This window comes from Lampetra planeri, chromosome 1 (genome assembly GCF_965212315.1).
Source record: "Lampetra planeri chromosome 1, kcLamPlan1.2.h2, whole genome shotgun sequence".
Taxonomy (NCBI): domain Eukaryota; kingdom Metazoa; phylum Chordata; class Hyperoartia; order Petromyzontiformes; family Petromyzontidae; genus Lampetra; species Lampetra planeri.
In genome coordinates, this window is record NC_136107.1 from 33,694,739 (window position 1) to 33,838,917 (window position 144,179).

General features: G+C 47.6%; 3 protein-coding genes and 4 non-coding genes across 7 annotated transcripts; 2 read left to right on the top strand and 5 right to left on the bottom strand.

Annotated features, from left to right (window-relative positions):
- Positions 1-7,858: 7,858 nt before the first annotated feature.
- Positions 7,859-78,828, top strand: GCGR (glucagon receptor). The gene is made up of 14 exons (XM_078599254.1): positions 7,859-8,048; positions 21,846-21,974; positions 37,735-37,831; positions 50,972-51,079; positions 52,762-52,877; positions 53,931-54,037; positions 55,154-55,310; positions 57,382-57,541; positions 59,852-59,912; positions 62,859-62,928; positions 66,589-66,677; positions 67,733-67,871; positions 71,850-71,891; positions 72,871-78,828. The coding sequence occupies exons 2-14, from the start codon at positions 21,915-21,917 to the stop codon at positions 73,243-73,245; spliced, it is 1,581 nt and encodes a 526-aa protein (XP_078455380.1). The 5' UTR covers positions 7,859-8,048; positions 21,846-21,914; the 3' UTR covers positions 73,246-78,828.
- Positions 78,829-81,970: 3,142 nt separating this feature from the next.
- On the bottom strand, positions 81,971-82,041 carry TRNAG-CCC (transfer RNA glycine (anticodon CCC)). The gene has a single exon. It is a non-coding gene; the product is annotated as a tRNA-Gly (tRNA).
- Positions 82,042-84,614: 2,573 nt separating this feature from the next.
- Positions 84,615-84,685, bottom strand: TRNAG-CCC (transfer RNA glycine (anticodon CCC)). Its single transcript has one exon. It is a non-coding gene; the product is annotated as a tRNA-Gly (tRNA).
- Positions 84,686-87,113: 2,428 nt separating this feature from the next.
- On the bottom strand, positions 87,114-87,184 carry TRNAG-CCC (transfer RNA glycine (anticodon CCC)). Its single transcript has one exon. It is a non-coding gene; the product is annotated as a tRNA-Gly (tRNA).
- A 660-nt stretch (positions 87,185-87,844) lies between these two features.
- On the bottom strand, positions 87,845-87,915 carry TRNAG-CCC (transfer RNA glycine (anticodon CCC)). Its single transcript has one exon. It is a non-coding gene; the product is annotated as a tRNA-Gly (tRNA).
- Positions 87,916-106,615: 18,700 nt separating this feature from the next.
- LOC144721558 (synaptogyrin-3-like) lies at positions 106,616-118,054 on the bottom strand. Its single transcript, XM_078599269.1, has 4 exons — positions 117,891-118,054; positions 110,710-110,947; positions 109,685-109,827; positions 106,616-107,627 (listed from the first exon to the last, which is right to left on the bottom strand). Exons 1-4 carry the CDS (start codon positions 118,002-118,004, stop codon positions 107,394-107,396), a joined length of 729 nt encoding a protein of 242 aa, XP_078455395.1. The 5' UTR covers positions 118,005-118,054; the 3' UTR covers positions 106,616-107,393.
- A 21,639-nt stretch (positions 118,055-139,693) lies between these two features.
- On the top strand, positions 139,694-140,757 carry LOC144718664 (guanine nucleotide-binding protein G(I)/G(S)/G(O) subunit gamma-13-like). Its single transcript, XM_078594135.1, has 2 exons — positions 139,694-139,791; positions 140,652-140,757. The coding sequence occupies exons 1-2, from the start codon at positions 139,694-139,696 to the stop codon at positions 140,755-140,757; spliced, it is 204 nt and encodes a 67-aa protein (XP_078450261.1).
- The last annotated feature ends 3,422 nt before the right edge of the window (positions 140,758-144,179 follow it).

Below are 144,179 nucleotides of genomic sequence, written 5' to 3' on the forward strand. Positions count from 1 at the left end.
CGATTTCAAGCTTTCGTGACTGCAGGGATTCATCTTCTTGGTTCTTTCGGTAAAGTCACGTGGAAGGGAAATAATGTTTTATTTTTTATTATTTTATTATTTCCCTTCTACGTGACTTTACCGAAAGAACCAAGAAAATGCTCACTATTCTCTATCTCAAAATGAATCGAGCACAATGCATCGGTGTGTCGGTCTTCCAGACTTACCAAGGCGCAGCACGTGTTTAAACACGCACACTTCTGGACGCGGGCTTGACATTGCGGGGTCATTGCTGTGTTCTGTTTGGCTCCATTAAGTCGAGGCATTGGAGCGAAATCTCACCTCCCCCAAAAAATAGAAGTCACAAAGACGAGCGAGCGAGGGGAGTGAGTGCTTGGCCGTACCCTGCCCTACGGTTGTCCCCACACTTCGTCGCTCAGCCGGTCCCGTCTCCCTGGGAAACTCCGCTGCTGTAACTGCTTCCCCCACATGCCGGAACGAGAAATGACAACAACAATTACAAAGCCGTTCAAGCACAACACCAACGAGTATAGATCTAGGGTTGGATTAACTTTTATGGGGGCCCGGGGCTGTTCGTTTTTTGGGGACCATCTTTACATCGTGGTGGCGAGATGTTAACTCCCTCGCTTGATATGCAAGATGGTCGTGGGTTCGATCCCGATCCCGACCCTGACGCCTGTATATTGGAGTTTGCGTGTCTCTTTCCACGTGGTCGCGTGGATTTTTCTCCAGATATATCATTTGTGGCCAATTCACTTCTGAAAAAGATCTATATAGCTCAGTGGGCCTTACCTGGTATAATAGTTTTTTAGTTTTACGTTCAATGCCTGCCATGTTCCATTTTCCCACCACCCATGTTCAACGTTGCACTCCATTGTTATTTCAGTTCTGGTTTTTATTTGGCCTATAACTGGAAAGAATGCACTTATTGATGCAATAACTTTAATTAGCAAGTTACCTTTTGTGTTTATCATAGGACAGTCTATTTCTGTTTTGGCGGGGGGGGGGAGGGGGTTAAAATCTGAGCACCCCAGGCTGCAAGCCCCTAAAGCCGCTGTGTTAAACCAGCCGTGGCTCTGGCGTGCACTGTGAGATTCAAAGCCATTTGAGGCGCCAGTTTAAGGGTTAAATGTTTCAGTCTTCAATTCACTGCTAGATGACGGACTCCCCACGCTGTGTTGGTCAGGCCATGGGGTGGGGGGGGTGTTTTTTTAGGGTGAGGATTCGTGTTTGTTAGGTATAAGAGACAATGTCAGTTTAACACGTAGGCTTTCGCGACCAATATCATCCATAATAGAGGTTTTTTTGGGTTAGATCGCGTAAATATATTAATGTGTCGTTAAAACCCGCCACCACCCGACACAGCCAACTAGTAAGGGTTGTCACGTAATGACACATTTATATATTTACGCGATCTAAGCCAAAAAAACCCCTCTATTAATGATTAAGGGACAATGTGTTTAGGATGGGGTCAGTGTTTGGGTTAGGGATAGGTTGGGGTTTGGGTTCAAAATCGGGCTTATGGGCTGTGTTTGGCTCGAGCAGTGGTTCTTCACCTGGGGTTCACACAACCCCTGGGCGTGCGAGATGCCCTTTCTGGGTGTGCGTGACATGCCATGTATTTTTTAGAAGGTTAATAATCGAAAACACAAATTAAGCACGGGCAACGTAAGTACAACTACTTTGTTTCATCAAACCCTATGTATTTGTTAACATTCTCGATTGAAAACCAAAGGGGTGCAAGGCTGCGAGTAAAGGTTTAAGCGCCACTGGACTAAAGGCATAATTACAGTCGATGCTTGAGTGTGCACGTGTGCGTGTGGGTTAGTCGAGATGTGTGTGACACTGCGCCACACGTAGCTCGAGGCGCAACTCTGTGCCTGCGCGCTCTGCCGAGTGGAAGTCACCCCCCTCGCCCCCACCCTTCTAACCAGATCCCCCCCACCCATCCCCTCTCCTGCAGCCCCTCTCAGCCTCCATTCTCCACTTCCCCCCACTCCCCGCAATCCAACTCCCCTCCCCCCACGTGTCAACTCAACTGAAATCTCGGCGTCCCAATCCCTGGATGAGACCGACTTTGTCACGGAGTTTCACGCCTTGCCGCGTCCGTGTCGCTCCCAGCGTCGTGCGTGCGACATCGGCATAAGAACATCCACGCAGGTGTGCCCTTTCATCGAGCCGGGGTTGGGCTGTGGCACTGCACTATGAACCAGGCTACCCAGTGGCGTAGTGACTACATAACACTGGTCAACAAAAAAAACTTTTTTTCTGTCCTGGACTTTTGCAGCTGTTTTAGACTAATTTCAGGGTGCTGATTCCAAATCTGATCTCAGATTTGCTCTATCACATCTCATTTTTTATGCTATCGGCATACCCCATTTTCATTGATTTTACCCAAAATTAACTCTGTCACTTATGATTGCAAGTTGTTGAGAGTCAGTGACTGCTTTAGTGTAAAAATATGGTGCTGTATTTTTAGGATGGCGTGTTTATAATATCATTTTATGTAGATATCCACATTTATTTAATGTTTTTCTTCTGCAGTTTTTATTGAAAATGCAATATTTGATATCTCAAAAACCTGATGCGATAGATAAAAACTGATGCCAGATTTGGAATCAGCACCCCAAAATCACCTTAAACCCGTTGGAATACCTTATGCCAGAAAAAGTGTGTTGACCAGTGTTATCAGCTCAGGGGGTGCAGACATTGGTCAGGTGGGTCCCCGATATTTGATACTCGATGTTTCGCACGGTCGCACCTGGGCTGTGAAGGAGAGACCCCCAACTCGTAGCTTTGGCCACGGGGGGGGGGGAGGCACCCCATGCCCCCACCTTAGTTACGCTACTGATGCTACCCTCCCTGAGTTTCATTCCCGGCCACGGTGATCGCAGCACGAGCGCTTCTCTCCAAAGTTTCGATACTGATGTCTCGGCTTGTGTCAATCCACTGATGAATGATGAAGGCCGCTCCGTGCCGTGTCGATTATGTTTGACCATAACTCACCACGCCGGCAAACGAGGAGGAACGCTGGCGGTAGGATGGGGTGCAGGACCGGTTTTAGAAATCACTCGCCACTGATGTTTGCCGTGACCGGAAATCAACTCAGGTAGCCGGGGCTCATAGTGCAGTGCGCGGACCAGGCATCCTCACACCATGACCGTATTTACAGGAAAAATAGTGGTGCGTCTATAAAACAAATTGGTAGTTGATGTGACCAGATTTGTATCGCTTTGTTGACATCCGGCACAGGTTGGGGGTGCGTCTTATTCTCCAGGTCGTCTTATATAACGGAGACTACGGTAATAGATTATCTCTCTTGTTAATTGCTGGTTTTCATTGGGCCTGCCTTGAGCAACTGCGATTATAATAATTAAGCCTTCCCGGTGTCATACAAGTCAGCAGCTTCTCACACTCACGCGTGCAGTGCCGGGCATTTATATCTAATTGGCACATCTCGAGAAGCCTGCCTGATGAAAGTGGGACCCCAATTAAGTTAGCAGATGAATGCAATTACAAGGGGTGGCTATTTAATTCCTCAGCCAAATCTCTTCCATAGCCAAAGGATCATTGGGCTTCGTTTCTCGTGCGGCTTCGTTTGATCAAATAAGCAACGAGGCCGTTCTCATCTTACGGTTGCAGCCCTGCGCCAGTGGTGGAAATTCCTCATTCATACGGCGGGTCCGAGTGTCCCCATATGAGAAGCGCCGTTGATTTTCCAGTAAAGTGGTGATCATGTTATGGACTCTAGAGGGATGCTGAGCTGAGTCAACCCCAAACCAGGATTTAAACTCGCAACCTACCGATTGCGAGGCGCGCTCCCCATACCACTGAGCAATGTGTCCGGCTATAATAATACTAATCGTGACGAGAGATGGTCTATCTACTGCTGGATGAAGGAGGCTTGCACAGACGTTATTTTTTATTAAATGGTTAGGGAAAAGAATCGAACTCAGGTCGCAGGTTTCGTAGCGCAGGAGTGCAGTTCGTGGTCTTAGCGTCACGTGCACGGCCCGGCTACCAATTTACTGCTAGATGAGAGCCTCCCCATGCCGTGTTGGTCGTGAGGATTATTTGACCATACTTCATCACGTTGGTCAGCGCGGGCTGATGAAGGGAGGTGTTTGTGGGTGGCGTGTTGGGGAGGGAGGGGGGGAGAGATTTCGGGGGGCGGTGCTGGATCGGTTCAGATATCACTCGCCACTGACGTTATCCGTGACTGGCTGAGCATCGAACTCCTCAGGGTCCCCAGGTTCATAGCACTGCGGTGGCCTTAATAAGTCGCTCAGCGAACAGCCCCTTGCACAGAGCAGCATGCTTACAGGCGCCAGGGGGTGCATTTGTTGTTACGCGTGATATAGATCTGTAACCTGGAGCAGCGTGCTTTGTTTCCTCGCGTTCAATTAAGCCAATTAAGGCTGACAGAGCGGATGGGAGGCGACGTCGATTTAACGATGAACAGCGTTCGCTCCTCCAGGCGAGAACCATGTTCTCTCTTCCCAAGGCTGCCTTTCACCTTCGCTCCGGCATTTCAAGCTAAGCAGGCATGGAGAGGCCTGATCAGTTGCGGTGCTGTACTTGATCGGGAGCATCGCCCGGGGGTGCCAACCAAGGTCTTGTGTCGGCTTGCGATGTCATCATGACGCGGCGGACATGATGGCACTGCAGCGATGGATTACTGAATCTATCTGTGCAGCGTTTTTTATGCAAATCTCCTTCAAATTACGCGTGGTGGGTTTCCTTCGGGAACTTTGGTCATGCTCCCACATTCTTTCAAAGGTGGAACCATCCTGAAAAAAATATATAATTGTCTTGAGACTCGGACAATTCCTTGGAATTTAAAAGGAATTGGCATTTCTAGGCTGGACTGGTCATCGTATGCCTGAGCAAGTTGTTGCATTTTCCACATTTCATTGGCATGCGGCTCCAGTTACTCAGCGGGGGTTGATGAGACGCTACTTGCGCCTTGACGTTAGCCGTCGCCGGGAATTGAACTCAGGTTGTTGCCAGGATCATCGCGTAGTGCGCGAACACATCTGCGCCACCACTTCCCAGAGGTGGGACAAAGTCATTGTTATGCAAGTCCAAGTCGAGTCGCAAGTCATCAAATTCATGACTCGAGTCTGACTCGAGTCCAAGTCACATGACTCGAGTCCACATCTCATAGGTGGGACAAAGTCATTGTTATGCAAGTCCAAGTCGAGTCGCAAGTCATCAAATTCATGACTCGAGTCTGACTCGAGTCCAAGTCACATGACTCGAGTCCACACCTCTGCCACTTCCCCCCCCACCAAAACGTACGAGTATATAATAGACAATAATATTTTCGCGATGTAAAGGAATCCGATAGTGGTTGCGTTATAAATAGACTGGCCATAGGGACGAACAATTTTGCATCACGGACGCTGTTCGATGTCGAAAAGGTTAGGGGGTTGTGGGGGAAGGGACGCTCACGCCAAATTATATCTGCACGCCTGAGGATTTTGGACTGATTTTATCTTCATATTTGAGCCTTCCTGCGGGCTGTTGAAATGAGAAGCACCTCCAAGCACTGCCCGCTGATGAATTATTTCCTCCAACAAAAGTGATTAGCTGTGCAACTTTTATTCCGCTGCTTTCCAACAACAAAGCCAATTATTACTGGGTCCCTGATGTAAGGGCCAATTGGTAAGCTTCCCAAAGCCACCGCTTAATCTAAGTTCAAGTAATGGCTTGCACAATCACGTTGACTGTGCCTGCTGTTTTTTGTTGTTAATATAAACAATCACGTGGTGTTGACATTTAAACAGTTTTTTTTTAAACACCGCGTCTGGCAGTGGGTGTACAAGCACAGATAGCAAACCTCAGGAATACTGCCCTTCGAGGTAATATATACATATGATGACATGATGACATATGATGACATATGAAAGGCGACTGTTTCTGCCATGTATGAGGGCCATTGCCCGAAACATTGCCTACGATATATGTTTGTCCTTTTAGGGCCACGGTGTAATGGACGAACGTGCTTTGTGATGAAAATGATTGTTGTGTCATTTACACTGCCGTCAGTAATTGATGGGGTTGACTCTATCCGTGAAAGACTCACTGAGCCCCAAAGCCCCCTCTTTCAAGAGGCTCCCTGCTATATTTGGCTGTTTGGCTAATATCTCTACACTATCTCTTCCACTAACTGGAGTAGCCAGACAATACCCACCACGCACACGAGAGGAGAACACGATACGATTCGCAACAGATGGGTTAATGAACCCACTTGTTGCACTCTCATCCCCGGATCACGTCGCAGCCCAGAGGGGTTTTAAGAGTGTGACAAATGTCTACGTGATCCACCAACCCTTGCCACGTGTCCATGTACAGAAGGGAGATATGAATAGGTGCATCGCAGGACTGTGCCCTATAAATAACGACGATGATAATGATCATGATGATCACGAATTTCCAGGTATTGATTTTCCAATGCTGTAATCGCAACTCTTTCATCTCGTGACCTCAAGCAATCGGAAAATTGGTTCTTATCGTCACCGTTGCCACATCTCTGACGTCCGACGAACGTGCTTAGAGGATGCCGTGCGTTCATTACATCGTCCTGAAATAGAACAGGCGCTAATGGTTGCTAAATGACGACCTCGTTGGCTCGGGGCTCGTCCCGTCAGGCGAGAGGCGGTGCGACGGGGGTCAGATCGGTGCGAGCAGAGGAACGGGGCACACCGAGAGGCGCAGTTGCGTCGCGAGAGTGGGACAGGATGACGAAGATGAATCCGTGCGCGTGTGTGGATTCTGTAATGCTTTCTAAGATAGATTTGTGTGCTCAGAAACATATTTTGTGCAACGAATGAATGAGTGGGTATTCACCTCGTCTGACATGTGATTCAAAAACACACCACTGTATTGACGCTGGAAAACGCTCAGAATTGCTTTCGGAGACAGAAAGAGGATCTCCGCACGTTGAAGGCATCGCTGACTGCGATAGAGAGTAAGTGTGCTTGTGCAGGACGCGCCACTCGAGAGGATGACGAGGGGTGGTCGATAATAACGCAAGGGTGGTGGTGGCAGCACAAGGGAGGGAACGCGGCCGAGAGGACATCGTCCACAGAGGAGATGGAGCCATGGAATTGTCTCGTATGCAGATGCTCGGTGGCTTACTACAGCACAGCATTGTGACAGATGGCGATGGCCATGGGAGGCTTTCGTCAAGCAGTGGATTGATCATGGCTGATGATGTTCGTAACCACATATTACCTCCGGTCGTGGTCACGGTTGTGATGATTGGTTCAATCGCAGCCCCCCTTGGTTTTGTATCTCGCAAAGGACGAGTTATCGATCGATGTTAACTTCCTCGGGACACTCTCCACATCTCTGTTTCTCAATCTCTCTCCCGTGGTCCCCTCGCCCACAACCCCCCCCCCCTCGTGCTATATCCGCCTGCCGTGTCCCTCTCCCTCTTTCACCCCCCCCCCCCGTCCGCCACCTCCCCTCCTTCGCTTCTCTCTCTCTCTCTCTCATCCACCTAATTTCCCACTCCTACACAGGGCACGCTCTCTCCTCGTTTCTCCATCTCTCCCTCTCCGCTTACAAGTGCGAGCTGCGACGAGGTGGGCGCTGATCGCGTCTAAATTTTACCTATCTCTGTTATCGCTCCCTCCATTTGGGGGGGGGGGGGGGTGGAGGGGGTGAGGCAGCGAGGGGGGGAGGGAGAGAGGGAGGACGGACGGGCGGGAGCTGCGCGTCTCTCGTCGTAGGTTGGCACTTCGAGCCGCGCTTAGCCCCTCGGTGTTACGCGCGCGGGTGCGTGGCGGGACTTTCCCGGTTACTCCTCCTGTTGGTGGAGGCTTGTTCTTGATATTATAATTTTATTTTTTTCTGGATGACCGCGCCAGCCCGACCGCTGATGACCGCGCCGCGGTTCGTTCCCGCTCCGCCCGGCAGCAGCAGCAGCAGCGATACTCCGAGAGGAGCACGCGGCTGGTGAAGCTCATGTCCAGGAGGCAACCACGGGGTCCACGGGGAGGTGGAGACAAGGAAGAGCGACGTCGCTGTCGCGTCCAAAGGTGAGAACGGACTCGAGCACGAGTCGGCGAGGACTCTAGGGTAGCGCTGTGAGTTAGCCGCGGGGGAAACTCATTCGCGCCGCGCCTTAGGGGTGGTTGGAGGTCACACACATTGAGCCCGGCATCGCATGAGAACCTGGGTTCGAATCCCGGTTTTAGTCGCCCGTGTTTTAAGCTCGGGTTTAAAGTATAGCGGAGCTGACGGTGGGCTCAGCTCGGGCAGTGATGGCTGCGCACTAAACGGCACGCCACGTTGAAGCTCTTCGATGTGTTCTCGGGTTGTGCCGCGATGTTGTTGCGAATGACATGCGACGTTTTGCCCCCACTTATTGGGAGCTTCAGCCCCTAATTAATTTGATGTGCGCAGCTTGACCGCGAGAATCAAGGCGGCAGTGCGTTCATCTTGGTTTTTGACCTGCGCACGTGTGGCTCAATTCCATCTCGGAGAATTGCAAGCTGTCAAGCGGGCCCCCTCTGCGCGTTTCCTCGCCTCGTCACGCGAGTCAGAGAGGGCGAACAAATAGCTCACGGATGGTGTTTGGAGGCGTGCCGCTGTTTGCACCGGTCGTCGTCCCATCCGTCTAAAGCAGTGAGTGCTTCTTAGCCTTCACTGACGTCTTGCACAATCGTACAAAACATGTTTAATGCTAATAAACACGTAGGGTTCGATGAAACAAAGTAGTTGTATTTACGTACCCGTGATTTATTTGTGTTTTGATGATTTACCTTCTCAAAACAATAATCTGGCCATGTCTCGCATACCCAGAAAGGGCATCTCGCACCCACAGGGGGTGCGTGCCATCCAGGTCGAGAACTCTGTTGTCTAAAACAATTGGCCGCGTGCGCGACCCGAAGAAGACACATGCATGGGTAGAACTTTTCCGGATGGTGGGGACTGCTAAAGACCCCCGACCCCCAAATTCCCCGCCGCCACCCGCTCCCCTTGCCCTTAAGCGAGGCAACGAAGACTATGATTCTTATTTGACCAGTTATAGCCCACTGAGCTACATAGCTCTCTTTACAGAAGCGACCTGGCCACAAATGACAGCTCAACGAAGTGGCTTATCACGTGGCAATTTATAGCAGCCAAGCACTCTAAACGCGTGATGCTGTTTCTAAATGTGGATGAAAAAAACCCGAGGATCCGGAGAAAAATCCACGCCACCACGTGGGGGAGGGGGGGACGCAAACTTCACACAAACAGACGCCACGGTCGGAATAGAACCAACGACCTCCTGTATACCAGGTGAGGGAGTTAACATCTCGCCACCGTGGCGCCCAGGGAGGCCCTCGCCACCTGCACGGGGGAAGGATGAGGAGAGAGGAGTGAGTGCCGTGTCCATCTCCGTGGGGCGGGGGGGGTGATGCAGAGGTGAACTGCCGCGTTCACCGAACAGGCGACAGGCGCTGCGCGTTTCTTTTGCGCAACAGGCGCGCGCATCAACTCAGAGGCCGTTTCCGATTGCGTTATCTCGACCGCACGTTGCGATGGACAGTTCTCGTAAATAGAACGACAGGGGCGTGGTGGTGGTGGGGGGGGGGGAGACAGTCGCATTTCCGATGCTTGATATCATTTGGCTCGTAGGGCTTTTACGAGTTCATTTGTTTTCGTTATTGCACAAACAAGCTCGCGCAGCAGACGCGCGTGTTGTTTGCATTCGCTGGCGAAACTAAACAGCGAGTGTGTGCAGAGATCAACTCCACTGTTGTGTCATGTGCATAGGTGTATGCACATACAAATGTGTATTAATATACACCTACGTGTGGAGCGGTGGCGCAGTGATTAGCGCATTGACAAACTCACCCGATTTTTATTCCCCAGCCACAGATAACGTTGCAAGTCACATCTGAACCGGTGCAGATATCAACACTTGTGCGCCGACCGGCCTCCCCTAGGTAGACTCAGCCTTAAATTAGTGCCATGGTGCGGTGTGTTAACGTCAACACAAATGCTCGTACATAGCAGTTTGCTCAAACATGTGTAATGCGGGCGTAAGCGACCTTCCGGATGTGACGTCACGGGGGGTGGAGTCATGTGACGTGGGGGGAAGGTTCGGGTCCTTAAGCGGGTAAACCGGAAGGGGAAGGCAGTCGGGGTGTGAGCGGAAAAGAGTGAGGCCACGCGGGCGAGTGTGGGGAGAGGGGGGGCGCCGACGGCCATCGGGAGCCAACCCCGAAGATAAGAGGAAGCTGCGGAGTGGTGTGCAGCTGCAGAGGAGACAGCCAGAAGGGCTGCGTGTTAGAGGCAGCGGTGTGGCTGCCAGGAGGAGCTGCGGAGAGAGAGAGAGAGAGGGCTGCATGTTAGAGGCAGCGGTGTGGCTGCCAGGAGGAGCTGCGGAGAGAGAGAGAGACAGCAAGAGGCTGTCAGAGCTGCGGAGGGAGAGGAGTTGCAGCGAGTACAGCCAAGGGGGGCTGTGTGAGAGAAACAGCAGCGGAGCTGCTGTTGTGGATCGGGCCGACATTGGAGTCAGCACCGTGGAGAAGCTACAGAGTAAAGACAGCCGTGTGGGTGTACAGCACGAACCGAATAAAGGACACTGAGCCAGACATCGTGGTCCAGTCGTTTATTACACTGGTGTCGGAAGTGCAACGGCATGTCGAAACAAGTGAGGAAGAAAGTTAATCCGGCGCCTGCATCGGCTTCTTCGTCCGACGACGACGAACTCCCTCCAACCACGGATCCTGTTGGGGTGGTGGAGGAGAGCCCGGCTGAGGCGACCACGGGAACGGGAGTGGAGGATGTTGGCGCGGTGGCGGGTCCGTCGACATCATCAGACGCGGATCAACGATGGCAAGTGATGGCGGTACAACTGGAGGCACTTAAGGACGTCCTGGCGCATCTATGCCATCTCGTCGCGCCAGGGACGATGGATGATGCAAGTGGTGCTCCGCGGGCCGCCACGTTGCCTGTCCTGCCGCCGCCATTGCCCACGCGGCAAGAGGCCGCCATTTTGCGCGCTCCGTGGCGCCAAACCGCCATCTTGGCCACGCCGCGGGCCGACGCCATTTTGAATTTGCCATCACAACCACCACCATTGGAAGACGGCGGGAAGAGGAGTCGGAGTCGCCACCTTACAACGGTTAAAGAATTTTCCGTCGGTGGGGACTGGAGCGCGTTCGCCTGCCGCTTCTTGGCGGCGGTACGCACAGCAAGATGGACCGATGCGGAGGCTTTGGAGGTGTTGCCGACTCTCCTGGACGACGAATCTGTCCGATTCTTCCGTTCCATAACGACCGATAAGAAGGCAACTTTATGTGGTGTTTTTCAAGAAATGGCCGATGCTTATGAGCCACCAGATGATGCGCATCGGCGATTCGCTCAACGACAACGAGCACCAGAGGAGTCGCCCGTGGCGTTCAGGGGTGCGGTGCTGGAGCTGGCCATGGCAGCTTATCCTGAGACGCCACAGGACCTGCTCGAGCCTCTCATATTAGGGAAAATGTTGGAGCTGTCTCGGGATCTAGGGATCCCCATGCCTGTGTGTGGGCATGAGAAGCTAACTTCCCGGACGGCTGCTAAGTGTCTCGATGCGCAATTCAACCTCCGTCGCTGGAAACAAGCGACGGCGTGGACGGGGGGGCCCGTCAAAGAAGAGGATGCGCTGGGGTGGAACCCTGCGCAGGCTGTCTATGTTCCGGATGACCGGGGCCCTCAACAACTGACGGCCGCCTCCGCTCCATGGACGGGACGCGGCGGGCCGAGACCGCGCGCGGCGCTACCAGAACGGGGCCGTCAGGAGGCGAGGCCTGCGCTTCGGCGCAACGAGGCCGAATGTTTCCGCTGCGGGCGTAGGGGCCACTACGCCAGAGACTGCTGGGCCCGTTTCCCGGCTCCGCCGCAGCAGGAGGCCTCGGCACCGGTCAAGTCGGCTAAAGATCCTCCGAAACAGACAGGCCGGCCGTGACATTGCGGGGGACGAGGGGCCCTGCTCGGAGGACGCCTGCCAGGTCTGCGGGACCTTCGAGCCCTGCAGCCCTTCCGACCCAGCTGCGGGCACGGTCACAGGACAAGCCCAAGACTAACTCTTTAGAGACACGGGACGGCGGTGGACTTCCAGCTGCGACAGGGGGATTACCCCCTGTCGTTCCTCGACTTTCATCGCGTTCCCGTTCTGCGAGTGGGCCGCCGACCGTCCGGGACGGGCCGGCGACCCGCACACGTTCCAAATCGCTTACGTTTCGTTGATTGTTGTTGTCTTGTTATTTTTTTCTTACAGTTGTATTTATTGCATGCTTTTTGTACGTTCGTTGATGTTAATTGCGTCGTTGTTGTTGTTCTTGCTGTTACATTGTATGCTTAGTGTCCTTTAGGGGGGGAAGCTCGGTTCGCCGCATTACGATTTGCTATTGGTCAGCCGAGGTCGGCTGGGATTTTTCTACGGGGGAGGGTGGTGTAATGCGGGCGTAAGCGACCTTCCGGATGTGACGTCACGGGGGGTGGAGTCATGTGACGTGGGGGGAAGGTTCGGGTCCTTAAGCGGGTAAACCGGAAGGGGAAGGCAGTCGGGGTGTGAGCGGAAAAGAGTGAGGCCACGCGGGCGAGTGTGGGGAGAGGGGGGGCGCCGACGGCCATCGGGAGCCAACCCCGAAGATAAGAGGAAGCTGCGGAGTGGTGTGCAGCTGCAGAGGAGACAGCCAGAAGGGCTGCGTGTTAGAGGCAGCGGTGTGGCTGCCAGGAGGAGCTGCGGAGAGAGAGAGAGAGAGGGCTGCATGTTAGAGGCAGCGGTGTGGCTGCCAGGAGGAGCTGCGGAGAGAGAGAGAGACAGCAAGAGGCTGTCAGAGCTGCGGAGGGAGAGGAGTTGCAGCGAGTACAGCCAAGGGGGGCTGTGTGAGAGAAACAGCAGCGGAGCTGCTGTTGTGGATCGGGCCGACATTGGAGTCAGCACCGTGGAGAAGCTACAGAGTAAAGACAGCCGTGTGGGTGTACAGCACGAACCGAATAAAGGACACTGAGCCAGACATCGTGGTCCAGTCGTTTATTACACATGTTATAAGGCCTTTATCTTCACATCGACACACACACGATGTATACGTGCGTCTCGAATGCAGCGACTGCATTTAAAGCAATGCGTGACTGCACCCGCTATTTTTAGATCGCGGAGTTTTTTGATTTTCAGATATATTCAAAGTCCACAATTCCGCATTAAGGTCTTACCACGAACATTGCAATGGTGTGGCTAGACTGGCTTTGCTTTTGAGTGTGTAGGCGGTGGCAATTGCATCAGACTCCATGGGCTGGTGGGGGGGTATAGTTCAGATCGCAGTGAATCGCGAGTTCAAATTACAGGCAGGTTCAACGATGCCCCATCATAATTACAATCACCATCATCATTATTATTCGAGCAGTCGGATGAAAACACAATGAGACTGTGCCTGCATCACCAAATGGAAAGTCGACTGTGGTTGCCTCTACTCCGTAGGGTTTTCGCGCGTTGGGCTGTGTGTGTACGCATGTTGAACTTCTTTCGCCCCGTACGCGGCCAACCGTGCTAATTGTAGAGCTCTAAGCATGATGTCCGGCGTTTACATCAAACGTGCAGCACGTAAATAATTTCCCAAACAAGCTCCCGGCACGCGGTGCGAAACGTCGAAAACCGTGCCCAGCGGACAGCACGTGGCACAAACCGAAAACACATCGGAAGCCGTTGCTCTGCCCGATGGACCGTTCCTCGTCGTGGGAATGTGGAATGCTCGCCTCGGCTTTGTGGAACCGCTACCGCTTGGAGATAAGCAGGTGCGCGCTCAATGCTCGACACACGTGTTACAGGCGAATAATCCTTTGTGTGTGCGATGTCTCTCGGCGAAATCTGTGTTCATGTCTCCTTCATCACCAGCGACGGTGCGAATCGTAAAGGCGACGTGTCGTGGTTAGCGCGATTTGTCATTTTCTTTATTTTTAAATCCGTGTTATTGTCGTTTTTTCTTCTTTCATATCTTCAAACAGTAAAGAGACCATAGTGTTTTGCAGCAAGTACGTGCACTCGAGAGGTCATAGGTTCGAATCCAGGTTTGAGCCGCCCGTGATTTAACTCTTGTGTATCAAGAGAGTCGATGGCCTCAGCCTGGCCACCAACTACACAAATACATATATCCCCCGTAGAGGCCTAACAGACTTTTGGGGCAAGTGCTGTTAGCGAGCTCCTATGAAGGCCGGCACATCACACGAGGGGGGTGGGGGGCAACTACAGCACACACACACTCTGTCAGCACCATCTCACAATAGTTAACACTGTGGCCATTTTATTGTACAGTACTTAATCCATCAAACATGTGTAGTGATAGGGTTCCATTTGTTGACCAGAAGGGATAATTACGGGTATGGGTGCGCTATACAATAGCCAACCATAAGGGGGGGGCGTAACTGGGCTAAAAGTCAGAGGCGGGGATCAGTCGGGAAGCTCCGGGAACCTGCACGAGAGTTCTAGAAGGGGGCGTGGCCAGAGGCGGGGCTTGGCCACGACGAGGAGTATATAAGGGGGACGTGACTGGAGGTTCGGAGCTGTCGTGGGGGTATGGGTTCTGACTGCCATCGCTGTCTTCGCGGTCATCCCTTCTTCATCGTCCGGCCATATGGCCGATCCGCTGTACGGTTCCCATCGTCGTCGTGGCTGTATTAGTCAACAAGCTATATAGTTAGATTCCGGCGATGGGGCTGTATGAGTGGATCATCTATACATATCCCGATATATGTGTCGCTCAGTGATTGTGTGCTAATTCACAGACACTAGTAGGAGGTACTCTCTCTTTTATTCCGGCCTTCACAGTCTTAGGGGATAACTATGCACCGGGTCGGGACAGCCAACATGCTGCCAGACCCACAGCTTGCAGGGGGCGAAGATCACAATGACGACGGCAACAACGAGTTCCACTTCAGATTGCAGCAGCCCCGACTGCGAGTCGGAGCTCGCCTTTTATCCTGAACAGTGTGACCAGGCTCCGTCATTGGCCCTGCACTCCTCTGGATCCCCCAGAGGGCTCCGTGCCTTGCCCACAGGTAAAATTTATAGGACGGACTGTTACCCCTAATTCTATTGTCTACTAACCTCCCAGCGGCATGCGCTACAGTGACTCATCAATGTCACTACATTACCCCCCGCTCCCCCCCCGTGAAAAAAAAACAGCCATCTCGGCTGACCTCCATACGTCGAGTGGCGGGATGACGAACACCACAATATCCACGCAACATTCACAATGCATGGCAACAATCCAGCCCCAAAAATAACAAGAACTCAATGACTAGTAGGGGCGGTCATCTGAACCAAACCATCTTGGAACGGGTCCTTGTCGACGGTCCCTCATATTGGCCCGGCACAGGTCCCCCAGGGACCCCAGGGGTGACTCGCAGCTGGCTCAACGAGCGCCCCCCCTCCCCCCCCCCGGGACGAAGATGGAGGAGAGGAAGAAGTTGGTGGCGGTTGTATTGTCCACCCCGGTCCACCTGTGGGCGGCACCGCCGGTGGTTCCATTGCCGTCAAGCCCTGGGATCCTGCGGATGGAGGAACAGAGTTTCACAGAGGCGCAACCTCCGTCAACGTACGTCCCTGTCGGACACATCACACACCCGGCCATAAACAAGGAGGGAACAGGTGTAAGGTGGCCTGGAACCTTCGGGAATATTGGAGAGGTAGGCGCGGCCGAGGGTGGAGCCAGGCCACGCCGAAAGGGATAAAAGGGAAGCTCCAATCGAATATCGGGGCTGTCTGAAGATGAAGTGGAACTCAAGTGCTACATCTACGTCTTCAACATCGTGGGTCTGACAGCACGTTGGCTGCTCTGACCCGATCATAGTTATCTCATATGCGAGAGAGACAGGTGTATTGTAGTCCTGGGTGTAACGAGAGTGAGTGTAGAATAAACGTTGTTGCCTCCTAAATAGTGTCTCTGAAATGACTCACTACACAGGGAAGCTCCTCTAGCCTCTAAGAGGCTACTTCGTCTACTCTCCCACGCTGGCCTGATGTCTGTGAAGAGGGTTGGGGGATGGGGGGTTCCCACACTGTACCCCACCACACGCGACTTGCCGATCGACTTGCGGTGTACCCATGTATTATACTGCTGGGTGGACAGAGCTGGAGGGATGCGAGGCGCTTGCGCCATCGTTTCAACTGCCGCGCCGGGAGATCGAACGGAAACAGTGACCTCTGGGTTGCAAGTCCAACCATTGTATCACGGCAGCAGCATCCTATTTATGAACCCATCTACTCGAGGAAAAACAAAAACCCCTCCCCGACTTATCTGGAGACAATCTGCCTTTGTGGCTTATCAGGGGGCAGTGGTGAATAGTGGCTTACAGTACGCAGGGTTCATTGGGCACGCACAGAGATAATCGATGCATCTTAATTCCTTGGGCATGCGACGCGCGATGGGGTTATTGTGTACACACGTGTTTGTAATGAACCATGACTGTGCATGATGCATAGTAGGTGGTTGCATAACCGATTATCGCGATCCCAACGCTCTGTGTGCTACACAGACAAAGATCCCCCGTGTAGCGTTAGCAGACTGTAGGAGCAAGTGCTGTTAGCGAGCACCTATGAAGGGCGGCACGGCACGCGAGGGGGTGGGCGGCCAGCACCACGCCCGCCCGCCTTTGTCTCCCTAGTGGCGATGCTTACCGCATGAGGTACTCATTTGAGGCTGAGTCGACCTAAGGGATGCCCAGGACCGGTTCAGATAATCGTCAAAAGTGGTGGAAATAAGCAGGAATCAAACTCGAGTCCCCAGGTTCGTAGTGCAGCGCGCTAACTGCTTACACTACCCACACACACGTCTCTAAATGAATTCGGATCAGCACTCTCTCCACCACGTGGGACGCGTTTGGTAAACGTTAGTTGTGTGCAGGGAATGGTAAGTCTCTGGTCTCGTGGCCTTATTCATGAAGACACCATCACTGCAAATATGCACTCTACACGAATGCGCACGTGTTTCACAGTCAGGTAGAAACGTGAATAATCAAAACACTTATTACTGGTAGATTTGTCAATGTATAAATCAGGTGAGACTGCGCTTGCCACGTAAAAAAAAGACACGATTTACCACCCAGGTCACTCTTGCAGATGACATCATCCTGGTCTCTTGAGCTCTCGACCTATATACTCTTTGGTTCTTTCGGTGAAGTCACGTAGGTAGAAAAATAATCATAGATCACGACGTTTCGATAGCCACACAAGCAACCGTCTTCAGGTGGGAGTGAGAAACAATATTCCCGAAGGTTCCAGGCCACCTTACACCTGCTGCTATCACTTATCCTAATGCCAAACGGATCTATATATAAGCACGATATATAAGGACTTGTTTATGCAGCCTGTTTCTCACTCCCACCTGAAGACGGTTGCTTGTGTGGCGATCGAAACGTCGTGATCTATTATTATTTTTCTACCTGCGTGACTTTCCCGAAAGAACCAAAGAGTATGGATTCCTGCAGTCATGAAAGCTTCAAATCAAGATTGAACCGCCTCTACGGGGAGGGTTTTCACACAACTGTTACATCTTTTAACAAACCGCGAGACAAGAAGGCTCACCTTATCGAGTCGCTCACCTCTCGACCTAGTTAAACAAATACTCTTGACCCAGTCACGTTGAAACAAATCAAGAATTTTGTAGGTTATTACAAGTGTAGTGGGTTCAACTGAGTTGCACACTTAAACTTCGAGGCGGCGCATTGATTAATAACACAACGGGGTAAGTCTACCCCTTAACGAGACAACAACCTAGGGCGGTGACCACCCTGGCTAACTACACAGGTTGCAAGATAATTAACAACTTCGGACTAGGACAGCCAACATACTGCCTGGTCCGCGTGCCTGAAGATTGAAGACGGAAGATCGTAGACCAGGGGTCGGCAACCTGCGGCTCCGGAGCCGCATGCGGCTCTTTTGAACCTTGACCGCGGCTCCGGGGCGGATGCTAGCGAGGGGAGGAGGCGCACTGTGACACCTGCTGTGGCGTTGCCGCTGCTGACAGGTCGCCGCTCCGCTCCACACTGCCCGCCCGGTGACAGGCAATAACGTTGCCGTTGCTTTGTCACATGTTTGGAAGAAGTAAAAACCTTCCTGGGCAGCAAAGAGCTCACCTTTACTGAGCTGGAACAGCCAGAGTGGCTGGAAAAATTACATTTTATGGTAGACATGACAGCACATCTAAACACGCTAAATACAACCCTTCAGGGGAAAGGAGGCACAGCCCTGCACATGCTGGAGGAGGTTTTGGCATTCGAGCACAAGTTGACAATGTTTGTCAAAGATTTACAGAGAGGTACACTGTCTCACTTTCCCTCTTTGAGAGAGTTCAAACAAAGTCATGATACGATAAATTTGGAATATTTCAAGTCTGCAATCACCACAATGCAAAGTTCGTTTGGGAAACGATTCTGTGAGTTCAGAGAGGAAAAAACGACATTATCCTTCCCTGTCACTCCCCTGGCGATCGATCCATCCCTATTGAATATGACTGCATTTGCAGGTGTAAGTCAACCTGATCTTGAGATGGAACTGGCCGATATAGCCGACAAAGATATATGGGTGTCCAAGTTCAAATGCTTGACCGCTACTCTTGAGGATGTTGCCCGTCAGAAGGCCATTCTGGCTCAGAATCATAAATGGAGTGATATTGAAAACCTTCCCAAACAGGACAAACTTGTATTCGAAACATGGAATGCCATCCCCAACACTTATATAAACATGAAAAAGTATGCATTTGGAGTCCTGTCGATCTTCGGCTCCACATATGTATGTGAGCAGGTCTTCTCCAACATGAACTATATTAAAAACAAACATCGATCACGCCTCACAGATGACAGCTTGCAAGCCTGTGTGAAAATGAAGGTGACGTCTTACAGCCCTGATGTGCAGACACTGTGCACTGAGGTTCAGGAGCAAAAATCCCATTAACCAGGTAATTTAGCTATTAATTTGCAAAAATATATTTTACATTGTTAAGTGAAAAAGTCCTTTTTTTATTCAGATTGACAGCTGACTGCACGATCCTGTATATAGCAATAAGGTAAGAAACAATATATGCAGTGTTATATTTGTTTTAAATGTTGCAATGGTTTTGCGGCTCCCAGTTTATTTTTTCCTTCGGAAACGGGTCCAAGTGGCTCTTTATGTCTTAAAGGTTGCAGACCCCTGTCGTAGACGAAGGGTTTCTTCCCCGGGATGGATAGCCACGATCCCTCCCGGGACTCGGCTGATGTTCCCTGCAGCTCCGCCCCTGGCCACGCCCCCTTTCCAGAAGCCTCCCGAGGAACCTCGGTCCCCATCACGTGACCCTCACACCCCCCTCTCGGGGCCCCCCCTGTCATCCTGTCCGGTCACGTGTCCTCTCGGGTCACCCAGGATGCCATGATCTGACCCGACCTTCGCTTCAGGCCGGCACACAAACACCGTGCTCCTCTAGGGCCGGCACTACACTACAGAATGGTGACATCCGGCGATGTCACTACACAAGCATTAGCTTCAGTTGTTCATACCGAAGCACGTGCCAGTTGCAATGAATAACGGACTCTTGCTATGCCATTGAGATGGAAAGAAAGATACGGACGTATCGATGGACTGGTTTCCTTCAGGACGTATTGAGTATCACAGTGAGAGGACGGGTGGAGCGGTGGCACAGCACATAACTCACAGCGCTGTGAACGCGGCCGATCTGACTGCGTCTCCGGGCGATAGCTAACAGCAACAGTCACGGGCTCCGTCCCATTACCAACCCGTGCTGAGCGGCGTGGTGAATTATACGGGAAGAGGGTCAGACGAACCCCATGACCGACACGCATTTGGGGAGGCCTTCATCCAGCAGTGGATTGATTATGGTCTGTGCATGTTGAAGCACAATCCAAATTTCTTAAAATGCCCCGATATGTCTACCCAGCAGTATAATTAACTGGCTATAGTGTACTGTAGATGTATGTCTCCTCTTATGAAAGCCAATTGTAAAGGCAGATTGAGAGTGTTGTGTCTGTTATTGGTATGCCTTGGTTATTTCATATCTTTTCAGCTTCATAAATATCAGAAACGTAATGTATAATTGCGCGCGAGTTAGGAAAATGTTCTAAAGATTCCGGAAATAATCCCGATTACGCATCGTCTTAAAACAATGCAAGTTTGACAAAGAGCATCAGCGCGCATGGATACAAGAGCATTTTGGTTCGCTGTTTAAAAATGATGGTCGATCAGAGCAGGTCGCGTGTGGTGGGGCAAAGTGTGGGTGCTCGCAACTCTCCCAAGACGTCTGATCAGCGTGACAAAGAGTTGGCCGAACTACCCTCCAGAGTTCTAGAGTCTCGAGGGGTTCTCTAGAACTCCCTCGAGCGAAGACCCCATTCGTCAGCAGCGGTGCGAGCAAGCAATTGCAGGGCTGCACCTTTCATCGTCATCGTCGTCGTCGGCAGTCCCTCGGGGTTCGAGGATGACGTCCATCAAAATCGCAATATTTTATGTTTGATACTGGAGGTTTGGTGGTAACGCTTTTTATGTGGCCGTGGAGTCAACTTCTGGACCGGCAGATCTCTGGGCGTTGGGGGGCGCCACGCGGTCCCAGCTGGAAGTAGGAGCCGCAGTGGCCCGTGTTGGCTTCGTTTTCCTTTCTTTTGTTTGCTTGGCAGCGATCCACTTGGGTCGGCATCGAGACGTCGTGGGTCGCGGGAGTTGGCCGCGACCTCGTGGATACGGCGGCGTCACCCCTGGGCGGTCGGCAGCCTGCTACTCCCAGTCTTAAAGACTGTGACGAAGAGCTTCATTGCTCATCGGATTTGTCCAGGTTAAATAAAGATTCTGATTCTGACTGCATGTTTGACCTTTTACACAAACACTCCATGTATTTTAGTGAGCATCTTAAATATACCGGAGGTGATGGGTGTGGGGTCGGCTGTTTGCATTCGTGTTATGAGAGCACAATGAGCACTTCGAGCATGTGAAGAGTTATGCAAGCGTTCAGGGAGTTAATGAGGTTAATAATGGAAGTATTCGAGCATGTAAAGAGTTATGCAAGCGTTTAGGGAGTTAATGAGGTTAATAATGGACGCATTTCCTCACTGGAGTGTAACGAGCCTTAAATATTTCGCATTAATACAAAAAAAACAACGAAATCCCTCTTTAGCGATTCAATTAGGCAGTTACCCATTGTACAAAGTTCACTGAAGAGGCAACTTTAGGTCTACCTTTCTAATTGTAATAGTTTTACATTGCAGGGCTGTGAGAGACCTCACCCACCGCGAAAGTGTGGTTGGTGAAGTGTACATGGGCTGTGTGGTGGGCTTTGGGATGGAAGCAGCTTGAGGCATGCACCTGCCCTTAGGCAGTGAACATAAGAAAACATACGTGAAGACGACAGACTTAGAGACCCACTGATTTACATAGAGACCATTGACTTACATAGAGATCCTCCCCCTGGGTATGATATTAAATTGCATTTGGTGATGGTGTCACCTAAAAAAGGAAAACTGTTGAGGAAAGCCAAGGAATTCACCTCGACCATCCTTCCCTAATCACGACTAAATATCTTTAGCGTTGAGTGCCCTGTTATACGCGATGGTGGGTGGAGTGCGTTTAAATGAGGTGGGATGGAACGACCTTGACCCATGGACTTGCCCTCGAGCACAGAACTGACAAAAACAGGGCTAAAACTATCCAGGTTGTTGACCCATGACATATTTTCGTACTTGGCACACCACATCCAGTACTGTGCACCTTCTCGCAGTGGTCTCCTCGTTAGTGACCTTCAAACTGAGAAATGCGTTCCTGGAACGAACGACCGATAAAACGATGAGCCTATTCCCACCGTGCCCTCCTGTGCTCTCAGCAGTGCCGTGCCGTGATCGCCCGCTCCGCCTGGCGTGAGGTGCCCTTCCTTCGGAGCGCATGGCCAGCGATGGGGGGCCCCCGCGCGCATCAGCTGCTGCTTCTCGCCACGCTGTGCTGCCTCGCCCAGGTAACGTCGCTACGTTTCGCCCGGGGGGTTGGTGGATCACGCAGAGATGGAGCGCGCGCACATGTACGATGCAATCCTGTAGTGTGACCCTGTTTAAAAAATGGGGGGGGGGGAGGTTAACCCCCCTGCCCCCCACTGCCTCTATCTACTTTGCAGTATAAATGGGTTCACTAGTTAGTTGCGTGCGGTGGGGTAGAGTGTGGGTACTCGCAAAACCTTTCCAAAGATGTCTGACCAGTGTGAAAGAATAGGCCAAAATACCCACCGCAGTCTAAAAGGCTCTCTACAGCGCCCCCTAGCAAGCAATTGCAGGGCTGCACCTTTACCCGAATACAAAAATTCAGAATGCTGCTGCGGTGTAATCCTCATCACACTGGATTCACGAGCTCAATTATTTCTCCCGGCACAGCAGTTTATTAACCACGTGCCTCTCTGTCCATCCAGCAGAATTAATGGGTACACCACATGGTAGACGATCGGCAGGACGCGCGTGATGGTAGGGCAAAGTGTGGGTACTCCCACACTTCTTCCAAGACGTCTGGCCAACGTGGAAGAGTAGGCCAAATGCTCTCCAGCGGGGCTATCTGGAGCTCTCACTTGTGGAGGCCCTCCTGCCAGCAGTGGCTTGAGCAAGCAATTGCAGGGCTGCGCCTTTACAAATACTCCCCGGGGGAGGGTACACCACAGTCAACGTTAAGTAAACTTTAAGGAAATGTTAAAGGTAAGGCAGAGGATGAGTAACGATGCGACCTGTCTTTGCCTCTCGTGCCCTACACTACTATTTTGTTTCGCAACCTGATGCGAATCAATGAGTCCTTACGCGCACACATTTCACCGAGTTGGATATCTACACGTCAAATGTGACTCTTTCCTACTGATCGCCGATCATCGTCGCCCGAGCTAATTCCCTTCGAGATTTTAACGGAAGCTTATAGGCCCAATCACTTGGAATGTGCTCGATCTCATCATATCCACGGCGTCAATGCTTAGGAAGTCACCGGAGTGATGCACTTTTAAATATACAGTGAGGAAAAAAAGTATTTGATCCCCTGCTGATTTTGTACGTTTGCCCACTGACAAAGAAATGATTAGTCTATAATTTTAATGGTAGGTTTATTTGAACAGTGAGAGACAGAATAACAACAACAAAATCCAGAAAAACGCATGTCAAAAATGTTATAAATTGATTTGCATTTTAATGAGGGAAATAAGTTTTTGACCCCCTCTCAATCAGAAAGATTTCTGGCTCCCAGGTGTATTTTATACAGGTAACAAGCTGAGATTAGGAGCACACTCTTAAAGGGAGTGCTCCTAATCTCAGCTTGTTACCTGTATAAAAGGCACCTGTTCACAGAAGCAATCAATCAATCAGATCCCAAACTCTCCACCATGGCCAAGACCAAAGATCTCTCCAAGGATGTCAGGGACAAGATTGTAGACCTACACAAGGCTGGAATGGGCTACAAGACCATCGCCACGCAGCTTGGTGAGAAGGTGACAACAGTTGGTGTGATTATTCGCAAATGGAAGAAACACCAAAGAACTGTCAATCTCCCTCGGCCTGGGGCTCCATGCAAGATCTCACCTCGTGGAGTTGCAATGATCATGAGAACGGTGATGAATCAGCCCAAAACTACACGGGAGGATCTTGTCAATGATCCAAAGGCAGCTGGGACCATAGTCACCAAGAAAACAGTTGGTAACACACTACACCGTGAAGGACTGAAATCATGCAGCACCCGCAAGGTCCCCCTGCTCAAGAAAGCACATATACATGCCCGTCTGAAGTTTGCCAATGAACATCTGAATTATTCAGAGGACAACTGGGTGAAAGTGTTGTGGTCAGATGAGACCAAAATGAAGCTCTTCGGCATCAACTCAACTCGCCGTGTTTGGAGGAGGAATGCTGCCTATGACCCCAAGAACACCATCCCCACCGTCAAACATGGAGGTGGAAACATTATGCTTTGGGGTGTTTTTCTGCTAAGGGGACAGGACAACTTCACCGCATCAAAGGGACGATGGACGGGGCCATGTACCATCAAATCTTGGGTGAGAACCTCTTCCCTCAGCCAGGGCATTGAAAATGGGTCGTGGATGGGTATTCCAGCATGACAATGACCCAAAACACACGGCCAAGGCAACAAAGGAGTGGCTCCAGAAGAAGCACATTAAGGTCCTGGAGTGCCTAGCCAGTCTCCAGACCTTAATTCCATAGAAAATCTGTGGAAGGAGCTGAAGGTTCGAGTTGCCAAACGTCAGCCTCGAAACCTTAATGACTTGGAGAAGATCTGCAAAGAGGAGTGGGACAAAATTCCTCCTGAGATGTGTGCAAACCTGGTGGCCAACTACAAGAAACGTCTGACCTCTGTGATTGCCGACATGGGTTTTGCCACCAAGTACTAAGTCATGTTTTGCAGAGGGGTCAAATACTTATTTCCCTCATTAAAATGCAAATCAATTCATAACATTTTTGACATGCGTTTTTCTGGATTTTGTTGTTGTTATTCTGTCTCTCACTGTTCAAATAAACCTACCATTAAAATTATAGACTGATCATTTCTTTGTCAGTGGGCAAACGTACAGAATCAGCAGGGGATCAAATACTTTTTTCCCTCACTGTAGGTTGAAATCTAATGTCTTTATAACTGATTTTTTGTGTTTAGTTTGTCCTTCCCCCGCACCTCCAGTTAGCACGTTTGGCTACGTACGGTGCGAAAGAATTTCAACGTACATACATGCAAGGTAGGATTTGGGGGCAGTCCCTCTCATATGAAGGGAATCGAGTGCAGTACTCTACTGCAATACAAGTGCAGTATTCCATCGTGACCTTCAGTTGATTAATAATATCGTCCCAGCTCTACTGTTAACCGACCTACGGGTGAACGGATGGCTGGCCCCTTTGTCGTGGAAATGCGAGTCGTGGAGAGCTAACGCAAGCTAAAATGTACAGCCGTACCAATTGCTCACGGCATCTCGATAAAGAGAGCTAAACGGAGTGGACTGCGGTTTTTGTAACATAGAATCATCGAGCCAAACGGTTTAAGTGTGAGCAGCGTCACGCATCATGATTAACCGGCAAGGGCTTTTATTTGATCAAAAAAAGCCCACGTAGCTCGCCTTGGTTGGCATGGCTATTTGTTCTGGAGTTAGGCCGTGCTCCGTGGGGGGGAGAGGGGCAGGGAGGGTGCCAATTAATGATAACCGTGTGTCAACACTGCATAATTGCAGTGTGCAAGTGTAGTGACATGGAATTGGTCACTACGTAGCATAGCGCGGGTTGAGAAGGGGATCTACAGTTGCAGCAGCCCTGTCTGTCAGCAGGTCACGTGATAAACCAGAGAGAGGGATGTAGGGCAAAGGTGATAGAGGGGGCACGTGAGGTTAGCCCGGGAACCCACTAGTAGGTTCTAGAAGGGGGGCATGGCCGGGGGCGGAGCGAGGCCACGCTGGGAGGATAAAAGGAGACCCCGAGTGAAGGCTCGGGGCTGTCGCTTGGCGTGGAATTCCGTCGGGCTGCTGGAGTCTTCGTCACCGTCAACGTCTTCACCATCTCAGCGTCGTCAGTCAGGCAGTCTGCCAGCTGTCCTGACTGAGAGTTGTAGTGATCCCTTGTGACTTGTGAAGGCTGTTAATAAATAGAGTGCCTCCTACTCTAAGTGTCTCTGAGTGCATCACTACACAGGTGTAGTGTACTAATTCACAGACACTAGTAGGAGGTACTCTCTCTATTTTATTCTGGTCTTCACAGCCATAGGGGATAACTACACACCGGGTCGGGATGACCGACATTCTTCCAGACCCACAGCTTGAAGAGGGCGAAAATCACAATGACGATTGCACGACGAGTTCCACTCCAGATGGCAGCAGCCTCGACTGTGAGTCGGTGCTCGCCTTTTATTCTCCCCAGCGTGGCCAGGCTCTCCCCTCGGCCCCGCACCTTTCTGTATCCCCCAGAAGGCTCTGTGCTTTGCCCACAGGTCCAACTGGTAGAACCGGCTGCTACCCCCAATCCCATTGTCTATCAATCTCCCAACGGCACTCGCTACAGTGACTCATTCACTGTCACAACACAGGTAAAGATGAAGCCACATATTGGCAGAGGAGTGAGAGTGGCTGCTTGCATATTGGTATGGTCACTTGAGTGCGCAAAGTACTCCCGTCCACTCTACCTCGCTGGCCTCTCAATGCGTTGTAAAGAAGGGGCATTACCCAAATCATCGTCTATTGTATTATAGGTGACGGATGTGTTGAGTTTTAAAGTATCCGGCGAATGAATGATTGACTACGGGAGGAAGGAATGTCTTACAATACTTAGGTTTAGGAGAACTACATGGGAAAGCGTTGTCTTGAATGGATTACTACTACGACACAACTGACAAAGACCAGGACATGTAATGTCAAATACCCTTTTGTCAAAGATTAGTACTGGATACAGCCTCATTTGCAAATGTGATTTTTAACTTTGATCCTCATCTGTGCATCGATCGTTCAATGTTAATGTGCCACTTTATTGAGGGACTACTGTGTGCAGTGTTGGTGTGGCCTGGTGCTGTTTTTGTTGTTGTTTTTGATACCTTGCCCAAGCTCGCATTTAGTGTTGAAAAATATCTGACTTTAATACGTACTTATATTTAGTGACTTGCTTAACTTTTTCTCTATTTGACACTCCTATTGTATTTTTGTATTGTTCGTTGTTGTAACTCGCTGACCACCCCGTCCCCTAATGCTGTAGAGCTGCAGAGCTCCGACAGGCTAAATACAGATCCTGACTCCGATTCGGCAGAGTCGCCGCAAACGAAGACGACAATCCCGGAAAAAAAAAACACCAGGCCAAGTGGTAACCCGAGATGCGAAGCAAAATCCTGTAACGCGAAGCAGTCAGCAACTCAGAGTGCCAGCGATAGTCGCACTGGACAGACCTTACATGCTTATTAACGAAATCAATAAACGGAAAATGTCTCCTTCACACCCGTCTATTCATGTACAAAAATTAAAGTATTTCTCACACAAACCCATCAGCTGCCCTACGGCTGTCTGGGAGTGCAAACTTACCGTGTCTCATCAGCAGAGTCAGCTGACTTCAACAAACTTCTCATGGTTTTTATTTGTCTTGTTCAGTATGTGTCCCAACTGATATTTAACTTGAAAAATAACGTGAAACTGCATAGATGTTCAGTGGTTGTGCTGTGTGGCTCTCGATGTGTTTCCAGGTTGCTACCGCGTGCTGTTCCGAATGATGTCTGACGTTTCGCCCTATGTGCTGGGAGATGTTTATTCTGTACTCTGCAGCTAGCAGTGCATCACCCTGTGTCAAGGGAGGGTCTTGCTACATTACTAAGCATGAAGTATCTTCAATAGAGTGATGTATCCACACTAAGGACACACCTTTAATTCCTTGCAGAGTGTTGTGGTCATTATATTTAAGCCCTAGGGAAGGAATACGATAAATTCTGTGATTTTTTTTTATTTAAGATGAGGGGGCTTTTCCGTGTATTCATTAGTGACTGAGTTAGTATGACAAATTTGGTATGTCCGGCTTAATTACAGGTGGGTGAAACTCATATTCCAACCCGGGGTCTCAGTGGTGAGTGCACTGCGCTATGAACGCAATTGCTCACGTAAAAATTCCCCAGCCAATGGCTCATGTCAGTGGCGAGTGATATGTGAACCAGTCCTGGACCCTCACTGTCACCGAGCCCCTCTGACCAGCATGGTAAAATAAAGACAAACAACTGTTATGACGGAAACAACTTTGGGAGGCCTTCCATCGACCAGTGTACAGAGAGTTCCCCAGATACGAATGTCCGATTTACGAACAACTCCACTTATGAACGAACCGTCATAAGATGTCATTACTTTTAACCATCCGACTTACGAGCGTTCCGTCGTACTTACGAACCAACCCGCAGAACTATTTTCTTCGGCGGAGCATTCCTCTGCGAGATGTAATGAGTCCCAGCATCCAGCGTGATGCACACTGGCAGTGCATCGTTAAGTGCTCTTTTGCGTACGTAACGTTGTGTGCTGTTTGTGCTATTATTGCATACTTTTTGAAATGTTCGTGACTCTCATCATGTCTGAGAATGTAAGACTGATGCAAGTGATGTTGGTGCATCGAAGAAATGCCGCACCATTACGATGGAGATGTGTTTATAATATAGTATATATTACAGTATTACATGCAAATGTACAGTATTTCTTCTTATTTATGAGTTTAACAAAGCTTCCATATTTTGTTGAGCCATAGCACATTTTATAACACTGACCTACGTACAATTAAATAGTGAATTTCGAGATACGATCAAATCAACCTTCGAACGGCTATCAGGAACGTATCCCGTTCATATGTCGAGGACTGTCTGTATTTCCAAATAGCTGTAAATCAATTTTATCGTTATTCTATGTGAACTTGAGAAAATAAATAATGGGGGCAGCTTCTAAAGTTGAGCAGTAAGACGAGAGGAGGAAGAGAAATGGTATACGAACACAGTATGAATGCAGGAAACTAGTCCCAGCTGATTTGCAAGTGTGGCGAGACCGGTTGGGAATGTTTGTTGATGATTTTAATCGCATGTGCACAAGGGAACATATTCAACACCTCCATGCAACCACCCCCTCTGCCCCCGGCACAATTTTATGATCCATTTTTACTTTTGGCCGAACTCCCACACAGTGGAGTGAGGGTGGAGGAGGATGAGAAAAGAGTTTAAGACCACGATCGCCATCTGTAAATCAGCAGTCATTGCGGGAGGATGAGGAGATCGTTCTTCGCCTACGACGGGCACGGTTCCATAACCCCGGCGGTTAGAGAATGGTAGAGAGCAGAGTGGAGCGATGTGATTAGGAAGCCCGTACGTGTGACCCGCCGTTCCTTTAGTTCAGGGGTCGGCAACCTACGGCTCCGGAGCCGCATGCGGCTCTTTACGGGCTGCTTCTTGACAATATGTACGTATGTACAGTATGTACTCAGATGCATTGCGGCTCTTGAAATACTGAATTTTGTACCGAATTGGAAAGAAATGGCTCTTCTTGTTATTTTGGTTGCCGACCCCTGCTTTAGTTGAACCGGGACACTTACGTTTAGCCTTTCGACTCCCCAAGTCTGGGTTGATCTCATTTACATGAAATCATCATCATCTATATTCTTTAGTTCATGAAAAACTTTTAATGGCTATACTTGCACCATTAAACCCCAATTTTCGTCATTTTTTTAACTATGCATTTTGGTATGCAGTGATGGGTTATAATTTGAACACGTAGGCCTTCGCAACCAACATGATTAATAATACAGATGACAATTATATGCAAATTTTACATTCATACTAATGGAAATAAGCAAAATTAAATACTCACAGACACAACTGTCGACAGTTGCAGAACATGCTTGCCAACAAGGACATTCAATTAATTTTGATAACGTTGATGTGTTGTGTAAAACGAATTATTACTGGCCAAGTCTAATTAGGGAATCTATTGAAATTGAGACAAATTAAAATAACTGTAACCATTCTGAGAGCTACAGGCTTAGTGCTGATTGGAAGCGTATTATTGAGTATGCTGTGTCGAGGCGTCATATACTGATTAACCCATCTGTTCAAAATTTACATAATCCATTGTTATATAATTACAACAAACCCCATAATAAAATAAAGTGAATACATTTTTAAATAAGCAAAAAGAACACTAATGTAGACTGTAGCCTGGCTCTTAATCGGAGTGAGTGTACTGGCAATCTATAATGTGGACTGTAGCCTGGTTATTAAGCTGGATGAGTGTACTGGCAGTTTATAATGTAGACTGTAGCCTGGTTTTTAACCTTGGTGAGTGTACTGGCAGTCTATAATGTAGACTGTAGACTGGTTTTGAGCTGGTGGGCGTATTGGCAGTCTATAATGTAGACTGTAGCAATGGTTATTAAACTGAGTGAGCGTACTGGCAGTCTATAATGTAGACTGTAGCCTGGTTCTTAACCTGAGCGAGTTCACTGGCAGTCTATAATGTAGACTTATTCTGGTTCTTTCAGTAATACAAATAAAATAAAAATAAGAATAAAAACCTAAAAATATAAAAACACGACGTTTCGATCGCAACACAAGCGGTCGTCATCAGGTACAGGGGGGTTAGCCTCTGAAGGCAAACTGTTTATAAAGATTTAAAAATGAGCGAGGCAGCCAATTCTAGATTTGAAGCTTTCGTGACAGCAAGGATTCATATTCTCAGGTTTTCTCGGTAAATTCACTAAGGAAAAAAATTCTTTTACTTTTATTAATTTTAATTTTTTACCTACGTGACTTTACCGAAAAAACCGAAAAATATGAGGCAGCCAATGTTAATGTAGGAGAAAACCCCGACACCGGCAGCAGGTCGACACCCATCAAAGCGTTGCACCTCGCTCCACACACCCACACTGCTGACGGTGGGGAGGTTGACAAGAAAACACACCACCGTAATTACCAGCGAAACGTTGTAGTACTCAAATTGTGAACGTTGTGGATTTACTCTCCAACACACCGGTGGGCTGAAGTAGTAACTAATTGGCGCGTTTTGTTTACGTGACAAACCTTACTCATTGGCTGTGTCGGGTGGTGGTGGGTTAACGATACATTTATACTCTTTGATTCTTTCGGTAAAGTCACGTAGAAAAATAAAAATAATAATAGACATCTCCTTAGGTGGGACGACCGCTTGTGTGGCGATCGAAACGTCTATTATTATTATTTTCTACGTGACTTTACCGAAAGAACAAAAGAGTATGCATTCCTGCAGTCACGAAAGCTTCAAATCAAGATGCATTTATATTTACGCGATCTAACCCAAAAACCCCTATATTATGTAATAATTTTTATTCTCATTTACGAGATGTCGTGGAGCAATGCGATTTGGATTTATTACGGCGTCTGGAAGCAGCGCCATTTTAAGACACTGGACAGATGGTGAGACCATGTGCTTCCCGACGAAAGGAGGCAGATTCGTTTATTAACTTTGAAATTTACGATGAGAAAGAGATGCAGAGAATTTTTTTGAGCATCAAACCATCCATTTATGACTCACAGAAAGTGCGCGTCAATTGCCTTTGACAAAATTCACTCAGTTTCATCGGATCTCAGAAGCTAAGCAGGTTTTGAGCCTGGACAGCGCTAAGACGGGCCACTGCCACGCACAACAGGTTGTTATCGGCTGCGTTGCTCTGTGGTAGGCAGCAGCGGGCAGTGCAGAATAATGCATTGGTGTGCTGTACTCTATTCCCCGCTTCAGAAATCCGCATTCACCAGCATAAAGTAGGGTGTGGGGAGGCCATCATCCAGCAGTGGATCGATAGAAGGGCCATGCACGTAAGCCAATTATATGCAAATTGTACATTTATGCCAATGGAATGAGCAAAATTGTACACAAAATTTAGAACCCCTCCCGGATAAACAATTAAACAATACAAACGAGGGAGAAAAAATAATTGATTCTTGACTCAAATCGGGACCCTGAATCGAGACAGCTCATCTTATCGACTTGGGGTGGAGGGTAGGGTGAGTGGGCTGAATTGTTACAATGTCATTAAAACATATGTCAAACTAATTTTAATATTTTAAAAAATCCTCCTGATGACGACCGCTTGCTTTGCGATCGAAACGTAGTGGTTTTGTTGTTAATTCTAGATTTGAAGCTTTCGTGACTGCAAGGAATCATCTTCTTAGGTTTTTTCGGTAAAGTCACGTAGAAAGTAAAATAAAATAAAAACAAAAATCACGACGTTTCGGAGGCAACACAAGTCTCCGTCATCAGGTGGGACCGTCACAGCCAGATTAGCTGTATCAAGTGAGGCAATGATTCAAGATGTAATCCCTTAAAAGCGAGTTGAGGGGGGAGGGAGAGGGAGGGGGGAGCTCATCAGACTATGGTAGCCAATGAAAGGAACGTATCGGGAGGGAGGGGGGGCGAGGCCAAAAGGGTGGGCGATGGACGTGGAAGCGCTTGTGCGCAAGCGGCCAATTACTGCACACGCCAACACAATGGAGCGATTGTGCGCAAGCGGCCAGCCACTGCACCCGCCAACACAATGGGCAGAGAGGAGGAGGGGAGGTCTAATACACATGATAGACAAAAGAACGAAAATGATGATGGGTACAAACTTAGGGGGAGCTCATCAGACTATGGTAGCCAATGAATGGAACGTATCGGGAGGGAGGGGGGGGGGGCGGGGGCGAGGCCAAAAGGGTGGGCGACGAACGTGGAAGCGCTTGTGCGCAAGCGGCCAATTACTGCACACGCCAACACAATGGAGAGAGAGGGGGAGGGGGGGTCTGATACACATGATAGACAAAAGAACGAAAATGCCCATGTTTATACCAATGCTGGCTGAACAATGAAGAGAGTACTGTTAAAATAACTGGGGATGTTAACACTCGGTAAAGTACAGTAAAATAGTGCCTGTCAGATAAGATGGTCCAAAAAATTTGTGATTAAGTCTTTTTTGCGTGGTTGATAACATCTTTCCAATGATTACTAAGTTTGTACCCATCATCACGGTTGAAATTATGTCTGTGTTTGTATATTTGTATGGCTTCGTGTACAAACCTTTGATGGTAGCCGGGAGGTTTGCAGAGAACCTTGGTCTCGGAAAAGACAATTTCATGAGAGCCCACCGAGTTGTAGCAATGATCGGCCACGGCAGAAGAATCAGTTCTGCCGTGTTTCAGATCTGACTTGTGCTCGCGGACACGATCAGAAACATGACGTTTCGTTTCTCCAATGTAGCAATCACCACAAATGCAACTCAATTTGTAGACTCCAGGATACCAAAACCATCACGTTACCATACAAAGATCTCCAAAATTCTAAACAAACATAAGATCCAAGTCCGATTCAGTACAGTGCATAAAATCCGTGATCTGATTCCATCTGTGAAGGATGTCGTTCCTGACTTACAGTATCCTGGAGTCTACAAATTGAGTTGCATTTGTGGTGATTGCTACATTGGAGAAACGAAACGTCATGTTTCTGATCGTGTCCGCGAGCACAAGTCAGATCTGAAACACGGCAGAACTGATTCTTCTGCCGTGGCCGATCATTGCTACAACTCGGTGGGCTCTCATGAAATTGTCTTTTCCGAGACCAAGGTTCTCTGCAAACCTCCCGGCTACCATCAAAGGTTTGTACACGAAGCCATACAAATATACAAACACAGACATAATTTCAACCGTGATGATGGGTACAAACTTAGTAATCATTGGAAAGATGTTATCAACCACGCAAAAAAGACTTAATCACAAATTTTTTGGACCATCTTATCTGACAGGCACTATTTTACTGTACTTTACCGAGTGTTAACATCCCCAGTTATTTTAACAGTACGCTCTTCATTGTTCAGCCAGCATTGGTATAAACATGGGCATTTTCGTTCTTTTGTCTATCATGTGTATCAGACCCCCCCTCCCCCTCTCTCTCCATTGTGTTGGCGTGTGCAGTAATTGGCCGCTTGCGCACAAGCGCTTCCACGTCCATCGCCCACCCTTTTGGCCTCGCCCCCCCTCCCTCCCGATACGTTCCTTTCATTGGCTACCATAGTCTGATGAGCTCCCCCCTCCCTCTCCCTCCCCCCTCAACTCGCTTTTAAGGGATTACATCTTGAATCATTGCCTCACTTGATACAGCTAATCTGGCTGTGACGGTCCCACCTGATGACGGAGACTTGTGTTGCCTCCGAAACGTCGTGATTTTTGTTTTTATTTTATTTTACTTTCTACGTGACTTTACCGAAAAAACCTAAGAAGGTTTTGTTGTTATTTTTTGTTACTTTCTTTGAACCTATCTACGTGACTTTATTGAAAGACCCAAACAATACTCATTTTAATTGTTAATGATGAAATCGGTCAATAAAACATGTGTCATACAGAGGACATTTGTTGGATAGGCAACAGCGGAGTGGCAGTGTGGGGCTTAGTCATACAAAGGCAGTTTCATAGGCCCTACGGCATGGGAAGTTACATAGAGGAAAATATATTGTGGGGCACAAAAATGAATTTCAAACGAGGTTCATATCAGTTTAGGGGTGGGGCTCACGAAACTCCATCTAGGATGCTAGGTGAGATTGAGGTTTAGTGAACAGCTGACAAGTGCAATATACAGGGAAATTGTTGTGACATTATTGACTGAGAAAAACGCCCTGGAACAGCTGGACAAAACAATGAGCGACGTCTGGCGTTTTCGTCTCCGTATTGCCAGCTCAGTCGCACGGACGCACTCGCTCCCTTCACGGATGGTCACATTGGGGAACTGTGAGCATGATTGTAAACTGGCTCACTGCGGTTTCGTATCTGGAAGCTTTGACCTTATTCTCTAGAATGTCAGACGCTCCGGAAAGTAAGACACATGCCAAACGTATGCGCGGTGTCAATAAAGTGAAACGAGTCTGGTCACTTGCAAACACAGACAGACAACCTACCGGATTATTTAGGTGGCAGGGTGGCGCAATGGTAACACGTGTGCCTCGCAGTTGGTAAGGAGCTGGGTTCAATTCCTAACTTCCGGCACACTGCTGTTTTACATGGGTTTCCTCCAGGTTCTTCAGAATCCTCCCATATCTAAAACACACACACACACACAGTGTAACCGGTGTTGACCAAGTGTCCCAATGCCGAAGGATTACCTGCAACATACCCAATTGGGATTTTACGCACAGCGGCATCGCCCCCCTGACGACTGAGAAACTTCCGCAGACTGTGTCTGTGAAACACGTCACCTTCGTGATGGTAGCCGTCTACTCTAAACACGGTGGGAATACCCAACTTTTTTTAATTTAAAATACAGGGCTTGCGGGATGGGGGGGGGGAATGCGTCATATGAAAAATACGCGTGCCAGGCTGCTCTTAGAGAATTACGAGACGATCCCGTTTCTTTGCAAAGATATATTGACTGAGACGACGTTTGTTAATACTGTGTATATAGCTTTTCGCATTTTTACTTAACATTACAACCAGCAGACGCGCGGATAGATTTAAACGCCAAACGATTACACAACGCTGTTTGGATTTACGTAACGTCTTAACTCGTGAGAGTCTCAAGATGCCGTACAGAATAAACAGACGAGGCAACTTTTTTTTTATCTCACTGGAATTTTGTTTAAAATAATAATTACACTTTCATTTGCCCAGGATGGCCTCGCTGCGTCTGAATCGTCGTGGCGCGCATTTGTTTATCGCGCGAGGGGAAAACATTGCCTGCAGAACAAATTGACGTCCGCAAGTGAAGAACGCACGAGGCTCGTCATCAACCCTGCTCGTTGTGGTCGACCGTGGCTATCACCGCTTCATTGCCCCCCCCCCCTGTTGGGCAGGGGCATCTCACGGCTGCGTTGGGTTTTCGTCGTAGCGCTGCGTCACTCTCCGACGTTTTTTACTGGTAGGAACCTCCTGGTTACACCAGCCCACAAGGGATTATTGTGTTCGTCCGTCCGTCGTGCAGGGAGGGGCTGGGTGGCGAGGGAGGGGCTGGGTGGGGAGGGGCTGGTCCCCCCGTGGTGCCCTTATAAAACTCAACGTTTAACCTACTCACGCCGGCTTGTGCCCGCCCTCACGGTCGGCCATATTTGCGGAATACACCACGCCGCCGTTGACCCTGGCCATTGACCGAGCAACCCAACGTTCCTACCAGCTCCCTCCGCAGGAGGAATGTGTTCGCGTCACTCGCAGGGAGCTTTGCTTCACCGGCTCAAGGAGCTGCCAGCACGTGGGAGCGAAGCGTCAGCCTTCATGTCGAACGAACCAACACACCCGGAGAGCAACCCTCGCCACAATTGCCAAGCCTGGAGATTTAAGCGGAGGGCTGGCGAACTCTAAACACATCTTGCCGCACCAATCTTCCATACCAATAATAATACTTCATGTAATTTTCGTCAGCAACAAAAACATTCAAGCTGATTTATGCTTTTAAAATCGATACGCGTGAGCTTAAGAAAAACCCAGCATTATGGCACGTAAATCAGCCCAACAGGAAAGCAGACGCACCGCGTCTCAATCCCTTCATGATCCACAAAACAACCTCCCAGGCGCTGCATTAGAGGCTAGCACCACAGACCTCGTCTGGAAATGAGAAACCTTAAAAATAAGCACAGACGTCAGTCACACCTTGTCACCCTTGCAGTCTCCACTGCTGTCAACCACCTCCCTCCCCCATGACCAGAGCGTGTCCCCCCACACATTCAAACTTCACTTGTAGCCCGGAACCTTCGGGGGCCCTCCTCCTGCCAGTGGCTCTCGGTGTAGTTGCGCCACCATAACACCTGGCTACGTGCGGTCTAAAAGAAGTTAAACACACAGACCCTTATAGCCTTAACAGACTGTTGGGGCAAGTGCTCTTAGCGAACACTTATGAAGACCGACACTGTACACGACGGGGTGGGTGGCCAGCACCACGTACCCAGTGGCGATGTTTACACACCGCGCCAGGTGCTGCATTTGAGGCTCAGTTGACCTAGGGCAGGGGTCGGCAACCTACGGCTCCGGAGCCGCATGCGGCTCTTTACGGGCTGCTTCTTGACGATATGTACGTATGTACATAGATGCATTGCGGCTCTTGAAATACTGAATTTTGTACCGAATTGGAAAGAAATGGCTCTTCTTGTTGTTTTGGTTGCCGACCCCTGACCTAGGGCATGAGGCCCAGGACCGGTTCACATAATTGTCTCTGGTATCGGCCGTGCGCCGGACTCGAATTCGGGTAGCCGGGTTCGTAGCACAGTGTGCTAACCGCTACATTACCACTCCCCGCACGTACACACGTACACACGCTGCACCACCGTGCGTGAGTTCGATTGAGTGTGCCTGCACCATCACCGCATGCTGAGTTCTGTGCACGCTTTAGGGCGAGGGATGCGTGTGATCCACAGAACTCGGTGGCTGGACGTTCGCACAGTGGAGGATGCGGGCTCACAGTTCAGGATCGAACAACTTGATTGCTTTTCGGAAGTGTCCGCCGTGACGCTGCGTCGCGGTCTCGTGTGTTTTCACGTTGCGCCGCACAATCGGCAAAAAACACCTCGGCAGTAAATACAGCATTACATGAATTTGAATACGGTATGTGCCACAGTGTGTGTCACAATGGGGAGCGGTAGTGTAGCGGTTAGCGCGCTGCGCTATGAACCCGGTGACCCGAGTTCGATTCCCGCTCACGGCCAACACCAGTGACGATTATCTGAACCGGTCCTGGGCCTCCCCTAGGTCGACTCAGCCTCAAATAAGTACCTGTTGCGGTGTGTAAACATTGCCACTAGGAAGACAAAAAGGTCGGGCGTGGTGCTGGTCACCCACCCTTTCGTGTGTCGTGTAGGCCTTCATAGGTACTCGCTAACGGCACTTGCCCCTACAGTCTGTTAAGGCTATATGGAGGATCTTTATCTTTGTTACAATACACCCACTCCCTCACAACTCCATTCCATCCGAGCGAGCTAATGATGCAAGAACTGTTTCGTTTTTTGCTGTCTGCTTTTGTATTGTTTGCGGGATTTTATTGTATCTTGTGTGCGCATGTTTGTCCATTTGATTGGCCGAAATGTGCCTTTAGCAAGGCATTCATACGTTCAGTCGCTGATGCATGTGTTCAGAAATGTGTTACTTTCCTTCGGAAGCTCCCATCGTGGTGAGGAACGTCAGACCATCCCGCCGAACAACCCAACGACATATCGTAAATCTCAGTTCCTTTCACCGGCCCTCCATGCCACCGCTGCTCCGTCTAACGGCGATTGCGCTTCCGTTGTCTCTCGGCACAGCTGGCGAGCCCCAAGATACTCGAGGACACGTACGAGCGCTGGAATGGCTACCGCAAAGACTGTTACCAGCAGCAGGAGCTGCAGCCCCTGCCCATGGGTACGCACACCCGGCACGTCGAGGCACATGTGTGATGGATGCGTGGCGGAATGCGCGTGCACGTACGTTGAACTTCTTTCGCACCGTACAAAGCCAACCGTTGCTCATGGGAGGTGCGGGGACGTGGCCGGGCATGTTGATCAGCGGGGAGGCAGCTATCAAGTGTGCAGGCAGAGGGACCCAGGTGATTGGATGGGGAGAGGTCCCATTTCATTCCTTGTACCAGGGCCCTTGCCAATTCACACTGCACTACGGGTGTGGATCAAAGCTAGTGCTCTTGCTTAGATAGTCGTGTGTCTGGAGTTATTATTAGACTCCCCTAGGTAGGCTAAGCCTAATGTTTGGATTGGTCAGCATCAAGCAGACGAATGTTAGTAAGGTTTTTTTTTCGGGCTCTGGGGAATCCGACTGCATATTTGTTTGCCTGGCTCATTGGGCAACCGCATCGCTGATCTTGAAAGCTGAGCAGGCTTTGAGCCTGGTTAATACTTGGATGGGAGGCTGCCTAGAAATATCAGGTGTTGCAGGCTTGGGCTACTGCATTGGAATCACATCTATCTGCACTTAGCTTTGAACGCTCCTTATGAGTGGGGTATCTTTGGGTTCTGCAATTCCCTCCCACATGCCAAGCACGCGTGAATTGAATAGGTACAAAATGCCAATGCAGGACCCTCCCTAGAGAGATTTGAGACTGTGCAAGCACACGGATATTCCTTAGCAATAAATGCCTCTGATTTACCTTTGTTCTCCGATTCATAACCTCCTTTTCTGTGTATTCAATGTGACTCCAAATAATTCATTTGTCCACGGATCTTTGTACGACTCTTGACCTCTATTCTGTTGTTTTGTCAGTGTCTGGTCGAGATGTCTCATTGCTGGCGATATGCTACGATTAAAAGCGTTCCACTGGGGTTTCAAACGTACTGCGCGAATGCGTAAGACAGCGCACATCTGTTCGTGCAAATTAGACTCTCACCTAGACTCATATTCTTGGTTCTTTCAGTAAAGTCACGTAGAAATCCACAGCAAGAAAATTTTCTTGCTGTGGATTTCACACCTGATGATGATTGCTTGTGTTGCAGTCGAAACGTCGTAAGAATTTTTATTGTTTTATATTTATATTATTTTATTATTTCCCTTCTACGTGACTTTACCGAAAGAACCACGAATATGAATCCCTGTAGTCACGAAAGTTTAAAATCAAAATCTCCCTGGACTCTTGGGTTCCTGCGTAGTTAAATAAAACAAAGGGGACTCACCTAAACAGCGGCGCTGCAACCTTTACCTTACTCATCTGGCTGTCGCCTGATGAAGCTAGTTGTAATTACTGGCTTCAGCTAGTTGTAATTACTGGCAAAACGTCATACTCAGTTTGTAAATGTTGTGGCTTGGCTCTCCAACACACCGATGTGCTGTACTAGTGACGAATTGGTCACGTTCTGTTAACGTGACAACCCTTACTTGTTCGCTGTGTCGGGTGGTGGCCGATTTTAACGACACATTTATATATTCACGCGATCTAACTCCCCCCCCCACACAATAAAACCTCTATTATGGATGATATTGGTCGCGAAAGCCCATCGTGTTAAACGTTACTTTACTAATCAGCAGAGGGTCGGCGCGGCTCTGCGACGGGTCACCCTCGCGATCACGTTGCCGAGCTGCATACACAAAACCATCGCGGCCAAAACAAAGTGAGAGGTAATTTCATTAGCAGCGGCCCACCGGGCAGGCACGGTCATATTTTGTTTTGAATGCACACTGGGTGGAGGGGGGGCGAGGCGGAGGGGGGGGGCAGACCAAAAAAAACAAACAAACCTCCACACAATGCGTGCGCGCAAGTGTTACCACTGTCAAGTCTCGCTTTCACATTCGGCCTAGCCTAAATTCTCGCCTCAAAAGGTGCGTAATGGTTGTTTGTTTATTTATTTATTTCACCACGACGGTGACTTCGTTCCAAAACGGAGCTGCGATGCCGCGGTCCGACGGAGCAGAACGTGGTGCGGGGCTCAGTGTTGGCGTTGCGTTTGGCATTGGCGGCGCTGTTGCTGTTGCCGTTCGCGTTGCCGTTGGCTTTGGCGTTGGCGTCGGCGTCGTCGTTGTCATTGCCATTGGCAATACCGTTAGCCTTGCCATTGGCTTTGGTGTTGCCGTTGGTGTTGCGTTGGCGTTGCCGTTGGCGTCGACGTCGCCGTTGTCATTGCCAACACCATTGGCGTTGGCATCAGCGTTGCCGTTGGCTTTGGCGTTGCCGTTGGTGTTGCCGTTGGCATAGCCATTAGCGTTGCCGTTGGCTTTGGCATTGGCTTCGGCGTCGCCGTTGTCATTGCCATTGGCAATGCCGTTAGCGTTGCCGTTGACTTTGGTGTGCCGTTGCCGTTGTCATTGCCATTGGCAATGCCATTAGCATTGCCGTTGGCTTTGGCGTTGCCATTGGCGTCGCCGTTGTCATTGCCATTGGCAATGCCGTTAGCATTGCCGTTGGCTTTGGTGTTGCCGTTAGCGTTGCCGTTGGCGTTGCCATTGCCGTTGGCGTCGCCGTTGGCATTGCCATTGGCGTTGCCGCCGTGATAAGCGACGCACGAGCAGGGACGGCTCCTGTTCTTCCCCTGAAGCGTCTGCGTTTTTTTGTTTTTGGTTCATTTATAGATTGAAATGTAAATTTTGTCTCGCAAACATTGCCAATCCATTGATGTCCTCTCTTTTGAAAGCCAATTGTAAAAGGAGATTGAGAGTGTTGTGTTTGTTATTGGTATGTCGTCGTTCTTCTAGATCTTTCCAGCTTCATCAGTGTCAGCAACGTTACGTACAATTGTGAACGAGTTAGGAAAACGTCATGAAGATTCTTGAAGTAATCTCAATCATGCCTCGTCTTTTTAAAAATGCCAGTTTGACAAAGAGCATCAGCATGCATAGATACAAGAGCATTTTGGTTCGCTGTTTTATAGTAGGTGGTTGATCAGAGCAGGTCGCGTGTGGTGGGGTAAACAGTGGGTACTCACACCTCGTCCAACGTGTCTGGCCAGTGTGGAAGAGTAGGCCAAATACCCTCTGTAAGAATACTCTCGTGTGCTCCCTTTCGTGGAGGCTGTTCCACCAGCATGGGTACGAGCAGGCAATCGCAGGGCTGCACCTTTATCTTTTGTTCTTTACGTATAAAATAAAACTTCACTTTAGTCCATTCGTTCAGCTGTGCACAGCTCACTTGCAAGAGCCTGCTCTGTCCATATGTAGAGATGAGCCATCTCCTTCACAAATGGAAGGCGAAAGGGTTGTTGTGAATGTGGCGAAGTGTGATCTGTTCAGCATGGAACCGAGCAATGCCCATGGCACGCTTACACAGGCGGTGTGCACGCTGCAACATCAATCAACTTCTGATGCCATCGGATGGATTACCCGCCTCAACGCACAGCTAATAACGTTATGCCAGTTGCTCTGTTTAATGATATATGAAAGAAGAGGGCGCTACGTGAAGTGTAGATTAATAAATGTTATTTATTGGTCAAGTGTTAGTCGCAGCGTGGCTCTGTGTTGTTACTGTGTAGAGGAGTATTGTGAGTAACTATGAGGCAGAGGTCGCAAACGGGTTTTGATTCCTTACCCGTACCCGGCCGCACCAGGGTCGCAAACGGGTACCCGTACCCGTATCCGGCCGTACCTGTACCCTACCCGTACCCGGCCGGGTATCGGGTAGGGTACGGGTATCGGGTACCTGATTGCGACCTCTGGGATGAAGCCATGTTGCAGGCGCGGGTGGGTTGATTCTAGGAACTTGAATTGTGAGAAGAGACAAGACGTTGGGAAATGACTGACAAACAGTTACTCACCAGTGACTCACGGCCTACCCGTACCCGGCCGCACCAGGGGGGCAAACGGGTACCCGTACCCGGCCGGGTACGGGTAGCCGGGTATCGGGTAGGGTACGGGTCTCGGGTACCCGGTTGCGACCTCTGCCATGAGGGGACGAACAGAAGGAGATAAAGTGGGTTGACAGTCAAGGATGACGTAATGTCGCAGGTGGTGTAATGGATACCTTGGAAGCTCATAGGCGGGTCCAAGCTGGGGGGAGGAGCCACCCGAGGGGTACTTAAGGGGGGCCCCGTGACGGGGGCGTGGTCGTTGTGGGGAGCCAGTGTAAGGATCGGCTGGAGAAGAGTCAAGGGGATAGTCGAGGGTAAAGGTCCTGTCGTGTGGAGTAAAGGATCGGCTGGAAGAGGGTCTTTCTCTCCTCGTCGCGGGGCGGTATTGGCTGAACCTCCGCTCCGGGCAGACGACTGAGAGAGCCCAACGGGATACATACTCTTTGGTTCTTTCGGTAAAGTCACGTAGGTATAAAATACAATAAAATAGTCTAACTTTTGGAGCTTTCGTGACTGCAGGAATTATTCTTTGGTTCTTTCGGTAAAGATAAAATAATAAATTAAATAATAGCATACTACGACGTTTCGATTGCAACACAAATGTAATGTAATGCAAAATTCCAAATTTTCACACTTAAATTCTAACTTAGCAATCTTTGAAATACGTAATCAACCGGGCTATGCGTTAATTGTGTGTTGACCGACTCTCTGTGTTGCATTACATTACATTTCGATATTTTACTAGGTTATTTAATTTTAGTGTGTCTTTCTCCTAATTTTCAAGCTTGCGTACCGTACCACGTCGTCGTCCACTCATTGACATGCTATTTTTTTCTCTGCCCCCTCCCTCTCTCCGCCCCCGCCCCCTCTCTATATTTAAGGCCTCGTCACAAAAACGACCTCTCTCTTTGTGCCGATACGTGTTCTCTCTCTGTGTGTCTTTGTGATGTCTGTCTGCTTGTATGTCTGTCTATAGTTTTCTGGTTAGATTTTTGTTGCTATTTCTTTTATACCTGATGATGATTGCTTGTGTTGCAATCGAAACGTCGTAGTATACAATTATTTAATTTATTATTTTATCTTTATATGTGACTTTACCGAAAGAACCAAAGAACAATAAAATAGCACAACACAAGCGTCCGTCATCAGGTGGGAAAGCATGGTCTGCTGCTGATGCGGACTGTTTTAAAAGGGATAGCCGAGGGCAGGACCAAATACTGATCAGTGTCCAGGGTAAGGACCCAGATAGAGAGCACCTACGCTGGTGTGAGCATAGAGTGTGAAGTGTAACAGTGGTTTAATAAAATGGCAACAGCCCTTATAGTGTTTCTCGTCTCCGCGTGGTTCCACTGCACAACACTTGTAAAGACAAATTACGCTTCTGGCGCTTTTGGCCATGGTTCAGTAGGCGGCGGTTGTGTTTGACTGCTGGAATTCGGTAATAATTTGAGCAATGGCTGTGCACTCGATCGGGCGTGTGTGTGTGTCAGAGACTGATGTAGGAACCTCCCTCGGGAGGGGTCGGTCCAGATATTTCAGGCTTTTTAAACAGGGTTCTGCAGTAAAAATCAACGAAATACCAATTTTCGGGGTCACAAAGGGGAACTGTGGTACAGTGGTTCACGCACGATGAAAAGAAAGAGGTCTGGCGAGAGATGTCTGAATTATGTTCCGTGCCTGCCCCAGGTTGACTCGGCCTTAAATGAGTATCTTGTGTTACGTGTGAACCTCGGCACTGGGAAGAAAATGGTGACCGGACATTGTGCCATCTGCTTCCATAGGTGTTCACGACCAGCGGTTGCCCCAAAAGTCCACGTGGGCTTCATGGGGTATCTTGCGTGTGTCTGTCCACGTAGCATACACAGCATCAATGCGTGGTTCATTTCAAATTGAGAAAAAAAGTTGTGTGCTGTGCATGATCAAAGCTGTATGGACGAGCATTGATGATTCGAGTCCAGGAGTCTATTTTAGGGGATTTAGTTCGTACGGTCATGATTTGTGCCATCTTCACATATGCACAACACGTGGCTCAATTCGTTAAGGGGCTTCCAAATGGCTCTGTTGCCCATCTATCTGTGTGTGTCTGTCTGTGTGTGCCTGTGTGTATGTGTGCTTGTCACCATGTCTTGTGTTGGTCTCGCCGTGTCTTTCTCACTCTCTGTATCTCTATGTCTGCCAGTGTTGGTCTCTCCGTGTCTCTCTCACTCTCTGTTTGTATATGTCTTCCAGTGTTGGTCTCTCTGGCTATCTTTGTGTGTTTGTTTCTCTTCATGTCTCTCTCTATGTCGGTCTCTTTCTATGCCTCTCTCTGCTTCTGTCTTTCTGTCTCTCTATGCAATTCTCTCCATGTGTTTATCTGTGTGTCTATCTCTGTGTTCCTCTGTTGGTATCTGTATCCATGTCTCTCTCTCTGTCTTTAGGACCCTTTCCCCCCTGTCTGCACAGGGGCCAACTTAGTTCTTAAATGCTGTGATGCGCATGCTAACACACGCACACACACACTAACACAAAAGACAAAGATCCCCCCTATAGCCTTAAAATACAATTGGTGCAAGTGCTGTTGGCGAACACCTATTAAGGCCTGAAAGGGTGGATGGCCAAGTACCGTGCCTGACCGTCTAGGGGAGGCCCAGGACCGGTTAAGATAAAAGTCACTGGTGTTGGCCGTGAGCGGCAATCGAACTCGGGTCGCTGGGTTCGTAGCGTAGCGCGCTAACCGCTACACTACCGCTCCCCACTATTCACACACACATGCATGCACATACACACACATTCATGCGGACACACACACACACATTCATGCGGACACACACACACCCACACACAATCGCACGGGCATCCACCGGTGTCCACGGGGACACGTCAATGCACAGACTCGTACGCTCACATGCAGATCCACACATTCGCACTCGCGCATGCACAGCGTCGAAGACTTCAGTTCGGTGCTGATATTATGGAACTAACGGCTGCAAGTTAGACAACGCTGTTAGAGATTGCAGTATATAACGTAAGTGTGTGTGTATATATAAGTGAAATAGGTTCACCATAAAAAAAGTATCTTGCTGGAAAAAAATAAACCCAGTGTCTTGTGCGGTTTTGGTGGAGTTTAGGAGTGAACGGCCTCTCTCTGCGTGCCTCCGTTCCCCCTCTGATCGCTGATTTACGATCGAGAGTTTATCTCGGGGAATGCGAAGCATTCACATCGCTCAGCCCCCGAAGACCTTCTGCGGCATACCTCGAATCTCAAGACAGAGGCCGGTGCCGTTCAACTAACAGGGTCGTTCAAAGTCGGAGCGACTTCCTCCGCTGCTCACATGGGCATCGAGGCATTTGTGCTCAACTCCTGTTTACAGCTCTCTCCAGAGCCAGCGGTGGAAGTCCCACATTCCTATGGCGAGGGGCAAGCCTATCTATTGGACAGCCTATGTTTATTTATGATGGCACCCGAAGGCGTGATGGGCTGAGTCACAACCCCCGACCAGGATGTGAACTCCGAACCTCCCGATTGCTTGTCCCACCGCAGTGCCATCTGTCCAGTTTTGTAATTTGACATGGTTTTTGTTTAGTCTTATTCTCCAGTGTGAACCATTTCTAGATCCCCTTCACCAATCAACATAGGCCAGGGCGATGAGTACGGTCAAAGGGCCCACTGAGCTATGCACCTCTTTTTGAGAAGCGACCTGGCCACAAATGATAGCTCAACCAAACGGCTTGTCACGTGGACATTTATTGCAGTGAAATACTCTGAACGCTTGTTGATTCTACATGTAGAGGGAAAAACCAGAGGACTCGTTGAAAAATCCACGTGACCACGGGTAGAGAGACACGCAACCTCGAAATATACAGCAGGCGTCAGGGTCGTAATCGATCTCACAACCTTCAGTATACCAGACGAGGTAGTTAATATCTCGCCACCGTGGTACACAGCGTGAGGAAGCCATCAATCCCCGAGTGGATTGACGAATGGCTTTACATGTAAATGAAGCGCATCATGCCATTTCTGTGGAAGCAATTTGTTCTCGACTACTGCACAACATCGTACTCCCAAGTGTCTCTGTCTTGTCCTGGCATGGAAGTTGTCGGGCAGGGACGTTGTTCCAGGTCTCATTGAGCAGGATTGTCTCGTTTAAAACGCTTCGTCTTCTTGGTTCTTTCGGTAAAGTCACGTAGAAGGGAAGTAATAAAATAATAAAAATAAAACATAATAAATTAATTAATTATTTGTTACAATTATTTTATTAACTTTTTTTATAATTATTTTATTATGTTTTATTTTTATTATTTTATTACTTCCCTTCTACGTTACTTTACCGAAATAACCAAGAAGATGAATCCCTGCAGTCACGAAAGCTTTAAATCGAAATAAAACGCTTCGTGTTCGATTGCGGCTGTGGTGAGAACGCGAGGGCGCTGGTTGGTTCGGTGTGGCTGAAACTTGGATTTGAACGCAGACTCTTAGCCGTGCTGGCTGAGTGTTTCTAACGTGGAATTAGCTCCGCTGAGCCACATGGCCACCCCCGTGTGTGTGTGTGCTATCGTAGCTGGTTTACATTTGGGTGTTGGCTTGATCACCCCCATGCACTTTGGCGTGGCTGCATCTGAATGCTTTCTCTAGTAACATGTTTCAGAGGAATAGGTAATTTTTTTTCTGAAATCACTACCAGAATCAACGTTTATTCTGACAGATTGCAATTTATTATCTGCAGTTCCCGCTGTCTGGAACACCCTCCCACCGGCCACCATGCTTTTCAACTCATTGCCACTGTTCAATTCCAAGCTCCAAGTCCTTACTCTTTTGATCTGCCTATGAGTCCGTCTCGGTCTCTTCTTTGAAACAATCGTATATACACCTCGTTCCCCATGATGCATGTCTTACTGTCTTGTACAGCGATGTGATTAGACTGGGTTCTCAATTGTATTGAGTTTATGGTTTCAACCCAGTCACCAATGACTTGCATAGAACAAAGCCCATCACATTTAACATGATTCTGCACTTAATTTAGATACATTCCAGTTTTAACAATTAAACATTTTGGTGTGACTGTTATGTGACGGACCTTACTGTCAGTGGTAGAGCGAGCAGGAAAGCTCTGACCCCAATTCTGTGGACGAGATGTCATCTCAAGGGATCTCAGAGGTAGCTCTCTGATATCTGCGTCCCAGAGCCATTCTCCAACACAAAAGTGTTGCACTGTTTTGTGAGATCTTCTTGGTTCTTTCGGTAAAGTCACGTAGAAGGGAAGTAATAAAATAATAAAAATAAAACACAATAAAATAATTCTCACGACTTCCGAATGGGTTGTTTTTTGTCTCGTGACACAATTCCAATAGCACAATCAGGATAAAAACAAGAGAAAAAAATATTGTTAAATCATATCACCAGCTTTCACACGCGGTGCAGATGAGAGAAAACCCTCACGTATTCTCTCACCGCATTGCGATTTTGACACGACGTCCGTGCAGCCTGATTGCTTTGCGTAAACATTCAAAAGACCGAGCCCTCCTATTTTGCAGGCTTCTGTTGGAGTCTCTGCAATCAATGAAGCCGCTATCGGAGTGACAACACATCCACTGGAGTGCATTGGTGACGATTCTCAAGCATCTCAACAGAACAAAAAAAATCAATAACTCCCCGGACGTGTGCTTGCACGTCACGTGCCCGCGCTCAGACAACAGGCAGCCCGCTTGGCGACTGAGACACGCATTCGACCTCTGAGTGGTTTTATTCATCTGTACTTACGAGTGGGGTACAAATCCGTTCTGATTGGAGCATGAGTAAGGCTGTAAAATCCACAGATTAAAATTGATTTTTAAGCACTTAATGCAATACCACCAGGTTGGAGCGGTGGCATGGTGGTTAGCACACTGTGATATGAGACCAATGATCTGAGATTGATTTACTGGCCCACGGATGACATCAGTGGCAAGTGATATCTGAAGTGATCCTCAGGAACCTCACCTTCCCCCGTTTGACCAACCTGCTCTGACCAACGTGGTGAAGTATGGTCAAAAAAATCTCCATGACACAGCATGGGTAAACCTTTCATCTACCATTTTGTGGATTGATTAAAAGTTGTAAATTATTATTCATGCAATGCAAACCAATTTGGATTTATAAAGCTTCTGAATCCACTCTAGATCAAACAAATATTAACTTCCACCTTTAAACAAAAACAAAATCTACGGGTATCAAGGAGCCCATGTAAATGGTGTTAAATAGTGAATTTATTTTCTCCTGTATTTTTCATTAAAAATTAGCATTTGCGACCAAAAAACGATAATTGCACACGATAGATGTGCAAGCCGTTTAATGTCTACAGTCAAATTTAAACGTAATAATGTTCGCTTCTTTGTTAAACTAATTTGCGCGCGATTGTTGTGCTAATTTTGGTTATTCTGGCTCAATCCGAAGGGAAGATGCAGTCCTGGTGGGTGAGCTCGCAAGAGAGTGTCTGGAGACGGGAGGATCACTTTGATATTGTGTATATATGTTGAACTTCTTTCGCACCGTACGTAGCCAACCGTGCTAATCGGAGGTACGGGGGAAGGACAACAAACTAAACACAAAAAAACTGTTCTACAGAAATTCGTTTTCAATTTACTGGAGCATGAAGACATAAATGTCATGCTACTGCTGCAGTTAATGTCCACTCAGATAGCATCACGTGACTTCTCTGACTTCCCAAACTAGAAAAACAATTCTGGAAAAGTGTTTTGATCAAGAAAATTCAAAACGTGATCCATCAAAATGCGCGAGAGTTCTGTCTGCGCTGGCGACATGACCAGTGGCAGTTGTGTGGTGCAGACTGGCCGAATTAAATTAACTTTGCGCGATCGCATCCGACTGCGTGAAAAGAGTTCGGACTCCACAGTGACCCTCATGCAGACACCTGCTTCGCATCGAGGAAGTCTCCGTTCCGTCGGATTATTGCAACTCAGCAACTCGATATGATTAACACGCAGCTATTTCGCGACCAATATTATCACGCATTGCTTGACGTTTGGGTCAGATTCGCGAGAGTAAAAATTCGGATGTTTGATATGCATCCTCCTCCACTTGACGCAGCAACATTTTATGAAGTTGTCTCTTGAAAAAAAGCTGTTGCTTCAGCATACCACTGTGTTGGAGAGCGATCCCCAGCATCTACCAATCAGGCACAGCGTTTCACTCGCAGTAACAACCATCATCATCATCATCCAGCAGTTGCCATAACGGAACACCTGCAGTGAAAACGCCCTTTGATGTCCTGAATATATTCAACATTAAAATGTTGCTCACGATACCGAACGACACGCGGTACAACCAAAAATAACTTTGGAGAATTATAATTGCTGGCGGAAAATCTGCCGGCGATATTCGGGAAGAGATTAAGAGCCGGCGATGACATTTCCTACGGTGTTCTCCAGCTTGATTGCAAACGTGTGGATAGAGAAAGAAAATAATTGTTTCTGCTGTGGGTGCGTCACCGTGCCAAGGTTTTGAGTGCTCCGTTCAGGAGGAAATGCGGTCTGTAATTGGATCTGATTGAATATTGAATTCACCTACAGAAAACACAACTGGCTAATCTACCACGTGAGCCCCTCCAACGCACGCCCCCAATCAACCATAAATAATGTCTGAATCTCGTATCACTCTTCGTGCTCCGCACGGCAATGCATTTGGACATCTCTGGCTGTGATGTGCGACAAGGGCGTGCTGGCCAGAATGGTTGCCCTGCACGTGTTGGAGGAGGAGGCTGTCACATGGCTCTGTGGCTACGTGGGCTGACGTTCACTCACATAACATTGATATAAAAGTGTATTTATTTAATCGCATGTCTTCTTGTGTATCTGGCGCTCTAACCGTGTGATAGTCACGTGTTAAAGCAGTCGTGAACTCAAAGTAGGATTCAATGGTGTTGTTTTTCTTTCTCAAAGGAATGCGAAATATTCCAGGGCAACCAGTCATGAGCCTTTATCCATTAAGCCCAGATGTACGACAAGAAGCAAGGGTCATTGCTGTTAGCGATAATCTAGCAATGCCGGCACTTCCCAGAGTCATGTTGGTCTGTCAAACTGAGACGTTGCATAATGACAATAATCACTTATTTACCGAAGACAGCCAAACTGAGTCTGAAAGCTATTTTTCAAGGAGTGCCTTGCTACATGGTGATGTTAGGTCAACACCAAATAACATTGTATATTTTAGCTACGTGTAAGAAACTGCATGAACTGGCTAAAACCCGTACAGAACAGAGGGGGGTGAGGGAACACGAAAACTCCACGCAGAATAACACCCGAGGCAGAATTTGAACCCAGATGCTCCGAGCTGCGAGGCACAAGCCTCACCACTTCGCTGCCCCCCTGCCGCGGAGGGGAGTTTGCTGCTGAAATAAATGTCGCTGCAAAGCATTGGTGCGGAAAGCGCACGTGCTGATGGACGACAATCATAATTTATTTATCTTCTTGTTTTCTTGGAGAAACAGAGTCCGTTTAACGTCTCTTAGTTTCATTCTGGGGGGTGCAGCAGCGACGCAATCGTTCTCGCACTGCATGATGAACCCTGAACACGGCAAACATCTTTGGAGAATTATAATTGTGATATCCGAACCTGCCCTATGCACCCCCCCACTTTACCAACTCGAACTGACCAGAGGTGGCTAAGTGTCGTCTTCATTCAGCAGTGGGTTGAGATAGACCTGTCTTTATAATGTGTCATGGCCTACAACCCAAATCACCCCGAATGTCTGATTTCGTCTTATCTGGAAAATTTAGCAGGGTTGAGCCCGATTAGTACTTGCTTGGAAGACTGCCAATAAAACATATCAGCTGTTGTAGGCTTATCCTGCAATGGTGGTCAGAAGATGGCAGCAGAGAAATTACATTTTGTATCTACCTGTGTGGATATTGATCGTCACCCCCTCATATGCATGGAATTTGATTTAATTATATTTCCTCCCACGTAACAAACACCCATTGATACAACTGTTAAAAAAACTCCCAATGCAGGGCCCTCCTGTTAAAGAGCATGACAACCCAATGAGGCTTCTTCCCTGAGTAAAGAGAGGGCATTATTATTCCTAACATTACCATTCATCCCACTATTATTTAAAGGATTTATCAGGATTGGGCAACATGATTCGACTTGGGAATTAATTCACAAACGAATAATTGTATTCGTGAGGCTTTATTGCATGTGAAGGCATCCATTTTTTTTAAATCATTGCTATTATAACCGACAACCCACCACAACAGACTCATTCTGCCGCTGACCGCTCGCTGTGCGGTCCCGGTTGTGCAGGTGTCTACTGCAACCGCACGTTTGACCGCTACGCGTGCTGGCCGGACGCGCTGCCCGACTCGGTGGTGAACGTGTCGTGCCCCTGGTACGTGCCCTGGCACGACAAAGGTGAGCGGCACTTCTCCAGCCCCTACGGTGGGGGAGGGTGGGAGGGACTGAGGGAGAAGCATTGCCCCTAGGGTGGGAAGGTGTGGCCAGGTGGAGCAGTCACTGATATTTGTATGAGTAAAATGCGGAAAACCGATCATATTCTCCAGAAATATTTAATTATAAACTATATTTATATTAACAAATGAGGCCCACTGAGTTATACAGCTCTTTTTCAAAAGCGGCCTGGTCAGAAGCTAGACATCTATGGCAGCCAGATACTCTAAACTCGTCGATTCTAAATGTGGAGGGGGAAACAGGAGGACCCGGAGAAAATCTACACGACTACGAAGAGAATACGCAAACTCAACATATACAGCAGGCATCAGGGTCGGGATCGAACCCACGACCTCCTGTATACCAGGCAAGGTAGTTAACATCTCGCCACCATTATGCGATGCTCTAGAAAGCAAGAGGCACACCAACATTATACCCGATATCAAAACGGTTATACTAATCTGTACTGGATTTCAAGATGCACGCTCAACCTTTGTTGTAAAATACAGAGAAACAAGGTGTGTCGCATACTCCAGAGAATACGGTCTATATTATAATTGTACAGCCATTTGTCAATCCACTGTTGGATGAAGGCCTCCCCACATGATGTCAGCGATGGGGGTTGTTTCACCATGCTTCACCACATGCGAGCTGGTGAAGGGGCAGGGGACAGGAATCGTTCAGATATCACGTGCCAATATCATGTTAGCTGTGAGTGGGAATTGAACTCGGGTGGCTGGGTGCCATAGAAAAGTGCATGAACTGTTTATCCACCCCTCTAATATGATGGATACAACTGTACGCGTCCTTCCAGGAAGTTTGTCCTATTCGCAAACTGAATACAAATGTAGCACATTCGCCATGTTTTGTTCAATACATTGATTGCGCGTTCAGTGAAATGAGTTGAAATTAACGACGCGTGATGGATCCCATCCACGTGCGGGCAATTATAATCTGGACGCAACGGTAAAATGATGCATACGTCATCGCACGTGGCGCTGGCGGTTGCCACCGTTCCAGAGAAATAATTTCATTGCGAAAGACGCTCACTCAGCCTACACGAATATAAGGTCGCCACCGTGGCGAAAAGTTGACTACCTCGCCTGGTATACAGGAGGTCGTGGTGTTCGATCCTGACACTCACGCCTGTATATTTGGAGTTTGCATGTTCTCCCCGTGGTCGTGTGGATTTTTCTCCGGGTCCTAAGATTTTTTCCCTCCATATTTAGAAACACGCATTTAGATTATTGGCTGCTATAAATGTCCACATGATAAGCCAAATCGTTGGGAAATCAGTTGTGGCCAGATCGCTTCTGAAATAAGAGCTATATAGCTCAGCGGGCCTTACCTGGTAAAAATAAAGTTATTTTTTATAGAGATATCCAGTTACAGATACCCCGCTGATATAATCACGAGACATTTGTGATAAAAAAAATTTGTAACTAGTTCTCCGCAGTGGCAAACGCTCAAATTCCTCCTGGGTTTGGGATGCACGGCGGCATAAACATTTATCGTGTCTCCGGCGGCGACGACGATGATGATGACGGCGCGTCATCGACGAGGTGACGGCCGGCTCACGTCTCCGAGTGCCGGCCGTGACCACGCTCGCTTTCTCCACTAACGGAGCTCGGCATGCGCCTGTCCAGTCCGCCATGGGCTCGCGTACAGGCGCTGTGGCCCCGATGGGCAGTGGGAGACGGACGGCGACGGGCAGCCGTGGCGCGACCTCAGCCAGTGCGCGGACCCTCCCGTCGGGGAGCAGGTGAGCGCACCTTTGTGCGCGCTTGTGTGGGCGTGCGTGTGTGTGCGTGCGTTTTTGTGTGTGCGTGTGTGTGCGTGAGTGCGTGTGTGTGCGTGCGTGTTTGTGTGTGCGTGAATGCGTGTGTGTGCGCGCTTGTGTGTGCGTGTGGGCGTGCGTGTGCACGCTAGTGTGTGCGTGCGTGTGCTTGTGCGAGTGTGCGTGTGTGTGCGCGCGCTTGTGTGTGCGTGTGTGTGTGCGCGCTTGTGTGTGCGTGCGTGTGTGCGTGTGTGTGTGCGCGCTTGTGTGTGCGTGTGTGTGTGCGTGCTTGTGTGTGCGTGTGTGTGTGCGCGCTTGTGTGTGCGTGTGTGCGTGCGTGTGCACGCTAGTGTGTGCGTGCATGTGCGCGCTTGTGTGTTGCGTGTGTGCGTGCGTGTGCACGCTAGTGTGTGCGTGCGTGTGCTTGTGCGCTTGTGCGTGCGTGTTCGCGCGCTTGTGTGTGCGTGGGTGCGTGTGTCTCCGTGGTGCTGGCCCCCCACCCCTCGTGTGGCCGTGCCAGCCTTCATAGGCGCTACTCGCTCACGGCACTTGCCCCAACAGTCTGTTGAAGGCTCTACGGGAGATCTTTGTCTTTGGGTGTTCTTGTGCATCACAACAAGAGCCGTTAAATGATTTAAGTCGTCTTCTGCGTGGATAGGGAGGAAAGGGCCCCGGAAGCCATCGAGGCACAAGGATGCGTGTGTGTCTATGTGTGGGGAGCGGTCGCCCTTCATATGTGCTCGCGAACAGTATTTGCCTCAACAGCCTGTAAGAGGCTATTTGGGGAATCTTTACCTTTAGTTCATATAAATGCGAGTGTTGATCCCATTCAGTGTGCTCCCTGCGCTGAATGATGAAAAGGATCCCAATTCTACGACTCAGGCTCCCAAAAGCTTTACCTGAGGGGCCCTCTAAAGAAACAGGGGGGGTGGGGGGTGAGGAGGGGTGAGGGGGATGTGGGGGGGGCGTGTGTCATCGAGGCACGCGCATGGGTACAGACGATCGCTGTTGTCGCGACGGCGTTTGTGTGTGCGGCAGTCCGGTCAGTCTCAGATCCTGAGTGGCTACAAGACGATGTACACCGTGGGCTACTCGCTGTCCCTGGCTGTCCTCACTATCGCGCTGGGCGTGCTCCTGTCCTTCAGGTGCGTGCGGCAGCGAGCACATCGACCGCTCGGGGTCTTGAGACATTTGAGACGTTTCCTCCCCTTGTCGTCACTCCCCCCCGACACCCCGTCTGACCCAGTCTCAACTGCCTCTCCCCGCTCTCATCTCACTCTGCCCCCCCCCCTGCACGTGATCTCCGCTTCAGCATTGAAAGGCCTCCTGACAAAATTATTTTGATAGAGGAGGTCGTTTCTTCTCTGCTGCCTGTTTCTGGAATTTCCTTTCCTTCCGATCGTTCACAGTACTGAGACCCGACCCCTGTTCGAGTCCAGTTGCGCGACTTTCCACCTCTCTTCTGCCCGTCATTGGCTGCCACTCCACATGAAGTTGCTTCGTGGACACTCGGAAATTGAGCGCTGAGTTGGCCACCGGATGAAGCTCAGAGCAGTTTGAGTTTAATTCCAGTCGTGCGTATTCTTTCGTCACCGGTGAGGAGCAGCAGCTGTTTTAGTGGTCAGACTTTGATTGATACATTGGCCACGTATAAATAACATCTTTGTAAACGTGACAATCTTGTCGGGTGGTGGAGGGTCATTGACAAGTATTTTATAAATAAACTGTACCACGTGGCTTAACCCACAAACAAAATGGATCTTCTTGAGATGCGGTTGCATTTAGATAATTTATTATAGTAAAGTTATACATTCTATAATAATTGTAAAAATAGTACAATTATTACTCTAATAGTGCATTTTAACTTCAATTTCGATAAAGGAATGGAAAAAAGTCAGTAATCATCTCAACACGCTAAACGTTGAGAGACACATTTTAACTTCAATGTCGATAAAGGAATGGAAAAAAGTCAGTAATCACTTGAGCTCATGATACGAGAAGAGAGTCCAGGCAATGCGTACACAAGTGTCGTAAGCATCAACCCTGGAGCACCCCTCCGTCACTCGCAACAGCTCAGAGGGGCCCCCTCGCAGGAGGCCGCAATAACACACGGATCCTACCGTGGTGGAGGTGGCTGGCGGTGCGATTGCGTGATCGCGTCTTCTCGTGATCGCGTGACCACGTGATCGTGTGCTCGTGCGATTGCACGATTGCGTGCTCTGGTCGCGTCATCGCCGAATCGCGTGCTCGTGGTTGCCCAGGAGGCTTCACTGCACCCGCAACTCGATCCACGCGAACCTCTTCGCCTCTTTCATGCTGAGAGCGGCGTCCATCCTGGTGCGTGACGCTCTGCTGGAGACGCGCTGGGATATGCCCCTTGGCGACTCCATGGACTGGGGCACCCTGATCAGCGACGAGGTGGGTGGGTCATTCCATTGACTAGGAATACCTTCATTAGTGACGAAGTGGGTGGATTATTCCATTGATTAGGATGACCCTCATTAGTGACACGAGGTAGGTGGGTCATTCAATTGACCACTAATACCTTCATTAGTGACGAGGTGGGTGGGTCATTCCATTGATCAGGAATACCTTCATTAGTGACGAGGTGGGTGGGTCATTCCATTGATCAGGAAGACCCTAATTAGTGATGAGGTGTGTAGGTCATTGAATTGACCAGGAATACCTTCATTAATGACGAGGTGGGTGGGTCATTCCATTGACCAGGAAGATGCGCATTAGTGACGAGGTGGGTGGGGGGGGTTATCCCACCGACTAGGGACACTCTCATTTGTGACGAGGTGGGTGAGTGAACCCATCGACGATGAAGACCCTCATGAGTGACGAGGTAGCCAGGTGGGTGAATCAATTGGCAAGAGACACCCTCATTAATGACGAGGTGGGCGGTTGCACCCAAAGACTCGGATGACGCTCAGTGTAGAGGTCGGCGAGTGACTCCATTTGGCTGGGACAACACACGGGTGGTCTCATGCGGGAATCAAACCGGAGAATCCGGACGCAACTCACCACTCATCGTGGCGCTGCCGCTTCCTGGCGGTGCCTTCGCCAGCCCCCATGCCCGCAACCGCCACCTTCTCGTGCACGGCGGCCACCAGTCGGAGCCTCGGCCCAGGCTCAAAGCCCGCTTGGCTTCCGAGAGCCGACGCGATCGGACGCGTTGCGGCCGATCTGGTCGCAGGCGTCGCTACGAAGGGGTCGCTGTCGTAAACCGGGCTGCAGCGGATGCGACGCTCTTGGAGTGCGTGCTGTATTTGCGTGGGGGCAGCTAAAGGTCACTCGCCGCAAAAGCCCTCGGGAGCAAGTCTGAATCACGAGCAGGTGGGGCAGGGTGAGTGGGCGATGGACGTGGGATGTTGTGGAGGGTGGAGTGGGGGGAGGGGTTGGTTGGAGAGGGATTATATCTGAAATGTGCCCTTGCCTTCCAAAGTGTGCCCCTAATGCCCTGACATTTGCCTGTCGGAGTTGCGTGTAAATCGGTGGGGGCTAGGCTGGGGTGGGGGAGGGGGGGGTGATTGGTCGCTTTACTGTGGACAGCTACCACTCATTCTGCTTTCATACAAAGTGCACCCATTGATGAGCCCAAACCGGAACGAATCGGATACTTCGTCTGCGTAGGTCTTTGTGTAGTTGTCTTATATATTGTGAGTCCATCAGCCTCAAGGCTTTCCAGACCAATGTTATCAAGCTGCATTTGAGCAAGCAAACTGTGGACTGGGTTTTACCTTCTGGGTCTCATCAGCAGTCAGACTCATTAAACAAATGCTGCTGGATTACCAGATGTTATTGGTAAGAGTGCTACATTTTAAAATATGGGACCTCCGTTCAACGCAAAAAGCAAGACCGTACACCATGTTTACGTGGAGACAACCAAGCCAATGTGATTGCCTGCTCATCTTCTGCTTACAGTCCTGAGCCAGTGATGAACATTCCACATTTATGCGATAGGGGCGAGGCTATCCTTAGGATAACTACTTTGGACTTCCTTACGAAGCGGTACTCTTGCTATCGACCCCAGAGGGATGCTGTGCAGAGTCAACCCCCAACCAGCATTTGACCTCGCAACCTTCCATCGGCAAGCTGCTCGCTCTATTGCTCGCTCTACCGCTCGTTCTACTGGATACTATATAAACTATTTATTGTTTTACCAGGTAAGGCCCACTGAGCTACATATATTTTTACGAAGTTACCTGGCCACAAATGTGAGCTCAGCGATGTGGCTCATCAAGTTGAAATACAGAGCAGCCAAATAGTCTAAACGCGTGATGTTGATTCTAAATATGGAGGGAAAAACCGGAGGACCCGGAGAAAAAAATCCACGCGACCACGGGGAGAGAGAGAGATAGAGGGAGACACGCAAACTCCAAATATACAGCGGGCGTCAGGGTCGGGATCGAACCCGCGACCTCCTGTGTACCAGGCGAGGGAGTTAACATCTCACCTTACTCGCGTGCGTGTGCGGCGCGTGCAGGCGGCGGCAGGCTGCCGCACGGCGCAGGTGCTCACGCAGTACTGCATCGTCGCCAACTACTACTGGCTGCTGGTGGAGGGCGTGTACCTGCACACGCTGCTCGTGGTGCCTGTCTTCTCCGAGGAGACCTACTTCAAGGTGTACCTCGCCGTCGGCTGGGGTGGGTCACATCAACCACACTCCCTGCACCCACCCCCTTCGAACTCCCCCTCCTACAAGTAGTGAGCTCGTACAGCTGATGTTGATGTAGAGCAGCGGTGACCAACCTGCGTCTCCAGAGCCGCATGCGGCTCTTTAATCCACCACATGCAACTCTATCGAAGGGGCATAACGTGGAACATCCTATGACAGTAGCAAAGACAAATGAATATCTCCCCGTACTGTGCCGAAAACTGTCTACATATACACATATACACACACACTTATACACAAACATTTGTCTTCTTCTTGGTTCTTTCGGTAAAGTCACGTAGAAGGGAAATAATAAAATAATAAAAATAAAACATAATAAAATAACTCTCACGACGTTTCGGCTACAACGCAAGCAGCCGTCCTCAGGTGAATAACAGGTCTGTCGGAAAGACAGCGTCTGAATGAATTCATTCAGACGCTGTCTTTCACCTGAGGACGGCTGCTTGCATTGTGGCCGAAACGTCGTGAGAATTATTTTATTATGTTATATTTTTATTATTTTATTATTTCCCTTCTACGTGACTTTATCGAAAGAACCAAGAAGATGAATCCCTACAGTCACGAAAGCTTTAAATCGAAACATTTGTCTCTTTGCAGAACTGACAGAGTACTTTTTGGCTCTTGAATTTTTACAGATTGGTCACCCCTGATGTCGAGCGATGACTCTGATTTGACATTTGGGTGGTTGAGCCAGATGATTGCATCAGGAGTAGCACAGTAGATCGCTTTGACGCTTCCTCTTTCGTGTGTCTGTGAATCGGGCGTTGAGTCGCTTCATGTCCCACGGTCGTTTTTTGGGTTACCATTTTCGCCGGACACTGCCGGAGAATTTTTTTAATTTTCCTATCGTGCTGACCAAGTATCCGCATCTGCCGTGGCTTGCGCGGTTTGGAGTTGTGCGCATTTGCTTCATGGCAGATTGAAGCCTCGATCTTCTGCATAGGGTAAATAATGATAATGACTATGTACGCAGTGATAATGATCACAGGCTGGTACCTAAGCAACGGGCATCGCCTAGAGCCAATGAGCAGACATGTTACTGGCCAGTGTAAAGTGTCACTCCTGATTCTCCCACGGTGGTATCACCTTGGCGATTTTGTCACACAATCTTCGGGACGTTTTTTGGGGTAAAGCGTGGGCCCTCTTACAGTTTCCTTAGCAACGTAGCTTTATATAAAAAAGTGACGAGCGACAAATCTAGCGACTTTCTATACAAGGGTAATTTCTGGATTCAGTAGCCATTCCAATCGGTTTGATGGACAAATGTGGTCCTTTTACAGGATGCTGCCACAGTGGTGTAACGGTCAGCTAATTGGGCTTCCAATCCAAAAGTCGCTGGTTTTATCTGGAAATCTCCTCCTATCGCCACCCTCCCCACAGTATAAATGGGTAATGTCACACTTGGTCTTAGGGCAGATCACGCGTGATGGGCTAAAGCGTCGACACTGTCACCTCTTCCAAGACATCTGGCCAACATGGAAGAGAATGCCAAACACCCTTTAGAGGGGCTTACTCGAGCTCTGTCTAGGAGAGGCATGAGGAAGCAATTAGAGGATTTCACCTTTAGCTTTCAGTTTAGTATGCATAACACTTGCTCTCACGCATGGTAAACTGTCCTTTTACCCATGGTAAACTGCGTTTTTATGCACGGTAAACTTTGGCAAAACTGTTCAGTGATTTTTCAATGGCTTTAGAATGTATGTATGTTGAACTTCTTTTGCACCGTACGTAGCCAACCGTGCTAATCGGAGATGCGGGGGAAGGACAACAAACTAAACACACAACAACAACAAAAAGACTGATCTAGTGACATTCAGCATCGCTGAGGTTTGTTTGTCAACTTTCCGTAAGGCCGTTTGGCAACGCTGCCCCCCAACTGCCCCCCCCCCCGAACCACGTGGCGATGATGATGACGACGACGACGACGACGCGGGCAGTGGCGAGGGGCTGCTCCTGATTCCCACCGAGACACGCGAGCGCTCCCCACCCCTTATCCTGCTGCCCCCCCCCCACCGCGCATTGCTCTGCGTTTACGCTGTTGACAATCCCATGTCAAAATAAACCGTTAGCCGCGTTATTTACGTCCTCGTGTGCATTGTTTAAGAGACGCCTTGATTTGCGAAGCCGTGGATTTTGCACGTTTCGACCCGGCCCTTCGGCGAAAACATTCTACAAGGCGCCTATGATTTTCAGGTGGGGGGGGGGGGTGCGCTGTGTGGTGTGTGATTTGCTCCGTGTCTGTGTTGCCGGTGGCGCGGCACTGCGGCCGCATCTGCAGGAACTCCCGTGCTGTTCGTGGCTCCCTGGGTGGTGGTGAAATATTTGAAGGAAAATACAGAGTAAGTGTGAACATACATATGTGTGTGTGTGCGTGTGTTATAGTGGGGGGGGGGGGGCGGTAGTGTAGCGGTTAACACACTGCGCTGTTAACCCGGCGACACGGGTTCGATTTCCTGCTCACGGTCAACACCAGTGACGATTATCTGAACCGGTCCTGGGCCTCTCCTAGGTCGACTCGGCCTCAAATGAGTACCTGGTGCGGTGTGTAAATATCGCCACTAGGGAGACAAAGGCGGTCGGGCGTGGTGCGGGCCACCCACCCCCTCGTGTACCCTTGCGGTCTTCATTGCCCCGACAGTCTGCATGGCTCCACAGGGGATGTCTGTCTCGGTTCCTGGGCCGTCACAGAAACGGGTACCAACTACGGTGGCGAAAACTTGGACTCATTTATTTTTTCGGCGAATAAGAGTGGATTACTTGCCGACCGACGCATTTCAACACGGTCATCGCGTAATTCACACGTGAAGAAATTGGAACCGCGAATGTTATTCCACCTTGGGTGGTGCCGACCAGTGAAATATCACGGACTATCTGGTGCGGTGGTGGTGATGGTGGTGTAGTAGCTTATGCACTGTGCTAAGGTCCCGGCCACCCGGGTTCAATTCCTGACCACGGTATCCACAACAGTGGTGGAAATCAGTCGGCAATTAATGATGAGTTGTCACGAATCGGTTGCCACGATTCGATTTGAGCCACAATTCTTGTTCCCCAGTTTGTACTGTGACATCCGTATCGTGAGTCTCCTTGGGTTCCGCCCCACCCCTGTTGTGTTGTGTTTTTCTATTAGCCAACGTGTAGGGCACATGTTGTCATTTTCATAATTAAATAAAAGACAACATGCGTGATTCCACACATATATTGCGAACATGGGAATCAGTTTGAATTGATTATCGTTAGGTGCCTACCAATTGGAATCTGAACCTGACCTGTGCATCTTCTAAGTCGACTCAGCCTAAAATGTGGTTCGGGCTACATCAGCACAGTGGGGGCAAAGGTGGAGTGGTGTGTGTGGTGGTTTACTCCACCACACCTGCCAATTGGCAGGTAGCTGCCCACTGTGGCATGCACCTGTGATTCGGTGCTTTGGAAGTAACAGTTGGTGGATCATCTAAAGATATTTGAAACGCACAAACCTGCCAGGCTAAGAGGTGGCACATTGGATCTACATATGAAATGAGGCTTGCAAATGTAAACTATTATTATGGCAACACACACATTCTTGATTTCATTTTCGTAAAGTTTTGAGCGGTTATCTTCTCATAGACGTGGTGGGGTTTCTCCAGTTTCCTCCTTCTTACACACAAAAAACACACTCTTGAATGGAATTGGCCAAACATCCCAGTGAAGAATTCTCCTGAAAGAGAGTCCTGAGATTCAGCAAGGCCATTCTGAGTCAATTATGGGTGAACGCGCTCACCAATGTTAAACTGTGGACCGCACCATAGTGCAACTGCCCACTTCCAACTTTCGCCGGCAAAATTTCAGATATTCACCATGAGGTTGCTCCTGCAATGCTCCACAATGGCGTACCCACAAACCTCGGCATGAACACATTAACATTGCTGACCGACACAACACATGAACGCAGAAGACGAGAGATTCGGGCAGACTGAACAGGTCTTGTTACGTTGACAATTGGCCTTTAGTTTTGACATGCACCTTTGTCCGTAAGCCTTGCCATGTCCTATCCCATCAGACTCGGATCACCCCCCCCTCCCCCATGTACTGTACACGTGCAGCCCTTTTGTCAATCCACTGCTGGATGAGGGCCTTCTCACACCGTACGAGTCGTGGGAGTTATTTGACCATACTTCGCCACGCTAGTCAGTTTGGGTTGGTGAAGGCGGGGAGCGTGGATGTGGAAGCGAAGAAGTACAGAGCAACAATGGATTTTGCTGAACTTGCCCTCGACTGCTCACCACATAACCCCACAGCAGCCTATAGCATCCCGTTTGTGCACGACGGTTACCCATTCAAGCACTATTCAGGCTTACTTGGCTTCCAATATCTGACGAGATGGGCCTATATACTCTGTGATTTGATCACAGGCAACTCCCCAGAGTTGAATACCAACAGTCAGAACAAGATACTGTGGAAACCATTCTCGTCACAATGTAAAACCTCAACAACAACAGAAACAACCACAAACTACATATTCCCAGCCAACCTCACAGCAATCACCGCTTCACGTGACATAAGATTCACTATGAGGGTGAACAGGTCTTTGCCTTGTGCTGTATAATTTTGCATTGAGTAAGGACCGATATGTAACAGAGGGGGTCCATGCCTAACAACATCTGGCAGTTCACCAGCATTGGTTCGAGCGAGCCTGATTCATGCGACGTTGAGTTCCGCATCAGCAGAGACAGGCACAGTTTTGCTTATGTTGGATAAGTGCTGCTGAAATGGTGGACTCCTAGATGGTCACGTGGCCGATGGGATGTGCAAACAATGCTGAACTTTCATTAGTTTTTATGCGGAGCGACAGATTTGTCAAGCAGGTGTGCACTCGAAAATGAAAATTTGAATCGTGACGCCGGCACACAACGGCCTACTCTTGTGAATGACGTCAGGGGATTTTTAATCGAAAATAAATATTTTTTGGGGGGTTTGATTGCGTTATTATGAAAGTGTTGTTACCCGCTACCACCACCCAACACAGATGACAAGTATGGCCTGTCACGTAAACAATGTCTACTATGGATCTTTAATGTCCACCATGAAGCAGGCGTCATGTTGTAATGACTTGGTTACTACACCGGAAGTAAAGATCAGGGTGACATCTGGATTCGACCCAGGAACCTCGGTAACAAGCAGCGAAACTTCGGTAACAAGCGGTAAATGTGCTAGGACATATTGATGATAGTGACATGGTATGGATGATCATGATGATGATCGTGAGATTGCATGATGTTGATGTTGGTGACATGGCATTGTAATCACAGGTGCTGGGGGCACAATGAGAACATGGGCTACTGGTGGATCATCCGCACGCCCATACACCTCGCCATTCTGGTGAGAGCACATGCCTCCCCTTCGACATTGCATTGCACATTCTTATAGAGTAGAAGCCGGAGCCAGCCCGTTCGACAGATGGGATTGATGCAATTGTTTTTCTTCAAACTACAAACATGAAATGGAACTGCATTGCACGAGTGAACTAAGGCCTGCGTGGGATTTCACGCACTACTACCATCCAGTCAAAGTCAACAAAGTGAGTTCCCACTCAAGTGAGCATTGAGGGAGTGATCATCTCCTCTTCACAGCCCTGAACCAGTGGTGTATATGCCACGTTCCTATGGTAGGGGCGAGTCCATCCATCATGCAAACACTGTTGACTTACCCACAAAGTGGTTCGTATATTATTGACTCCAGAAGGATGATGGGCTGAGGCAACCCGCAGCTAAGATTTGAACTTGCAGTATGCTTCTGAGCCATCTGGTCCAATACCCTCTGATGGTGGTGTGAAACAATCTATTTTTGCAGGTGTTTTTGTTTACCTTATTCAAAGTTTCGATGTAAAGCTTTCGTGACTGCAGGGATTCATATTCTTAGTTCTTTCGGTAAAGTCACGTAGAAGGAAAATAATAAAAAAACAATAAAATTCTCACGACGTTTCGATTGCAATACAAGCAATCATCAGGTGTGGTTTTCACACCTGATGATTGTTTTTATTATTTCCCTTCTACGTGACTTTACCGAAAGAACCAAGAATATTTTTCAAAGTTCATAGGTTCTACATCGCTTATGGCCAATACCATAGGGCCCCGTTTTCCTGTGGTCACATTGAGTGCTTCCTCGACGCTGTATGGAAAAAAATCAGTAGTCCAATGTCAGATGTTCAGTATCTGAGTAAAGCCCATTAGCTATACTGTGGTGGTCTTTTTCAAGGGTGATTTGGCCTACTCATCCTAAGTGCTGTGACCGAGAAGTAATTCCGCGTCATCATCTTTCTCTGGACATTTATACTGCCCGCTGAAAATTGCAAAGAGACAAACACAAAAATTAATGCGCCGTAACTTTTTTTCCCCCAGCAAAGATTGAGGTCATCACCTGCATTTCAGTTAATGCACCCTTCCAGCATATTTTTGCAAAGTAAAAATCAATTCCGAAGATGTTTTGAGGACGAGTTATTGTATAAACATTGTGCAAAAGTTAAACGTTTGGGTCACGGGTTTAGTAATAGGTTGGTGTTGAAATGTACAGCATTCTAATTCTCAACCCTACCTTACCTAACAATGACCACACCTCCCTGCGCTCATTGGAAGACAGCGGAATGTGTCGGTCGCCTGAAAATGGGACAGAGAAAAGCTGGTGATTGCTCACGAAAACAAATATGACGAATGTGACAGTGTCCCCAGACTAGGGCTGTATATTATATGTACAAAACCAACGTTGGTATTGCCAAATTGGCCATTAATTTGCAACGCATTCCGCGGGCCAGCTTTAAGTTTACAAAATATGCGGTAAATGGGTGGTATGGGGGGTTGTGGGTTGGGGGGGTGCAAATGCAATGGGGTGGCGAGGATGGATGGGAGAATTATTTGATCCAAAGTGTTGCTGCGTGTAGCTTGGTGGTTTCTCTACGCCTAACCGCATCGGTGAAACTTGCAACGCTAAACCCCTTTCTGCTCCCACTCCCCCGTGTGTCTTTTTAAATTTAATAACTAAAATATTACCAGGTCTCCAATTCACTTTGTTTCTTTACAATTTGAACTCCACGTCTTTTATTCAAATGAAAATTTGTCGGAAGGACAGATAAAAAGGGTACCCGCGTGCTTCCCGCCCCCCCACCCTCCCAAAAAAAAATCTTACTTGCGAACAGGGTAAAAATGTAAACATCGTTACAGTTTGTCGACCAAATAAATATAGGCGCTTTGCACGCAGCGATACATTTTACGTCAAAATAATCTACTCGTGATGGATTCCGTCGAATTACGGACAGCTATAATCAGGATGCTGTGGTGAAAACAATGCATCAATCACGCCGCGCGGCTCCATCTGCGGCCATTCGTGCAGCGATTCTGGTTGAAAAAAGGGTACGTTACACAATTGTCTCGAATAAACGTGGGGGAAATTATATTCTAGTAACTTATTCTTCCTCATCGATCAGCCGAGGGGAAAACGATATAACAACCTCCTTTACTGCACGGCGTGGGCAGGTATTCATCCAGCAGTAGATTGGCAAAGCGCAGTAATTGGTTCATTAATTTAACATAACAACAGCGGGTGCTGTGGTCGAAAACATCGCCGCTGGAGGAGGTTTAGGCAAGGCGCACGGCTGCGGTCACAGCGCCCCAGACTCACGTGTGCGCCGTGTCAGCCGGACAAGTGCACATCGCGTTTACAGGACTTCCGTGAGAGGTAGCATCCGTTTGTTTAAAAAACCCCCATCAAATCAGACAGCAAGTTGAGCAAGGTCCGTCAAACTACGCGGCGCGCAGTCTCGTCGCACGAGCCTCATCCTTCTTAAACATCTGCACGTCCCCAAGCCGTGGCGGTTGCGACGTGAATCTCGTCGAGAATGTTGAGAGACCCAAACTAATTTTCTGCATCTCCAGCGCTGTGGTTGCTCGCCTTGAACGCTTCTCTCATGGGTGGCTGAAGATCGCTCGAAAATGGTTGCGTTTGAAAAAAAGAAAAAGTTTTCCAGGGAACACGTGACCCAACATTTCAACTGCGCAGTTTAAACTGATACCTCCATTTACAAACATTTTATTTAGAAAGTGGACATTACCTTTCATGGACCTGTCCACACGTTGCTGCAAGGGATGACCGGTGACCGAGGATAACTACAGGGTGACAGCCAAGGGAGGGAACATAAACAAAGGGATTTACACCGCAGAGGTGATGATAGGTGTATATCGGATCAATTGCTATATTGGACAGACGGGATGTAACATTAGCATAAGACTAAAATAACACCAAAGGAACATTAAATGATCTCAAACACAACTGTCGGCCGTGGCAGAACATGCTTTCCAACAAGGACACTCAATTGATTTTGATAACGCAAAGGAGGTCTCATAATGATTTTGATAACGTTGTAGTGTTATACAAAACTAATAATAACTGGCCACAACTAATTAGAGAATCCATCGAAATTGAGAGGAATACCAATAATTTTACCCGCTCTGATAGCTACAGACTTAGCACAGCCTGGAAGCGTATTATTAAGTAATACACAATACATATAACATTTCCTTATACAGGAATCACATACTAATTAACTGATTACTGATCTATTATATAATTACAATACCCCCCCACCTCCGCTTCTGATCTCGAAACCTGATTGGGTTCAATGATGACTTCGTCCTGCACTGTTTTAAGACCGGAAGCAGGTGGATAGCTTCTGGCAAATCGCCCGACGATGCTGGATGTAATTACCAGCGAAACGTCGTACTCAAATTCTAAATGTTGTGGATTCACTCTTCAAACACACCGGTGGGCTGAAGAAGTAACTAATTGGCGTTTTGTTAACGTGACACATTTTTGACTAATTGGCCGTGTTGGGTGGTGGAGGGTTGCGACACATTTACACTTACGCGATCTAACCCAAAAACCTTTATTATGGATAATGATGCTCATGATGACCTTAATGGGCGCTCTGTATATTGCCACGCAAGACTTTGTTTCGTTTGCAAATGTGACCCATTTGCCGTGTGTTTGCAGATCAACTTCATCATGTTCATAAGAATACTCAAAATTATCACCTCCAAGCTCAGAGCTCACCAGATGGGCTACACAGACTTCAAATTCAGGTGCGTTGCATTTCCTCACAGAGCCGTGTCCTATAAGGGACACTGCACCGCGCAAACCTTGGCCAACTTTGGGTTTTGGCAGTGTAATAAAAATCATAAAATACCCAACGGTCACTTTTGAAAAAAACAACATTGGCATGCGGGGCACATGAAAAGACTAATATTTGTGGCGACCAACTCGTAAACTGTGCAGTGGAAGCAGCTCGCTACAGGAAGAGCATTGTTATGGAACTAATCCTTGCAAGTGCTGCTTAACGGCAAAGACGAAGATCCCCCATGTAGCCTTGAACAGGCAGTTGTGGTGCGTGCTGTTTTCAAGTACTTATTAAAGCCGGCACGGCACATGAGGGGGCGGGCGTCCAGCACCACACCCGGCAACCTTTGTCTCCCCATTGATGATGTTTCCACACCATACCAGGTACTAAGTTAAGGCTGAGTCGTCCTAGGGGATGCCCAGGACCAGTTCAGATATTCGTCACTGATATTCACCGCTAGCGGGAATTGAACTGGGGCCGCCTTGGTCACGCAGTGGGCCGACCACTGCACTACCGCTCCCCACAATGCGTGCACACACACGCATGGATGCACGTGTCAACAGTGCAAGCACGTACATGCACAAATACCCATAATGGCCCAGCGGTAGTGCGTTCATCACTTATTGCAGAGGATCACGGTTCGAATCTAGCGATGGCCCCGATAATTTTCTGCGGGTGTAATAACCGGAATAGTACTACGCACGCCCTCTGCTTCAGAGTGAACGATAAATATCACATTGGCGTCCTTCGCACGAGTAGGCCATTGCGTGCGGGCATCAGTGTCCCAATTTTCCAAATGTAAAAATGTCCCTGGGATTATACACAGAGCGGCAATCATCGCCCCCTACTGGCAGAACAATGCTGCAGGTCGCTCTTACAAGTGAGACTCTATCGTGGTCTCAAGAATTCTCACCTGCTTCAAGAAAACAAAACTTAAAATTCGGAAAGTTGACCACACTTGCACATCACATGCCCCACGCGATGCAGAGGGAGGCTCGTCGGCTGCTGCGCTGTGTCCAGGTTGGCCAAGTCGACGCTGACGCTGATCCCGCTGCTGGGAATCCACGAGATTGTGTTCACCTTCATCACGGACGAGCACGCCCATGATGCGCTGCGCCACGTCAAGCTCTTCTTCGCTCTCTTCTTCAATTCCTTCCAGGTGCGGACGCTGGCATTGCCCTTTTGTACAGGGATCGAGAGTTGCCCACCTTGCACTGTAGCATTTTTTCTTTCCACACGAATGAACGCTCATAATATATATAGAGGACTGCAGAGCTTGGACAATTTTTGTGGCGTCGGCTCACCACCTGACTGCTTGCTTCCTGCTTTTGTGATGCAATTTGCATGAACCACTCTGTACAATCTAAACATTATGGTCCTTCTTGTCCTCCTGCCATTACTCACGCCCTACTGGCAGACTAATGCCCACTTGCAGGCCAGTGCTGAGTTCACCTTGAGCCATTTATGGACAGCTGCCACTGGGGGTCACCTAGCCTAGACTACAGCAGGACAGTGGAATGTGTGAGATTAAATGTGAGGTAAGCTGCTTTTGACTTGCAAAAGAATGTAATGCAATTAATTAATCCTTATCGTACTCCTGTATCCTTGCATTTGTCATGAGCGACTTCCACAACACGTCGTGTAGAGGGTACTTCTTCTTCTATTTCTCATACTGGGCACAACACAGGCCAACACTTATTCTTCTCATTCTGAGTACAACACTTCGATATTAACGTCTCTACTGGCTACACACAGCCGATCACTTGGCGTGGTCCCACCGCCCTCACTCGGCTACGCTCCTGGCTGGCGGCGTGACGATGATGGCGATGGAAACCCCGCAGGAGATCTTCCGTGTGGCCGGACGACGGAGAGAGATGTTGGCGAGCAACGACGCAGCCAGAACCCAAGAACCCACACACGAACCCTGAGCCCCGGGTCCGCTCCCCCTTATATCCCCCCAGGCGTGGCTAGGCCCCGCCTCCGGCCATGCCCTCTCATGGAACCTTCGAACAGGTTCCCGGAGCATCTCGGCTAACCCCACCTGTTACCTTTGCCCCAGATACCTCTCCTTCTCTGATTGTTTGTTACTTTAACCATGCCCGTACCCGTGATTCCCTTTCCCGGCCAGCAGGTGTCACCCTGCCATTACACATTTATGGTGGTGGGTGCTATACGATTTAATACAATATATCTGAGTAATACAATGTATCATGAAACAAATCTTAGTAAATCAAGTTATTTAATCATTATGAAAAGCAGGTGAGAGGTGTTGAGACCAAATTCCTTTTTTCAAAGGGAGACGCGGATCACGAAAGCCATACAGTACGTAAATATATAATACGCAAAAATGCAGCTTCTACTGCTGGACGAAGTATTTCCTCCACTCCATGTCGGTCATGGAGACTCATTAGTGATACTTCACATCTTGCTGGTAAGTCCAGGTGGGCGACAGTCGGCGGCTCAGCACCGGTTCAGACATTGCTCACCGCTGTTGTTAGCCAACCGCCGCACAGCCGCTGAATAAGCGGCCAAAACAATGGCATGCCCTGGCTCTGGAAAACAAAACAGGAAAAAATTAATATGAAAGGTTTAGCAAACGGTAAACAAGTAAGCAATATATGGCTAGAGAGCTTCCGCCTCTCACATGTAGCTCCCATCCAAACCATTTCCACCTCCTCCACTTTTTCCTTTCTCTGCCAAATCCTGCTCTGTCGTGACTGCACACGAGTAGCCCCGTCCAATGAGAATTAGACTCGTATTTTGTCAGAGCGTCTTGCGGAGGCTCCACTTGTTTGTCTTGGTTGTTTATAAGTGGCCCCCTCTGCCAGAGTCGTAGCGACATTATGAATGGCTAATGCAACGTGTGTGTGTGCATAGTAATTGTGGACAGGGCTGCTGTTTAATTTGCGTGGGGTCACGTGTGCAGCAAGTGGCAAAAATAAACAAGCGCTGCTTTCGGCAACCGTAACAATCTGGTTTCACTAGTACATTATTCGGAATATGCAGTATACGTGTTTTTCTCTCGATGTAAATAATAATTTAAAATTGTACTTTACAGACATCTGCTGGATGGAGTGCTGTCTGCCCATGCCGTGTTTGTTGTTGGGTTTTGTTTGACAACACTTAACCACGGTCGGTCAGTACGGGCCGATGGCTTGTGTTATTTAAATGTCACTTGTCACTGGCTGTAGCTGTGGCTGTCAGTCAAAGGAAGTTCACGAGGTTCATAGGGCAGGGCGCTGAACACTCCTTCGCTGCTCCCCCGATTTCCCCGATATTACTACTACAATGAGCCAAGAATGTATGTTTGTGTGCAACGTGGGTGACGTCACTCCACGTCAACCAGCCCCCCTCATCAATAATCATAAACGGGTGACGTTACTCCGCATGAAGAAGGTGGAGCAGAAACGAAAATGTGTTTACGCATAGTAGCTTTCATTTCGACCTTTTTTTTATAGAAAGTAAAACTAATCAGGCAATCCAAGCAGCAACTAATATAACGAGCCAAAAAAGGCTGTGTGTGTGTGTCCCGTGTGTGACGTCACTCCACATGCCCCCCCCCCTAATTATTATTCATGTGTGCTGAGATTTTTTGACTAACACAGACGAAGGTTGAGCGACTATGATAATTTTTTTACGCAAATTCGCTTTCGATTTTACGAATCTTTATAGCAATTGAAGGCAATAAATAATTCTACGCCGCATCGCAGTGCATTTGGTGCCTTTATTTATTTCTTCGGCACGTCCAACAAAAGGCAAGTCTACTTTACGCTTCTAAATTATGCTACGAGAAACATTTCTCTGCTACTTTGCAGACATTGTATCGAATTAAAATTGTTTTAAACCCCAGCGAGCGAAAGTCAGTATCAGAGCAAGTAATTGAACGTCCGTTAAATACAGTGCTACTGTGACATTACGTCAGTTGGTTTATGACATGCGACAACCACTGCCATTGATGCGGTGCTGCGGTCAAATGCTGTGAGATGTTTTATGACTTCCTTTTGTGCAACATTCACTGCAATTAATACAGTGCTACAGTGAAATGCAGTGAAGTGTTTGATGACATTATTTTTCTCAATATTCCCTGCCATTACATTTATACAAGATACAATTATACTCTGGTCAATTTATTCGTAACTCTAATGCTTCTCTTTGGTCTTCGTTATTTGCTAAGTTTCTTCAGACAATATCAGCACTCTACTTTCTTCACTCTCCGCTATCAAGCGTCCATCGGTGAAGATCAATTTGTCAGTTAACAGCTTCAGGTGATTTGAAAACAGTGCTAACGTGAAGTTACGGGTTTTATCAAATTATACAGCCACAAAGATTGTTCGCCTTTGCCTATTGTGTAAGACACCGAAGAGTCGCTGCTAAAAAAACAATTTTAATGCTTCTTTTAATGCTTCTTTTGCCTCTATGCTGACTAGATTTGGCCCCTCTGCAGCTTCCGTCCGAGGACGGGCTAACAAGCTAGTTTTCTTAATACGCACCATCAGTGCAGTGCATTGCTTTTAAACATTGGTGTCGTGAAAACAACGCTGGTTCCAGTCCCTCAGCCACCCAGAGCCCATTACTTCCCATCCTCCCCAACTGCAATGGAAAGTGGGGGCATGGGGATGTGAGGTGGGAACAGATTTCCGGAGCTCAGTCCCGAACAGCTCCAGATAAAATGAAGCCCTGCATGCAAATTAAGCCCTGCATGACCAAATCACTTGGAATCCACGCAATCTTGTCAGATCTCGGAAGCTAAGCAGGTCGTAGCATGGATAGTGCTCCGATAGGTGACTAGATTATGTCAAACAAATGTTTGTGTATAGACTTGGGGGCTCCATGGTGGACGGCAGAGGGTGGACAATGCAGCCAAATCCATTCCACTCTACTTTCATGCTCACATGTTAATGCTCCTTGCCTTTAATTGGTCCACACGGAATGTATGTTCAGTATGTATGCATGTTGAACCATGATAATCAGAGGTGCACTGAACAGGTGCACTGAACAGGTGCGGTGAAGTATGGCGAAAGAACCCACACAACTCACTTGGCATGGGGAGGCCCTCATTTGGTGGTGGATTGACAGACATGGCTGTACGGGCGTCTGCTAATGACCGATCTGTGTGGCTGTTTCTTCTATCTTGCAGGGTCTTTTTGTGGCAATCCTCTACTGCTTTGTCACCAGAGAAGTAAGCTCCATCCCAGCACGTAATAACCCATGGCGAAAGTCTACAAAACGCCTATTAGCCTAATAGTGTGCGGTAACTGCAAGCTAGACGTACAAAAACTATGTAGACATTCAGTTGAGACTATCTTAGGCAAGAAAATGTATTATTAATGTTGTTATTTTTATTTTGCATAGACATCTGTTTGTGTATAACCCCCCGGTGTCATAATAATGTATCTGTTCAACGTTTGAGAATAAGCCGTTCGCATTTTGACACCACCACTTGTGAGTTACGTAAACATATCAGCCTATTTAAAGTAAAATCAGTCTAAATAAAGAAATAATGCCGGCTTACAGCCAAATCACCCTGAATGTGTCAGATTTTTGCCAGAACTAAGAATCTACGCAGGGCTGAGCCTGGTTAATACCTGTATGACAAAATGCCTAGGAAAACGCTGGTATTATTGGCTTGGGATGTCAGGTGACTAGTAGTTGGCAGTACTGCAATAGATTATTGGATCTATCTGTGTGGAATTTACTGCCACAAGACAAAAATAGTGCTAGAGGAACTGGCCATGAGAAACAAAAGCGTGACCCTCCTGAAACATAGTATTTTGAGACTAAGTGAGGCTTTCGTGAGTAAATAAATACCATCGCTCTGATATTTATTAATTGATGACAATAGCGAAATTCAGGGCTTAACTTTTTCATGGAAGATTGTCCAGGGTCCTGCAATCCCCTAAAACCCTCTAACCTGAGCAGGGGGAGGACGTGGGAGGCGTTTAAAATAGCTTCTAGAGCCCGGTTCTGTTCAGCTGCAGCTGAAACTAAGCCCTGGCTCTATCATTATGATTGTTATTGTTCATGCCAACTCTATTTCTTTCATCAGTGCACTTACAATTTCATATTTAAGCCGCGCGTATCCTCCCCTCCATCATACGCTGATAAAGCAGCAGCAGCAGCAGTAGCTGAGCCCGCGCCGGCGTCGCGTTCGCGTGCAGGTCCAAGCTGAAGTCCGCAAGCAGTGGAAGCGCTGGCGGCTGGGCAAGGAGCTCGAGAGCAGACTCAACTACATCCAGGTGTCGAACCTGAAGGCGTCGCGGGACGAGGCCGAGCAGCGCAACGGCCACAGCACGGCCTCCACGGGGCTGCAGGAGACCCAGGACCTGCCGAGCCACGAGGAGGCCCTCCGGCCCAACAGCCTGTGCGATGCGCCGCTCCCAACGCCAGACACCGCTTCTCTTAAATCTCTGCGGGCAGAAGCCCCCGTAGAGCAGCAGCAGCAGCTGCAGCAGGATGATCACTCGTGCGGCACCAGCTGCACGCCTGTCGTGACTTTTGTCGGCGATGCCAGCAGCAGTGTGTGGACGGTTTGATGGCGTCGACTCGGGGTCTTCTCGAGTTTTCGCCACTCGCGTTTGCTGGGGGTGGTGCTGGAGAAGCTTTGAGGAGCTGTGTCCGTGGGGGGTTGCGATGGCGAGTTGGGTCACAGCAGCGAGCGCGTGTCCCAAGCATCCTTAGCGGCTGGCGTCTCGTCCCCTGCTTGATTTGTGAGACGCGATTGCGCGCTGTCGCAGACCTCTTCAAAACATGCCAACCGCCACCGAGGAGGACAATGGGACACTTTGTGACAGCCGACTGCGGAGAGCTGGACCTTGCACTCAGCGACCTTCTCCACCGGTGAAGCCTGCGGCTAAATACGGAGTCCTCCTGTCACCCCGGCAAGCCCACCCCGAACGATCCGTTTTTTGGGGAGTGACAGTGGTGAGCCTGTGACAGACTCACCTGGAATGTATCCGATCTCTGTTGGATCTCAGTATGTAAGCAGGGTTGAGCCTTGGACAAGTGCTTCGACGGGCGACCAACACCGTACATTAACCAGTTGTTGTAGGCTGCAACTGTGATCTGTTGTCGGCAGAGGGCATTGCGGCAAATGCCAGTGTTGCACTTTACCATGCTCCACAACACCTTCGCTAACTTGCACTGACCAGCATGACGAAGTATGGTCAAATGACCCGCATGGCATGGGGAGGCCCTGATCCAGCAGTGGATTGACCAATAAAGGATATACATGCGTGCACACGTGGCTGGTTTAACAACAGCTCACGTGTTCAGGAGCTTCACGTGTCAGCGCCGCTGGTGTAGTCGTATCCCAAAAAATGAAGTTTCCCCCTTTTTTTGGACCCGTGTTCGCAGCGCACATTCATGTAGTGACCGTGCAAGATGATGGGTTGAGGATGGGGTAGGGGGTGGAGATGATGGTTTCGACTGGAAGCCGTTGCACGAGTTGGCAGTAAAAGCCAGATTAATAATCCTGCGAGAACGCACGTGTATTGCGTTGGGTTATCATAAATCAAGACGCAGCATGGTCACATTCCTTAATGGAAGGAGTTTCCTTTTTTTAAGTCTGCAAAAGGGGCCATACCGAGGTGTGAGCATGCCCTTGAACTGCATTGATATGGCGTACACACAGGACCGACCAGAGTGGCGGACAAAACGGGAAAATGTGCCCCTGGCCTCGCACAAAAGAGGGCCCCACAAACATGTTGTCACTAATAAGGGGGGCCCACGTAACATTCTACTCTGGGCCCTTAGCCCTGGGTCTCCAGGAATCTTTGGTCGGCCCTACGGTCCTACAGGGGCGCAGTGTGGTTGGCATGGGCTCTGGTAAATCAAATTAAACGTGGGCCCTGTCCAATTGACTTCCTCTCCCGTAGCCTGGCGCCTGTCCCCTCTAGTCCCGTGGCCACGGGCACCGGTGCAGTTAAACTGCCTGCATACTCGATAGCTATACTACTGTGTACATGGCGCATACGCACATGGGGACATTGAGTGTAAGCCTGCCTGCCATGCAGGGAGCAAGCAGGGCACGTCACATGGCGTCCGCAAGGCGTGTGACGATGCAAAGTTATTTCATGAATCGCAATCAATGCACTACGCTCACGATACACACACGGTTGGGGTAGTATGTGCATCGATGTATTAACCTGTTCAGTAAATTACGCACAAACGACGTGTAATGTTACAGTGAGGTTAAGAGAATGAACAAAACAGTTGAAAAGAGACGGAAAAAAACACGAGATGGTAGAATTATGACACGCGAAATGACTTAGTTCCTGATAGCGCTATTAAGATCAGTTACTGAAGAAAAAGCTCCCAACACGTGGTCGAAAACGTCGGACATCGTGTCAAACCAAAAACACATTAGATTGCTATATACAGCATAAATGTTAAAACCAACGCAGTAGTATCGTTCAAAGCAGTCATTCTCAACTTGGTCCACATGCCCTCAGCACCACACTTGTTTAATTTTGTGCATTTGCGTTTTGTTCCTCCTGCACAATATCCATGGCGGAGTCTGCACAGCCCCTGAAATGTTTTTTGCACCCCCCAAGTGCGATTGACATTGGCTGTGTCGTGCTCCATCCCATTGAGCATGCCTCTGCTTTAAGCACGGTCAAGCTACGGAGCTGTGTTCAGTGGCATGAGGACAGAAAATGTTAATAAAATCCGGCAGCCAGTGATTGTAGTTCGATCAGAAATTTCGTCAATACATAAATAATTCAACACATATAAATAATTCAAATGAAATGGTCCAATGGAGATAGCAATGCTGTGGGTGTGGCAATGGTTGCTCGGAATGATTTCATCACTTCCGCTTCACCAGCCAATCAGCTATTAGGAATACAATCCTAATAGCTGTCACGTGGCGGCCACAACATCAGTGCTCTGTGCTTCAGCCTGTCTGTAGCTCTAATGAATGTTTTTCATTTAGTGTTAATGCTTATTTAATTCATCACTAATGTTAAAACGTACGTCATTAGTATTATCATTGTAAATGTTTTACTCGTTACGAACTATCGGTGGACATTTTTTGACTTTAAACTTTCGTGATTCTAGATTTGAAGTTTTCGTGACTGCAAGGATTCATACGCTTTGGTTTTTTCGGTAAAGTCACGTAGGTAAAAAAAATAAATAAATTAAATCACCACGTTTTGGGCGCAACACAAGCGTCCTTCTTCAGGTGGGGACAACTTAGCGAAAGCACACCGTCCTCCTGATGACGATCGCTTGTGTTGTGATCGAAACGTCGTAGATTTCAATTTAATGTTATTTACTTAAAAATTTTCTATCTACGTGACTTTACCGAAAGAACCAAATAATATATCGGTTGACAGTTTTCGTTACTTTGACAATTGACTTTCGAGTGGTTCTTTCTCCTGACTAACACGATGGTTTTATGAACTCCGGTATGAAATCAGAGCGACGCAAATCTCTGCCTGGGTAATTTCTCGAAGTTGTCAGCTGCCAAATGAACAGACGAAGGTGGACACCAGGTAAATGACGACCGCTAGTGCTAAAGCACAGGTGAAAGAAGCCACCTGTTCAGCCAGCTCGGAAGCTGTACAAGAGTTGATATGTGTATAATAACTTTAATGCTATTCAGTAGAAGCTGGATGTAAAGCACACCCTTTGAAAGCAAGTCCATTATTGTTACATTTCTGTTTGCCTCATCACTGTACTTTATTTTATTTGTTTTCCTTTTTATCATTTTGGTGACCCCAGTGACTCTTGCAAATGAGACTCATCCTGGTTTCTTGAGTTCTCACCACCTGGTTAAACAAAATAAACTTTCACTTGCTTATAACAGAAGTTGCCCTTAGCCTTCCCCCACCAGTATATGCACTTGTTGCTTATATCAACCCTGTGCTTATGATGTGTGCGTATATCCAACTTCCACTGTAGTATATAGTAATATGAAGTATATAGTGTATGCCGTATATATAAAATGCCTTTATGTACAATTATATGGTTAAACAAATCCCATATGTTTAAAGTCCCATTTGGACACGAAACCCCATAACAGAACAGTAATTAATATATTGTGTTTATAGTTGATACGTTGTGTTTATATAAGGTATACATATCATTGTGTTCACCTGTTACAAGGCAGATTCAGAGGTATCGATGTGTTATTGCCTGCATGCTCTATTTGTGATAACTCATTTCAGGTGTGCGAGGAAGCCCTGGGGAAGGACTCACCCTCATTTGAAATGTGTTTTTGCTTATTTATCCAAATAGTATTTTATACGTTCGTGATATTGGCGTCAAGTCGTGTGATAAAAGTGCATGTTGAACTCTCGGGAAGCAGCGAACCACCTCGTGTCAGAGAAGAGGCCCATTGAGAGGGCCACCTAATCCACACCAACAGTGCGCCTTGTGTATCGGTCCTGCAAGCAGTTATCATTGCATCGCGATAACACCAAACTATTTAATTCTGAGCTGGAACAAGCTTAATTAATTCTAGATTTGAAGCTTTCGTGACTGGAAGGATTCATACGCTTTGGTTTTTTCGGTAAAGTCAAGTCGGTAAAAAATAAAATAAATGAAAACTAAAATAAATCACGACGTTTCGGGCGCAACACAAGCGTCCGTCATCAGGTGGGAAAGCATGGTCTGCTGCTGATGCAGACTGATTTAAAGGTTTGAAATGGGTGTAGCCCAAGGGTTATAAAGGAGTGGCTGTGTCTAGTGATGTTAATGTGAGAAATTAGCATGTAACTGGGTACGGAAGTGGCTATGTTAATGTAATGTAAAAGCTTAATTAAGTGACACAAAATGTACTTACGGATTTTGTTTCGTACAGTCATAGACAGCTGTTCTGCGACCATCACACTTAATTACTCCAGTTTCATCACGGATAGCTGACCATATACAACAACATCGAGGATCTTAGCCAGCAGTGCTGGCTCACTGCTCTGACACAAGATTACCCCCCTGGGCAAACACAGCCGTGTCTGTCCTGACTCTCCCTTTGCCTGGATTTTGGCAAACTCGCACACACAGGGGAGGAAGAGTTTGATGAATAGACCTGGCCTTGGGTCATATCCATGATAATGGGGAACACTCGCCCAGTATTTATCCTACAGCAGGGGAGCAAAGCTATGTTTTATTTACTGAAGGCGAAATCATCACAATCATCATCAGTCATGTACAATCCACTGTTGGATGAAGGCCTCCCCCAAGCTGCCACCATCTCTCACCGTCCTGCGATGTATCAGGTGCACACGAGCTGATGTTATCGCTCCGTCTCCTCTGTGTATGTCCCTCGGACGCGTTCCATTCCTTGGGTGAATAGACTTTCAAGTACCGTTTGCGGGCCATACATTAGCGTGCACTTTAGCGTTGCTCAATAGGGGCATAAACAAAAAAACCGCGCGGGTCGACCAAGCGTGCAGAGGCGCGTGCAGTCACAGAATTGGCTTCGCCTGTCCACAAATTAAAAGGCGGTTTCTCCTGCTCGAAAATATTCCCCTTTCAGTATCTGATTCAAAAATTCAAAAGGTCATCGTGGCTGGCAAATGATATTGACGCTCTCACCACCACAGCTCGCCAATTCTCTCTACCCTCGGCCAGATCCCCGCAAGCTGCTGCACGGTAGACACAGGAGACACGCAGCGACAACCAAGGTCTGCCACAATGACATTCCACCATCTGCTCTCAAGTTCTGAACCTTTGTCGTCGGACTCATGGAGAATGGGCGTGAAAATATGGTTGGTGCGGCAAAGACTCCTGCAGTGATGGAGAGATATCGTTTTTTTTGTTGCCGTTTTGATGTGGTTCGGCTCATGTGACCCGAGGTCGTTTTCGAGGAAGTTGTGAGTTGAATTCGGCCAATGGGGCCGTTCGTTCCCCATTCCTGTCATACGGTCCAGTAAGTCGTGTAATGTGGCGGTTACCGTCGTTTGCCTTCAGTCAAAACACCATGGAGTTGTGATTAATATGATCTCAAGATAACGTTTATAAGAAAACTTCATTTTGAGCATTCATAACTCAAAGTAGGCACCTACTATAATATATATATTTGATGTGTTCCAACATGCGTCTGTTTCCCATGTGTATCATGAGAAAAACAAGTTTTGCTAGCTGGCTGTCTTCCTGGTTGGCTGGCCAGGGTAAAGAGGGGGGGGGGGGAGCGTGGGTTGGGGAGTAGCGGGGTTGACGGTGGGGGGTGGCCACTGGGGGTTAGCGCTACGCTGCGCTACAAAAACAGCGATCCGAGTTCGATTCCCACTCACGACCAACACCGGTGACAATTACCTGAAACGGTCATGGGCCTCCCCTAGGTCGACTCGGTTTCAAATGAATACCTAGTGCAACTAGGGAGACAAAGGCGGCCGAGCGTGTGCCGTGCCGGCCTTCATAGGTGCTCGCTAATAGCACCTGCCCCAACATTCTGTTAAAGGTCTTTGTCTTTGGGGTTGGCACGTGTGAGAGCGGAGCGATCGAGGGTGGGAAGCAGATGGTGACATTGGGGGGCGGAGGAGAATCATCGTTCATCGATGGCTACTTTGTATGTACGGTGTTAAAACAAAAACAAGTGTTGATGGAGGACAGATGGTCATGTCGTGCAGGCTACTCGTTTTTTAATGGAATGTATTTCTGCAAGATGATACATCCACAGATTAAGTTTTGCAGCTTGCCCTGATTATAATTATTCGTGTGCTGTCAATATTCACAGCAGCTATAGCAACTTTCCAGTTGATAGTGAAAAATGGTGGATCGTAGGGGGTTGTGGGCCCTGCTGCAAGCAACTAAATGGGGTCACCGCCTGCCCAATTTAGCCCCCCCCCGCCTCATCACCCACTTATTAACCCAGCGCAGTTGCACTGTCTGCACATTTTATAGCTACGCCCAGGGCTTCATTTATCATTGGGCCCCTCCCTCCCCTCCCCAATCTCCAACAGCCAGCGTAAATATTTTCCGTAGCTCAGCCCTTAACAGGGAGATCCTTGAAATTTGATTTAAAGCTTTCGTGACTGCAGGGATTCATATTCTTGGTTCTTTCGGTAAAGTCACGTAGAAGGGAAATAATACAATAATTATTATTGTTATTATGTAAAGTCAAGTAGAAGGGAAATAATAAAATAAAATGTATTTTATTATTTTATTATTTCCCTTCTACGTGACTTTACCGAAAGAACCAAGAATAGGGAGATCCTTGCCACGCCACTGGGAGTGATGACGCGCTTCACCATCGTGTACCAGGGCGGGCAGTTGTTTCGGTCATATCTACATTCCACTTTCTTGACACGTTTTGTTGAGTGTTACAAATGTTTACTTGAGTATATGAATTCCCATAACAACAACAACACGATATGTGTGTTGTGTCCAGCACTTTTGGTTTGCCAATTGCCTTTGTGTTCTCCGAGGAGACCTGATTGTGTTGTACTGGTATCCTTTCAATTGTTGCTGCATAAGTGATCGTATTAAATAAAATAACTATTTAATGAAAAACAAAAGGACATTTGGAGTTTCTTAGCGGAGTAAATATAATTCGCGCTGGATTCCTGGATGGATTCCTGCCCGCCTGCCTGCCGCGTGCGCACGTGCGGTGGTGACGTCGACGCGCGCATCTGCGTGGTGGCGTCACAATCGTGCGTGATGACGTCACGCCTCCTCACCCACAATCCACCTCGGTTTGTGGAGCACGTGCAAATGTGAGAGATAAATAACGGGAGGGAGGTGATGGGGAAAGATAGAGGAGGGGTATTGAGAGGACGGTGAGGGAGGGAGATGAAGGAGGGAGGTGAGGAAGGGAGATGCAAGAGGAAGCTGAGGGGTGGAGATAGAGCAAAGAAGAAGAGACTTTTTTTTACTTTTAACAACTTTTATTGCTGCCAGCAGCAGAGCCGACCCAGCCACTAAGCGACCCTTGCAATTGCAAAGGGCCCCGTGGCCAGCAGAGGGTTCCCTAGAGTCACTGCTAGCTCGTGGGTGAAAAAAATCATACATCAAAGGGGCCTCCAACCAAATTTTGCTTAGGGCCCCCAAAGGTCTAGGGCCGGTTCTGGCCAGCAGCAACAGCTCTGGAGCCACTTTCGATACGGGGTCACCAACATCGAGTAGAGCAAACGTCGCCATCGCAAAACCGCGGCACGTGCGCCACACCGCCACGAGCCACGCAAGCACCACGTCGTCACGCACATCGCCCGCTCAAAGTCGACCGGTCAAAACGTGAAAGTCAGTGCACCATTTGTGTTGGTGCAGAGGGCCTGACCGCCCCCCCCCCCAACTTTCAAAGAACACGGCGTGCGCGTCCCCGGCATAGGAGTGGTACGCGTGCTTCAGCCGGAGCCGCGGCTTAAAGAAGAAGAGAGAGGGAGCAGGGGAGAGAGTGAAATGGCATGAAACGGAGAGGAGAGGGAAAAACTGGAAGAGGAGAGCAAGGGAAGCGACATCCAGTGGGAGAGAGGATTACTGAGAGGAACGAGAGATTGAGGCGGGAATTGGAGAGGTGGGTATAAGGCGAGCGAGGGTGAGAGGTGAGAGAGATATTGGCGCGATGCAGTGGAGGGGGGAGTGAAATATAGAGGGAGAGATAGAATCGGGGACAGATTAATACACAGATCGATGAATACGCGGATAGAAACAGAGACAACGCGAGAAATCGAGAGAAATTGCGATATTCTGTGGAGAGAAAGCAAGAAAAATGTGTTCAGGGAGAGGGTTCTGGCTGGCTGGGAGGGACGGAAGAAAAGTCACGTCCAAAGGACATTCGGGTTGCTAGTGCTGTCGCGTTCTACGTAAATAATATACCCGCATACATCCTGCATGGGTTAGGTGTTCTGAGTTCCTAAGTGAACATCAATGGTGAGTGGAATCTGAACCGATCCTTCATCAGGCCACCCCCACTGCTCCAATGCGCACTGAGCAGCGGTGGTGAAGTATGGTCAAACAACCCACTTGTAGTGTTGTCTGGCAGACATTTCTTAAAGTCTATTATCATTAATATTATTTATTTGAAGCTTTCCTGACTGCAGGAATCCATACTCTTTGGTTCTTTTGGTAAAGTCACGTAGGTAGAAAATAAAATCAATTATTTTAAATTATATAATTTATTTTAAATTATTTTATACCTACGTGACTTTACCGAAAGAACCAAAGAGTACCATTAATATTGGTTTGACTATTCATATATTTTGATGAAGACTGTACACTCATTTGATAATTTACAGATATTAGTGTGGATGGGGAGTCGAGTGAGAGGAGAGGTGGGAGGCATCGTGTGGTTGACTTATTAATTTAATAAAAATAAACTGCGCCGCCCGGGAATCGAACCCGGGTCGAAAGAATGGGAATCTTCCATGATACCACTACACCAGCGGCGCCGATGGATGATCGGCTGGTACATGTACAGTACATCCTTTATAGTCAATCCACTGCTGGATGATAACCTTCCTACGCTATACAGATTATATGTGACCATTCTTCACCAGGCTGGTCAGTGCAGGTTAGTGAAGGCGTTGTGGAGAGTGGTGAAGTGCAACACAGGAATTTGCTGCACTGCCCTCTGCTGACAACGGATCGCAGTAGCAGCCTATAACACCTGGTTCATGCACGGTGATGGTCGCTCATCCAAGCTAATGTGAGCTGTTGTTAAACAAGCCACGTGTACGTGTACGGTACATCCGTTTTAATCAATTCACTGCTGGATTAGGGCTTTCCGACGTTCCATAGGTCGTTGGGGTTATTTTACCATAATTCAGCAGGCTGCTTAGCGCCGGCTGCTGAAGACAGGGTGCAGTGATGCAGCATCATAGAGGTACAGTACAACAATGCCTTATGTTGCCCAAACCGATGTACAAAACGCTTACGCGTTCAAGCATCGTCCAAGCAAAACACCGCGTTACTGCAGAGATCTGACGAGCTCAGGTGCATTCTGGGTGATTTGGTGAGAGGCGATCATATGGTACCGTAATGTAATTTTGCACGGACCAGTTCGCCAGCAGTCGTTGCCCTGGGCGAGTGGAACGCTCGTTCGAGCATGAAACTGGAAGAGACACGCATCTGTTTGTTTCCGCACCTGAAATGCCCTCTCGGATTGTGAGTGGCATTGCACTGAACATATGGAAGCGGTTGTCCCATTGGTCCAGTGGTCATATCGAATGCCATGTCATCAGGACATATCTCCCCAAACATTCTCCACGTGACTGGGTGACTGGAGTAAATGGCACCTGACCAGTAGTCACAGACATAGCGAGAGTTATACTGGATGTGGTCTGCTACGTCGGGATATATTTCCTGGGTCACAGACCGGGGCAAACTCGTCCAAAATGTTTACCTTGAATTTTAGGGAGCTGAGCAGAGACCACGTAGGCTTTCGCGACCAATATTGTTCATAATCAACGAATAACGCGATCTAAACCCAAAAAATCGTTGATTATGAGCAGAGACCGTCGGTTTGAAATTGGAATCATCAATATTTGATTAAACTCGGTTATCAAACGTAGCGAGTCTGTGGTCTCAGCCTGCTCACCAATGACTGCACGTAAAAGTCATCACAAAACATTAGATTTTGCACTTATTGGTTATTCCATCTCTTGAGAATTAAAAATAATAGTTTTACTTTGATGTAATGAGCATTACTCTCAGTAGCAGCGTTATTGATGCTGCCCCCTACTGTGTATTTGGCAATGTTCTTAATCAATTAAGCGTGGTGTTTTAGTTTAATTTGGTGGCTTATTCCAATCCAGAGAATGTCACATTTATATTTGATTGCTATGTGACGAACACGATCGGCTGCCTAATGCGCCCCCTACTGTGAATGATGAGACTTATCGAAGTGGTTCCAGCAGTAGTCGTTTAACGTTATCTCTTCAATGGCATTCTTTAACACAACTGCTCACCGCGATGGTTATGAATGCCATGCTTTCACATCATGACTTCATGCCGTTAGAATAATTTGAACACGAGTATACATTCTAGATTTGAAGTTTTCAAATCTAGAATTGAAGTCCGCATTCGAGATGCGAACATCGTGGCACCTACTGGCTATGACATTGCTGCTCGAAGACGCTTTACCGGTGGAACCGTCAACAGCATCAGCACATCATCAACAGGCCCGATGTGCACATATCTGTTATAAAATAGAAAATTAAAAACTAGCCACAGCAGTGCATGGAGGGGAGTAGAGTGAGATGAGAGGGGAGAGGTGAGGTAGGAGAGTCCGTGGAGGGGAGCAGAGAGATACGAGGTAGGAGAGTGCTTGGAGGGGAGTAGAGTGAGATGAGAGAGGAGAGGCAGGAGAGTGCGTGGAGGGGAGTAGAGTGAGATGAGAGGAAGGAGAGTGCGTGGAGGGGAGTAGAGTGAGATGAGAGAGGAGAGGCAGGAGAGTGCGTGGAGGGGGCAGAGTGAGATGAGAGGTAGGAGAGTGCGTGGAGGGGAGTAGAATTACTTTTAAACAACTTTTATTGCCGCCAGAAGCAAAAGCACTGGATGCGATTTCAATATGAAAAACAGTCACCAGCAAACAAAAGAAAATAAACGCCACAAATCGACGCGCTGTGGCGCTGAAAGCACCGCGCACAATACAAAAGAAAAGGGGAGTAGAGTGAGACGAGAGGAAGGAGAGTACGTGGATGGTAAGTAGAGTGAGATGAGAGGTAGGAGAGTGCGTGGAGGGGAGTAGAGTGAGACGAGAGGGGAGAGAGTGCTTGGAGGGGAGTAGAGTGTAATGAGAGGGGAGAGGCAGGAGAGTGCGTGGAGGGGGCAGAGTGAGATGAGAGGTAGGAGAGTGCGTGGACGGGAGTAGAGTGAGATGAGAGGGGAGAGGCAGGAGAGTGCGTGGAGGGGAGTAGAGCGAGATGAGAGGAAGGAGAGTACGTGGATGGGGAGTAGAGTGAGACGAGAGGGGAGAGGCAGGTTGAGTGGTTGACTGGTTCATTAAAAAAAGAAAATACCTTGCGCCGCCCGGGAATCGAACCCGGGTCGAAAGAATGGGAATCTTCCATGATACCACTACACCAGCGGCGCAGATGAATGTGGCTCAGGTACACGTGGCTACAGTCCGTGTGAGCTGCCGTCAACCCTGCCACGTGCACACGCCCTGTCACGGCTATACAATCCACTGCTGGATGAGGGCCGCCCCACTTCGTGTGGGTTGCCTGACCAAAGAACGCTGAATCTAGATTTGAAGTTTTCGTGACAGCAGGGATCCATACTCTATGTGTTTTTCGGTAAAGTCACGTAGGTGAAAACAAAATATAATAAAAATAAAACAACTAAATTAAATCACGACGTTTCGGAAGCAACACAAGCATCCGCCATCAGGTGTGACTGCTCCAGCAAAATTACAGTTACGTATATATAAACATGTGCCTCTAAATAGCTCTCTTCATACGCGACAGTAATTGTGCTGGAGCAGTCACACCTGATGACGGATGCTTGTGTTGCTTCCGAAACGTCGTGATTTAATTTAGTTGTTTTATTTTTTATTATATTTTGTTTTCACCTACGTGACTTTACCGAAAAACACATAGAGTATGGATCCCTGCTGTCACGAAAACTTCAAATCTAGATCCAGAGAGTACGAGTATACATGTTGGGGTGTCAGGTGGGGGGCGGGATGACGTATTATTGCGACGAGTGTATTAAAGTTCTTATTCACAAGCTGTCGATGTGGAGATTTCTCAAGCGGTGGGTGATTGGTCGACACTGCGTAGAGAGATGTATGAAAAAAGGAATGCAAATTCAAGTGCGATAGACCTAGTGGGTATATAACTGGTAAGGGGCCGTCCATAAATTGGTTTGGGGTGGGGGGCAGAGCTTTGTGACGTAATATTGGAGGGGGGGGGGGTCTGACTTTTTGTGACGCCGTGGGACGAGGGGGGTGTCAAAAATCGTCCAAAATCGCGTGACGTCATTTATGGACGGCCCCTAATAGGATGCGTGGTTTGGGAAAGTGGTTTGGAAGTGTGCAGCTGAGTGTGAGTGGAGGATATGCAGAGGGGGTAGTTGGGCTGTTGGAGGATTTGGAGCGGGTCAGAATGTTCGGATATGGGGTTTTCCTCCTCGAGAGCTCTGGTGGCCAGACGTGTCTTTGTAAAATAGCACTTAGAGTCGGTTGTCCAGTTGCAGTTGCCAAATAGAAGTTTGTACGCGATTGGACAAATGTAGGCACATGAAGCTGTAAATATCGACACCAGTTAGTGACTTGTCAAAATAATGGACAACCCTTACGAGTACAGTATGAACTTTTTTATTGCTTAATGAAATAAAAATTTCACAAGAAATAATTCACAATTCGTAACTGGAATATTGTACGGCCAAATTAGCCTGCATGGGACTCCATCTCGTCAGATCATTGCGCCGAAGCATATTTTGAGCCTGATTAGATGATTGACTGGAAATTGTTGACTGAATAACAGCCGAAGGAGGGGATGGCCACTGAGAGTTGGAGGGAAATCAGCTCGTGTGTGGGGGTGACATACTGGGAATATGGCTATAATTCTGAAAATAAATCTAAACTGGCTGTCTAGCAGTAAACTGCGCGGCAGCTAAAGTTTTTTTACTTCTACATTTTCCAGATATACAAAACATAGACGTAACTTCAACCGAGATGATGAATTCAAATTGAGCAATCATTGGAAGGATGTAAGTAACCAAGTTAAAAATCTTTAGCTGCCGTGCAGTTTACTGCTAGACAGCCAGTTTAGATTTATTTTCATAATTATAGCCATATTCCCAGTCTGTTACCCCCAGCTTCACACACTACCATCACCATTACTACACAGTGTCCTCAGCTTGCGCAATTTACCCCCCCGGCAGCATAACAAAAGGCAGCTTAATCTTAGCATCCTAATCTACTTCCGCCGACGGCATCAAAAGCTTCAGTTTGAACTCCGTACGTTGCGCCCACCCCGTTCCTCACATCGCCCAAACACTCACCATGGCCCCTCCCGGCGACTATTTAATTCCTCGTCACAGCCATCTCTTCGACACACTTAAGCAGTTGTGCTTTCGCTACGTTGTCCCCACCTGAAGAAGGACGCTTGTGTTGCGCCCGAAACGTCGTGATTTAATTTAGTTGTTTTCATTTATTAGATTTTTTTACCTACGTGATGGAAGGGATTTTCATCCAGCAGTGGATTGATCATGGCCGAGGGTGATTAATCACATTCACGTAAGTTGTTTTTGTAAATCAGTTCGTTGTTAAAAGTCGCGAAATATGCAATATATTTTTCTTAATACATTAGCGTCCTCTAGCAGCAAAAGTCAGTACTGCAGCTCTCAAACACCATGGCCTGCCTTCAAGCACGCTCATTAAATGACACATTAATGTTTGATTGGGTCTTCGCATACTTAACTTGTTGCGTGCAATTAAATCAATGCATGATCATCATCAGAAGCTGGTATCCATTTGATTAATTTGGGGGAATAAAAAAAATAGATAAAAAGGTGTTGCGCCGCCCGGGAATCGAACCCGGGTCGAAAGAATGGGAATCTTCCATGATACCACTACACCAGCGGCGCTCACGAGAATGTACGTTGCCAAATGCTTTAGATAAGTACACATCACGTGAGGTCATTCTCGTCGACTCTTCAATCTCGCCCAGATACCGAAGAACGCTGCTGCGCCAACAGAGTGGAACGAGGCGGATGTCCAGAATTGATGTCCGCATTCGAGATACGAACATCGTGGCACCTGATTTGCCATTGCTGGTGGAACCGTCAACAGCATCAGAACTTCATCAACAGGCCCGATGTGCACATCTCCGTTATAAAATAGAAAATTAAAGGCGAGCCACAGTAGTGCGTGGAGGGGAGTAGAGTGAGATGAGAGGTAGGAGAATGCATGGAGGGGAGTCGAGTGAGATGAGAGGGGAGAGGTAGGGTAGGAGAGTGCATGGAGGGGAGTAGAGTGAGATGAGAGGGGAGAGGTATGAGAGTGCGTGGAGGGGAGTGAGATGAGAGGGGAGAGGTAGGAGAGTGCATGGAGGGGAGTAGAGTGAGATGAGAGGGGAGAGGTAGGAGAGTGCGTGGAGGGGAGTGAGATGAGAGGGGAGAGGCAGGAGAGTGCGTGGAATGGGCAGAGTGAGAAGATAGGTAGGAGAGTACGTGGATGGGGAGTAGAGTGAGACGAGAGGGGAGAAGCAGGCTGAGTAGTTGACTGGATCATTTAAAAAAAAAATCTGCGCCGCCCGGGAATCGAACCCGGGTCGAAAGAATGGGAATCTTCCATGATACCACTACACCAGCGGCGCCGATGAATGTGGCTCAGGTTACACGTGGCTACAGTCCGTGTGAGCTGCCGTCAACCCTGCCACGTGCACACGCCTTGTCACGGCTGGACAATCCACTGCTGGATGAGGGCCGTCCCACTTCGTGCGGGTCATCGGGGTTGCCTGACCAAAGAACGCTGAATCTAGATTTGACGTTTTCGTGACAGCAGGGATCCATACTCTTTGGTTTTTTCGGTAAAGTCACGTAGGTATAAAATAAAATAAATTAAATCACGTCGTGTCGATTGCAACACAAGCAATCATCATGTGGGGAAAACCATCTCAAGAAAACGCTGGTTTATAGTGCGGGCTAGTGAAGGCGGTGGAACTGTGAGTCGATGGAGTTCAGATGCAGTGCGACAATGGATGTTGCTGCACTGCCATCTGCTGGCGATGTGGCGACAAAAGTTGAAACTTTTCTCAAGATTTACACTATGAGATCTCTTTTACCAGTGGCAAAATATAATGGTAGGTTTTTACCCTTTTAACTGGTACAAAACTGACACCTTTATTCAAGGCATCATGTTTGCAATGACCACAACACAAGTAGTCAATAAAGCAAACAAAAAGAAGCAACTCTGATAAGGATAATAATATGCACTGTCCTTGAAGTTGATTGGCCCACACCCGAGACGGGCCAGATGACACCAGAAGGCGTACGCCTTCTGGTGTCATCTGGCCCTACACCAATGGGGACTAGGCTCTAAAGAAAGCCGTCTCGGGTGTGGGCCAATCAACTTCAAGGACAGTGCATATTATTATCCTTATCAGAGTTGCTTCTTTTTGTTTGCTTTATTGACTACTTGTGTTGTGGTCATTGCAAACATGATGCCTTGAATAAAGGTGTCAGTTTTGTACCAGTTAAAAGGGTAAAAACCTACCATTATTTTCTCAAGATGTTGTAGCAGGAGAGACACGCATGCGCCGCACTGCTGTAAGCCTTCGCCTGCAGCAGTCTTCAGCTAACAATTCTAGATTTTAAGCTTTCGTGACGGCAAGGATTCATACTCTTTTGTTTTTTCGGTAAAGTCACGTAGGTAAAAAATAAAATAAATGAAAACAACTAAATTAAATCACGACGTTTCGGACGCAACACAAGCGTCCGTCATCAGGTGGGAAAGCATGGTCTGGTGCTGATGCAGACTGTTTTAAAGGTCTGCATCAGCAGCAGGCCATGATTTCTCACATGTTGTCGGACACTTGTGTTGCGCCCGAAACGTCGTGATTTAATTGAGTTGTTTTCATTTATTTTATATTTTTTACCTACGTGACTTCAGCAAACAACTCAGTGTGAATCTTAACCGCTAGAACGACACTCAGTGTTGCGTATTTGTTATGATGTCATTAATTTTGTAAACAGATCCAATGAGAATAAATATCCACCAGGCAATAACATTTTTGGGGGAAATTAGCGGAGCATCGTGTTTAATTCGGCTCGTTTGCATAAAGCATATTAAGTTTGCACTTTAAATCAGTGACATCTATGGGGGAATGGGATTTATTCGTGAAATGTGCAACTGGATATACAGATCGCGAGCACTGCAGATTGATAGGTAAAACCGCGTCGGTCTCACTTCGCAGATTCAGCTTCATAATCAACAGCCACATTCTATATAAATAGTTTTACCCTCTCTGGCAATAAAACAGTTGTGTTAAGATGGAAAAACACCAAACAAAAACCTTTTGCAAGGAATCATGTCTGCATTAACCACACATACGTGTGGTGAACATGCAAACAAAACATGCTCTGATAGTATATACATTGTTTTTGAAACCGATTTGTCAATACCAGAGACGGCTTTCTTTAGAGCCTCGCCTCAAACGGTGTTAGACCAGAGAACACCAAAAGGCGAACAGCACAAAGACAATGCCACTCTCAGGACATTTATAGCTCGGGGTGCGCAGCTACATCATGGGACCTTTATTGCCAGTATCAAAATATAATAATTGGTTTTACCCTTTCTGGCAATAACATCTTCTGAACACCTATTTTATTGAGAGTCGCATTGTATGTGTCCGCTGCTGTGAATGATGAGGCTGGATGACGTACTTCAGGTGATGAGGATGGATGACGTACTGCAGGTGATGAGGCTGGATGACGTACTGCAGGTGATGAGGCTGGATGACGTACTGCAGGTGATGAGGCTGGATGACGTACCACCTGAAGAAGGACGCTTGTGTTACGCCCAAAACGTCGTGATTTAATTTATTTTAATTTTTTACCGACGTGACTTTACCGAAAAAAGCTAAGAGTAGCAAATTTCATCTCTGAAGCTTGCAATTTCTGGCAACTGTGTCTCAACGCGTGCACGCGAATCTGATTACACGAGGGGGGGGGGGGGGGTTGCAGTGAAGCGGTCCAATGGTGAACGATTCCCTATACATGAGACGACAGTACCCTTTGGTTCTTTCGGTAAAGTCTCGTAGTTACAAATATAATAAAATAAAACAAATCACGACGTTTCGATTGCAACAAAAGCAATCAGCATCAGGTGGGAAAACCACAGCAAGAAAATAATTGCAGAAGTGGGAGAGAGAGCTGCCGTGCAGTCCATATGAAATAAACATATGACAACATGAACCAACTTTTGAGGTGCATAAACTATGACCAACATCAGCGGCAACTTTGTGGCGATTTGAAGGTTGTTGCTCTCTTGCTTGGTCGGCAGAATGGATACACAAAGTACTGCTGTTTTATTTGCGAATGGGATAGTCGTGCGAGAGATTCCCACTACATCAAGACAGATTGGCCACTCCGACCGTCATTGGAGCCTGGGAGGAAAAGTGTTCAGCATCCACCACTTGTTTAATCAAGGAAAATTGTGTTACCACCCTTCACATCAAGCTGGGTCTGATTAATAACTTTGTCAAAGCCATGGACAAAACACAAGCAGCTTTAAAGTACCTCCTTGGAAAATTTCCAAGGTTAAGTTAAGCTTAAATAAAGGAAGGTGTATTTGTTAGTCCTCAGATTCATTAACTTCTTCGATATGATGCATTTGATAGTGAACTTCGTGGCAAAGAAAAGACGGCATGGAAAGCCTTCCAGTTAGTGGCAACAAATTTTATCGGAAACAACAAGGCAGACTATGACAGGGAGTTGGTGGAAAACCTCCTCAAAGCATACAAAAGCCTTGGTTGCAACACTAAATATACATTTTTTTGCACTCTCATCGAGATTTTTTCCCACCGAACTACGGAGCAATGAGCGACGAGCATGGCGAGCGATGTCACCAGGACATTGCGACGATGGAGAAACGCTCTCAGGGCAAATGGAGCCCATCAATGCTTGCAGACTATTGCTGAACAGTGACAAAGAGATGCTTCATTCCATGAATACAAGAAATAATACAAGAAGCACTAAGTAGACACTGAATAAGGACTAAACTATGTACTTTTATATACGTAATACTTTTTTTGCCTTTTGTTTTTGATAATTTTATTTATATAACCCTTTTGCTGATTTTGTAAGTGTTACATGAACATGACAGGTGACATGTTATCATGTAAAGCAACCATAAACACATGAGAAGACCTAGGTTTACAATTTATGAGTAAAACTCTGCCATCTACACAATATACGTAGACATAAAATGTAAAATCTTAAATATCTTGGGAACAGTAACTAACCAGTTGTTTTCATTGTCATGTTTGTATTCAGCATATCAAAATCCATAACAATCAGCACATTTCATTCTAGATTTGAAGTTTTCGTGACTGCAAGGATTCATACTCTTTGGTTCATTCGGTAAAGTCACGTAGGTACATTTTAAAATAAATTAAATCACGACGTTTCGGGCGCAACACAACCACGGTTGTGCTACGTTGTCCCCACCTGAAGAAGGACGCTTGTGTTGTGCCCGAAACGTCGTGATTTAATATATTTTAATTTTTTACCGACGTGACTTTACCGAAAAAACAAAGAGTAGCAAATTTCATCTCTGAAGCAGACGACGTCTAACATTTTTTAGACCAGCGATATTGCATGGCGCGGCACTTATTGCCCCTAATGATCTTTGTTAAGCGCACATTAACAAGGCTATTAAGGCTGTCTTCTTTTGCCTCACAAATATCGCCGGATTGTGCCGCATTCTCTCGTTATCGGACCTCAAGAAGCCGATTCACGCGTTCGTCTTTTGACGCATCGATTTTTGCAATGCATTTGCTGGCACCCCTCCCAAAGCTATTAAATCGCCTCCAGCACGTGCAGAACACAGCTGCCAGTTGCTGAGCGCATTACCCCTGGACTTGAGTCAAAATTCCAAGAGACAAGCCCTTATATACAAGTTAAGGGTAAATTTAGCTGTGACAGCCCCACCTGATGACGGAGACTTGTGTTGCCTCCGAAAAGTCGTGATTTATTATTTTATTTCTATTATTACTTCTATGAATTTTATTTTTATTTATTTATTTTCCTACGTGAATTTACCGAAAAAGCCTAAGAGTTTAAATCCTTGCAGTCACGAAAGCTTCAAATCTAAACTTTGTTCGGGAGGTCACATTACCCCTGGACTTGAGTCTCCCCATTGGTTACCGGTCAGGTTCCGATTGTAGCTCAAGATCCTACTTCTCACAACGCCCTCAACTATGCCTCCTCCTGTAGTACAGAGTTAGACTGATGGCCTTAATCTAAGTTGTCTTGTGGTTGTTTGACTTGCATCCCACTGGGATTTTTGCACACAGCGTTGGTGTACGGTGTTTTTTTCTGCAATATTTTGCTGTCTTTTCTTGGATTTTCTGTTTGCACTCAGTCACATATTCACTTTAAGATTTTTTGTTTGTTCATGTTTTTGTTTTTTGTTTGTTGCGGTTGCACCCGATTCAAGAGCCGAATGGCTCACAGGGCTATACCTAATACATGAACTTGAACTTGAACCTCCTCCACCCGTATGTCCCAACCGCGAGGTCTTCCCTCGTTTGAGTGTGGGCTACTGTCGTGTGCCGAGCTCGCACCTACACTCGGTTGGTGACCCCGGGGCCTTTTCCCGTGTGGCCCCCAAAGCTTGCGGCGTTCACTTCCGTCCGATATTCCATCTGCCAAGTCCCTCGGTTTATTTAAATCCCGTCTTAGACATTTTATTTTCTTAAAGGTCGTTTCTACGGATTAATGTTGTTACGTGATTTTGGGAGTGTGGGGGTATTTGTATCCGTGGTTATATCACGAGCCGACGTGCTTATATTAGGTTTTAGAATTGCGTGAGTTGTTTACTCACTTGCTTTTAACTCTGCGCAGCGCCTCGTGACCTCGGGGTGAAACGCGCTTCAGACGTGAAATGTATGATTATTATGTACAGGTGGAAAGCCTTGCCAATGTTGGGATGTCTAGCATAACTGTTATGCTTTTACATGTGTAGTGCTCTAAACCCAAGACACTAGTTGGGGGCCGTCCATAAATTACGTCACGCGACTTTATACGATTTTTGACCCCCCCCCCCTCGTCACACGGCGTCACAAAAAGTCAGACCCCCCCTCAAATAAGATGTCACAAAGCTCTGCCCCCCCCCCCCATTTTTTTTTTAACATGCTTCAAATCGCTTTAAACTATTGTCATTGGAGTGCGTATTTGATGTGCCGCTGCACTCTGATGTTGGAGAAAATATTTATAAAAATTTATATTTAATTAAGGAGAACGTGTTGTCTATATTTAAAGTTTGATGTGACGTCACATTTCTCAAACCACCCCCCCTCGTCACACATCGTCACAAATGTCCTCGGGTCTTGGACTTTGGCTTGGGCGCAAGGAGCACTGTCTTTGACACAAGCGCTACCTCCACTTCCAAGAACTTCTCCTTGATGTTGAAACTCCGCTTTGGTCATTTTTCACTTCGAGGGACTTTTGAAGACCACCCAGAAGCATTCCCCACAGCCGTTTTGACATTTCCCACCTCGTAACTACAATGCATTTTTTTTACTTTCCAGCTCACAGCTTCTCATGTGACCGGAATGGATTGACAAAGTCCATGACTTGACAGACTAACGCGGTTTGCACTCTGCATTGCAGGAAAGCTGTTCCAGTGTATTGGGGCACATGCGTGGTCTACAATGTCGTGCCTATGTCCACCCCGATCCCATTTTGCATTTCCCTCTGACCAACATGCCGCCCTGATGATGGCCTGTTGGTTTCTCCTCCCTTGCCCTGTAACCAACATCCTTAATGGGGAATAGCGTTTACCCCACGTGCCTTGAATTTGAAGAACAGAGCTGGTCGTAATAAGTGTGGTGCCTGAGTGATAATGGATGGTGGATTTGTTACTTTCGAGACTGTCCTGTGTCAGTGTCGACGGCGACATGAGATTGGTGTACGTTGAATGTCCTTCGTGCCGTAGATAGCTAACAGTGCTAATCGGAGGTGGTAACTCTGCATCATAACTTTTCCCTGCCCTTTGCAACCAACAGAGGGAGTGCTAAGACTGGAAAGGGGTTTGGTTTATACATCGTAACATTGAAGACTTAATTGACTTGGCGAGGTTCCGCTAACATTGTGGTTGCTGTAGTTGCAACGGTTAACACTGAGTGACCGATGCTTGAGAATTTGTCAGCATTTTCTTAGGTTTTTTCGGTAAAGTCACGTAGGTAAAAAATAAAAATTAAAATGAATAAAAGTAAAATAAAAATAAAATAAAAAACCACGATGTTTCGGAGGCAACACAAGCTTACTGTTTCAAGTAAGTTACTTGAAACAGCAATCGTGCTGTGACGGTTCCACCTGAAGACGGAAGCTTGTGTTGCCTCCGAAACGTCGTGATTATTATTTATTTTAATTTTAATTTTACTTTTATTAATTAAAATTTTTTACCTACGTGATTTACCGAAAAAAACCTAAGAATATGAATCCTTGCAGTCACGAAAGCTTCAAATCTAGAATTTGTCAGCATTGTTGATCAAAATGCCAAATCGCATACTCACAATTTGCTACCCCTGCAATGCTTAACTTCAAATGTTTGCTTCCCATAACTCTTCATCTATTGTTTTTGTTTGTTTACTTCCATTAAATTGCATACAATTTAAGCCGACGCACTCCTTGGACGTCCAGCGTTCATTGTATCGAACCAAAGTTAAACGACATCTGCCCTCCCCCCACCCCCCTCCTTTTCTTGTTCATCACTTGCCAGGCAAGACCCCTTGACCAGGAGTAGAAATAGAGATTGATACGTTCGCCTCGATCTTTACTTTTAAATTGTTTCAATCAATGCCCAAATCTCCTGGAATGAGTCGGGAACGGGCGCAAATTTTGGTCTGGATAGTCTCAGGACAAATCACCACTCCCCAGCAGATTGTCTATAAGCGGTGGCCTGTGTAGTAGCAATATATACATTTTACTGCTTCCATGTGTAATGACAGGGTGACACCTGTCGGCCTGGAGTGGTAATTTCGGTTATGGATGCATTACGTAATGCCTTATTATAAGGGGGGCGTATCTGGGGTATAGGTGAAAGGCGGAGTCAGTCGAGAAGCTCCGGGAACCGGCTGGAGGGTTCTGGAAGGGGGCGTCGCCAGAGGTGGAACTTGGCCGCGCCGGGGCAGATATAAGGAGGACCGAAGCAGAGGTTCGGTGCTGTTTGGAGTCCTGGGTCCCGGCTGCGTTGCTGCCCGTCGTAATCCCTTCATTCTCCGACCACATGGCTGATCTTCTGCAAGACCCTCTCCGGCACTGTCGCTACGCTACTCAGACAGCTGTGTAGTTGTATGCCGGCGATGGGGCTGTGAGTGTTAGGATCGCCTATGTGTAGCTGCGTTATGTAATGTATCGCCCAGCGTGTTCTTAATAAATAAGAAGCCTTCTACTCGACGTGTCTCTAAAGTCGCTCACTACACATGTATCCGTGTGTATGCTGCTGTTCTGAACCGGTGTCCTCAAAGCCTTCATCCAGCAGTGAGTTACCAAAGCGCTATACAGTAAAGTATTTGGTATTCACATTTAAAACGGGTGTCGTGTACAATATGCACGCCGAAAGCATCCCCTCCATCCTAGGTCTTCCTAGTGTTTGCGTGTCCCGTCTTTTTCTGGCAGGTGTTTGGCTGACAACCCTGGGTCCTCTGGCTCGGGTGGCCCTAACCTTGGGCCCCCAGCTGCACCCTGCTATTCTAAGACGTCGACTGTGGTACCCACCCACCCACCGCTATCGTGTTACAAGCAAAGCCCGGGGCATCCCAAGCCAGCAGGGGAGGAATGCGCTAAGTCTTGGCTCATCTGGATTGCGCTTAATTTGTTGCAAAATACGTCCTTATTTAAAAAGGAATTGGCCTAAACACCATTTTTTCCCACGGGACAAACTCTCCTTGAACACGTTTAGCTTCTAACTGGCCACAATTTAAGTCACGTGCGCAGGAATGTTTTGTGTCCGCATACTGCAGGTTCCCACTGCCTCCTGCTTCCCGTGCAACTGATGTAATGCGAGCGTATGCTGGGGGTTCGCCGCCCCAGCCCCTAAGCCAACCAGGCGAAACTTTGAATTCCCTTCCTCATTGTTTATTTTCCCAAGCGCTTTCGTCACTTTCAGGATGTTTTTCATTTCTGGAATGCTCGTGTTCTTGGTTGCTGGCTCTTGTGCTTTGCCAATATTATGTTTCAACAAAAATGATTTTCTTAAAGTTTTACACTCGGCCAGCCTTTTAAACTGCTGGACATATGAAAAAGAGCGTTATAACTTATCGGATTCCGTCCAGTATACATATTCTGACTTGTATCGCTAATTGTCCAGTTGCCATATTAATATTCTTAGGTTTTTTCGGTAAAGTCACGTAGGTAAAAATTAAAATTAATAAAGGTAAAATATTTTTTTTTTACCTACGTGACTTTACCATAAAAAAACAAAGAATATGAATCCTTGCAGTCACGAAAGCTTCAAATCTGCCATATTAATGCTTGCAACCTCCCCTCTTTGTCAGCTTGCTGTGCTAACCCTCGCAATGGTCTACGTGGGTTAGTGATATGGATGGTGGGGTCCATGTGAAGATGACGTCAGGTTTTAAGACGCCAAATTTATATGTAAACAATAGGAACTGAGGTTACCCAGAGCCTTTTTTTGAAACCAAATCTGCCAGGCATGGGCAGAGAACCATCAGAAGAGCAGATGAAAATTAGTTTTTTACCCTTTAATCTGGCAACAAAACTGACACCTTTTTTTACAAGGAGTTATGTTAGCATTGACCACAATACCAGTGTTTTTTGTTTGCATTCCGACCGCAGGTATTTTTGGTCAATGCAAACATGACTCCTTGTAAAAAAAGGTGTCAGTTTTGTTGCCAGATGTAAGGGTAAAAAACTAATTATCATATTTTTCTACTGGCAAAGGAGGTTCCAATAGAGTAGATGAAGTAAAATACATTACCTCCGTGGAGTTACTGGGGGTGGGGGGAAGCAGGAATTAACTTGAATCGGTATTTTGTAATAAAGTCCACTCAGTTATATATGATTGTTTATCTTTTTATTTTGCATCGTATACACCATGTTTGCATTAATTTGCACAATACCAACGAAACGCACATGTCATTTATTTTGTACATCCAGGTTCGCGATGGCTGCTGTAGAACTATTCCATTGTACCCAACGCCTCTCAATGCCAGGTGATGCTCGGCTGCAATTCCCATAGGCTATAGCAGCCTAGATGAAGGCCTCTCTTCGCCCAGAATCGAATATTAATCATTGTGGCCTCGCCGATTGCCAAATCCACTGCTTTGTGAAAAACGAATTTAATGCAAAGGCCGCAAATTAGGTCTATGCGGTGTTTTTTTTTTACTTGCCATCAAGCCGGAAACCCATGACCAAATTGTGCTGATGAATCAAGAACAAAAAATACAAGGTAAATTACTATGGTGGCATTTTAAAATCCTCTGTGTAATATAGCCGTGGCTGCACTTTAAACTGGGTGCTCGGTTGCGTGAGCCGATGCTCTCAACCTCGGCAGCAGATGACGGCACAAACCATCACCTTAAACTTGATCTGCCCTTGAGTTTGGTTAGGTTCCAGTACCAAGTGAACATTTGGCTTGACCAGTATGAGGCAAACGCGACTTGGAATGCAGAACTGGTTAGAGAGTGCTGCCCTCGACTATGGCAGGAGGTCACTTGCAGTATTTTCATAAGCAGCACTGGTATACATTTGTGGGCGGTTCTTTAAATATGAAGGATTCCACGACTCCTGAGACCCGAATGGAATTCTTTGGCTCATGGCACAGACCGTACACTCGGGATTAAAATGGAAAATATTACAAATTCAAACCATATGGCTGATGCGTTTCTTCCGTAGACACCCTTGATGAGATGGCAGCTGATGCTGTCTGTAAATTAATCTGCCACGACTTGACAATTGGATTAAAATATGTTCCATACAGGAAGCACTTGCCCCACCACCAGACACCAACTCTCTCCCAGTTAAGCTCACGATTTGACATCGAGACCCGAATTAAGATTAATCGCCTGCAAATAAAAGGCTGGGGGCTCCCGATCTCTAGAATCGGGACACGGACCACGTTTCCTCTTCAATTGCACCTAGGGCTTACCAGTAATTAAAGACATGCATAATTAATAGTCGTTGCCTAAATGTAAGCGATTGGGCCTTTATTGGTGGGGGGGGGGTAAATACAATAATTCCCGTGTCGCTTGTAAAGACACGTCTCGGTATACAGAATTACCACACTTTTCCTGCAATTCTTATACACGTGGCTTCATTTTAGCCGTGTCTGGGTTGGTGAGAAACAATTTCCCCGTCTGGCATACTACATGAGTAAACACCAACTCGCTGCGGCTACTAGTTGCACGCCACTTACTCCAGTCTACCAATGACCCGGAAAATATTTGAGAAATTCGGACCTTGCATATATTTAAGGGTCCAATCGATTACTTATACTTGTATACTGCTGTTTGAAACTAAGAAAGTTACTGCTGTTCCAGTGAATTTGTACAACCTTGGAACAGGTTAATTAAAAATAAGGATTTTCTTAGCCGACAAAGTAGTGTAGTGTATGATAATTGGTTTTTATCCTTCTATCTGGCAACAAAACTGACACCTTTTTTACAAGGAGTCATGTTTACATAGACCACAATACCTGCAGTCATAATGTAAACAAAAAACATAACTCTGATAATGTGCACTGTCCTTGAAGTTGATTGGTCCACACCCGAGACAGTAAATGCTTACCCCGAGCTCTCATACTCTGATGGTGCATTGTCTTTGAGTTGTGCGCCTTTTGGCGTCATCTGGTCCAACACCATGTGAGACTAGGCTCTAAGGAAAGCTGTCTCGGGTGTGGACCAATCAACTTCAAGGACAGTGCATACATTATCAGAGTTATGTTTTGCATTATGACTGCAAGTATTGTAAAAAAAGGTGTCAGTTTTGTTGCCAGATAGAAGGGTAAAAACCCAATTATCATATTTTTACTGGCAAATGAGGTTGCAATGGTAGTGTAGTGTTGTTCTGTAAAAGCGATTGCAAGTGTAACGGCGCACACATAAACAAACTAGATATGGTTTGGTCCTCTGCATATTGGTGTTCCAGACCCATATCAAATGTGGATTTGCATCAACGGAACAATCAAATTCTAAACCGGTTTTGGCAATCTGGGTCTTGTCAGCAGAGTTGGGCTTGTTAAACAAAGCAGCTAAAATAAACAGATGTTGTGAGACATTTCATGTTCATACCGCAGAATTTGTTTAATAAGCAGCACTTCGGATGTGAATTAAAATGATCAATCTGGTCCACAGCCTACTTGCACAAATGGTGATGTATAATTTAGGGTTGGAAAGACAAGAGGCTGCTGTACTAAAACCCAATGGACAGAGAGAGCATAGCATTTTGTATGTGGTTTTATTTAATGTAGCTAAAGAGGAAAGCACCATAATGGGGACATGTTTAGGTTTAATATACTCGGGAGAGGGTGAGATTGGTTCAGTGCCGATGACGCTGTTGATATATCTAGAGCGGTGGTGGTGGGGAGGAAACCAGAGAAAATTAAGACTCCAGTCTCTCACGGCAAGTCACCAGACAGTAAAGAATTCTAAAGGCATTCTTTAAGTGAATACGGTGTACATATTATACACACGGTCTCCCCAAAGTGTAATGAGTTTTTAGATTGCGAGTAAATTCTCAAGACATTGAGGAGGTTTGGCTGCTTAATGAAGACCGCTGTGTGAATCTTGACGTGTAATTGAATGCGCATTCAATAAAATGGGGCATTCTTTAAGTGAATACGGTGTACATATTATACACACGGTCTCCCCAAAGTGTAATGAGTTTTTAGATTGCGAGTAAATTCTCAAGACATTGAGGAGGGTTGGCTGCTTAATGAAGACCGCTGTGTGAATCTTGACGTGTAATTGAATGCGCATTCAATAAAAGGGGGCGTGGCTTTTCATAGTTTAATTGGAAGGCTGCGAGGCCATTGATCGTGGCTGCAATGTGTTCTATTTATTTGGCTGGCGTGTCAAGCTCCAGCCCTGTAGTACTGCCCATTCCACTGTTGGTGGAAAGGCCTCCATTGGAGGGATCTCCGAGGAAGCCCCCTACCTAGATGGTATTTGGCCTACTTCTCCACATTGGCTAGATTGTCCTTGGGAAGAGGTGGGAGCTGGCCACGCTTGACCCTATCATATTTGACCTGGCGGTCGATTTGGTGCACCCAGCTTTTCTGCTGGGTGGAGGGATTTTAAGAAACTTCACCATTGTGTATCGACTGCCACACCAGGAGGTGTGTACGACCTTGTAATGTTCACATAGATTGTTCAATTTGCTCTCAAACCCACGGTGGGGGGGGGGGGGGGAATGGATGCGTGGATTGAACACCTTCTTCATGATCAGACAGCACCGTAATGTGTTGTCGCTATGTTTTGAAAGTATTTGGCTGCTATACATTTCCACATAAGCAATTTCGTCGAGCTATCATTTAAGGCCAGGTCGCTTCTGGAAAAGAGCTATGTAGCTCAGTGGGCCTTACCTGGTAACATTTTTTTTTCTTTAGTTTAGTTTTCATGGGATCCGTTTCCTCACTCAAGTTTGCCAGCTGCCACTTTGGGGGTGGCAGAAGCATGGCCATTAATTACTCGAATTCTTCTCTGCCACCGCTTGCAGAATTGCCACCTTGTGACTTGTGACTCGCGAAGTAGGGGCAATTGGTCGGACGGCAAGGGGATGGGGGGGGCATTCAGGAAACTTTACAGGTGTCGAAATAGTATTTTTGGATTTTTTTTTTACACGGCAATTGGAGTCTTTATGAGTGTGGGTGAGAGACAGATGTCATATGATTGTCAGGGGTTTTGTGATTTCCTCCTTTACTCATCTGTCCAATGACAGGTCTTTGGCTTGACCAATCCTGCTTGATCTTAAGCTTTATTCATTCGACTGTACACCCCCTCATCACTTGCTTCAAGTCGTCGAGCACCATCCGTCCTTTTGTCTCCTTGACCTTCCCAGTATACTCCTTCCCAAACTTCCTTCCTTTGAAGCTGTACTTTATGACCATGTTCCCAATACATCTCTTTTGCCTTTTTTAATGGATTGTTCTAAATTCTACTTTTCTCCTTTAACACCTCCACACAGCACGGTCCACATCGAACGACAAACACACATCAGCCTACTCTACACAGCAGCCCACGAGCACGACCCTTATCCGTCACCCTATTACCCATGACTCCTGTTATCAGTGGGAGCTATTGTGTCCACAAAAGCTTTTGTTATTTGTGCCCCTATTGTTTGGATTGTCCGTGGGGTTTGCCGTCAAACGGGATCATTCGAAGCTGCATTTTTCATGGATAGGTTTGATTCGCACGGCATATTCACACGAATCATTTGCGAGTTGTTCACGGGCTTCTCTGGCCTCACTCCTTGCTTGCACCTCAGGGAAATGCGCCACGTATCTGTAAATGTTCAGTGGATAATAGGGAGTTAATTTCCAAATACATCCTATTTTTTGAAATTCACTTTTTTTCTTTCTGCAGAAAGTAAATGGGACGCAGATATCGCAGATAATAGGATCCGTGATGTTAACCCCGCACATCAACACGGATAAGAGTTGTACAGCACTTGCACGCGGCCTGCCTTTGTGCTTCGTGTGCATTGGTGATGTTGTATTTATTCCTTTATTACAGTTGTAGACATCCATATATTTATACTTTGTATTAAAAAAAATTCCATTTACGTGGGTGGGGGTCACCTTTTGCAGTGAAATCCCCTCCCTTTGCTACAACATACGATTCGTAACGGACAAAACGAGCCTGACTGGCAAGCCGGAACATTACCGTGAAGCTACAAGACTTAAAAAAAACCCTGCAATTAAATACAGTTTTTCCCCCATGTACACTCTGTCATTCCAGGAAACTTCTGGCTTTTAATGAACCACCCGGTTTTGTATCAAAGTTGCAATTATGAGCTGCACGATGTTTGGCATGAAAAATGCATTGCATTTGAAAAATGCTAACGATAATAGTCAATCTAATCACGATAACGGTGGTGATTATTTAAGCATGATGGTCAATAATGATTGCAACCATGCTAGCCCCACTGATGCCATTGTAATAGTGGTGATGAATGTAAGCACGATTGGTCTCTGGTAGTGATAATGAAGCTGATTATATCCATGCTAGTTTCATGTCCATAAGCCATCTAATGCAGAAGCATATACTAACCTCTGTAAACTTGACAGTACATACTGCTGAAATCAAAAGCTACAGAGGCGTACGAGTTAAAAGGGACTTCTCTGTACAGTACAGTCTTTGCTGCTTCAAAGCCACAACAATACGAGCGTTTTAATAGAGAATAAATAAGTACAAGTGTCAAAATAAAATTTGCCACGAGGTCACCGGGTAGCCTAATGAGGGCTAATACTGTCACACATAGAGCCAGCACCGCTTAGAACCGGGGTTCGAAATGAAGAGTTCCAGCCACGTGTGATTTAGAAACGGGGTTCTCAATTCTCGTGAGTTTACACGATCTCCTGGTCACCAATGATTATACGATAAAAACGAACATTAAATGTGGTGTTCACTTAATAGCGAATATTCAATTTTGATTTCGCATCAGGCAAACACCTCCGAGAGCAGGGCATGAGAAGTCATCGTGTTTAAATTTGATGTGTCACTTATTCCAGAAAAATTCAAATAATGACAGAAACGCACTTTAATTTTTCATGAGCACTGTTGGCAAGGCATAGCAAGTGTGTGCCCAGAGTGTGGATAAGATGTAACTGAAGGGACCTCAACTTGTTCTTTCATTGCCGTTTCCATCAGCAGCATGGAAGATCGAAGGCGGCTGGGCGTGGTTCTGGCCACACCACCCCCCGTGTGCATCATGTCGGTCTTCATAGGTGCTCGCCAATAGCACTCGCTCCAACAGTGTTAAAGGGTATATGGGGGATTTTCGTAAGTATACAAGACCCTGTTAAGGGCGAATGGGATTGCATCATGAAGCGAGCGACCACTCATCAGAACTATTCTTAGGTTTTTTTCGGTAAAGTCACGTAGGTAAAAATTTACAGCTATCGTGCTGTGACGGTTCCACCTGAAGACGGAAGCTTGTGTTGCCTCCGAAACGTCGTGATTTTAATTTTAATTTTATTTTTATTTTACTTTTATTAATTTAAATTAAAATTTTTAACCTACGTGACTTTACCGAAAAAACCTAAGAATATGAATCCTTGCAGTCACGAAAGCTTCAAATCTAGAACTCATCAGAACATTTCAAGTGTTGCCAAGAAAAGTCGATATATTCTTTAAACAAAAATTGTGACGGGCGATTTACTTTTCTGGCCACACACGGATCCATATCCGGGCACAAGTGTGTCCCGTGAATGTGTGGCGCAAATTCGTTCAATTCGTGGAGAGGGCCGCCTGTCTCGCGATAAAATTCCCATTTTAAGCGTCGCCAGCTTTTAATTTTTTGGAAAAAATGTACGATATATGTCGATGAAATAGGTTGCTCGACGAGACGATCATATACAGGCATGGACGCAGTATAGTTACAGCGCGCGGAACATTCAATTTATTAAGTGCAGCCAGTCAGCAGCTGTTCTCTGTGCGCGCGTGTGTGTATCCCATTAACCACGCTCATTGAAATAGAGCACAGATGGCCCGTGTGTTTATCTGGGCAATAGATAACAGAGGCGGCCGCCTCCATACATCAGGGACACGGGAACAGCAGACGCGACCTTAGGCAGGTCCGTAAGTAAGTGATGCGTGGCACACAGCGCTGTATATGCAGAGCAGGGTAATGCGCGACTTCTCTTGTATACGTGAAGGTCGTCCCTTTGCTAATTTAATAACGGACGGGCGAGCGAATGCACTCAGGAAAATCAAGTCTTAATGTTCCAGGCGAAGGCGCAGCCCTGCAATGACTGGCTCACGCCACTGCTGTCGGAAGGGCCTTCACTCGAGGGAGCTCCACAGAGCGCCTGGGAGAGGGTTATGTTCGGCCTCCACTTCCATGCTGGTCAGACATCAAGGAAGAGGTGGGCGTTACCCATATTTTACCCGACCACACGTGACTTATTGATATACTAACTTAATGTACAAAAACTAAAATCAATGGCCACAAACAACACCAACAACAATGACGATCACGCACACCCGCTTCGAGCCTGATTTACAGGCATTCACTCATTCTCTGGCCATCGTAGATGCACCTTGTACGATACCCGCAATACCACCAGAGCAGTTCTCAAACTCCAGGCCCATCGTTCCGTGATTTAAACACATCTACACAAAGGTGCGTGCGAATAATTTACGATTAATGTTAATTACATGGCATTTACGTAAAAAATTATAATCTCACGCTGGTGCACAGCAAAGCTGAGATTTAAAAAGATCTTAAAGAGACGAGCGATGTTGGGCTACACAAACGAACAAGTAACATAAACCTGTTTAAAAAAAAATGAAAACGATAATTTTCTAATAATATATCATATGTAATTGATCGTGTTATATGGTGTTTGACGACACTATTAGGGTACTCAGCGTGTATCTAACTCTTATTGTTCCACGCACTGCTTAACATTTGAAACTCTCCCATCAACATCGAGGATTTTTCCAAGTTCCTATGACCTTGCTCGACTTGAGAAACGTGTATTTTGTCATCTCCTGTGTTGATCATCAGCGCTCTTAGTTGCTGGCTGCTTTGGTTTTATACAGCTCGGGGCATGAACTCGCCAACTGATTTTAAACACTAGATGCAAGGTATTAAACGTTGTCAATCAACCCTACTGCTCCTTGGAGTCTATAATAATAACAGTTAACAAACCTAATTTCTCTTCTTGGTTCTTTCGGTAAAGTCACATAGAAGGGAAATAATAAAATAATAAAAATAGAACATAATAAAATAATTCTCACGACGTTTCGGCCACAACGCAAGCAGCCGTCCTCAGGTGAAGACCAGGTCTGTCGGGGAGACAGCGTCATTCGTCGTGAGAATAATTTTATTATGTTTTATTTTTATTATTTTATTACTTCCCTTCTACGTGACTTTACCGAAAGAACCAAGAAGATGAATCCCTGCAGTCACGAAAGCTTTAAATCGAAATTTAAACCTAATTATCATCTAGGAAAGTGTTGCCGAGTCGAGACATTTTTGGGACAAAGTAAAAAATGAGTGGCTTAGCATACGGGAGGAAACTGGAGCGCCTGGAGCAATCCCACAAAGAGAGAATGACCCTCAACACTGAATTATGTCGTAGAGTTTGAGAGTGAAATATAATGAAATACACGGAACGATGATCACTTGGAAACTCAGGGCTGGAGGAGTGAACTGCCCCAAAACTCTATGGGCCATAGCGTCTAATGGTACGACTTTTGGTGACACAATTTGAGTGGCATTTTTTTTTGTATCTATCAGTTTCTCATGACCGGCCTAACGATGATGTACAATAATACCCCGAAATACGTCATCACTTTATAAACACCGCTACCCAATTTTGCGTCGCATTATCCATACTTTTTCGTATCCGTCGCCTCAACCTTCGCCTCCACCTACCCGGTAACTCGCTTTGATTGAGGTCGTTTCGATATACGTCGTCACACATTTCAGGAACGCATCCCCGACGTTTTGCGGGGTATTACTGTAATCGGGACACCGTGTTGGCACCTTGCTGCTTGTGGTTTAAACCCCTTCCTGCCTGCCACATTCTTAATCTCAATTCTTTCTTGGCTGCCTCTTATTTCTAGTTCCTTCAATGCTACTTTGGAGGATAGTTTGGACTTTATTTTTACGCAAAATAAAATATCATTTTGATAACCCACTCAGCGTGAAAAGGTTGTCACATAATTCTCTTGTATTGACCATGTTAACCAAATTGTGCCAACACTGGCGGTGCCTATGGGCAAGTGACATCTGATCTGTGCCCATGTGCAACAACCACTTTAATTCAACAAGTTAGATATCTCGTTTAAAGGAAGATGCACCACAACGGGCAAATATATTTTATCTTGTAAGTACATCGGCTGTGTGTTCTGGACTGTCCAACACAAGTTTAAAGGTTTGTCAAGGAGAAAGCAGAGACGAGAATGTCTTCATGGGCACTCTGGTAAACCCACTGAGCCATTATTTCCATTCGGTGTAATACAACGCGTAACGCTAACATTTGGTTTATGTAATCTGTCAGTAACTAGTAGCAAGCGTTGCCTACTTTAAATTGATTCTAGATTTGAAGCTTTCATGACTGCAAAGATTCATACTCTTAGCTCTTTCGTGATTACATTATTTTATTTTTATTTGTTATTAATTTTAATTTCATTTTTACCTACGTGACTTTACCGAAAGAACTAGTGTCTTACTCCCACCGGAGGAGGTGACTTAAACTTTCGGATGGCCCTGCTCTGTAAGTGAAACTGATCAACATCTGTAATTTTAAATCTTTGGATTGTAACTTTATTTGTGCCAAATTTTTCTTCCTTGCCATCCTTAGAACATCATTATAATCTGAATCGCTTAACTTCATCTCGCGTTGCATGTGTCATGCTCCACATCAGGAAAATTACTTGGTGCGCTTTACGTGATGTGAAGTTATACACGATATTTCCTCAAGATGGACCATTTTGCCAAAGTGGCCACATCCTTCTTTCCTCCCAGTGATAAAATCCCCATAACGGCAATGCATCGACAATGCCAGCGTGCTATAATCGCCTACACAGCCACAACTTGAAACTCATCAATTTATGTTTATACCCCCCCCCCCCATTTAACGTTCCTACTTCGGCAATAAAGCACATGTCAATTAATGAACACACCGATCAAATTGGAAATATTTTCTCGGTGTGTCTGCTCTTGCTCCGTATCCTAGGTGCGATACCTTTTGAATCACACGAACGATTGTTTTCAAACCATTGCCAGGACAGCCCCAAACACACACAGCCTGCGCGTGCACACGAGCGTGCACCTACAAGATAAGAGCTCTTTTTGCTCAGGGGGATCGCACCTTCCTTTCAACACGGCACGGTTGGTCTCACTCGTGGTACCAGGAAGGGAGGCGGGGGGGGGGTTAGTACTGGGTCTGGTACCCATCGGCGGTCTGGTCGATGCCGTGGCCGTCTGGGAAGGAGGGCGAGCGCTGATAGAAGTCTCCGCCGGTGCCGGGTTGAGGGCCCTCGCTGCCAAACGCGGCACCACCGCCGCCGCCCTGTCCTTCCGTCAAGGCCGGGTCCACGTAGCCCTCGGAGAGGGTGGAGTCCACGCCCAGCTTGTACCTCTTGAAGGCGAAGAAGATGCTCGCGGCCTTCAGCGTGAGCGGGTCGTGTGGTGTCGGTGGGATTGTGTGGTTGGGTTGGTTGGGTAGCGTGGTGTTGTAGGTGGGTTTGTGTGGTTGGGTTGGATGGGTAGCGTGGTGTTGTAGATGGGTTTGTGTGGTGGGTTGGTTGGGTAGCGTGGTGTTGTAGGTGGGTTTGTGTGGTTGGGTTGGATGGGTAGCGTGGTGTTGTAGGTGGGTTTGTGTGGTTGGGTTGGTTGGGTAGCGTGGTGTTGTAGGTGGGTTTGTGTGGTTGGGTTGGATGGGTAGCGTGGTGTTGTAGGTGGGTTTGTGTGGTTGGGTTGGTTGGGTAGCGTGGTGTTGTAGGTGGGTTTGTGTGGTTGGGTTGGATGGGTAGCGTGGTGTTGTAGGTGGGATTGTGTGGTTGGGTTGGTTGGGTAGCGTGGTGTTGTAGGTGGGTTTGTGTGGTTGGGTTGGATGGGTAGCGTGGTGTTGTAGGTGGGATTGTGTGGTTGGGTTGGTTGGGTAGCGTGGTGTTGTAGGTGGGTTTGTGTAGTGGGTTGGTTGGGTAGCGTGTACGTGATGGAAATGTCAGGGGAGTGGAGGGGTTGTCACAGGTTAAGATGCCACATCCTCACCACCATCACCAACCTGCGCTGACGAACACACGTGATGAATTATAGCTCGTCAACAATACCCACAGTCGTACTGTACCACGGTGGTTAATGAGGGCTGCTGAAGGCAGGTAGCATGGACGTGGGAACATAGACATACAGTAAAACAATGGATTAACCTGCACAGCCTTCTGCTGCTGTCAATGTAGCTCAACAGTAGCCTATGTTCAGGGGGTCACCCCATCTAAGCACTCTCCAGGCTCCAAACGGCTTCGCTTGCGAGATTCGACGATCTGGCACTTTGCGGGTGAGGTTGGTCACAGGCCTGGCTCGTTAACATTGAATCGAACGACAATACTGTGGTAGAAGTGGCCAGCGGTGTTGCCTCTTGGCGGCTGCCCTGTGGTGGTGTGCGCAGGTTTCACGCCGTTACTTGCCATGGCTCCACAATGTGTTCACTCACCGCACCGCCGTGACAACACCTCGCTTACCACGACTGCCTCCGGGACTGTTCGACGTTGGAAGTACCTCCCACCATCGTCTGTTTTTTTTTTAATCCCCAAGACCTTCTCACATTGCCCACAGAGGAGTATTGTGTGCAGGTGCCGGGTCACGTGGAGGATGTGAAGCCTGGTTGTGTTCGTGGTGGTGTTAAGAAATTGTGAATTAAATGAAAAGCGACCATCACGCAGCAACCCTCATCTGTTACAACTTCATCGGTGCTGTTTGTTGCTGGCCGCTCAGCATTTTAGGGCTGTGCTCGGCAACCGTGATGGAAATAAATATATAAATGATAATGCACGCCACGGCAATAATATTTGTTGCCGTGGCCAATCCATGTGGGTGCACGCTGACCTACAGAACTGGTGGACGGGTCATGTGTTCTTTAAGCACCTATTGATTTCCGTCCGCTATATTTAGCCCAAAGACCACTGCAAATTTTTTTACGCTGAATAGGCAAAGATAAACATGACATTCGTGAAAAAAAAACAAGCTACTTCTTTCAATTAAAAAGAGAGGTCAGCTTTCAGACAGAAGACGTACATACGATGAGCTGCCCTACAAACAGCTGCCCAAATGGTCGGGGCTGCCCCTTGCGAGACCGGAAGATGGATTGAAACACACAACCGCATTGGTGTGTGCTGAACTGCGCCCGGATGCGTTTTTCCAGTATTGCTCGGCATGACGTCTGACAAATCATCGTCACGTGCTGGGACCTTGTTGTTCAGGAATCGAGCCGAATCGATTCGGTTCCCCGAAGATGCTCGCCCAGCATGCGGCTCGTGCTCCCAACGCGAGTCGAGCTCTCACGAACCCGGGAAGGTCCGAGCACGCGGAGCGAAAGGGAAACGTCCGACCGTGCGGAACAGCGGCGCGCGGGCCCGACCCGACAGCGCGACGCACCGGAGGTCCAGGCGGCAGAGCGATTTGAGATGATCGGCGCTGCGACCGGAGCTCGGCGCCGATGCTTACCCAGGAGATGATGGAGAAGAAGGAGAAGGTGATGGCGGCACGAGCGCTGTCGTGAGAGTAGGAGGGAGCGACGGCCGTCGAGGTGTTCTGCCACTGGTTGGTCAGGAAGCAGAAGCAGACGAACCACAGGAACGACCACGCGGCTGCGAGGACAAAGGGACGCAAATACAAATTCCCCCCTCCCACCCATCCACCGTTCCCCCGTCCTCAGTTGGCACTGTCACTGCCAAGATTATGGCAATCAGGCAGACCCAATGCGGAGGATCACTGGGTATGATCTTCCATGAAGCTCGTGGTCCACCCTAAACCGCATCCGCACAAACCACGGCAGATGCGGATACCTGATGCACAAATGGAAAATTGAAAACTCTCCATTGTGCGACTGTAGTCATCTAGAACAGACCATACGACGTGTAACGACGCTATGCAAGATCCACAAATACGAAGGAGACATCACGGCGATGCACTCCACGACTCCTGGCTTTTACCACCTGGATGTGACATTGTAGTTGATGCTCAGCATCTACAGCGGCCATACGAGAGAAGAAGGTGCTCAGGCCAAGGTGCTACGGCCATAACGCGCTTGGGGAAATTTTAGAGGAATTGTTGCTCGAAATTGTCACAATCATGCCTCTTTCCCACGGGCACAGCCGAACCAATGCGGAACTATTACGGTACGGGTCGTTTTCCATTGGCTGTCAAGCCGAGTTGGGCACACCTCACTGAAGCTGACTCTGGCTCAAATGGGTCTAGGTATGGGGTGAAAAATGCAATATTTGTGTAACTCAGTCGGTAGATTGTAAGGACACGGCGTCGTAAACGTGCGTCTCGACTCGTTTACTGCGCGTGGCGTCCACATTATGAATTGGCTTCTGCAGGTGGGAAAAACAACATGGCGCCTCCCCTGGGCCGTGCTGGACTGGCCTGTCATGGTCATGGCATGGCCCAGGCATGGCCCCGGCATGACCTCGGCATGACCCCGGCAATGGCTCGGTGCTACAGTTGGAGGAAGCAGCATCACTGACCGGAGAAGGCCATGTCGAAGATGACGACTTTGCGGCGGTCCTTGACGCTGCTGATCTGCGGGAAGTAGAGGTCGAGCAGCAGCAGGGCGGAGCTGGCGAGGAAGGCAATGGCGCCGATGGCGATGCCGAAGCGGCAAGCATTGCCGTTGCGGTTGAAGACGCAGTAGAGGTCGGGCGACGAGTTGGTGCTCACGTAGCCCTCGTTGGAGATGCAGCCGAACACGATGACCGAGAAGACCTGCACGCAGGGGGCAAGGGGACCGATTTAGAGGTTGGGTGTTTTTAACGTTCTCCAACTAAGCCTGTCCGTAAAGGTAATCATGACGCCCTTAAAGATGATCCAATTTGAATGAACCTGTAATGTAAAGTTGTGCTGCATGTAGGCTTTTGCTCTATTGAAGACCAGCCAAATTGATATAAGGGTTTCCCAAACCTTGAAAACACAAACTAATGGGGGAAAAATATATTTGCTAATATGAAAATACATTTCGCCCTGCGATCTATCCGTCTGTTTCCATACTACTACTTAAACAAATTGTGGAAGGCATTGGATGCATATGCATGTTTTTTCTCAACTTGGTTTCATCGCAGACGTTCAATGCGGAGTTGGAGCGCACATCGGCTGGCAGGTGGCGCGCTATTTGCCCTTGGCGGGGCCTCAAATGGGATTTCGCACCGAGCCTCCTGGAACTCTGTCCATACGTTAACAATCGGAACTACTGCCGCCACCAAGACAAAGATGTCACGTATAGCCTTCAGAGACTGTTGGGGCAAGTGCCGTTAGTGAGGACCTATGAAGGCTGGCACGGCACACGAGGGGGTGGATGTCCAGTACCCAGCCCTGCCGCATTTGTATCCCCAGTAGCGATTTTTACCACCACACCAGGTACTCATTTGAGGCTGAGTCGACCTAGAGGAGGCCCAGGACAAATCACTACTACCACCATCAGCGGCACCACCATTACCCACGACCACCATTGCCAAAATCACCACTCCCCACTCACGTTACCACCACTAATCCTCACCATCACCACCGTAAAACGCGCCACCACCTTAATCACCATACAAAGCTCATCTACAATCTAAGCACATTGGTTCTAAATACAGTATATCGTCGGATGAATTTGCAAATTTCATAGAATTAGAGTTCAGAACAGCATGTTTTACTGTTGTCTCAAATCGCCCCGACTATCTTACACATATCTATAGAAACGAAGATCTTCATCGGTATGTCTCAAAAACCTCAGGGGTACTTCCCGACAAAGTATGTAGAAAGCTGGCAAATTGGAACATATGTTGCTTTTAGGACTCAACAGAAAAAAAAAAGAAAATCCGGAATTTTTTTAAATTTTAAGGCCCCTAAATCTCGATTTTAAGTGCACCATGAACATGTTTGTGCGTGTCATTCAGAAACCGTTCACAATATAAGATTGCGGTATTCATCGTTTGATAGAACGTTAAACAGAAAATAAAAGTAAAGCGAGAAGCATTGTTCTATCTTTTATTGTTTTGATATATTTCGGATTCAAGCGGTTTTGAAAGAAAAAAATACGCATTTTATGATGTTCAAATCTGAATAATTCGAAAACGGTAAAAGATAGGAGCTTCCCCTCATAGAATATTAAGTTGAATCACTTTTGCTTTTCCTTTTTTTATGTAAAGAAGAACGTAATCTTTAAATTGAGCGGTTTCTGATGGGTACCTCTTTAAATATTAGAAGTTTAATCAAGTCGTGAACTATTTTAGTTTTTTGCGTAAAAATACAAATGTTTCGAGTAATTGTTAGTTTTTGATCATAGATAAAAAAAAATATCAGGTTTATTATGATTTTTAAAACTTGCCTGGCGAAGACACGCTTCATGAACTTAGACAAGATCAAGAGCCACTCGCGGAGACGGGAGCTGTGAACTATGAGTGGTTTGAGGAACGAGACGGAATTCTTCCAGACATGGATTAGTCACAGGGCTGGGGAACGTCCGGCCCGCGGGACGTATAAGGCGCGCGAAATCATTGGGTCTGGTCCTGCCAAGGCAACCGCAGGCAGGACTCGAAATTCAATAAATCTAGGAGCAAAGCTGGAAAAGCAGTTGCGAGTAGCAACATCATCAATACCAGCTAACATCACACGCCTCATCAAAGAGAAGAAGTTCCAGCCATCGCATTAGGGGCGAGTTAATTAAATGTTTGACCAAATATAACAGGCACATGTTTAAGTTGATTATTTTGTATGGGCCGCGAATGATGTTATATATATCCAATGGCCCTTGGCAGAAAAAAGGTTCCCCACCCCTGGTAGAGCCTCTGGGACATCGATGATGATGATGATGGATTGTATTTCAGAGGGACTGTGTAGAGAAATAAGGCTTTCATCAAGGTCACAGGGTCGCGCTTCCGTGGTGTGATGCTTAGCACACTCGACGTATAATCCAGAGGGGCTCGGTTCGATCTCCCGGCGCGGTAGTTGAAACAATTGAACGAGTTTATCAGTCTCCAGCCCACATCTGACAAATCGGGTACGCCACAGTCGATCGCCAGGTCGCGTGTGGTGGGTTAACATGTGGGCTATTCCCACTTCGTCAGAGATGTGTGACTAGTTGAGAAGAAAAGGACAAATCACCTTCGAGAGGGCCTCTAAATCTCCCCAAGCTGTGGCTGGTAATCTAACTCCGTTAGTTGGGTTTGTAGCGCGGTGTGCTAACCACTGTCTAAGTTGTTGTTAAATATTCCCAACCGGTAGAGGACCCTGGTTTTGTCACATTCCACAGACGAATTAATTGGTTCACTGATGGTGGAGGATCATGTGTATAGTTGTAAGTTTGGCACGAGACGCGAAAGAATTTACACCTCTCATCTGTGGGAGAAACCAATTAACATCCGGGGTGGTGAATTCCAGAGGCTCGTTCAACCATTTTGGTTTGGAGATTTTGCTACCTATGACCGTACACTTCACTATTTGTACCACATTCTAGCTCGAGCCCTTCCTGAACATTATTTGACTTTTAATCCGTCACTCACTCGTAACTGGCAAACCACAGGTTGATCCATTTGCAGATACCCCACGGCTTTCTGACTTTTCTCACCAAATGATTAAATATTTTGAGAGCGGTTGCTCTGTCTTGAGAGAGAAACGGTGGATTTAATAAGTGTATCGATTTAATACGTGTATTGATTTTATAAGAGTCTTGAGATTGGTGTGAGATGGGCAAGAGGCTTGAAACGAAATGTTGCTTTCTACAATTTTTGCCTATTTGTTGGGAAATATACATAAATGGATCATTCATATTACATACCGAATAGTAGGGCAGGAAGAAATGTTTGATATGCAATATACATCTACACTAATATGGATCTAAAATATATATCTAAATATATATCTAAAATATGTATGTATGTATATGTGTATACTAGTGTTTGCGGGGAGCGGTAGTGTAGAGGTTAGCGCGCTGCGCTAAGAACCCGGCTACCCGGGTTCTATTCCCGCTCACGGCCAACACCGGTGACAATTATCTGAACTGGTCCTGGGCTCTCTCCTAGGTCGACTCAGCCTTAAATGAGTACCTGGTGCGATGTGTAAACATCGCCACTGGGGAGACAAAGTCGGTCGGGCGTGGTGCTGCCCACCCACCCGCTCGTGTGCCGTTTTGGTCTTCATAAGTGCTCGCTAACAGCAATACCCTTACAGTCTGTTAAGGCTATACGGGGGATTCTAGATTTGAAGTGTTCGTGACTGCAAGGATCCATACTCTTTGGTTCTTTCGGTAAAGTCACGTAGATGAAAATAAAATAAAAATATCTAAATCACGACGTTTCGGAGGCAACACAAGCTTCCGTCATCAGGTGGAGCAACCCCAGCAAAATGTTGTTAATTTTATTTCAATTTTATTTTCACCTACGTGACTTTACCGATAGAACCAAAGAGTATGACTATACAGGGGATCTTTGTATGTCTGGTCCATCGTATCTGATTTCCAAGGAGGTAACGTGTAATTTGCTTGCGAGTGGCTGGCAATGTTTTTGGGAAATTTGAGTGCCAATGACATTCCTGCATATGACCCCTGTGAGAGCGGAAAGCTTTACACGCCACGAGTGTGTTAGAGCACCTTCGTACAAAAACAATCTATTTTACATGACGCTTCATGTTGATGAATTACCATTACGGTACGTAAATAATAATTATAATTCCCTGTATTCACCCAGTGTCGTCTCATTGAGCCTGAATATTCATATTTGGATGTTGGGTCAATTCCATTTACTGTGCGTTTGACTTCATGCGGAAGGAAACTGGTGTGGCCAGAGAAAAACCCGCACACGAGGGGCGAGGGGGGGGGGACACTCAAAGCTCTGTGTATGCAAATTTATCCAATCCACCACCGACAGAACAAATTCATCGACGTGGACCGAGTCCATTTCTTTGAGTGCCATTTTATCTTCCTGATACACCTTGCAGCCGCATGCCAACAGCGGCCCATACGCATGGTGGTCACCCATCCAAGCGCGAACCAGGCTCCAGCCTGCTTGGCATCAGACATCAGTCCGCGATCGTCGTAGTAAATATGAATTGTATTTGTTTATAGTCTTTCACTCGAGTCGCTGTGATGCTTTGCTAACACAAAGACGGCGCTCATAGCTCTATTGGTAATAGGGAGTCTCAGATTTTTTTGTTTTAAGTAATCCCTCCACTAACTCTCCTATCTTCATCCACCTCCACGCGTCAACGCGCCTTCTGACATCCCAGAAGAAGCGAGCCCCGTTGGTGTCGCCTGCTGTTCGGTGATGCAGTCTTTGTCCCTCTGCAATCAATGCTGTCTCATCTGTACGCTCAGCAGCAGCCTGTATTAAAGTAGGCGTGTACCAAGTTTTCGTAGGGGGTGTTTAAGCTCAACCGCCCCCCCCAGAACCTCCTTGCTCTCGACTTGGATTCGTCCCAGCTGCTTATATGCGTTCAACGATCGCTCCAGTCCACCCGGCGCTCACTCCATGTCCCGGTGTTGTGATATTCCAGAGCTTGCTGCGTGTTCCCTGTGACCCTGTCTCTCTTTTATCACCAGCCTTAATTTAGTGTCCATTGTTGGTCTAGGCCAGGCAATGCTCTCTCGTGCATGATGGGGAGGAGGAAGACCCGCCTGCACCTCCCGTGCGATGTGAAGTCACGTGATTTTTTTTTCTTATTTGGAATCACAATTCTCTGTACATGTACCAGCCCTTTTGTCAATTCACTGCTGGACAAGGGCTTCCCCATACCGTCTTGGTAATGGAAATTATTTTGTCATACTCCACCACGTTGGTGGAAGCATAGACGGTGCAGTACAACCATTGCATTTGCTGGACTGTCCTCTGCTAAAAACGTATCCCCGCAGCAGCCCACACAACACATGATTATTTGGAAACTGCTCACCCATCAAAGCACTATGCAGGTTCATGTTGCTTAGCTTCCAATATCTGGTGAGATTTGGACGCATTTAGGGTGACGAGTCGAATTATAATTAATAAACATAGGACAGACCTGTGGGCACGAAGCCCACTTTGCAATATTTATGTAAGGATGCTTTTATTCAATCGAAACCGACTCCTAACCTCACCATGCGTACACAATCGGTCAAATGGTGCGTGTAGAGATCGATTCGTTGGCAGTGCTGTTTACACGCTGTCACGCTTGGGCTCACGGAGTGAACAGAACCTTGTGGGAAAATGCCGAACGAGAAAAATATGCAACAAACGATGCGGTAAGAAGAGACACACTTGATCGATTATTGAATCTAATCGAGAACGTGAATCATGAGTGGTAAATCGAGGAAGATGATTCATGCCCACGTTGCGAATAGCTGCATGAATACGTAATGTGGCGAAGCACCAATTCACACGACCTCCAATTCTTTTGACAACATCTAGCTATCGGCTGCTGCTATTGTCATGCCTTTTCTGAATAAAACCGCTCGCCCACGTCCGCCACAGTAAATGATAAGGCCTCGGGCAAGACCATAACAGTCATCGTGTTTCTGGTTGTTTTAATGTATTTTTTATATGCGTAAGTTTTGTATTTAACTTTCATTGCTGTTCAGTTGTCTTTATTAATTTATCCACCAGTCTTTGTCACCCAGGTCCTGCTTTTAAATAAACGTTTAAGTATCAACTTGGAGCCCGTTTTGTCAACCCACTGCTGGATGAATGCCCCCCTCCCCACACCGTGTCGGTCGTTGAGGGTTGTGTGACTCTACGTCACCATGCTGGGCGATGCGGTTTGGTGAAGGAGGAGGAGGAACGCCGAAGGTAAAAAAATAGGTTCAGTTATCACTCGCCACTGACGCTAGCGATTGCCCATTTCATAGCGCAATGCGCTAACCACTGCGCCACCGCTCCAACCCGATGGCTTCACCCGCTGATTGAGAAATAAGCGTGCGCGCACGCACGCGTTCGAGCAGGCCGAGAGGGAATTATACCGCCGATTAAAGGAAGGGGGCGCTCTGGTGGTTGGCGCACGGCGCCCGGGAACTGACCTTGGTGCTGAAACAGGCCCTGCGGTGTCCATCCGGCTTCTCCATTCATAACGCCTATCCCCAAGAGCGGCAATACCCATTCACTTACATCACCACGCCAATGTAGTTGCCGTTGTCCCCTTTCCCCCCTTGTTTTAATCGGTCTAATTGCATCGCTCTTACACGAGGTTACATGCTGCGCGAAAACAAGCACGCTGTTGGGTGTAGATATTGCCACGCGTCTCATTTTCCGATGCAAATACAGAGCCGACACGGTCACATCGTCTATAGTTGAACTTAGCAGAGGGATGACAATATTGCACTGATTAACGGCACAATTCATAACGCAGCATCGGATCGTTAACGCCACCGCACCTGCCGTACCGCTATGAAACAATGGGTCGCGTCGCGCAGATTATCCCCGGCGCTGCCTCGCTCGACACGCGCAAGGCTTCCTTCTGTTAAGGCAATCACCCCCCGTTTGATGAATTCGCACTGCGGCGTTTATGACTGTGGATTACATTGGTGGACACACGACCTTGGTTGTGTCCGCTCGCGTTGAGGCAATGTCCTCTCTGTACCCATGGGAGGGAAAATTACGTACACACACACACACACACGTATGTATGTCCGAAACAGGCGGGCTAATGCGTTTCCACGCTTAAGCCGTTTTCTCACACAGGCCACACACCTCGAGTCGCCACTCACCCAGTTGACGACTCTCATAATGGTCTGAGGTTGCTTCATGAGACCGACGGGGTCAAACACTCCTCCTGCCATGCCGGCTCCGTACGCTCCTCCCGTGACTCCTGGTACGTCCATCTTGGTGAGACCCTGATCGTCCGCTCCTCACTCCTCTCCTCCTCCACCGCCACTGCCTCCCACCGCACACCCCACGCCGCCGCCACCCCCTCCCCTCCTGACGCCACTCTACCACCCCCCTGCGTATGACGTCGTCGCCATACTACTACTACTACTCCAAGCCCCCCACCTCCAGTAGCCCCGCGTGTGCAGTGTGCGTGTTTGTGTGGGGAGCGGTAGCGCACGCAGCGCCAAGAGCCCGGCAAACTCGGGTGCATTTCACGTGCACGACCAATAACAGTAAAGATAATTATCTGAACCGGTTCTGAACTTGCCCTAGGTCGGCTCAGCCTCAAATGAGCACAGTAACCCGGTGCGATGTGTAAATATCGCCGCTAGGGAGACAAAGGCGGCCGGGCGTGGTGCTGGCCACGAACTCGTAGGTGTGCCTTACCGGCCTTCATAGGTGCTCACTAAAACCACTTGAACCGACAGTCTGTTAAGGCTGCAGGGGGGATCTTTGTCTTTGCGTGCGTGTGTGAGTGTGAGAATTCACACACGCGTGTGTGTATACATTTGTATGCAAGTGAGTGCGCGTGAGTGTATGTGCGTCTGTAGGCGCGTGGATGGATGGCGCAATGTGTTTCATGCACTGCACGACAATCCCGACGAGTCTGAATCATTTCCTTGGCCTTAATTTATCACATCAGTGGCAAGTGATACATGTGGTCTAGTCCTGCCCTAGGTCGACTGAGCCTGAAACGAGTACAGTAATTGTAAGACATAACCGGCTGGGCGTGGTTATGAATTTTCGTGAGCTGTGAAGGCCTCAATAGGTCCTCGCCAACAGCACCGAACCTAACAGTCTCTGAAGTCTAAACGATCTCAACCTTTGTGTGCCGAGTCGCGGTACTCTTGCTCAGGAGGGTCCTGCCTTGGGATGTTTGGCTTATTACGTTTTAATTTGGGTTTTGCTTCGTGTCGTAAGAAGCCGGAGTACTGCACCCGGACAAACCACAACTTGTACACGAGGGCATAACCATTGGAATCGTCAAAAGCGAAATGTATGAACCCACTCGCAGTTGCCATCTGCTGGATACCTCACAGCCCAGTGGGTTTGCGAGCTTCACAAATCTCTACGTGATCCAGCAACCCTTGCTTCGAAAGCGCTGGAGCACTCATGTGCTCCACTATAAATTATATATCTAAATCAGCTACAGCCTCCCTTAAATCACGTAATGTTTTCTGTGGGCACTCCCCAATGTAAATACCTCACTTCTCCCCGCCCCCTGTGAAAACAGGTGCTGCTCTGGGCAGCTAACTTATTCTCTTTCCTTTATTCTACAATTTCTTCTCTTCGCTCTCATCTCTGACATCCTGGCTTCGGTCATTCCTTCTCCCCCTCATTTCCTTCCTCCCTGGTGGTCCTCCTCCTCCTCTCTCCCTGCCGCTCATCTTGAGCCGTGCCCTCCTTCCTTTTGGGGAACTCCCGTCCCGGCACCCCCTTCCCTTTCTCGTTCGTCTTGCCCGTCTGTCTGTTGCCTTTATACGCAATATGCTCTACTCCCTTCCCACGATGTGGTGCCACGGGTACAACGTTGTACTATTACTGTTGATTTCGATCGCTATGTGTATGGGCGGTGAATGATGTCTCATGATAGGACGTCATCTGTCATGACTGTCACTGCTGTAGTTCTACTCCCACTGTCATTCTTCTCATTCACTTTACGCCTGGAATACCCCCCGCCCATGTCGAGCACTCGGTTTTCCAGATTGACTGTTTCCTCTGTTTCTTATTGTGTTTAATGAACACACTGCAACAGACAACATCTATTTTAAACCCTTTCTCACACTGCTCGACTAGCGAACACCATGCCATCGGTTCATTTCGCCAGTTCCTTCAACCCAAGGCCATTTCAAGAAATGTGTCAATTCGCATCAACTGTACAATCATTACATTCTACACATTTGTCAATATACTGCCTTATAAGGAAACGTATATAATAGGCGACGTTTCTGGTAATAGTCCTACTCCATAGTATATGATGTATCGGGCTATGGCCCTTCTGCATAGCATATGAAGAAGGCATATTGCCTGAAAGGTCGCCTATTGTATATACGTTTCCCTTGAAGGCAATGCTATCGTGATTTTTTTGCTGTTGTTATTTGTGTTTGGCTATTGGTCTGTGTTTATTATCTGTTTAAAAAAAAAACCGACACGGCATAAACACGCTCACACACCCACAACGCACGCCCGTGCCATCCGTCATGCGCGCTCGTCCCCGAGATGAAACGACAACGCGTGCCAGCTCTCTGCTGCGCACGCGCGCGCGTGCCGTTCCCGGAGTCGATATATTGCTAAGAGACGCCCACGCGCAAAGGGTGATTACGCTGATGGTCTCGTGTCGTCTTCAGCCATCCTCGATCCGAGCGTTGGCCGCACCATGGGCAATCCTTCGCCACTGACTTCTGCCTTCTGCTATCCTCATTGTGTGTTCCAGCGTGAGACTCGTCCATGCTTTGGTGTTATCCATCCGTGTCATCCGTGGTCTTCCTCGCACACGTGAACCGGGTATTGTGCATTGCATAATCTGCTCTTGAAAACAAGTTCCATTTTTTTTTATCACGCTGATGGAAGAACCTTTAATTATGACTAAAAACTCGACACTTTCGCCAATGACACACATCGGTCTTTAAAGGAAAAACAAATATGTTTGTCAACGTTTTGGACAATAGCCCTTCTTCCTGGCAATACGTCGAAATATGACCAAGGGTAATTGTCCAAAACGTCCCCTGTTGTATATGTGTGTTGTTTTAAGGCCACAGTGTTATTGATGAATGCGACGTTTTTGTTTGTATGTGTGCACCACTGCCACAACTCTGCAACTTTACCGAATAATTATAATACAATTATAATAATCATATCAAAGTCGTTCTGTTTAGTGGCACGCGCGTTCAATAGGGGGTTGTCAGTCCTACGCATAGCATGGCAACAGTTATTCATTATAGCATTAGCAAACGGCGGGTGATTGTGCATCCGTAATCTAACAAATGACAACCGGAAACCGTTAATTCGCTAGTCGGACCCCCAGACTTACAAAGTGTAGTTGGAGCTGCTTCTGTTGTTGCCAATGGTTTGCTGACACGACTCGGGATGCAAATTTTGCAAGCCGCCGTTCCCCCCCCCCCCCACCACCTCCCACCACAATGTTCTGTGCTCGATGGAGATTTACATTCTGTTCGGTCGATGCTAAGTAAGTAGAGTGAGCGAGAGGCACCCACAGTGCCAAACGCGCACTCGCGAGAGAGGCTACTGCTGTGCGTGCAAAGATGTGCGCCTGGATTTACAACTCCTCTCGCTCCAATTTAATTGGAGGAAAATTGGGCTGTACGATGCCGTTATGTGACACCAAATTGATATTACCGCGTGCTGCGTCAGCGTGTAATGCCCCATTAAACTATAGTTAAACCGAAGATGAATGAAGGCCCCCGCTTTTGCAGTTATGCGTAAGCGTTGTTTTATTGTCATCACTCTTTCCTGTACCATAATTCTGGATTTGGCCGTGGGGGAAATTGTTTATATGTTTTATATATGTTTATTTTACCAGGTAAGTCTCCACTGAGCTATGTAGCTCTTTTCCATAAGCGACCTGGCCACAAATGATAGCTCAACGAAGTGGCTTATCATGTAGAGATTTACAGCAGCCAAATACTATAAACGCACATTTCTAAATGTGGAGGGGAAAATCCACGGGACCACGAGGAGAACACGCAAACTCCAAATATACAGCAGGCGTCAGGGTCTGGATCGAAACCCACGACCTCCTGTATACCAGGAAAAGGACTCAACATCTCGCCACCGTGGCACAAGTGTATTGTATATATATACTGTGAGGGTGGGGGAGGAGATTTTGTCATTGTTCGCACCGCAATCCCGATGGTGCCGGTTGGATTCCAACTTCTGGCGCGACAGTTGAAACAATTACATGGGTAACAATGGTGTACGTTTCTTACCCCCCCACCCATACGTCTGTCCACCCAACAGTATAAACAGGCACCGCGTTCATTCGTAATTACATTTGTAGCGCCACAGTCAATCGGAAGGTCGCGTGCGGTGGGGTGAGTATGGATTCGCTCTACCTATTCCAAGATGTTTGGCCAGCGTGGAGAGGCCAGGCGAAATATCTTCTCGACGGGCTGTCTAGGGCCCCTTCGAGTGCAGGCCCGTCCGCCAGCAGTGGCACGAGCAAGTCATTGCATGGCTGCACCTTTATATATATTACCGGGTTGTTTGCGTTTGGTTATGCATATATTTACACGTGCATGCATTTGCACGCGCACGCATTTTCATGTGCATGACCAGCCCTCGTGTCAATCCACTGCTGGATGAGGGCTTCCACACGCCGTGTTGGTCACGGAGGTCGTTTGACCACACTTTACAACAATATCCATTGGGGTTTGGTAGCGGCGGGGAGCATTAACGTGGAAGCATATAAGCACAGTACAACAATGGATGTGTTTAAATTTCGATTTAAAGCTTTCGTGACTGCAGGGATTCATCTTCTTGGTTCTTTCGGTAAAGTCACGTAGAAGGGAAGTAATAAAATAATAATTGTTTTATCATGTTTTATTTTTATTATTTTATTACTTCCCTTCTACGTGACTTTACCGAAAGAACCAAGAAAATGGATGTGTTTGCTTCACCGCTCTCCACTGCCACCAACGCAGCCCTGCAAGCACGATTGCAACCTGTTGGCGCACTGTGGGTCAACCATCCAAACACTGTCCAAGCTCAACTCTGCTGAGACTCTGAGCTCTAGTTGAATAGGGTACATGTTGGGTGGTTTGGTCATAGGCATATGATCATGCGTATATTTTTGGTATGTATGCTGCTGCTTAAAAAAAACGTACTGTAATTCCAGGGAAATATGCACAATTGATGATTCATCATGAACGCGCCCGAGAGAGAACGTCCACCGAGGAGATGGAGTGATGAATTCAGTGCACGTGTATTGCTACATCGCGAGAAATGGCGACGGCGTGGGGAGGCCTTTATCCAGCGGTGGAAGGACCATCGCTGAAGATGCCGGAGTTCAGGGGCGAGCACACTGAACAGTGAAGAATGCGCCCCCTCGTGGCTAAACATGTTTATATTTAATTTGAATCCGCTCATCGTGTGTCCAATGATGAGGCACGAAGTATCGAAACCATTCCGGAGTTTGCTTGTCCGCCTGTAATTGAATCAATGCGGTTGATGTTATGCACTTTCAGCAGGGTGTGGAGCCGATGACTTGTATAAACTGTGTATTCAAGTATGTATCATTATTCTTATTACGACGCGGATTTTATTGTGTTATGTACATGGTTATTTGACTTTGCGTCGAAATAGGACACATATCTTGTAGAGAGTGTCCCAGCCTATAACATATGGAAATTAACCATCATTGCTTTAAGGAAGCCTTGCTCTGCTGATGCGTCGGTGCATGTCCAAACCGATCCAGATGCTGCTTGTATCAAACCGGTGCTGTCGAAATTACGCACTCCCAAAAGGCTGTGGGGCCGATGCAATGCGTACAACACACGCATTTCTTTACGTAGCGAGACATATACATGGACTATACACATTGTCCGCTTATCCATTTAGTTATTTATATTCCCTACAACGAGGCTAATTTATCCTTATCGTGCGTCTCACGTGCTGATAATCCCCTTTCCCTAAGCCTCACCCTCATGCCGTCTCCCCTTTGCGCTGTGACGGCGCAAAGTGGCCAAAGGCCTCCATGGCATCCAAATGTCCCCGGCGGCAGAGCCGGTTCTGATGGTGTCGCCATCCAGCACCACGCCCGTCCGCCTCTCTCTTCCTCGTTTCAGGCTCGGTTAACCCAAGTGAGGGACGGGACACGTTGAGATAAACACCGCAAACGCGTGACCACGTTGAAGTCACGACTGTCCCCGCAGATGTTTATCCGTAGAGCGGATTTTAACCCAATCATGACCGCTTGATTTCGGTAAAGTCGTTGACATTGTAAGGGTTTACCGCTTCTTCTACGTGATTGTGTATGTGTCGGGGTTAAGTTCATGAGGTTTGGATTAAGGTGTCAAGGTTCAACGTTAGGCTGTCGGGATTATGGGTAGGGTTTAAGGGTTATGGTTTAGAGCTTAGAGCATCAGCGTTCATGGTTAATGGGTTACGGTTAGGTATAGCGGAGGTTGTGATTGGGCTGGCGGATTTCAGTTAGGGTTTAAGTAGTGAGTGTTTACGATTCAGGGTTCGGGCTGGCATTATAATTAGGGGGCAGCGGTAGCCAAGACTGCTTCTATTGCCACGGATCTGGGGAGACAGCAGCAGTAAGCAGATATGATGAAACGCCACTTGCCCGCGTTGGGTTAATGTTGGATTTGTTTTCACTGGTTGCCTGATGTTGTTTTTTTCTCGTGACAGACATCGTCTTTAAAAATGTCACTCACCCGCTCTCCCAGCCATCCCCTGCTCCCCACCCGTACCCCACCGTACGCCAGCGTTGAGCCAGAGTTGATTTTGCTTTAGTAGCCTCCCAGCCTTGTGAGGTCTCACAAGCTAAGCAGTTCTTGACCCTGGCGAGTGCAGTACAGTGTGCATCACTGCCTGGGTTATACTCGCCTGATGCATGGGCTTATAGGTGGCCAGTTCAATAGAGCAAGGGTTGTTGAATCAATCTGTGCGGAGGATTTGATGGTAAGTGATATCCCTCTCGTATGCGTAGTCGATAAAAAAAAAGCATTGTTATTTCTATTATCGCCAATGGCTCAATCGCTCGGAATGCGTCCTAACTAGTCCGATTTCGGAAGTTACGCAGGTGTTGAGCCTGGATATATCCAATAAACATGGGTTAAATCCACATGCCAAAGCTTGCCCAATGTTGGTCCAACGTTGGCATGTTTTCTGGGCAGCGCTTGGATGATGGGTGACCACTGCGTACCCTAGGTTTTCATCGGTGGCTACGGGCTGCGTGTCGGCATGTGCAGTAACATCAATCGCCGTGCTTTCTAAGCCCCCATCGTGTGTGTCTACGCTCAACGTTGTCAACCAGCCCACTGTGAACCTGCGGGGTTTATGAACGGTCAAACATAACGGCCCACGACGGCCTCGGCATGGGGTGAGGCCCTCATCCAGCAGTGGATTGACGAAAGCGCTGCATATGTTACGTGATATCATCGTTATCATTGGGACGGGAGATGAACACAGAGACGGAGGGAGGGAGGGAGGGGTGGGGGGGAAGATGAGATGGAGACCGGCTCATGGTGCATCATGCAGGGCACGTTCACGAGTCGCCCTGACAACGGCGATGCAGGGGGTATAGAGGGGCGGGCGTTGACCGGGGAGGCCAGAGGATCAACCCCGAGGGGGTTGGGGTTCGCATCCCCCCCTTATCCCTCCGTGACGCGCATGGCCCGACTACAGGCGCTAATGAGCGCACGGGAGGGGGTGTTGGTGGGGGGGGTAAGGAGGGGGTTGTGGAGTGAGTGGGAGTGAGAGCGGGCACGTCCACGTGTGTGGGAAGCGGTGGCGCGGTGGTTAGCGCGACCAACATCGGTGATGATTATCTGAACCGGTCCTGGGCCTCTTCTAGGTCGACTCAACCTTAAATGAGTACCTGGTGCGGTGTGTAAACATCGCTACTGGGGAGATGAAGGCGGCCGGGCGTGGTGCTGGCCACCCAGCCCATCCTGTACCGTGCCGGCCTTTATAGGTGCTCGCTAACAGCACTTGCCCCAACAGTCTGTTAAGGCTATACGGGGGATATTTGTATTTGTTTGTATGTATGTACGTGCGTTACCAGGTACTGTATGTACATTTTTACTGACACCGACAGAACACAAGTTTTGGTTACGACTTAGTTCCCGCCCGGGTCGTATATGTTTTGTTATATAGTCATGCCACATAGGTAAGGACGATCTCGACGTGACGGGCCTTCTTCGAGAAAGTTGCTAAAACCTATCGATATGTTGAAAGATATCTGTCAGTGTGATGCCATCTGCGAATCGTAAAGCAATAACACATTGAGCGCATGCGAGACATTGCGCGACAACGCGTGTCTGGACGAGGTGAAGGGTGAGAGTGGGGATTGCACGCCACTCATCCACCGTTGCCATGAACGAGCAATTGCGGGAGTGAGATGACGCCTTTGGCTGAACCCGATGAAGGTAGTGAATAAATAAAGACCGCAGGTCGTCTCCACGCTATTGTGTGTTGAAATGTTTTCGTCCATCGGATTATGAGCCGTCCGAATTAAGTGTTTTACATCAACCTTGAAGGCAAGCAAACGCTGGACGAACTTCGACTCTCGGGGTCTCAGCACAGATGTGGCTATTGTGCTGCTTAAATAATATCGGCAAGAATACATAATTTAAGCCATCATCAAAACATCAGATGTACACAGATCCATTGTGCGATGTCGTGCAGGAACGTGCTGAAGATAATTTACAGAAATAATGTGCAGCTCCTTTATCAATCTGCTGCTGAGATGAAGACTTCCTCCCCACTCCAAGTCGGTCAGGATGAATTCAGGCATCGCTCGCTACTGATGTTAGCCTCTGCCATGAATCGAACACACTTTCATACGGTAATGCGTTAACAGTGCGCTAATGCTCTACCCCCATGCTTAACATGTACATTTATACATAAACAGACCCACACGAGTACTGCACAATCTAGGAAACCAGCAGCAGCATTGGTTGAACAAGGCCTGGTTCTTCTGATGGGGCATAAGGATGCTGAGATCATCATGGGACCTCCTTTGCCAGTACCAAATATGAGAATAGGTTTTTCCCTTTTTTCTGGCAACAAAACAGGTGTTAAGATGTTAAAACACCAAACTGAAACCTTTTACAAGGAATCATGTCTGCAATAACCACAATTATTGTGGTCAGCTGCTCACCCCGAGCTCTCATTACTCTGATAGTGCATTGTCTTTGTGCGGTACGCCATTTGGCGTCCTCTGGTCTCACACCGTTTTGAGACTAGGCTCAAAAGAAAGCTGTCTCTGGTGTGGACCAATCAGTTTCAAAGACAATGCATATATTATCAGAGTATGTTTGCTGTTTGCATTCTGACCACAAGTATTGTGGTTAATGCAGACATGATTCCTTGTAAAAGGTTTCAGTTTGGTGTTTTAACATCTTAACACCTGTTTTGTTGCCAGAAAAAAGTGGGAAACCTATTCTCAGATGCTGAGATCGTTCCATAGTTTTGCTTGCTCAAACACACGCCACTTGAATAGGCCGAATAGACTCGTGTGTTTGTGTGGTGATTATAACGGAGTTCTGCAGCTGGAGAGTGGTGGTGGTGGTGGCTGGGAGTTGGGGCTTGGCAGAGGTGTTGTACACAGGCTCTCATTGGGGAGCTTATCGCTAAATTGGGATGCGTTGTTAGGAAAAGTCGAGCGTCAGTGCGGGTCGTTTGGCTGTGTGTGTGTGCTGTGGGGGCGTGTGTCTGTGTGGTTAATGCAACGGTAGTGCAACGGTGAGCGCGCTGCCCTATGAACCCGGCGACGCGAATTCGATTCCCGCTCACGGACAATATCAGTGACAATTTTTTGAACTGGTTCTGGGCCTCCCCTAGGTCGACTCGGCCTCAAATGAGTACCTGGTGCGATTTTTAAATATCGCCACTATGGAGACAAAGGCGGCCAGGCGTGGCGTTGGCCACTCACCCTCCTCGTGTGCTCTCCCTGCCTTTATAGGTGCTCGCTAACAGCACTTGCCCCAACATTCTGTTCATGCTATGCGGGGGGATCTTTGTATTTGTGGCTAATGCAAAACAACAGTCTTTAAGCAGCAAGACACGTATCTCGATTTAAAGCTTTCGTGACTGCAGGGATTCATCTTCTTGGTTCTTTCGGTAAAGTCACTTAGAATGAAAATAATAAAATAATAAAAATAAAACATAATAAAATAATTCTCACTAAGAGAATAATTCTCACTAAGAGAATTATGTTATTATGTTAAATTTTTATGATTTTATGATTTTCCTTCTACGTGACTTTACCGAAAGAACCAAGAAGAAGACATGTATCGTCTCGACGTAAAATTACCGTACAACGTTAATGTTTTCTACTGAATGGGCCGCACTGTTATCAAGTACGGCGCCCCACGATAGCGTATAGCAAACCTAGGGACATTGCGTTAGCATCGTTTAATTAGGATAGTTGAGGGTGGTTTAGAATTGTATCGTAAAACCCGTTGCTCCACAAACCTCTACTCGGAGCACTAAACGTAATTATAATTTTTATTAAATAAAATGTCGAGATGATATGTATTGCGAGATTGTTTTTTTATGCTGTAGGATTTCAAGAATATTATGGCGAAATAATGACGTTAATGGGAGCTCAAATTTAAAAATTAGATATATTTTAAATGTACCGCGTCAGTCTTCTGCATTCAGTATTGTCGCCTCTTCGGTGACGCTATTACACGTCTGCTGAACGCCTTTCTCTGCAGTTTAATTTCAATGTTTATTTGTTACGCGGAAAATCCCGTGTAGCCAGTCACCCCCAGCGAGTTTCGGTGGCAAATTCCCGCAGCAGCCACTCCTGTTGGGGCGGTGAGGAGCCCAGCCAGCAGCCCGCAGACGAACTTACAGACACAGCAATTGCCTAATGAACAAATATCAAATCGGCGACGTTTCGGGCAATTGCTCATTCACGGCACACGAAACCTCCACAGCACACCAAAGCAAAACGCATACTCGCTTTCAACATGTTGGAAAGTGTGAACGACAAAAAAAACCACACACACTAGCAAATCATCACATCAGGTCAGTTTTAATCTCACAATATGGGTACGTTGTTGTGTTGATGTTTGAGTGTCAATAGTTAATAAAAGCATTTGCTGTGCAACCCGTGCGGCAACGATCTGTCGCAGGGCTTGTGTGAAAGCATGCGCCCCCTGGTGGGTGGATTTCAAAATGTCCCTCGCGGGGATCACCCAAGGCGGTGGCTCTGAACCGGACGAATCGCGGACCCCGAGGAGGTTCAGTTTCAGTTGCATTTATTAGGAATAGCCCTGTGAGCCATTCGGCTCTTGAATCGGGTGCAACCGCAACAAACAAAAAACTGAAGCATGACCAAGAAAACATCTTAATGTGACTAAGTGCAAACAGAAAATCCAGGAAATGACAGCAAAACATTCCACAAAAAGCACCGTACACCAACGCTGTGTGCCAAAATCCCAGTGGGATGCAAGTCAAACAACAACAACAACAACCACAAGGCAACTTAGATGAAGGCCATCAGTCTAACTCCGTACTACAACAAAGTGCGTGGTAACGTCCCAAGGGGGTAAGTCGAGGTGATTTAGAAATGCGTGGAATGATATCATACGTGAGAGCCATGGATGATTAATCGCGTTTGACTCTGGCAATGTCAAATGACTGCGGTATATATTGACTTAAAGCTTCCGTGACTGCAGGAATTCATTTCCTCCTGATGACGATCGCTTGTATTGTGATCGAAACGTCGTAGTTTTTTTGTTCATTAAATTTGTTTTAATTTGGACCTATCTTGATTTGAAGCTTTCGTGACTGCAGGAATCCATACTCTTTGGTTCTTTCGGTAAAGTCACGTAGGTAGAAAATAAATCACGACGTTTCGGGCGCAACACAAGCGTCCATCATCAGGTGAGACAGCTGATGACGGACGCTTGTGTTGCGCCCGAAACGTCGTGATTTAGTTTAATTTGAACCTATCTACGTGACTTTACCGAAAGTCCCAAAGAATGTAACTAGCAATATAATTAAAATCCCTAAGGTAACCTGGAATAGATTTAAAATACCTTTCTAAATTCACTGATCGTCAGAAATTTTGGTTTCCGAGAATAACCGGCGAGCGCAAACACGTGACGCATGCAGAGTGTCCGTGCGGTGTTTTTATTCGCTCGCAGTTACTCGCTAGTGAGGGTACCTCCCAACATTGACAATTGTTTAAGATTTCGATTTAAAGCTTTCGTGACTGCAGGGATTCATCTTCTTGGTTCTTTCGGTAAAGTCACGTAGAAGGAAAATAATAAAATAGTAAGAATCAAACATAATAAATGTTATTTTTTATTTTAGTATGTTTTCTTTATAATGTTTTTTTTTTAATTAGTTTATTATTTCCCTTCTACGTGACTTTACCGAAAGAACCAAGAAGATTAATTGTTTAAGATATATAGATGTGCCTTACTCGTACATTTATTTCTCAGAACCATGTTGGGTCAGGCAAAGGGGGTTTATTTGGTTGAAACAAAATTCAACAAGAAGTCGTGCAGTAGTAAAAAAACTAAAGATTGAGAACCACTGGCCTTTTTTTCTTCTAGATTTGAAGTTTTCGTGACTGCAATGATCCATACTCTTTGGTTCTGCCGGTAAAGTCACCGAAAGAACCAAATAGTATAACCACTGGGCTCACACATTCGGATGGATTCTTTGACGGGATAGACGATGTGGTGCTTTTTGCGAGGCCTGAACAGGGATAACTTCCTCTCGTAATTAGCAGCGTGCCGACAGCACGGATTTGAATAGAATCGGGAAAAGACCAATAATAAAGTAGGGGGTAAAAAAACAAAACCCACCCAGGTTGTAAGACAAGTTTCGAAACGCGTTTGGCGGAACAACACAAGTACGACGTGGTCCAGATGTCTTGTGACCCACCCACCCCCAGTTCATTCTCTAAAACTTTAAAGCGACGTTTATTTTAAAACTGAAATTGATATGCAAACGAAAAAAAAGTCGTTCAGGGTCAATTAATTTGGGGTCACAAGACATCTGGACAACCTTGTAGTTTCAACCAATCCAAGGAGGCAGTAGACGCTTTATGGATCGCAGCGACACCGCCAGGATATACATTGATGGCGCATTCGTTGGTGAAGTTCCAGGCACTAAATAATGTGATCCTATTAGAATGATCGACTCTTTGTTTTTTTCGGTAAAGTCACGTAGAAATGAAATAAAATACATAATAGAATACGACGTTTCGATTGCAACACAAGCAACCATCATCAGGTGTGAATTAATGCAAGCTCGGAGAGAGACACATACAGAGAGAGACAACACAGACACATACAGAGACACACACGCAGAGAGAGAGACACACACAGAGATAGACAAACACACACAGAGAGAGAGAGACACACACACACACACAGAAACTTTTGACTTTCAAACAACTTTTATTGCCGCCAGCAGCAACAGCACTGGAGGCGATTTCGATTCGAAATACACAAAGTCACCAGCAAACAAAAGAAAACAAACGCTACAAATCCACGCGCTGTTGTGCTACAAGCACCGCCACAACACGAAAGAAAAGTCACGTGGTGGTGGTGGTCATCGCGCACGCCACGGTGACGAGCGAGCGCTTCAGCAGGTGAACACGAGGGTGCCGTGCACGCTGGTACAGAGGACTTTTCCGGCTCCCGAGCGTTCGAAGAAGACGTGCACATCACCGACATGTGTGTGGTATGCGTGCTCCAGCCGGAGCCACACAGAGAGAGACACACATGGGGGGAGAGACACATAGAGAGACACACGCAGAGAGAGTCACACACTCTCTGTGTGTATGCGTCTCTCTCCGTGTGTGTGTTGTTTCTCTCTCTGTATCTGTCTCTCTCCGAACTTGCATTAATTCACACCTGATGACGGTTGCTTGTGTTGCAATCGAAACATCGTATTCTATTATTTATTTTATTTCTACGTGACTTTACCGAAAGAACCAAAGAGTAATTCCTGCAGTCACGAAAGCTTAAAATCAAGTTAGAATGATCGACTTTCTAAATTCTTTCTGCCAGCTTTTCTCCACGTAGCTTTGTGTGTTTGTTTCTTTGCGTCTGTCTTCATCTCTTAGCGTGTCTCTTTATCTCTTTGTGTGTGTCACACTGTTTCTTTATCACTGTGTCTCTGTCCTTCCAGGACGTCTGCCCAACGTGGCAGAGTAGGCCACAAATACCGTTTCGAGGGCCTCTCTGGAGCTGAGCTCCAGCTCTTCTGCCAGCAATGGCGTGAGCAAGGAATTGCAGGGTTGCACCTTTTGATCGGTGTAAAATTAGCTAGAAGAGGGGGGGGGGGAGTGAAAGCGACCATGCAGGGAGGTGATTGTGGTAGATTTCTGCGTGGTTTGAATAGACTCAGACATAATGTCATACACTTCTCATCCAATTCACTGCTCGTCTTCAAAATCACAATTACATTTTAATTTTAAATGCTGTGCCAATCTTTATTGGCGATATAGTTCAACTTTGACCATGATAGAACATTTAGATTGCATTTACCGTATTCTCAGGATTAGAAGACGCTCCGGAAGACAAGACGTGCCTCAGCACGTGTCTCCCGTGTCAATAAAGGAACACGAATCTGATAGGACCATTGCTTCCACATAGGGGCCGTCCATAAATGACGTCACGCTATTTTAGACGATTTTTGACCCCCCCCCTTTCGTCACACGACGTCACAAAAAGTCAGACCCCCCCCAAATAAAACTTGCTTTAAATCGCTTTAAACTATTGTCATTGCAGTGCGTATTTAATGTGGCGCTGCACTCTGATGTTGTAGGAGAAAACATTTATTAAAAAGTCTATTTAATTAAGTAGAACGTATTGTCTATATTTATTTAAAGTTGCGCATTTTGATGTGACGTCACATTTCTCAACCCCCCCCCCCCCCCCTTTGTCACACATCGTCACAAATGTCTGACCCCCCCCCCCAGGTGCGTGACGTCATTTATGGACGGCCCCATAGGCAAATAACGGGCGTCTTATAGCTCAGAAAATACGCTGTAAAAAATGTTTACATTTGTAAGTAACATTTACAGTAATTACGATGTCACGAAAATGTGTTCCGCCTGAATAGATGGCATTGGGCTGCATGTGTCAAGACCAAATCACGGGGAAGTCCCCCCGATCTCGAGGTCTAAGCAGCAGGGCCGTGCCTCGGGGGGTGGGGGGGCGCCCCCCACCCCCGCCTTCAAACTAAACCGGAAGTATTACATCAGACACTGTGACGTCGAAGCGCGTGCCCCCCCCCCCCCCCAAAGCGCGGGGCCCAGGGCGATCGCCCCGATTCGCCGTACCCTAGGGACGGCTCTGCCTTAGCAGGATTGAGGCTGGATAGTGCCTTGATAGGTGACCACCACGCACGAACATGTTACCATGGGGGGGTGGGGGGGGTGACGTGGTGGGCAGCAGAGGGCAGTGCAGAAACATCAATTGGTGTGTACTTCTATGCCCTCGCATCTATGCGCACCGACTTCGCCAACCCGCACTGACCGACGTGGTGAACGAAGTATGGGCGCCACGGTGGCGAGATGTGAACTTCCTCGCCTGGTAAACACGAGGCCGTGAGTTCGATCCCGACCCTGACGCCTGCATATTTGGAGTTTTCATGTTCTCTTCGTGTTCCCTTCGTGTTCTCTTCATGTTCTTTCCGTGGTCGCGTGAAATTTTCTCCGGTTTTACCCTCCCGATTTAGAAACATGCATTTAGAGTATTTGGCAGATAATAGATTTCCACGTGACGAGCCACTTCGCTGAGTTATTATTTGCGGGCTTTACCTGGTAAAATAAAAAAAATAGTTTTAGTTTAAAATCCCCATGACGGCGCATGTCGTGGCTTGGAGGGCTTAAACGATGGGTGTATTGAGTCTCAAGACTCCTCCTCGGGAGGATTCTGACCACGTGGAGCCATCTGCTTTGTTTCGAGACTCCACTCAACGCGTTAGATGTGCTCCAACACGTCACTCGGCACTCTCAATCAAACATCGTCGTTTGATGCACACAGTGAACTTGGGACTGTGTCTGCACGTGTCCAGACGAAACGCCAGTTCGTGTCTTGTCACGGTGTATGCGAGCGTGTCTCAGTGGTGTGTTTGAATGTGTGGTGTGCGTGTATCTGTCGTGGGGTGTGTGTTGTTGTGTCGTGTGCTGTGTCTGCGTGTGAGCGCGGGGCACGAATTTTGGCGACCAGGGCTCGATTCCCGCCCACGGCCAACACCAGTGACAATTATATTAACCGGTCCTGGGCCTCCCCTTGGTCGACTCAACCTCAAATGAGTATCTGGTGCCATGTGTAAACATCGCCACCCCCTCGTGTGTCGTGTCAGCCTTCGTAGAAACTTGCTAACAGCACTTGCCCCAACAGTTTGTTAAGGCTATACGGGGGCTGTTTGTCTTTGTGTGTGTGCGGTTGTGGTGTGTTAGTGAGTGCGGGTCGTGGTGAGTGTGTTTCTAGGGGAGCAGTGGTGTAGCTGTGAGCGCGCTGCCCCACGAATCCAGTAAACCTACGTCGACTCAACCTCAAATATAGTGGCGTGTGTGTGCGCGGGTCGTGATGTCGTGATGTGGTGGCGTGTTGCTGGCCACCCACCCCCTCGTGTGCCGTGCCGGCCTTCACAGGTGCTCGCATAACAGCACTTGCCCCGACAGTCTGTTTTTGGTCTATACGGGTGGTCTTTGTCTTTGGTGTCGTGTGAACATGAAGAGGCGGCTTCTCGCCCAAGAGACACTCAGCCTCCTGTTTGATCTGCCCTCGCCTCGGTGACGTCATTCACCTCATCCCTGCGGCACTCAAATCCCCCTACAGACCCCGGTCGCCGCTTGATGATTGAATGCGGCTATGCACACGCGTGTCTGTGTGTGTACATGTGGGGAGCGGTAGTGCGCTGCGCTACGAACTTGGCCACCCAGGGACGATTATCTGAACCGGTCCGGGGCCTCCCCTAGGTCGACTCAGCCTCAAATGAGTACCTGGTGCGATGTGTAAACATCGCGACTGGGGAGACAAAGGCGACCGGGCGTGGTGTTGGCCACCCACCCCCTCGTGTGCCGTGCCGGCCTTTATAGGTGCTCGCTAACAGGACTTGCCCCTATAGTCTGTTAAGGCTACACGGGGGATCTCTTTGTACATGTGACCCCCAGTTCGATTCCGGCTCACGGACACCAGCCCTGGACCCCTCTCCTAGGTCCACTCGGCCTCACATGAGTACCTGGTGCAACGCGTAAACGACAGTCGGGAAACTAAGGGAAACAAAGGCGGCCGGGCGTGGTGCTGACCCACAGTCTGTTGAGGTTTAACGGGCGACCTTTGAGTGTGGGGATTGGTGGCGCAGTGGTTAGCACACTGCGCTACGAATTCGACAAACCTGCCGGGCGTGGTGCTGGCCACCCGCCCCCTCGTGTGCCGCGCCGGTTTTCATAGGTGCACTTGCCCCAAGATCTTTCGTAGAGCTACACGGGGAATCTTTGTCTTTGCGTATGCGTGAGTTGCGTGCGTGCGCCTTTGTGAACGTGTGCGTGTGTATTAACAGACGCGTGCGTTCTGGTGTGAGTTTGCTTTGCACATGAGCGGAGCCCACCAACCCAGCATCCACCCACACACCCACCCACCACCCATCCACCTCGCTCCGTCAACCAATCAGAAGAGTCGAAGGCGATTCTACAAATAGGGGCCGAGAACTGGACGATCCGAGCACTCACAATATCATCCGGCCGGTGACGCTACCGCACGTGCAGCGGGGTGCAGCTGTGTGCAGCAGGTTGCAGCAGCGTGCAGCAGGGTGGAGCTGAGTGCAGCAGGTTGCAGCTGTGTGCAGTGGCGTGAAGCAGCGTGCAGCAAGCGCAATTGAGCGCAGTGGGGTGCTGAAGTGTGCATTGGAGTTCAGCTGGGTGCGGTGGGGTGCAGCAGGGTGAAACAGGCTGCAGTCGGCGTGCAGTGGGGTGAAGCAGGGGGCAGGGGGCGACCCGAGGATTAGGAGAGGAAGCGTCTGTCCGTCGCACAGGTTTATTTTGCGGCTTCAGCACAGTCGAGTGGGGGGCGAGCGGACGAGAGGCAGCTGCGATCGACCTTCAGGTGAGTTCACTGGGCTCCTCCACCACGTATCGGCGCCCCGTGTTATTTTTTTTCGCGAGTCTCAAGACACTTTCAGGAACATCCTGATAGTATGTTTTTTCAGAAGGGGGTTGGGAGGGTGAATTTGCGAGAACTTTTCCCGAAAGTAGCAAATTTGAATTGTGACGCCTGCAACACATGGACCATAACTTCTGTGTTTAGAATATTATCACGGCATCTTTAACATCCAAATGTGAACTACACGGTGTGTATTGTCGATAACTCGTAGTCTTACGAAACCATCGTGTTTTGCGTTCACGTCTCGGCACGATCGCTGATTTTCTCTATCGTGCGTAAGTGTCAACTCTAACTGTTGTTCACTCTGACCTTCCATGGCTTTAAATGTTGACCCCTTTAAATATTGCTGCTGCTGCTGTTGTTGTTCTCCGTCTATTTTCGCTTTCCTCCCAGGAGTCAAACTCACAGTAAATGTTTATTTGGTGAGGCTCAGGTTTAAGGGGATCGTTATTAGGTTCGCGTGACCAAATCACCCGGAACGCGCCCCTATCTTGTCTGATCGTGGAAGCTAAGATGGGGTGAGCCCGGTTAGTGCTTCGATCGGCGACGAATCGTGCGTGAAGCTGGTGTTATCGGCTGTAGGGCTACGTGTTGGGGCAGCCGTGCAGGAATATACATTGTTGCACTCTGTTTCTATGCCGCGTTCACACTGTTCGTGATGAACACGACGATTTAAATTCGATTTCTGACCAGGATAATGTCAGCGGCGAGCGGCGACATCTGAAACAGGTTGTGGACAACACATTCACCAATCCGCGCTGAGCAGCATGGTGAAGTATGGTCAAATAACCCCTGCGGGCCGCACGGTGTGGGGAGGCATTCATCCAGCATGGATGTATGTTGAGCTTCTTTTGCACCGTACGTAGCCAACCGTGCTCATCGGATGTGCGGAGGAAGGACAACACACACAACACAAACAACAGTTCTAAATGAATTAGTTTTCAATCTAGATTTAAAAGTGCATAGCTCCAGTGGCTTCCTCATATTGGCACGAAGAGCGTTCCAGACGGCCGCACAAGCGCATCTGAAAATGTCTAATGCAGTGACCGTCTTTGTTATCACAAATTTGAATGCGGTTTTTGTGAAATGCACTACTTAATAGAAATAGCAAGACAGCTTTGCTTACACAACACATGATTTATGATCATTATTAAATACTCGACTGGGTTAAAGGTAGCTGAACTCACGTCGTGCACCACGGGGGGATGAATGACTAGGGTTACTGATGGTGCGGATCGTACGTTTAAGAGACTTAACGTGCCAGTTTATGTTGGCTCGGCTCTCTGAGTGAAACCAGTCAACCTCCAGGCTGTCATATTTGGGCCCCCAAATTAGAAAATGTATGGTTTCTCTCTCTCTCTCTCACATATTTTTAGTTATATACTCAGCTACGTTTGCTAAAAAAGAAACTCAAATTTCTCGCCATTCACTAGAAATGCTGTCACTCAGTCTCAATCTTCTGCAAGAGATGTCTATCACGTTGCCGGTCATCAGTGACTGATTAAAGTTTAAATAAATAGAAAATTTTAATTAGGCCAAAGCACCCATTTTTTTGTTTGAGCCTCCCAATTGGGGGTGTGGGGGTTTTATTGTTTTTAGGTCCTCTGAAATTTTTTATCGCGAGTTTTATAACGCTGCTGAAAAAGTCTGGAGGCGAAAATATAAATGTTCTCTTTTTTAAACCCGGGCACGCAAGAGCGAGCATCTGCAGGTTTTGAAGGATTCCGAATCCAACTATGACATTTTTGATAACTCGATTTTTAAGTTTAATTGTTGGGTAAAGTGTGACTCCAATTTCAATAGAAAGCGGACAAAATGATTCGTTAGTTACAAATAACCAAATTTCGATTTAAAGCTTTCGTGACTGCAGGGATTCATCTTCTTGGTTCTTTCGGTAAAGTCACGTAGAATGGAAATAATAAAATAATAAAAATAAAACATCATAAAATAATATAATAATATTAAATACAAATAACCCGATGGTTAAATTCATATTCACGATGGAGATGGAGTGGAAATTCCACTGACTGTGGAGATGGAGCGATGAAATTGGCTCCTGCACAGGAGCTGTATAGATCGCTACATCGCAGGACTTTGAGAGAAGCTGGCGGCTTGGGGAGTCGCGCGTTCAGCGGCGGATTGAGATCCATGGCTGTCGATGAATGTTTGAAACATCGGTGGTGACTGCGCGCAAATTACTTTTACATTCAACGCAATCGTTTCGCCGCGTAGTTTCAGTTGTTTGTGCCATGTGGTCCCGGTGAGGACCTGTAAACGTGTCATGTAATGTGTAATCGTATTTGTAATGTCAATGGTGATGTAATGTTTAATGTGGATTTCTGTCTGCTTCATTTGCAGTGCTTTATTTGACACGGTTTTGCTTCTGTCATTGTTGGTGACGTGGGTCACTCTTTCAAATGACACTCACCTGGTTCAACGAAATCAACTTGAACATTGTATTTGCAATCTCTTGTGTCATGTCATGTAATGTCCTTCTAATGTTACATGCAATTTATGATGCAACTTATTTGAAATGCAATGCGCAATGCCGTGCAATGTTCTACGTCATGCTCTGTAATGCGTTTTTGAAATGCGAAATGCATTTCAACTGTTTCCAAACATGCCAGCCGCTTCCTTAAAATATTGTACCTATCCTATATAACCTGCTTCTGCAATGCGGTGTTGTTCACCTTTGCTGTCAACACACGTCAATTAGGTTCAGCAGGAAGCATTGCCGATGGCTGGGGGGGTCGAAATTTACGATGGAGTGGAAGCCAAGGAAAGGAAATTCTGAACATTTGCCAAACTCTGTTTGGCATTTGCCAAACTCTGTTATTTGGCAAATGAGCTTTGTGGGTTCTCAAGTTTTTCTGGACGCCCATCACATCAACTGGATTGCAGTGATAGTGATGACAACACGCGGGGATTTCTCAGCATGTGTGTATATATGTATATGCGATGGTGTACCTAGCCTGGCACAAAGGCTGTGGTGATGTCACCGCCACGTTATGGTAAATGGCGCTTGATGTTGTTACGGTGGTTATTGTACTGCGCTACGAACCCGGACCACGCGAGTTTGATTCCTGGCCATGGCTTATCGTGGTTATCTGACCCGGCCAAGTACGTCTTCTAGGATGACTCGGCCTTAAATGAGTATCCTATTCCAGCGTGCAAACATTTATAGCACTGGGGAAACAAAAGCTGTTGAGCGTGGTGCTCTCTACACCACCCATCTCGGCGTGCTGTGATAACCTTCATAGATGCTTGCTAACAACACTTGCCCCAATCTGTTAAGGGCAACACGGGGGATCTTTGCCTCTTTGTATTATGTGTGTGTATGTAGTGATACAGGGGCTAGCGCATGGGGCTCTGCTCCTAGCCATCTCACTTTTGTCCCCAGCCATGGCTATCGTCAGTGACCAGTGGTATATGAGAGCTTTGTTTTGGGCACTTCTATTTCATCTAGAAACCTAGTGGCGGTGTGTAAACATCAGCTCTGGGGAGACAAAGGCGGTCGCGCGTGGTGCTGCCTACTCCACCCCCTCGTGCTCACATTTCCACACTGTGCCGGCCTAAATAGGCGTTCGCGAACAGCACTTGCCCCAACAGTCTGTTAAGGCTACACGGGGGATCTTTGTCTGTGTTCGTGTCTTTGGTTCGCAACAAAGGTGGCTGGGCGTGGTTGCTGGCCACCCACTCCCTCTCCGTGCCGTGTTGGCCTTCCTTCATCGGTGCTCGCTAAAAGCGCTTGCCCCAGCAGTCTGTAAGAGGCCACACGGGTGTTCTTTGTCTTTCAGTTCGCAATGGATGAGTGGGACGAGGAGCAGTTCCGGCGCGAGGTGGACAGCCTCAAGTACCAGCTGGCCGTCAAGCGCGAGTTGTCCTCCCAGACGATCCCCGAGTGAGTGAGCACACGCGCGCTCCCGATCAAATGTGCATCGTTCCCTTCCCTCCGCCTGGTCGCCTTCAATGGAGGGACGAGCAATTGAACGATTTGCGGTACATTATACAAAAATTTGCATTCAATAAAAAAGTATGCACAATACTTGAGGGCAAAAAGACCTCATGAATGTTATTGGCCAAATAATCTCAATGCAGGACCCTCTTTTTGCAAAGAAAGCTCCACAGCTCAGATGATGCTGGCTTGGGCCCAATAAAACTGTACGCATGTACGATGAACTTCTTTCGCAACGTACGTCGTCAACTGTGCTAATCGGAGGTGTGCGGGAAGGACACCAAACTAAAGACGGCTTGGAGACAGGCCCACTTATACCTCTCTTCCACCGTTCCACTGAGAGCCGTGGCCAAACCAGCCCGGCATGGTTCAGGAGGCGCCAGGTTGTTTTTCCACTGCCGAAGCCGAGCCGTGCCATTGCCGACACGTGCAAGGAACGAGTAGAGACGTGGCGTGCGATAGGTGACTAATGTCACAAACAAGGAACGAGACGTGGCGTGCGATAGGTGACTAATGTCACAAACAAGGAACGCAATGCATGTATACCAACCCCCGGCTCTGCTCGGCCTCAAGCCAGATTCAGATGTCTCATGAGAACAGTGTATCACCGTTCGGTTTTGCCTCGGCATGGCAAATAACCGGCGGGGAAAGAAAGCATGCACACCGTGAGGCACTGACGCTGGTTCAGCTCAGATGTGGCAGTGGAAAAGGGCTGATATTATTACTGGGTTTGCGAATCAGGCCAGCAGAGACTGCTTTTTTACGCCGATAAAATAACAGCGGCGACGCGTGGGCCCTGTCCGCAGGCTTGTCAAGTGGATCGAAGACGGGCGGCGCACGGACCCCTTCCTCAACCCCGAGCTCACCAAGAACAACCCCTGGGTGGAGAGGAGCAAGTGCACCATCCTGTAGCCACCCCCCGGGGGACGCGAGGAGGAGGAGGGGCAGGGAGGGGAGAGGGACAGGAGGCGAGGAGAGCAGGAGGAGTGGAGGCCTTGAGGTGAAGAGAAGAGGAGGAGTGGAGGTGAGGAGATGAAGATGGGAGGGAGGAGAAGGGCGGAGGAGATCAGTGGAGATGAGAAAAGGAGTGGAAGTGAGAAGATGATGAGGGAAATAAGAGGAGGAAAGAGTAAAAATGAGATGAGGAGTATAAGAGTAGGAGTAGTGGTGAGTTTGCGGAGGTTAGGAGGATAAGAAGGCTAAGGAAATGCGATGGTGAATGCCTCTCTTGCTGACAACCTGAGCAAAGGAAAAAGTGTGGGGGTCCGGTTGGGGGTGATTTATGGGGACCAATAACGGAACAGTCTGCGATAAGATTCTTCACCGGAGGAGGGAATGCACACGTGACTACACGATGCATCTGTGGCCACCTCCCAAACTGGGTGATCAGCTGAATCATTGAGATTCAGGGCCGCGATTTGAATCAAGTATCGATTCCCTTGATTCATTTTTTACCACCTCGTTTGTATTGTTCCGCGATCGTTTTCCGTCTCGTTCGTACAGTTTTGTTCGATCCATGGGCCTAAATGTGACGTTAGCATAGCCTGTGCAGTACGCATACAGCGCTTTTGTCAATCCACTGCTGGATGAAGCCCTCCCCCACATTGCGCAGAGGAAACAAGAAACGCACGCCATGCAAATTCACACGGTTCCCGGCATGCGTTTGTTTGTCCTCGGAAATGTTCACCGAGCAATGATTTTTTGCGTTTCAAGCGGCGCTCACGAGGCGGCGTTTTGACTTCGCGAGGCGAACGTCACCCGTGATGACGTCACTGGGCAGGACAGGAGAGGTCGGCACTGCCTTTTAGCGCTGGTTTCTTCCCCATCCAATAGTCCATGAGATGCTTCAAAATGAGACCGTTTTGCCGGAATCAAAGTATGAAAAATAAGAATAGATTTTCCCTTTTTTGGCAATAAAACGGGTGTTAAGATGTTCAAACACCAAACAGAAACCTTTGTCAATGAATCTTAAGACCTGTTTTATTGCCAGAAAGGATACAACCTATTCTTATTTCTTTATAGTCCATGAGATGTCTCCTTTGTCGACACCGCGTGAGGTGGCCTAATTTTAGCAGTTTCAATTTATCTACGTGGCTAGTGATAAACACTTGGAATGAGTGAGACTATCAAGTAATTTACTTTCATTTTCCATCTAAATAAATGGGTACGACTGAAGTTTTGCTACTTTAGGTGGTACCGAGTTCTGCTCTGGACCATGAGTGGGCCGATTGATCTTCGATCTCATGACAAGTTTTGTGCAACCGTTTAATCAATTTTGGCCAGTTTTCAACATTGTAAGGTCCCTAATAGCAACATCGTTGTTGTACTACAATTATGTTTATATTGGATCATATGTACAACAGGGCAGACATGCAGACAGATTTTATGCTTAATGCTCTCAACCCTCATTGGTTCATACGTTTAAACGAAAGACGAAATGTGAGTTTACTTGTAAATTAAATCACAGTCCCAAATCATGACGGCAGAATGGTTAGAGCGAGTTGTCGGGGGAGGGTGGTGGGTCGGGGGTTGAATTTCCATCATCAAAGCAGCACACGCCCCACCGTATGAACAACACTGAGTAATCACGCGAGCCAGACCTTGTATAGAAATGAGCATTGTTGTTGTAGCGTTAACCAAAACGATCCAGGATATATGTTTTATTTGGTCATGCCATTCATATTCAGATATTCATTTCGCTTGTGTTTTCGAGTGGGCCGATTGATCTTTGATCTCATGAAGATGCTAAATCGTAAATAGGTTTTGATCGAGTTGCTAAAAGGATACCATTTCTAAACAGATATTTTAAATTCAATGGAGTGCATGTTTTACAATTCACGCAGCTCAATAACGAAATAAATAATATCGCATGTTTTAATTATATAAAATATTTATATATATGTCAGAATTTATAAATTTGTGTCATTAATTAGGGTGATGAATTTTGCTTTGACCATCTCTTAAATAACCTCAGTTATAAATAGAGCTGGGATATCCTATTTCTAAAGTCGTCGATCACTCAAACAAATATATCGATTTAAAGCTTTCGTGACTGCAGGGATTCATCTTCTTGGTTCTTTCGGTAAAGTCACGTAGAAGGGAAATAATAAAATAATAAAAATTAAACATAATAACATAAAACTTATCACGATGTTGCGGCCATAACACAAGCAGTCGTCTTCAGGTGAATAAACAGAGCTGTCGGAAAAACAGCGTCCCAATGTTGCGTCCCAATAGCTCCGTTTCTTCACCTGAGGACGGCTGCTTGTGTTGTGGCCGAAACGTCGTGAGAATTTGTATTTTATTATGTTTAATTTTTATTATTTTATTATTTCCCTTCTACGTGACTTTACCGAAAGAACCAAGAAGACAAATATATCGGTTTCATTACTCGACTAATTGGATAACAATTCGTTTATTTTGTAAACTCGGACATTTGTCCGCATATGTGCCACTGGATGGGAGGTTATGGGCGTGGCATCATCAGTTGTATTATGATGGGCGTGGCTTGTAGGGGGTTTCCTGCCTTCGGGAAGCGTGATGCTGAAATGGTCGCTGTTTTTCAATTGACCACTTGTTCCTCTGGTCAAGGAACACAAACCTTCCCGCAAACTGCGGTCATCCTCGCAGTGGCTTTTGGCTAGCCATCGAACAAAGACGGCCACTGCATCGCGCGTTTTAATTGTTGGGTAAAGTGTGACTCCAATTTCAATAGAAAGCGGACAAAATGATTCGTTAGTTACAAATAACCAAATTTCGATTTAAAGCTTTCGTGACTGCAGGGATTCATCTTCTTGGTTCTTTCGGTAAAGTCACGTAGAATGGAAATAATAAAATAATAAAAATAAAACATCATAAAATAATATAATAATATTAAATACAAATAACCCGATGGTTAAATTCATATTCACGATGGAGATGGAGTGGAAATTCCACTGACTGTGGAGATGGAGCGATGAAATTGGCTCCTGCACAGGAGCTGTATAGATCGCTACATCGCAGGACTTTGAGAGAAGCTGGCGGCTTGGGGAGTCGCGCGTTCAGCGGCGGATTGAGATCCATGGCTGTCGATGAATGTTTGAAACATCGGTGGTGACTGCGCGCAAATTACTTTTACATTCAACGCAATCGTTTCGCCGCGTAGTTTCAGTTGTTTGTGCCATGTGGTCCCGGTGAGGACCTGTAAACGTGTCATGTAATGTGTAATCGTATTTGTAATGTCAATGGTGATGTAATGTTTAATGTGGATTTCTGTCTGCTTCATTTGCAGTGCTTTATTTGACACGGTTTTGCTTCTGTCATTGTTGGTGACGTGGGTCACTCTTTCAAATGAC

Excerpts from the sequence above, each read along its gene's own strand:
- LOC144718664 (XM_078594135.1), top strand. The coding sequence starts at position 139,694 with ATGGATGAGTGGGACGAGGAGCAGTTCCGGCGCGAGGTGGACAGCCTC. Across the intron at positions 139,792-140,651 it reads TCCTCCCAGACGATCCCCGA|GCTTGTCAAGTGGATCGAAG; the intron begins GTGAGTGAGCAC and ends CCCTGTCCGCAG.
- LOC144721558 (XM_078599269.1), bottom strand. The coding sequence starts at position 118,004 with ATGGACGTACCAGGAGTCACGGGAGGAGCGTACGGAGCCGGCATGGCA. Across the intron at positions 109,828-110,709 it reads CTTCGACATGGCCTTCTCCG|CCGCGTGGTCGTTCCTGTGG; the intron begins GTCAGTGATGCT and ends TTGTCCTCGCAG. Across the intron at positions 107,628-109,684 it reads TCTTCTCCATCATCTCCTGG|GCCGCGAGCATCTTCTTCGC; the intron begins GTAAGCATCGGC and ends CTCACGCTGAAG.
- GCGR (XM_078599254.1), top strand. The coding sequence starts at position 21,915 with ATGGGGGGCCCCCGCGCGCATCAGCTGCTGCTTCTCGCCACGCTGTGC. Across the intron at positions 57,542-59,851 it reads GTACCTCGCCGTCGGCTGGG|GAACTCCCGTGCTGTTCGTG; the intron begins GTGGGTCACATC and ends CCGCATCTGCAG. Across the intron at positions 66,678-67,732 it reads TACACAGACTTCAAATTCAG|GTTGGCCAAGTCGACGCTGA; the intron begins GTGCGTTGCATT and ends CGCTGTGTCCAG.